The following is a 142503-nucleotide window of genomic DNA, read 5'->3' on the forward strand; positions in this document are numbered from 1 at the left end:
TCTTCTGTACATAACAAAAAAAATCATCTCACCTTAAACTCTTCACATTAATTAATATTTTTTAAACTGAATTTTCATAGAACCGAATATATTAATAAATTTTTCATTGTTTATTCTGTAAACTTCACTTTATGAAATGACTCTTTAGTTAACACATCCTTCCTGAAGACATTCATGTAATCGCAGAATCAGATGCACACTCCTTATATTCTTATCAATCACACTCGATTCAATTATATATATATATATATATATATATATATATATATATACACACAAAGTGCACAACCTAAACTCAAAGTCTAAACATTATTTATATATATAAAAATAACAGATTAAATTTATTTTCCTAGATAATAAAATAAAAAGTTCAATTAAATGTTGAATGATTGAGAATAAATTAATTTAATTCGTGTGCGTTCCTATTTATTCCGTGTAAAAATTATTTGAGCAAATTTCTAATGAGGTGCTTTTTTTTTCTAACAAAATGTAGAAGAAAAAACTGACCAACATTGTTGAATTCTACTCATATTCTCTCTTTTCGGTAAATCTTGCCATTCTGAAAGATTAAATTTATCAAATGTCAATTGGGTCGGCAACATCTCTCCATCCAAGCTTTCAATTACATGATTGACACAATAGGCAACCACGAATTACCCTTGCAAATTATATTAAAAGAAATTGCTATAATATAATAGATCGCTATAGAATGAGACGTCTTATTTTGTTGAATAAAAAATAAAATTAATCACAAAATAAAGTAGAAAAAAAATCCTTCAATCAAAATATTTTTTGTTGAATGGTTTTTGTTATATTTTTAATAAAATATATGAGGTTTATTGTGGATGATTCAATACTAGATGGAACAATATCTCTAATACACTACAAATTTCATTAATTAAGATTTTTAACTTTGATTTAATCTTATCAAACAAATTATAAGATAAGATTCACACTCATTTATACTATGAATTGGTTTCATTTATAATTATGCTCATATTTTCAATCATTAGTATCTGTTTAAGTTAAACTTATCCTAAATGGTTTATCTAATAAGGAATTGTAATTTTTTATATGAGATGTTAGGAGAAAGCTAGGTGGTCAGGAATTACATTTGGAGAAGGAATTAATTTTTGTTTGGGGTGAATGTTACATGTACTCTAAGTTTAGTGTCACTCTCTTGATGGATGATTTTGGAGAAATCATAGACTTTGTGAGTATTCTATTAAATTTTCTCTTGATTTTTTGCCTGCTCATAATTTACTCAAAGCTAATTATGTTTTAGATGATACTATATGTTTGATAAATATGGAAGTGTTTTCCCTTTCAAAGGTAGTTTAACTTCTCATCAAGAATGCTTCTAGATATATAAGGTTCTTACTTGCGATAATCTCTTTCAAGAGAATGTTATTTCAGATGTTGATTTTACTCATGTTCATTGTAATATATGTATTTGAGACTTCTCTACACCTTTTATGTCTGATGTTTTTTCATAGGTGTGGTATTGAATATCTGGTTCGTTTTCTAATCTGAGAAAAAAAGGGTGAAGTTATTATAACATATTTCCCTTTTTTTATTGAGTTTATTTTGAACTCATCATTTAATAAAAAAAGTATGCTGATTTAACTATATAATAATTAATTTGAGAAGGCTATTTATTAATTTTAATGACAACTCAAGCTTAATAGTATATGAGAATCAATTCGACTTTGTTTAGATAAAAACTTCCAACACAATTATTGGAAAATATAATTAAAAAAAAAAAACACAAGCTTATTGGTCATATGATAAGATAAGCTTATATAGTTTAAATAAGTTTTTTTTTTCGAAAATTTAAACCTAACAATGTTTTAGAAATTAATTTATACGTTCTCATAAAAAAAATATCATTTAAATTTTATTCTTTATTTTTTTCTCTCTTAAAAGATTTATGTAAACTAATCCAAATAAAACTTAAATAACCTAAACTCTAACATGCTCCACAAAAGTTTTATTTTCCAAAACTTATTCTTAGACATGGATGAATCTAAAAACTTATTAATTGAAGAATTTGAAAATGTTTGTGAGGATGACTACAAAAATTAAATTACTTCAACAATTATATATATATATATATATATATATATATATATATATATATATATATATAATCGATTATAGAGAGAATTAGATTTTGTTTGATTGAATTTGCTGAAAGGAAAGTTTTAAAATAAATAATTTTATTTTAAAGCAAAAAAAAAACATTTTAATAAAAGATAAAGAAATTGAAATAAAAATGTTAAAAATATTCATGAATTACAAGTTTTCATATTCATAAAATGGTTTGTTTTTCAGATTTTTCTTACAAATTCTTGTTTCAAATATATTCCACTGAAGTTCTAAACATTTTTTTTTGTCATTTTAAAACAACTAAAATCAGTATTAATACTATTTCCTAAATATGTTGTGTGATGTGCCTAATCCAATCAACTAAAATTGTATTGGTAGAAGAAATTAAATATTTTATAATAAGAATATGTATAATGTTATATGTTTCGGACATGGGTTGAGGTCTCTTGTTCAAACTACTCTAAGTATGTATTGAAAATCGAATGAGCTTTTTAGGGGTCATTCATACGTTGTTCGCTCTCCTTCTTACCTGTCGAAGCCGTGAGTACTTGTCAAAGACACTCTGATGCTCAAATCAGTAATATAATCGATCGGTTATTACAATAGGTGATGCATATAATGCGCATAATCCCTTAAAGTCATACCTGAGACTTTTATTTATACTAGTTGTGATGGACTTTTATCTTTTACGGGCCTAATGACGATCCAATAACACCTTAATTTGGAGTGTTACTCCCTCCACCACCACATAGTGTTTCCTGCACCTCCCCATTCCTCTTTTACCCTTCCATATTTAATGTGAAGGTTAAAAATTTTAACTTTCTCCAACTTCCAACCACTTCATTAATGATTCCCACCAATATATGAATGCACCCCCACACTTCACCACTTCCAACGGAAATCAAATTTCTCTTCTTTTCCTTTTCCCTTCTTTAAAAATAAAACAATTCAAAACAAAATCAATTAACTTTAATTAAATTAATAATAATTAATTCATTAAATAAAACAAAATTAATTTAATTATATATACATAATTTACTTAAAATATAATTATAATTAAAATATAATTACTTAACTTTAAAAACATCTAAAAATTAATTTACAAATTAATAAACTAAAAAGTAAAAAAAATAAAAGAATTTGTTAAGCTTTCCATGCTTTCTTTTATTTTTCTTTTTACAAACACTTCATTTATAAATAAATAATAATATAGAAAATATTAAATTAAAATAAATGTACAAAAATTAACAACCTAAATAAAATTAAATTAATAACCTAAAAAAATAAGAAAATGAAACCTTAAGGTCTCAGTAAATATGGGAGATCCGTTGGACCTTCAACCGAGGAAAACACCCAAAACGTTGAAAGGCTTCAACAGATATGGGACATCCGTTAAGCCTTCAATGGATCTCGAGATTCGCCCACGGATATCGAGATTCGTTGAAGGCTCAACGAATGTCCCATATCCGTTGCAGCTTTTGGCGTTTCTCTTCTTCTTCGTTTAACACAAAACAAAGGCGCATATAAAATCACTAACTTGGATCAGAGACAACAACAAAGAAAGCACCAAACTCTACAGCACTATGAACCCACCATGAATCAAGCAACAGCACGAACCCACCACCAACCAAGCACCAGCACGAACCAAGCAAAGGAGAAGAAAACCTTGAAGAAAATGGTAAATTGGGAAAGAGGAAGATGGAAAATTGTGGAAAGAGAAAAAGAAGAATAAGAGAGGAAGAGAGAAAGAAAGAGTGTGGGGTTGGGGTGTGGTGTGCAACTAAGTGAATAAGAGAGTAAAAATTAAGGTTTTAAGAAAAAGTTAAAAAAGTAAAGGGTAAAAGTAAATAAAGATATTTTTGGAATTAAAAAAAATTAGGGAGATATAGGAAGCAGTAGTGGTGGAGGAAGTAACGCTCCTTAATTTGCATTAAGAGCTTAATGAGTCATTATTGTTGATAATCTTACCATATTGTTAAGTCATATTAGGCACAACCTAGGCCTGAATGGATCCAGAAAGACGACCTGGGTAAATAAACGGTCTAGGTGGATGGCATGAGAGGACAACCTAAGTGGTTGCCCTGGGTGAAAGACCTGAATGGATGGACAGCCTAGGAGAATGACCTAGAAGGACTATCTAAGTGTTGCTTGGCCTCTTGGCTTGTACGGTACATTATAATATAATAAGAGAAAATAGGACATTTTTCCAATATTAATTAGTATACTTTGAAAGAAAACTGAAATAGACATAATAAGTCTAAAAATAATCGTGAGTAGGTGTACGTTAAAAATTTCTTACCAAAAAAGTCCAAGGTTATAGGTAGAAAATGGAGAATAATTTAAAATATAAAACAGTGTAAATGTTAGACATAAACTTTCATAATTACAATACTTAATAAAGAATGAAAAAAAAAAAACTATAACAATTTTTCTTATTTATAAATATAAAAATATATAGTAAGTAAAACGAGATTCTATGTATAATTAACATCTCAAATTGTGATTTTTCTTATTCGAACTATTCTCTTTTCCAATCCAAACATCATTTTCAAAGATTATAATTCCATCTTCCTAAGACTCTATCATTAAATTTTCGATAAAGATAAAATATAGTCTCGAGAATGCATATGCTAATTATCTTCTTCCCAATTATCTATCCTTTCAAAATCTTATCTTTTTTGTCATGATATAATATTTGCTTCATAGTAATTAGTAGTCTATCATTCTTCGTATATCTTTTTATAGTCAATATGTGACACTATCGTATAACCTAAAAAAAAATTGTGTATGATCCACATTTCAATTTGCATTAAGAGCATAGTTAAACATGTTTAAATTTAAAAATATATCAAATCTTACCTCAATTTATATCCATACATATTTAGAAGTGTTTCGAATTGTAGGGTTAAGGTCAATGTCCAAAATCTATATAACAATCTAAAAGATTTCACAGTTGTCCTTCAGTTCTGATTATAAAGGTCATTTGTCTAATACTATTCGAAAAACACTTGTAGCAGATGTTGTGATGTTAAAGTCAATTTCAATTTGACAATTCTAATATTAAATATATAATAAATGCAACCACTTACGTATACTTTAAACCTATATTTATAAATTCATTATGATTAATAAGTACTGGTCAGTAAAAAACAAATCTAATAACTGATAAAATAGACTGCTAGTACAATCATTTTTGGATCATAGAGTATATTAAATTTATTCATTTAAGATAACCATTTTTAAAATAATATTAACAGCATAAAAACATATTTACATTATACAAATTCATTAATCTAAACTATACCCAACCCCAACATATACCACATCAGCTCCTCCCTTCAAATAAATTATGGAATTCCTCCTATTTAAATTAAACAATATAGCTTTTATATGTCTAATTCTCCCGCTTATTTTTAAGAAAATAAAGAACATTAAATTAGATTGACCCTTGAGAATAGCGAAATACCATTTCTACAATAAAATGTTATAGTAATATTTGCATGGGAAGAATAAAATAAATGACATGATGAAAAATAAAATATAAAAAATAATGTTATGGTGAAAAGAATTTTATTATTAGAAAAAAGAATGCGAGAAGGTATGAGAAGAAAATTGAAAATAGTGTTTCCAATGTTTCTTTCTTTTCCATTATTGACTTAATCTAACTTTCTTTGCCCCTTGAAAAGAGTCACTCATGTCACCTTCACCTCTACCGTTTTCTTCTCCTTTTTTCTCTTCTAACTTATCTTTTCTTCTTTTTAAGGAATTTCTTTCAACTTTAAAATCCTATATATTCTTTGGATCCCTTTCAAGTCCAACTATATATTATAACCGAAACAAAAAAAAATAATAATACAAGACTTCATATAACAATTAAAGATTATTTCAGTTAATTTAAATGTTAATACGCTAAGTTTAAACGATAAACTATTTCATAATCTTAAATATATTTTTAATGTTCTCATTTAAGTCAACTTGACCTAACTTACGTATCAACACCTCTGATTATGTATGTAAGATAGTTTACATTAATTATTAGAAAAAACATACAAAATTATTAGCATCCTAAGAACACGTGATCTATTTTATTTTATGTTTCACTAAAACATTCACTATATAAAATAAAATAAAAATTCAACATATCATTGTTATATTTAGCTTATTGACTTAAACATCAATTTTTTATTCTTAGATATATATATGGTTTTTACATTCAAAATTAACTATTTTTTATACTTTTCAAATTGATAAATAGAACTAGAACTATTAATAAAAGCTTAACCTTTTTAACTTTTAAGAGTATGATTAGAGTACATTTTGATTACGACTTTATACCAGCAGCCATTCACTTAAAACAAACTTAAAAATGAAGTATTTTTTATTTATTAATAAAACTATTAATATGTTTGGAAAAAAAGTAAGTTTTTGTTTCTCTCTCTAATAAGTATTGAGGTGAGAGAAGTTAATGAGAAATCTGAATGGTTTTTGGTGTTAAAAATAGGAAAGAAACAGTGTGTCACTGAAGTTGATGAAGATACGTTTTAAAAAGCGTTATCCATATAGTGGTCCCTCCTACAGCTATGGTCTTCCCATCAACTTCCTCTCTCTATCTCTTTCGATTTCTCTTTGTCTCCTCATATATGCATCATTTTATTTTTGTTTACTCTAATAATGTCCATTAATTATCCACTCTTTCTATCTCTATATCAAGATATTTTCATTTTTATATATTTTTTCATATATAATTTCTTAGTCTGTTCAAATATACAAAAACAATTAATAAAACCATGTATGCATTACGTGCCAAAATTTGTGGATTATATTCATGCTCAAGAATAGTTATATACACAAAAGGACAATTGACACTTGAATATCCTATTAAAGTTATAATTGACTTATATATGTACACATTTTTTTCAATTTTACTTTTTAATAAATAATTTTTTAAAAATAAAATAATCATTTTATCACTTTTACTGTTTAAGTGATATTTTTTCAAATTTTGATATTTTATTCAATTTTTTTTAAAAGCTAACTTAAACTAAAATAATGATCTATGATAAAAAAAAAATTAGCTACAAAATAAATAAAAAATATTTAAAATAAAATTGTAAAAGTTATTGATATTTATTTTAATAATTATTTCCACATCCAAAATACACGAGAGAATACAACATGATCATTGCTTACCTATTTTTCATGAACCTCCATAGATAAAAGCTTTCAACTCCCAAATAACTTTATACATGTCTTGTTATTAGGTTCCCATACCCATAGATCTTTCACATCAGCCTAAATTTGGTCAACCTGTAATTCTTCAACACCTCCATTAGTTAAGGGATTGATAGTGAAAATAGACTTAAATTATTTATTTAAAGAATTAAAGTTTAAATAATTTTACGAATGACTGATATCATAACTTTTATTCTTCAAATTTCACATGTTGAAATCTATATTAGATGTACCAAGCATTTTTTGTGAAGTAGGTATGTGGGAGGTTGAGTTATGCTTTGTTCATACGCATAGACAATGGGAGGTTAGGATTCGACAGCAGTAAAGAATTAAGATAGTGGAAACATCCACAGTTTATGGGTTTGGTGGATAAAATTAAAATAATTATGAAAGATGCTATATATGCTTATGTGTTATTTCAGTTAATCCAATTATTTTAGTTTTAAAAAAATATTTATTAAAAAGTATATATGTACAAATTACTTAATGATTCTGGATATTCCAGTCATGGACTGAAGACCTTCTTTAGTTCTTTTGCTTAATATTATTATTTTTAATTATACTGATAATATTAACAAACTAATCCTCTAATAACATTCTTGATACTAATAATATTTATTTAATAGGAGCAAATGTGCCTGAGAATTCGATCCTTGTTAAGTTATACTTATTATACCTTTTATCTATAGCAATTAATACTCCCATGCAAAACTTTATATGAGAAAAGTGCTTGATAAATTGTAATTTTATCCAAAAAAATATGATCAAATCCCCAATTTGGCATATTAAATAATAAAACAATAAACCTTAAAATTGCTTAAAATGTATTCGACAAATTTTATAAAAATCAAGTTTATAAATTAGTTTGCGTAAATAAATTAAACTTAAACATATTTAGGCAGTGAACCATGTTGAAATCATTTACGCCATAATTAGATGCAATCACTGATGGTTTTTTCGTACGGATAAATAACATTGATCCGTTGGCACAATGTGACCTACCGGAATACTCAATCATGGTCATGGACCTCATTTCTCTCTAGAACAAATTATTTTCTTAAATATTTTCTTAAATATTTTCTTTTTCCTTTTTAACACTCAGATTTGAAAAAGTTTGGTTTTATTTTATCACGGTAAAATACTCTTATTTTTTTATATAAGTTTTAATTAATTTGATCGTGATATGGAAATGAAATGGGTAAAATAAAACAAAAGTATCAATATTTTATTGAAGGCAAAAAAATTGAATGAAAGTTAAGAAAAAAAAAAGGAAAAAATGAAGTTGTTTTTATAATATTAAATTTAAAATTTATACTAATAATTGTTTTTGATTGATTAAATTGCAGGGGTTTACAGTGTAAGTGTGAAGTGAGCGGTGTGGGAGTTGAAGAGAGAAAAAAAAAAGGAGAAAACGGGAATTGGAAGAATAAAGCAAAGCGAGAGGGTCAGAAAAAGTCATGATTTCAAAATATAAAGTTCAAAAGTGTAATAAATAATAGTCGAAAAGGAGGGTTAGGAATAGAGAAGTTTTGAAGCAGTGGTATGATGGAATGGTATATGTGTGCTGAATTCCATGCAGCAATCATGGCTCTTGGATCGTTTTCAAAGTCTTCCAAGATCTAATCATGATGGAGTGAAGCATCACATATAACGTGGGTCCCATTGTCTCCAACACCTTTTCTACCTTCATTTTCTCATCTTCACTTTCCTTTCGTTAGGTTTACAATGCCTATTCGAATCTTCTTTCAACTGCTCTAAACCTTTCCATCTTTACCAAACTTTCCCAACTACAATATTTCATCATCAAAAAATAAATCACTTCTCATTTATCTTTGCTAAAAAAAATCATCTTCAGGGTCTTTTCAGAAAAATTAATAATATTCTATGTCTCTGTCTCAAGGATTGGAATGAAAATATATATTTTTGTGGTTATATGCTTTATCTTTAAGCTGGGCTTTTCATCAAACTGGGCCTCTTTGTTTCCTTTTGGACTTCTTACGGTCCTTCTTAGATGGGCTGCTGCTTGCACCCTTGCTTTTTGTGCATTTTCAGCATTCTTTTATAAAAATAATTAATTCATTAATTTTCAGAATTGTATTTTTTTTAAGGAAAAGTTGACCTAATAAAATTATTTTAGCCTTAATAAAATCATAAACTTAGAAGATTGTTTGGTTTCAAAAACATTAAAAAACATTTCTTAAAAGAATATACCGTTTTTTACTCCTGCACTTGATTTATGAATTTATTTAACACTAAAAAATATTATATTTAATAGAGGTTATTTACCAGTAATAGATTTAAGGGAGGTTTGTTAAGTTGGGTTAAATTTCAAAGGTTTACTTGTAAACTCCAGAAAAATACTTTAGTTTTGTTTTAAACCTCAGTAAATAAATATAATTAAATATTTTTTTATAAACAAATAATTTTAATAAATTTTTGTTTTATTTTTTTCCCTCTTTCTCTTCGTTCTTTGTTCTAAACCCTACGCTCCACATCAACGCTCACCGCGCATTACCGCCTCACCCCCGCGCCACCTCACCCCCGCACCGCCGCACCGCTGCACTTGGAGCTCGGATTAGAAGGAGATCAGATCTTTGCTTTGCTTCCAGAAAAAGGTTAGGTTTCTTCTCCATTTCGTTTGGATTCCCTTTTTGCATTGGGTATTGTGTTATAGATTTCTAGTGGTTGGGAATTTGCAATTGATTGTTTTGGGTAGATGGTGAAGAAGAATTCCTTTGTTGTTTAAAATAGTTGTGGCAGTGTAGAAAAACATAACAGAGAAGAGTGAGTGAGTGGTGACTTGTGAGAAAAAAAGAGGAGTTCAATTCAACAGAGAGAGAATAAAATCCATTCCACTCGACCTGAAGGTGGTTTGGTTTGTCAGTAAACGGTGTCTTTCTTTGTTGTGGTTTCAAACTCTAGTCTTTTGTCTTGTACTAATCCCTTTTATAACGATAGAATAATTGTGTTTGTGCCATAAAAAAAAACATTATTAGTTCTGTTCAGTATCATTTTTAATGAAAAACATTTACTATTATTAATTATTTATTGGATACGATAAGATCATCATCAAGACCCAACTAGTAATGGTAATTGGGATTCTGTGTGGGTTTTAGCATAACTGAGGTGTCAGAAGTGTGAGAGTGTATTTACAATAGTAGTGGGATACAGAAGAAATTGGCTACTGGCCTGAACTATCTATGAGAGGGAAGGTTCTAAATATATAAATATTCATTGAATGATCGCAATACTATAAATATTTCAGATGAAATATACACACTTACTCTGTTTTCGTAATTGAAGCTCGTTTGAAAATCTAGTCTGTCAAATATCAGTTTATCATTATGATTGTATTCATATTTACTAATATTTTCTCTGGGACAGTCATTTGGTTAGATGCCTTCAACATAAGGACCCATCAAGTTAATAAATAAGATGGATTCAAAATAATGATATAGATGCCAGCCTTTCTTTTAGATGTTGGTTTCTTAACTATTTTCCTTATTCTTAAGGCCATCAAGATTTCAATTGCTTTATTTCTTCCTCAGTGTCACTTTTTCTTCTATGCCTTGAAGATATCATAATTTATAGATGAGATGCATTCGATCCCAATTTGTTGAGGCCAAAAGTTACTGAGCGCAAAGAACATGAAAAGACTTTCATAGAAGTAACTCACTGTACTGATTGAATGAAAAAAGATACCAGTGAGTTTGATACATGCTCTATTTATAGAGCTCATTGAATTAGTAATTACAACACCAAGTTAACCAACTAATCTCAACAGCCACAATTAACCAAAAACTTGTAACAAAAGAAAATCAGGTGAGTAATTTATTTACCTGATCCACTAATTTACTACCTCAGGTGTAAAAACACCTGCTCCTGACCATAACCTTGTTTGGTTCTAGTTTTCTAGATGTATGTTGATTTCTTTTTGTTTCTTTGCTCTCTTGTTGTGCCATTATCTGTCATATAAATTAAAATTTGGGCTTCCAAACTACCCATTGAGATGATTCATGCTAACTTCGTTTGAACGCAAAGGTTTCACAACTTCTGCCCACAAGAGTTTACTTGGCGGCTAATGCAAACACTTGAAACGAGGAAACTACACAAAAGTGCTTTGCTTTTTTTTGCCCCAGAGACCCCAAGATGGTCAATCTATGATGAGCCAGTTAGAAGGAAACATTCTTTATATTTTCTTACATGTTTACATATGATATGACATTATTTTGACACACATAAGATAACGAAATAACGTCATAATATCATGTGTTAAAATTTTTAGTGGTAGGGGTATAGATTTTCACCGATTGTTAATGGATTACAACAAGCTCAAACATAACAAAAATAGCAAAAGAAACATAGAAAGTAGAGACCCAAAAAGGAGAGAGAAATGTGGCGCAAGAACACAATTTTTTTGGCACTTATTGCTGCTTTGATCACAAATGAAGTCATGGCAGGACAGCATGTAGTTGGTGGAAGCCAAGGTTGGGATGCATCCACAGACTTTAAGTCTTGGGTTTCAGGCCAGACATTTAATGTTGGCGATCAACTTGGTATGTTTCTTACACATTTCTTAAATGATGAATTGGAAAATTTCCCCCGACAATCAGGGACCATGCCCCTTCAGTATTGTTTTGAATTGAATATTAACAGTTTCTTAAACTTAAAATTTCCTCATTAAATTTAACATTTCTTAAATTCATAATTTTTGTGTAGCCTCCATTATTATTTAGCCTCTCTAAATTCCGTAAGGAAGTTGAACCCATTATTTGTTAATGGTCTCTGAATTTTAGAATTTTCTAAGTAATATTAATGAATAAAGAAATGGGGAAATTTGGAATAATGAATTGTGTAGGCGACAATGTAGGGCCATTGTTGATCACTTGGCAGACAACATCACTGACCCTTTTCCTCTTTCCTTTATTACCTTAACCTTGTTAGTCACAAACAAAGTACTGTTCTACAAATTTGTTTTAGTTACAATGGTATCACAATTCAGTCCATTTTTAAGCACAAGATACCACCTCCAACATGATACCAACTCCTTATCTGCTCTAGCTATTATATATTCATCTTTTCCAACCATGTTAAATAAATTTTGATTATGCACACACTATATGACATCGTCCCTATTTTCTGGTAACAAAGTTTTGGTTTGCCAAATGGCCCGCATCTAACCTAGGTAATACCTATATGTGATTAAAGTATAAACGATGGCTATTCATCTTTAGGATTTTGACGTGTCATTCAATTGCAAAGTAAAAGAGTCTAGGAATATGTACGTGATTGGTCACGGTCATGTGACATGTCTATGGTTCAAGGTTACACTCTTGCAGACTTGAAAGCCTTGTGATGATGAAATGAAATTTTAGTTATAATATATAATTTATATACAGAAATATTAATTCATCATATATTAATTAGCATCCATTAAAATTAAATTAAAAAATTCCTTAGGATCTGTTCCAAACATTAATAACTAACATGAAAGGATTTTGCTTTTCTTTTACCCCTATTTGATTCTCACCCTCTCCCTGTGCTTTTCCTTTGTCTCCCGCTTCTACAAATTTCTTTTACTTTTTTTACCTTTTCAATTTTCACTTTTGGACCCTTCCTTCCTTCTTTTGAAAATTAGGGTTTTATTTTCAATTAGATCTTCTTTGTTAGGGGGTCGTAGAGAGAGAGAGAGAAGAAGTAGAGTCCGAACAAAGTCTCGTAGCTGAGAGATTAGGATCGGAATTCTGCCATCGTTCTTTATCATTTTGCCGTCCTCTGTCCTCGCTCACCTTCAACCTTAAATTTGTAAGTTACCTTTTCCCTCTTTTGTTTTGTTTACCTTAACCCCTAACCCCAAGATATTCAAAAGTTCCAAAAAATTTATAAAAGGTAAAGTTTACAATTGATCTCTTTTTTTTTATGCATGATGCTGTGCCAACAACAATACAACTAGTTTTTTTTTTTCTCTAATTGAAATAATTTTTTCTCCTTGCTTTTTACTAGTGCTTGTCAAAGGAAGAGAAGGAGTTAGCACATTTATATCTCCAAGATATGAACTCTGTGGCAAGGCGCTTATCAAGCTTATTCGGAACTTCAGGTTTCACAACTGAACCCTTCAAAATTGGGCATCATCAAATGCAGCAGCTTCAACAATGCAGAGGCATACGAGTTAGGGTCCTAAATGGGAACTTGGAAATGGCATTGGGATTGATGCAGCGTAAGATGCAAGGAAGTGGGATCGAGAGGATGATAAAGCAGGAGCAAAGGTTCCATATCAAAAACTCTGAGAAGCGCGTTTTAGCCCAAAAGAACTTGGAGCGAAGGCTTCGATCTGAGGATTATGCTAGGAAACTTAAAGCCATTTTGCTCAAGAAAGTCAGGTATTTAGCGCTTATATAAAAGACTAAAATTTTCTCCTTTATTAGAGTATTACTAAAATCTGCACCTTAACTTTACATCACATTGTTTTCAAGTAATATTTTAAATACATGATGTTTAGGTAAATTGCAATGAATTTCCCTCAACGACATGAACTCCAAAATGTAAGACACTAGCACAAACCACACATAACCTTCGCTGAAAAGGATTATAAAGGGCCACTATTTACAAATAATGACTTTATGTCATTGTAAAATAATAAAAAATAAGATGGATTTTACCCTGTTACGTGGACTTGCCTACTCTCTAAACGTAGTGATATATATAGTTTTGCATAAGAGATCAATTGGCCTGCAATCTTTAAACTTGAAGATATTAATTTGGGATCGGTTGTTTTGTTCTCTTGTTAGTTTGAAGTTTGGACGTAATGGTATCCTACATGAAAAATCTTGAATATGTCCATCTTCCTAACCAGATGCAACTTCTAGTCTCTTGGACGGATTAATTTGTTATCAAATGTAAAAAGCATTTATTGGTTGTTTGCATCCACTCATGCTAGTGATTTTGTTTCTGTCATGATTTCAAGTTGGCGTCATTGACTTTGGAACTGAAAATGTTATTGTGTGGCATACAATAATATAGGTGGCCACGTGAGAACTTTATTTTGAGCAAAGGCATATTATATCGTATCAGACTAACATCTGGATTTTATTCCACTTTATTCCCTTTGCTTAAATGCTTACCACTTTGGTCTTTGTGATGTTCACATTTTACATAATTGTGTTGCTTTCTATTTATTCTGACATTTTGCTTATTCTGTTGGAATATCACAGGGGTCTATGAGGAGTTTGCATTTCGCACAAAAAATGAAGTTGCGGTTATTTTATAATTTGCATGCGAACACTGCAGTTGACACATTCTTTCCAATTGCCCGGATCGGCTCGTGTAGTGTATTTTGTAGCTATTATTTTGGGTAGCATGGGATAGTCACTCTGAAGTTTTAGAGTTCAAAAGTTTTAAGAATGGACATGAATTGGGATATTGAATCCTTGATAAGGTTACTTTTGTCCAAATAATTTTTAAAACACCAGATTCCCAAAAACATGAAGAAGAGAGGCACTTTAAATTAAATAAATTAGCTCTTCTACGATTTTTTAAAAACTTCAAATTCATGTATGAATTATATAAACACTTAATTTGGTAGATAAGCTCAAAGAAAATCTCATTAGGTTGTTTATGGTAAAGTTTATCAATTATCACTTTATTAACTAATTGATAGTTGTTGAACTCAATTTATTAATAAAGTTTTGCTGCTGATGAATTGGATTAGTTAATAATTGTTTCAATCTCAAGTTTATCCATTCACCGAGAGTCAATTATTATATATCTAAAATATTGTTGGTTTTGAAATTTTGTTTATCATGGTTTTTGTTTTTAAAAGATTTTTTTGTCCGACATGGTTTTGTTCTTAAAATACCTTTAAAAAGATAAAGAAAAAGTATACTTGTAATGAGTATAGTAAAATATGTCATAATACAGTCTGGTCCTATGGTTGTTAGTTACTAAGATAGTATAAGATTTTAGAAGATTGAAGAACATTAAAAAAGATGTGGTGGATGATTTATGTATGAGGAAATAGAAGAGTATCACTTCCAATTCTTGTAAAACTTTTCATCACCCCACATCAACATTCTATTCAAGGGAATGCTAACACCCCTCTCCTTCAAATGCAAGTGCCTTGGCACAATCCTCTCCTTCAAACTGAACCCAAAGTACTGAGGAAACTTCTTCAACTCCTCCAAATCCCTCTCCATTTCCTTCACAAGATACACATACTTTGGCCATAGATTGTTCCCTACGTCATACCCAAAAATGGCCGGCACCCTGGCACATGCTTTCAGTGCCTCCTCGTACTCAAACCCTAATTCCTGCAAGAACTCAACCTTCGCGTGCAGCTTATCCACCCGCGTGTTCAGTAAGTGCGCGTTCCGCGTGGTGGGCTTGTTCAGCCCCTGGATGCCAATCTAAACACCACTAATCAAACTATCAGTTTTCCTTTTTTCCTCGAAAAATAAGCAAACTACATATCATTATGGTTCATTTACAGTGAGTTTTTTAAAATGATTTCATTTATCTTTATCAAAAAAAACAAAAAATGCTAATTCAAAAGAAGAAAATGATAAATAAATAATTTAAAACATATTCATTAAAACATGCAAATATGACTTTATCGTTTTTTAGTTCTTCAATAAATTATTAGTTTTAGTTTAGTCTCAACTTTTACAGCATTAGCATTACTTTTTTTTATATTTATTAAATACCTAAACTTCTATATATATATATATATATATATATATATATATATATATTACAACTTTAGATTAAAAAATAAAAATATTAAAGTTGTATTTTTTTTTATAATAGTTACTTTAGAGTTTCTAACTGAGTAATACATTAAAACTGAAGTCCTAACATAATGACATCCAATCATACTTTCAATATTTATAATAATTACTTTTAAAAGATATACAAATAAGATAATGGTTAATCATTAACCGTATAAAAATACACCACAATAAATTCAAAGCACTCTATAATTCTTTAAACATTGAATTATTTATATTATTAAATTAAAAAATCCCGTATTTTTATGCAAGAAAAATATATAATTTAAAATAAAATAAGAAAATGAAATCCATGAGTGCGGACCTGGCGGAGAAATTGGAGCGTGGGTCGGAGGCAGAGGTCGACGTGGGAGAAGAGCAGCTTGGGGCATCGGAGGATGAGATAGCGAGACTCCGACGCGGTGGCCGGAAGTTCGTCGGCCAGGAATGAGAACACGGCGGCGACGTCGGAGGGGACGACAACGGTGGAGAAGAGCTGAGGGGTGAGGTAGTTGAGGCGGGGGATGTCGGCGTCGGAGAAGGAACGTGACTTGAGGAACGTGAGAGTGCGGAGGATGTGGTCGACATCGTTGGGGAGAGGGAGGTCCTCCGGTTTGGTTTTGGGGTCGATTATGGTCAACGTTCGAAGGTATCGGAGGTTTTCGCGGTACCTGGTTTGGAACTTTATGTAACCGCCGGTGTTGGGAGCGCTGGTTGATTTGTGTGAGTAAGAAGATACTATTGGGAGATGAAGAGAGTAACAGAGGAGCATTTCCGTTTGGGGTTTGCAGCAAACCAAAGAAAAGAAGATACTATTCAATTTCACGTTTTCTTTTTTCTTTTTCTTTTTCAACTCACTCTAGAGAGTAATATCTTTGAAAACATTCATCCATCAAACGGTCTACAATAAAACACGTGTCCTTCCACTTATCATCATATAAAAGTAAATAGATTTATAATATGATAATTTATTATAAGTCGAATTATAATAAATTTATTATAATTAATGTTTCAGTAGGAATGTGGAGACCAAGATACGAACCTAACAACCTTCTCTCCTTCTTCTCTGAACTGCTTTCACTATGTTGTCTTTCTTTCTTCTCCAAGCCTCTGAATACGATGGGCTGGGTACCTGCAAAGGCACTCCGACGCTCAAGTCAATAGGGATGTTGTTAGAACAACCAAATCTTTCTTAATCTTCTCCTAAGGGAAAAACGTACCTTTTTCCTCCTGTGCTTTGTATATTTAAATTAACATAATAAACCGTTTACTGAAAATCCGGTCGGTTACGGAAACTGACTGTTTAGAAGTTGTAACCGTCATATCGTGTGCTGATATCGAGTCAACTACTTCTATGATATATGGCCGTGATTCACGGCGCTGTGTAACCAAGATGTGTAACTGCTCATCTGTAACCGTTAGATCGCGATGTCGCATACTGTATGTCGATCATCATTCGTGTCGACCCGAGTGAATGACGTGTCGTTAGATCACGATGTCGCATACTGTATGTCGATCATCATTCATGTCGACCCGAGCGGACGACGTGTCGTACGTATGCTTCATGTCGGTTGCCGAGCCTCAACTGGTCGACAATGCCACATGGTCGACCACGCTACGAGAATGTCCTGCAGTGGTTTAATTGTCGTCGGGTTATTGGTCGACAGTTGGAGGATTAGGTATCCTATAGTACATGCCCCCCAAGTCCGAGTAAGTGGATGATGACAAAGTTACGAAGGACTTTTGAGTACTGTTTGAAGAATCGAGGAGACGTGTACAACAGCTGTGCGTGGCGTTACTAATTTGGGTTTTCCCGCTCCTTTAGGGGAGCGAGGGGACGCGAATTAATAGCCGTTAGATGACAAAGGATCCTACGGCGCCTGACGATTAGACGGTTTGGCTTCTTCAGCACGATTTCAGAAGGGGGTTAATCACTTTTGCAGGAGAGCAGACATTGAGAGTGTGCACTGTTAGCGAGATTGTCTCTTCTTCAGTCTCATTGCCCTCGTTGCTACGAGAATCAACCAGGTAACCCTAAAATTTATTTCGTCTTAGTGTGTTTTTTGATCATGGAAGGAAGGGGGCAGGATATCGGGGGCGATATGCCTGGGCCGTCATCTACGGCGGAATGTTCCGAAGTTACCACGATACCCTATGGGGAAATGGCATTTGTGTATGGAAATGTGTGCGGCGAGGATCCAAGGGGACGCATAATGTCTCCGATTAGCGGAGATGAATACGCCTGGGCGGCGCGTGAGGTAAAAGAACTTAGGAGTCAATTTAGGAGTAGGGCTGTAATTACGGATTGGATTGAGAATAGTTGTGTGTTGAGGACCCTAGGGTATCACACCTGTGTGAAGCTGATAGCTTGCCGGGAGGATGAGAGGATCTGTTATGGGAGGGAGAATGCCTCGGATGAATTCTTTTACTGTTATGCTGCGCTATTCTATGATCTGTATGTGAGATTGCCGTTCACCACATTCCAAATGGATGTTTTGCGCACCTTGAACGTTGCACCGAGCCAGTTGCATCCCAATAGTTGGGGGTATGTGCAGGCGTTCGGGGTGTTGTGTGGGGCGCTAGGGTTTTTGGTATGTGCCTTTGCTTATCATTTTTGTAACTTGTTATGTTGTTGCTGACCATTCTGGATGGGTTTTGGTGTTTTGCAGAGATAATGGGGAGGAAAGGAAGTGGTCGCAGCTGGTTTCAGACCATCGACGACGAGAGGGATGAAGGTAATCGTCCGGGGTCGTCCATTGGGCAGCAACGCCCCCAGGTGCCCCCAGCTGGTCCACCTCCCGTTGTAGTGGCGTCGGCTGAGGAGACAACATTAGCTGAGGTGCCTCTCGTGCGCAAAAGGAAAGCCAAGACAGTCGATGCCAACCGCGAGGCCTCAAAGAAAAGTAAGGAGGTGGTTGAAGAAAATGAACGCCCCCTTCCGCAGGGCATATGGGATCGTGCCTTCATGCCGGGTCACAGGGTAGACCTCAACATGGATGCTTCAGAGAAGAAGGTGATTGAAAACATGAGCGAGCAACAGATTGCTGACAGCTTGTTGGAGATGAACACACGAGCACAAGCGTTGGCTTGGCATCTAGCGTATGCTTCGGATAGGGGTCAGATGCGGTCTGAGTTAGAGAAGGTGCGCGCTCAGCTGAAAGATCTCGCCGAGATCCATGCGGGCTGCGAGGCCAGGCAGAAGCGTACTGAACAACTTCTGAAGGAGGGCGAGATACTGTGGAATAAGACTCGGGAAGCTGGCGTGACCCTCCAACAAGAACGCGATCAGATGGCCAGGGATCTGGATCAAGCGAAGAGCTCAATGCTGATAGTGGCCCGAGAGAGGAACGCGCTGAAGGTAGAGGTGTTTGAAAAGAATGAGTTGATCGAGGAGCTGAAGGACGCGATCATGGACGAACATAAGAAGGGTTTCAGGAAGGCCTTGAGGCAAGTCGAGCACTTGCTTCAGGTATCAACCAAGGGAGCTGAATTTGACGTCCGGAAGGATGTGCATGAAGGTCTTCTGAAGCCTTTGAAAGAAATTCCGGACGGCGCTGTCCTGGAGGGGGAAGAGGATGAAGAGGAGGTCGCCAACAATGAGCCCGAGGGAGCAACGGAAACGGACGAGCCCGCCAAGGAGACTGCTGAAGCTGTTGAAGGCGACACATCCCAAATTGTAATAGATTAGGATGTAGTAAGAATCTGTACACACATACTTGAGTATTTGGTTGACGACTATGAATGTTAACCTTTGATTATTCTCGAATGCTTGACATTGAAATAGAGTGCGCTGTTCTTTTAACTTAGCTGATTCTGCGATTGATTTGCTGTAGTGATCGCGAAGTGTGAATGTTGAGTGTATTGATAACGCTTTGTGTGACAGTGGAGAACGATGGTCGAGTGAGGAAAATGCTAGGTGTTCGAGGGTGAACCTTGACCAATGGGAGTGTATCCCGAATAGGCTGGGTGTTCAAGGGTGAACATCGGCCAGTGGGAGTGTATCCCGAATAGACTGGGTGTTCAAGGGTGAACATCGGCCAGTGGGAGTGTGTCCCGAATAGACTGGGTGTTCAAGGGTGAACATCGGCCAGTGGGAGTGTCTCCCGGACAGACTGGGTGTTCAAGGGTGAACATCGGCCAGTGAGATTGCTTTCATCCCCTTTGTGTATGGAAGAGTCTGGTACGACAACCCTGAGACTCGACATTAGAGCAGTGATAAATGAATCTAAGCAAAAAATCATAATGAAATATAATCTTTATTTGATAATTGAACTTGATAATGTTGTAAGAAAAATGATCAAGAAATGGATGTTAACTAAAGTAATATTTAAGGTGAGTGGCGTTCCAAGTGTTGGGAACTGGGTGTCCATCAAGAAGCTGGAGACGATATGCGCCGTTCGACATGTCTTCCGCAACCCGAAAGGGTCCTTCCCAGTTAGCTGCGAGTTTGCCATGGGCTCGATTCTTCCGAGCTTCTCCCCGCTTTCGCCACACCAAATCGCCGCTTTTGAAGGTTCTGGGTTTGACCTTGGTATTGTACCGTCGTGATAGCATGCGCCTTTGGGCCTCTGCGCGGATGGTGGCAACCTCACGACGTTCAGGAAGGACGTCGAGATTCGTCCGTAACTGCTCTTCATTAAGGGACATATCCGTGATTTGGCGCCTCAATGAGGGCTCGCCCACTTCGACTGGAAGCATGGCATCAGTGCCGTAGGTTAAGTTAAATGGCGTGTCCCCCGTAGATCCATGGGGGGTACATCTGTATGCCCACAGAACCTCGGGTAGCTCTTCTACCCATAAACTCTTGGCTTCACCGAGTCGCTTTTTTAACTCTGTCAAAATGGCTTTGTTTGCGGCCTCGGCTTGGCCGTTGGTTTGAGGGTGCTCGACTGATGATGTGACATGCTTAATGCCTAAACTGTTGAGGTAATCCTCTAACTTGCGTTCGATGAATTGGCGACCGTTGTCGGTGATGATCTTCTGAGGGAGACCGAAACGACAAATGAGACGCCAAATGAACTTCTGCACTCGCTGGGCGCTGATGACGGACAGTGGTTCAGCTTCTATCCATTTTGTGAAGTAGTCGACCGCCACGAGGAGGAACTTGTTTTGCGCTTTGGCGATCGGCAGTGGTCCCACTATGTCGAGACCCCACTGGGCGAATGGCCAGGGAGAGACAATATTGTGTAAGTCTTCAGGAGGTGCACGGATGTCGTGACCATGCGCTTGACAGGAAATGCATTTTTTGACGAATATCTCGCAGTCGTGGTCGAGAGTAGGCCAGTAATATCCGGCGCGGAGAACACGTCCTCTTAATGTCCGCTTGCCAGAGTGAAATCCGCATATCCCTGTGTGCAGTTCTCGCAGCACATAGTCGGCCTCTTCTTCCGAGATGCATTTCAGTAGAGGAGTGCTATGGCCGCGACGATATAGGTCGTCGCCTATGCACACAAAACGCGCAATGCGTCTGGAATCAGACGCGGTAATGCTAACACCTTTGTCTTGCTGCTCCATGAGGTCTTTGATTTTCTGCCGCCAGTCTGTGATAGGTGTCGACACATTAGTGACAAAAGCTTCCACCACAGGACGGTCGAGCGTCATTCTAATGATTGAGGATAACTGCGCTCGCTCCTTAGAACGAGATAATTTGGACAAGAGGTCTGCTCTTGCGTTTTGGTCCCTGGGTACATGGAGGACATCAACCTCGACGAAATTGCGGAGTAAAGTCTGAACCTTGTGGAAGTACCGCAACAGCTGATTGTCCTTGACTTGATAGATTCCATTCACATGGCTGACGACCAACTGCGAGTCCATCCGACATTCTAAACGCTCGACCGACAACTCGCTAGCCAGGGATAGGCCCGCAATTAAAGCTTCGTATTCGGCTTGGTTGTTGCTAACTGGAAACTTGAATATGATGGCTTGCTCTAGGACCAAATCTTCCGGCCCCTCTAAGACGACACCGGCTCCTCCTCCCCTTTTGTCGGAGGAACCATCCACGCTGAGGAGCCATTTTGTCGTGGAATTCTCTGGGGCAGGTGTTAATTCGGCTGCAAAATCTGCCAGATGTTGACCCTTGACAGATCCACGGGGCTCGTAGCGGAGGCCGAATTCTGACAGTTCCACTGACCAAGCGACCAGTCGTCCTGCCAAGTCTGGTTTACGGAGGATCTTGGCGATGGGTTGATCTGTGCGGACTATCACTTGATGGCTCTGGAAGTATGGTCGAAGCCGGCGGGAGGCTGTGAGTAACGCCAAGGCAAACTTCTCAATGCGAGAATATCGTTCCTCGGCCCCCTGCAAAGTACGACTGATGAAGTAGATAAACTTAAGGGAGGGTATTTCTTGTATCAAAGCGGCGCTAACCGCATGCGGGGAGGCTGCAAGATACAGCTGTAAATCGGATCCCTCGTCCGGTCGGGCCATGATTGGAGGACTGGTTAAGATGTTTTTGACAGTGTTGAATGCAGTCTCGCAATCATTGTCCCAGTGCTGAGTAGAGCCCTTTTTCAAATTCTTCAGGATGGGTTTGATGTGTTCAGCCAGCTTTGGAATAAATCTGGACAGGGCAGTGAGGCGACCCACTAGACGTTGTACTTCTCGTAGGGTTTTTGGAGCTGGCATGTCGAGCACGGCTTTGCACTTGTCGGGGTTGGCTTCAATACCTCGACGAGTGAGCATGAAACCTAAGAATTTTCCTGCAGGGACGCCGAAGGTACATTTGGCAGGGTTGAGGCGCATGCTGTATCGTCGGAGCTGGGCAAAAACCTCCCTCAAATCTTGCAGGTGTTGCTCGACAGAGTTGCTGCGAATAACCATGTCATCGACATATACATCCATGCATCGTCCAATCTGGTGGTGGAAAACCTTATCCATAAGGCGTTGATAAGTAGCCCCGGCATTCTTCAAACCAAACGGCATTACTTCATAACAGTAATTAGCGCGTTCGGTAATAAAGGCTGTCTTGCTTTGATCGGGCTCGTACATTGGAATCTGGTTATAGCCTGAGTAGGCGTTGAGGAAGCTTAGCATTACATGACCTGAAGCTCCATCTACCAGACGATCGATGTTGGGTAAGGGGTACGAGTCTTTAGGACATGCCTTATTGAGATCAGTGAAATCGACACACATTCTCCATTGGCCGTTGGACTTTTTGACCATAACTACGTTTGACAGCCACGTAGTGTACGTCAATTCTCTGATGAATTGGGCATTCAGCAGTTTCCCAACCTCAGCTTGGATAGCCTGGCGTTTTTCTTCCCCGACTCGTCGCTTCTTCTGGGCGACAGGTCGTGCCTCCTGGAAGATGGATAACTTGTGGGCCATGACCCCGGGATGGATGCCTGGCATATCAGCAGCTGTCCATGCGAACAAGTCTGTGTTGTTCTGTAGAATGCGTCCCAAATCGTGCTCTTCGCTGGGGGTGAGGTCTCCGCCAATGCTGGTGGTTTTGGATGTGTCCGCCGTTAAGGACAGGAGTTTGACTTCACCTTGCGGATGCAGACGCTCGTCTACGTTGGTTCGGGGGTCTAAGTCGACTGCCGCTGCCTCGGGTCTTTTCGTCCTTCTGGTTGGGACGAACGGAGTGATTTTTAACCCGGCGACATAGCATTGTCGAGCTATGCGTTGATCAGCTCTCACGGTACAAATGCCACCATGGTCCGTCGGGAACTTCATGGCGAGATGGGGAGTAGACACGATTGCCCCAAACGCGTTCAGACAAGGTCGTCCTAACAGGGCGTTGTACGATGATTTTGCCTCGACCAGCAGGAATCGAACTCGAAGTTCAGGTGCTTCCCGACTTGTTCCGAGTCGAGTTCGCAGGTCAAGGTATCCCCTGGTGTCTACTCGTTCTCCTGAGAATCCGACAATTTGCTCATTAAACGGGGCGATGAGGTCCTCAGATAGGTCCATTTTCTGAAAAGTGGACCAATATAAAATGTTGACCGAGCTTCCTTGGTCGACGAGGACCTTGCTGACATCATACCGAGCTATATTGGCCGTGATGACCATAGGATCATCATGATCGGGATCGGGAGCATGGAAGTCAGCGTTCGTGAACGTGATGTCAGGGATCGACCGAGCCTGGCGCTCGACCATGTGGACCGACTTCAATTGTCTCAAATGTCGCTTCCTCGCCGAAGCCGACACGCCTCCCCCCGCGAAGCCACCAGAGATGGTGTCGATGCGGCCTCGGACTGAGCGTTCCCTCTCTATGCGTCGAGGTGGACTGCGCGACCGCCTCCGATGTCGATCATCTTTAGGGGGAGATCGCCGGGGACTTCGCCTAGGAGGATCTCTTCTTCGAGGGGTTGTTGCTCTAGAGGAAGCTCTCTCCTTGACATAATTCTGGAGATAACCTGCACGAACGAGTCGTTCTAACTCGTCTCTTACTATGTTACATTCTTCCGTGTCATGCCCATGGTTCATGTGGAACCGGCAAGTTTTGCTGTTGTCCGCGTTCTTTGGGGTGGCACTTCGCCGCACGGTGAGGAGTTCGGCGTGTAAGGCCTCTTCTAGCACCCTCGCCCGAGGTGCGTTGAGAGTTGTGTAGCGATCGTATTTAGACGTCCACCCCGCCTCCTTCCTAGGTGGTCGATCTGGCCTGTAGTCGTTGGGGGGTCGTTTCGTTGGTTTTCTTGTCTCCTGGTTAGGGGCATCCTGTTGGTGCTTCTTCCTGGAGTTACGGTGATCTTCTATGCGGATGAATTTTGCCATGGTGGATTGGAGTTCCTCCATGGATGCTGGAGGGTCAGCATATAATTGTTCCGAGACTTGTCCTGGCCTTAAGCAGGACGATAGGTTGCTAATGATAAAGGTAGGAGTAATATCTGGTACGCGCCGGGCCGTCTCGATGTAGCGCTGCATGAAAGCTTTCAGGGTCTCATCCTTCTCCTGCCTGGTATGGACAAGCTCAGTAGCAGTCATCGCTGGCTTTTTATTGGCTGCGTATTGTTTTCGGAATAAAGACTCGATGGTTGCAAAGCAATCTATGGAATTTCGGGGAAGCTTATGGAACCATTCCAGAGCTTCCCCTTTAAGGGATAATGAGAAAGCTCTGCATGTCACTGGATCGCTGTCGGTATAGAATGCCATGGCATCTATAAAATTACGTAGATGGTCATCAGGATCTTCAGAGCCATTGTAGCGTTCCAGAGTTGGAGGAGGCTTGTCCGGCATGTTTGCTTGCATGATGGCTTCGGTGAATGGAAGCAGGTTAGCGAGGCGCATAGGAGTAGGCCCCCTCCTTCCCCCAGCGGCCCGTTCAGAGGGTCCCCCATGATGGCTGGCATCGTTATCCTCCTGTCTGTTGGAGGCAGATAACTCTGGTGCTGGGATCTGCGCTCGCAGCGTTGCTATCTCCTCTGCGTGTTTACGTTGAGTCTCCTGCATAGTTTGCGCTTGTGCCTCAATTTGCGCCTGCAATTGCCTGATCAAATCGTGCATATCGGAATTTTCCATTGCTCCGGTGGTCGTTGTTGGGATAGTAATCTCGGGCCCCACGGTGGGCGCCAAAATGTTTCAGTAGGAATGTGGAGACCAAGATACGAACCTAACAACCTTCTCTCCTCCTTCTCTGAACTGCTTTCACTATGTTGTCTTTCTTTCTTCTCCAAGCCTCTGAATACGATGGGCTGGGTACCTGCAAAGGCACTCCGACGCTCAAGTCAATAGGGATGTTGTTAGAACAACCAAATCTTTCTTAATCTTCTCCTAAGGGAAAAACGTACCTTTTTCCTCCTGTGCTTTGTATATTTAAATTAACATAATAAACCGTTTACCTGAAAATCCGGTCGGTTACGGAAACTGACTGTTTAGAAGTTGTAACCGTCATATCGTGTGCTGATATCGAGTCAACTACTTCTATGATATATGGCCGTGATTCACGGCGCTGTGTAACCAAGATGTGTAACTGCTCATCTGTAACCGTTAGATCGCGATGTCGCATACTGTATGTCGATCATCATTCGTGTCGACCCGAGTGAATGACGTGTCGTTAGATCACGATGTCGCATACTGTATGTCGATCATCATTCATGTCGACCCGAGCGGACGACGTGTCGTACGTATGCTTCATGTCGGTTGCCGAGCCTCAACTGGTCGACAATGCCACATGGTCGACCACGCTACGAGAATGTCCTGCAGTGGTTTAATTGTCGTCGGGTTATTGGTCGACAGTTGGAGGATTAGGTATCCTATAGTACAATTAACAAGACATTTAGTTCATATGGATCCAACTTCGTATTAAACTTAATTTATCAAAATCAAAATGACTGGAAGGGAGACAAAACTTCATTGAAAATCATTGCTAGAGATCTTTTAAATATATTTATAAAATATATTTATAAGCCATTTCGACAAGTGACATGAGGTTAGAATTTATAAAATATGACAATTCCATTTGAAAGAACAAATTAAACAAATTATCCCAGAAAAAAATCATAGCAAAATGCTGCATCTACTGTTCCTTGAAAACTTCTTTCAACACAACTTAACAACATTCAACGTCTTGACCCAGATTAAAGAATTAACCCAGCAATTCTTACTTATCATAAAAACAAATACTTTCTATGTTGCAGTTTGGAAATGCACATGTATGCTACCAAAATATATGTTATAAAACATGTGTTTTATATATATTACAAAATTCTTGTTCTCTTGTGGTCTCGAGTTCGTGTTAGTTGAATTTGTATTAGTCAAGTTTGTATTGTCGAACTCATATTAGTTGAGTTCATGTTGGTCAAGTTTATGTAACTACATTTATGATAGTCAAACTAATGTTAGTCGAACTCATATTGGTGAAACTTGTATAGACTGCGCTTTGTTAGTCGAGTTTAGATTGACCAAGCTTGTGTTGCTTGTTCCTATTTATTAGCCATTGTAACAAATTTGTTGGTCGATCTCTTTTCTTGCAAGACTCGAAAAGTTGCAATTGCAGGAAAGGTGAGAGTCATTACTCGACTTGTGCTGCAAGGTGCAGGATATCTTTCACACATTGTTGTCCTTAGTCGGTCTCTGAATATCTATAAATAAGGATGTTGTGCTTCTTCTAAGAGCTCGAAACACACTTTTGAACTCTCCTCTCACAATCAGACCTTCCTCAAGCTCTCCCTCTTACTTCTCTTTGTTCTCTCTTCTTTGGTTTATTTTTCCTATATTATGTCGAGTATTTACTCTTTTTAGAGTTCTTTGCTAGTTATGATATCCTCAAATATTTTCAGGAAGTTCCTGTTATATCTTAGGAGACTTATGCAACACATCATGAATAAGTCCTTAAGGACAATGGATCTACACGTCTTAGGAAATTTTTGTTCGTGATTTTGTCAACATTTTACAACAATCTTAAGAACTTGACTGACATCAACAATCCAATTCCAGATAATCAAAACATTATTTTCAAAACTCATATGGTCTTTGAGAAATCATTTCAGGATGTGTCAAAAATTGAGGTCTTCTTTAGACAGAACTTTTAGCGCTGGCAAGAATATGTGTCTAACCTTTTACACATATATGGACTTGCTACTGCTCTCTCATCTCCAATATCCCCTCAAATTCAAAACAAGTTGAAGATTCATGCGAATAGACTATGTCAACATACTTTACTTAGTGAACTTTCTAATGACTTGTTTGATGTGTACTATTCTTCTAAGGAAGCGAAAAATATTTGGGATTCGTTGATTCTCAAATATATTGTTGAAGATTTTGCCAGACAAATATTTGTCATAAGAAACTACTACCACTGGGAAATGATTGAAGATAAGAACATAAATTTAAATGAATGACTATCAAAAGTTGCTTGAAGAGATCAAAGCAGAGAACATACTTCTACTCGATGAGTTTGTTTCAGAGCTTCTCATCGAGAAATTGTCGCATTCCTAGACTGATTACAAACAACAACTGAAACATAAACACGGATACCAATAGAAAAGAGTGTGCTACTACAAGGGCCAAAACTTTGCCTACAAAAGCAAATATGGTATAAGTCAAATATGCTTTCAAAAGGTATGAACACAAACCTGATCACAAAAGGAAAATAATTTTTGAATTTTTCTTTCAATGGATCTAACCCCACCTTTAAAAAGAAGGAAAATTTCTTTGTATGTGGAAAGTCAGACCATCATGCACCCTAGTGCAGGCGTAGAGCAAGAAACGACAATCCTCCTATAACAAATATAGTCGAAGGAGAATATACTATTGTTGCGATAAGTAAATTTGATGACCAACGTTAGCAAACATGTGGTAGACTCTGATGCTACCAGACATATTTCTGCAAACATAAGTGTTTTTACCTCCTACACTAGTGTAAGGGATGGAGAAAAACATGTTTACCTCGGTGATTCCAGGGCATGTCTGGGAAGAATGTGGCCTTGAGTGATGTGTTGCATGTGCCCTCTATCAAAGTTAATTTAATCTTTATAGCACTATTGAAAAAAGTGGAGGTGAAAGTGTCATATCTCACAAGATTGTTATGACAAAAAATAATGCTTTGTGGGAAAAAGATATTATGATAAAAGTCTCTTTATATTCAATATTTTTGAAATTATTAACAAATCAAGTTTTTCTACTTACATTGTTTACTTGTATGATAAGTGGCATGCTAGATTAGAACATATGAATTCCTCATATATTTTGAAATTACAATGATTAAGATTAATTAATATGTATGATAAACAAAACAAAGTAGTAAATGTATATATGTGTGAAATCTAAAATAACAAAGGAAACTTGTTATCCTGTAGATAGTCAAACTGAATTGTTAAAATTAATTCATATTGATGTAGTTGATTTACAATAAATCATGTCTAGAGATAGTAAAAATTATTTTGTAACCTTTATAGATGATAATTTTATATACATTAAAGTGTACTTAATGAAACATAAGAATGAAGCATTTGATGTGTTTTTAACTTATAAAGTATAAGTAGAAAACAAATTGAATAACAAAATTAAGAGGATTATATTAGATACAAGTGGTGAATATGTTTTGTTTAATGACTATTGTGTTAGAGAAGGTGATAACTCTCAGTTTTTGCACATTTTTCTAGGTTTAGAAGTCTTTCTTAGTTCATTTTAGTCTTTAATTGTTTAGAATTAAGATAAATTTAGGTTTTTCTATAAATTCTTTAGTTTTATAGAATTGTAGTTAAAATTAGGTTTTTAGGAGTAATTTTTAGTGTTTGTAAATAATTAGGAAACTAATTCTTGTTCAAAATTCTTTTACTAAAAATCTTTTTCTTTATTTTGGTTAAATAGTTTTTAATTGCTGAATTACCTTTTTCATATTTGCTGATTGGTTCTTCTTTCTTACTTTTTGAAGTTGAAGAAAGGTCCTAGGATAATTGGGCCTAGCCTTGGTCAAAAGGAAGCATATTGGGTTAAAAAGTCAGCAGAAAAATGCATTGGGCCATGGGGATGGATTTATTGAAATGAAACTACCTGGAAGCCACTGTTGGTCTATTGCACCTGCACTTAATAATTGGACTTATTTCAAGATTGGGCTGTTGCTTTTAAGAGATTGGGTTGACATATTTGAAGTGCATAGGTCAAACGCTGCACTAGGCTGATTTGAAAAGTGCACTGGACGTTGGATATTGCTATGTTGGAATTGGGCCGCTTACAAGCACATGGTTGTAGGCTGAAAATGAACTAATGTTGCACTATCTGGGCCTAAGTGGAGCGACAACATTTTGGTGAGGAAGGAAGCTGCTCTTTTGGGGTCATAGTTGGAGATTCATTTGGCAGAAGAAATTCCCTCGTGCGAAAGTTGAGCAAATGAGAAAGAGAGCTCCTTCAAAGTTAGGGCTTGGTTCGAAAGCGAGAGAATGAAGGAGGAAGAAAAGCTTACCTCATGCCACTTACCCAGAGGAGCGTCTTGTCCTGTCCGGAGAAGAAGATGAGCTGACTGGTGCTGACCAGGTGAAGCTTGAAGGAGATGATCGGAAGGTTCTGATCTATGGAGCACGAGGAGCAGCTGATGACCGTTCGATTGGGAAGCTCAAAACGTCGAATGCAAGTTTCCTTCTTTCTCTTTTCCCTTTTTCATTTTTTTTGTCTTTCTTCAAACCCTATATAAAGGGGTTCTTTTCCATGTAAATAACGGACAAAACAGACACTTTACACACTTTTCATACTATGCAATACGCTCTTTAGATTAGTTTTTTTTTTTTTTTTTCATAGAAGTAGAGTTCTTGGCTCTTGGATTTCGCCGATAGGCTTGTGAGAGTGACAGATCGCGAGTGCATTGGTGACTTTCAGTAACATGTAATTTTTTTTCTCATGTTAATAAAGTTCAGTTCTGTGTTTTTGTTCTATTCTTGTTTGCGTTTCGATTTTGTTCTTTGCTTTTGATTTCTGCCTTTGTTATGTTTTGAGAACTTGATTTGGATTCTAGAACTCTGCATTATGTAATTTCATTTTGGAATTAAATGGCTCCACAGTCAGCATTCTTTATCGAGATGTCTTCTCGAGTCAGAGATGAGTCCAATGCATAAAAATGATTCAAATTTGTGTTTCTTTTATTAGATTTAGGTTTGCATTGATTGAGAATAAGTAAGAATTACCATTGTAAGTTCTAAAATATGAACTATAAGACCCTGTGATGAGCTTATTTTAGTCATAATGTCTTTTTGAATGTAATTGAAACTTTATCCTCAATCATTTGCACATTTAAATTTTGTTTGTGAATTTTAGATTGATGAATAGGCTAATGAATCTTGGTTGGACAAATGAGTGGAAAGAGTCAATGTAAAGTTTTGAAATATGAACTAGAATACCTTGGATTGGGATTCAACTTCACAGAATGTCTTCCTGAGAACTCTAAGCACTCTTTTATTCAATCCAATGTACATTAACCTATGAAATCAATTCCGCTTTTGAGTTTGTTATTTTTCTTTTGATTAGTTAGAATTTAGGTACTGATTTTTTTACTTTGTTTCAATTCTAATTTTTGTTTTTAGTTGCTTTCTAATGATTGTTCTTGATTACTTCTGTTTAGAGTAGGATTGGATGATTCATTTTAGGTTTTATGTTTTACATTCTAATTCAAATTTGATGCTTAGTTTAGGAATATCTCTTGACTGTTAATGCATTCTTTTAGACTTAGGTTTTGCTTTGGTTCTGCAGTTTTGTTTCAAAGAGTTTCTTTCCTTATTTCTTTTAGCATTTGAGTTCTGTTTAGATTGTATAATATCTGTTATGTTTTAGTTGTAGGTAGTTATAGTAAATAGGTTTTATTTTTTGTTTTGAGTAGTTTAGACTGTTATTTTGTTTTATTACATTTCAATTTCTTTATTCTTTTAAATAGATTTTAGTTTAGACTAGTTTCAATTCTTTTATTTTAGTTTCATTCATTTTAAATGTCCCCACCTGTTTAGTAGTTAGTAAGTAAATAATTAGTAAATAAATACAAGACTTAACTCTACATTTTAAAACTTAATATTTGCTGAGTCTACGGATTGATCCCCTGGTTGCCCTATACTACATTAGTGAGGACTAGGGTTTGTTGACTTTTTGTGCAACCAGAAGGTCAGTTCAACAAAAGGTATTATCCATGAGGTAACCCCACGATATTCACCTGAGTCTAATGAAGTTGCAGATAGAAAGAATAAAACTCTTAAGAAAATGATGAATGTCATGCTTATTAGTTCTAGCACACTTGATAATCTTTGGCGGGAAGTCTTTCTCACTACATGTCTTTTACAAAGTAGGATACTTCATGTGAAAACTGGCAAAACTCCCTATGATTTGTGGAGAGGTTATCAACCTAATCTTAAATATTGAAGAGTGTGGGGACGCCTAACTAAGGTCATGTTACTCAATCCTAAGAAAAGGAAAATAGGTTCTAAAACTTTTGATTGTATGTTCTTAGGTTATGTTGAACATAATGTTGTCTATAGGTTTCTTATTCTTAAAAGTGATGTGATTGAGCATAGTAGAGACGAAAAATGTTGAGTTTTTTTTAACATGTTTTTCCCTTAGAGATTAGCTAGACATCTAAACCTATTAATAATAGTGATGCCTTAGAATTTGTGAAGAAGTAAAATACAAAGGAATGAAACTTAATTTGGTAATGATTTTTATACTTATCTTGTTGATAATGATCCAACTAACTTTGTAGAGGCTACTAGTGTTCCTGATGGAAAACTGTGGGATAAGGCCATCAGAACTGAAATTGAATCAATTCAAAAAAATAGTACTTGGATCTTAGTAGATTTGCATAAAGAAACAAAACTTAATAGTTGTAAGTGGATCTTTAAGAAAAAATTATCACCTTGATGGATCTATAAAGAAGTATAAGGCAAGATTAGTAGCAAAAGACTTTACTCAAAAAATCCAACATAGATTACTTTGATACTTTTGCCCCTATGACTAGGATTTCCTTTATTAGAGTATTGTTAGCTCTACAAGCTATCCATAAGCTAGTGATACACCAAATGGATGTTAAAACTGCCTTTTTGAATAGTGATTTGGAGGAGGAAATCTATATGACTCAACCTAAAGGGTGGATCTATAAAGAAGTATAAGGCAAGATTAGTAGCAAACGACTTTACTCAAAAATCCAACATAGATTACTTTGATACTTTTGCCCCTATGACTAGGATTTCCTTTATTAGAGTATTGTTAGCTCTAGAAGCTATCCATAAGCTAGTGATACACCAAATGGATGTTAAAACTGCCTTTTTGAATAGTGATTTGGAGGAGGAAATCTATATGACTCGACCTGAAGGGTGTGTTGTACCTGGTCAAGAGAATAAAGTATGCAAACTTTTAAAATCTTTATATGGGTTGAAACAAACACCAAGACAGTGGCATGAAAAACTTGACAATGTATTGCTTTGTGATGAATTTTCACCTAATGATGTTGATAAATGTGTGTACTCTAAATCTGAAAATGATGATTATGTCATTATATGTTTGTATGTGGAAGATATGTTAATCTTTGGTACATACAATGAGATTATCGCTAGAACTAAATTGTTTCTAGGATCAAATTTTTGAATAAAAGACATTGGTGAAGCCAATGTAATTTTAGGTGTTAGAATCAAAAGGAAGAGAGATAATATATTGTTATCCCAAGAACAATACATTGAGAAAGTTCTTAAGAAGTTTGGGTATTATGACTTCAAACTAGTGAGTACTCTTTATGATGTTAATTCTAAATAAATGAAAAATAAAGGAAAATATATCTCTCAACCTTAGTATGCCTAGATAATTGGGAGCTTATTACATTTGATGAACTTTTTGAGACTTTATATTGTTTATGGAGTAGGTAGATTGAGTAGGTACACTTAATGTCCAAATTAAGAACATTGGGATGCACTTATACTAGATAGGTACAGTGATGCTAATTGGATCTTTGATACAAACGTGACAAAGTCCACTGGTTATGTATTCACACTTGGGGCTGGTGCGATTACATAGAGATCAGACAAACAAATCATTATTGCAAAATCAATTATGGAATCTGAGTTTGCTGCTCTTAAAATGGCTTGTAGTGAGACTTAGTAGTTGAAAAACTTCTTAGCAAACATTACACTAGGAACGAAACCAACCTCATTGATGCCAATGCATTGTGATTATCAATCGACAATAATTATAATAGAAATATTAAACATATACAATTGAGACACAATTTGGTGAAGTAATTACTAAAGAACGAAATCTAATAGATCCTCTAACAAATCCCCTAGGAAGAAATATGATTTTAGAAACATCGAGGAGAATAAGACTCAAGCCACTTGCAAACAAACAAGTGATGGTAACCAAACCTTTGTGATTGAACATTTTATGAATAAGGTTCGTATGGGTTAAAACAAGTCACTTATTAGTTCTAATAGCACTAAATTTATTTTTAATCAATTATGTTCATTCTTATGGTGTGTGTGTGTGAAAGTGATAAAAACTGTATTATTGAGAGATTAAACTTTATAATTAAAATTCTATGTGTTGTAAGAATTTTAATTTAAACAAGTTTTTAATGATTTTCATATCTCTTAAGGGTGATATATGATTTACAGCATACACTTGATGAACTCAAATATATGAGTGTCAAGTAGGGCCGCTTGTATGAGATATTAACATGATTTCTAGAATATTCATGAATATATGACATGTGCATGGCCTAATAAGCGCAACACAATGATAACTTAAGATTGAAACTGTAAAATAATTCTAGAGGGCTTAATTGATCCCTCTCAATCTTCTATTTATAAGAATAAATTGATACACAAGTACATGATAAATAGGGTAACCCTAGACACAATATAATCATGATAAATAGGGTAACCCTTGACGCATTATAATGATGATAAAATAGGATAAATATCCTAACAATAACATTAAGGATTATGGGAATGAATTGTGATTGATAAACCGCTAACTCATAAAGTGTTTTTGGTTTATATAGTTTGTTATATCAACTACATTGTATGTTAAGTTTCTCAATCTAGAGTTAGTTTATATAGTTTGCTATACCAGTTCTAATGCATTACATCTTATAAGACCTATGATTTTATTCTTTCAAGCCTTCTTTGTTACCTTTTGCAAGATGTAGGGAATTTTTATAAAACATGTATTTTATATATATTGCAAAATTCTCGTTGCCTCTTTTGTGTGGTCGAGCTCATGTTGGTTGAGCTCATACTGGCCGAGCTCATGTTGGTTGAGCTCATGTTAGACGACCTTATGTGGTCGAGCTTGTGTTGGTCGAGCTTGGGTTGGTCGAGCTTGTGTTGGTCGAGCTTGTGTTGGCCAGTGTTGTTTGTTGTCTGTTGCAACAAACTTGTTGGTCGATCCCTTCTCCCATAAGACTCAAAAAGTTGCATTTGCAAGAAACACGAGAGTTATTGCTCACTTAGCTTGTTCCACAAAGTGCGAGATATCTTCCGGACATCATGGTCTTTAGCTGGTCTCTGAACCTCTATATATAGGGGTGTTATGCTTCCTCCAATAGCACGAAACACACTTTTGAACTCTCTCTCTCACATATCAAACCTTCCTCATGCTCTCCCTCTTACTTTTCTTTGTTTTCTCTTCTGTGATTTATAATTCCTATATTATCTTGGTATTTTACTGTTTTTAAAGTTATTGTTGTATTTTGAGAAACTTGCACAATACAATACGAGTAAGTTTTTAAGGACAATATATATACACACTTCAGGACATTTTTGTTCATTTTTTGTCAACATTTTGCAACAAATAAAACAGCTACAAAATACATATGACGCCAATCGATCCGGATAATTGAAAAGAATGTGTGAAGTGCAGTGATCGCATGCAAATTATAAAATAATTGCAACTTATGATGGACATTTTTTGTGCGGAATGCAACATCTCGTAGACCCGTGTGATATTGCAACATAATAAGCAAAATATCAGAACAAATACAAAGCAACACAATCCTACAAAATGGTGAACATTCACAAGACCAAAGGGGTAAGCATTTAAGCAAAAGGGATGAAGTGGAATACAATCCACAGGTTAGCATGATATAATATTATAATATGCCTTTGATCAAAATGAAGTCCTCATGTAGCCACCAATATTATTTTATGCCACATAATAACAGTCAATGACACCAACTTGAATAAGGCAGAAACAAAATCATTAGCATGGGTGGATACAAACAACCAAAAAATACATTTTACATTTGATTGGAAATTAATTCGTTATATGTCAATTACAATATAACTTTTATCAGTAGTTTGGAAGAAGATGTGCCTATTCAAGTTTTTTCATACGGGATACCATTACTTCCAAACTTAAAACTAACTAGTGAACAAATTAACAGATCCCAAACTAATATCTTCATGGTTAAAGAATGCAGGTCATCTCTTATGCAAAACTATATATATCACTAGGTTCAGGGTTCTAAAATTTTAACAATGGCATGAATTGCAATATTGAAACCTTGATAAGGTTACTTTTGTCCAAATAATATTTAGGACTCCAGACTCTCAAAAGTATGAAGAGAGGCACTTGAAATTAGCTTCTAAATTAGTTCTTTTATTATCTTCAAGGCTACAAATTCATATATGAATTATATAAACACTTAATTTGGTAGAGAAGCTCAGAGAAAATCTTATGAACCGTACACTATGGAACAAATTTACAAATACATAAGAACTTACAAATTTTGTGCCAAAAGTTACATGTGAGGATTCTGGATTGTTTAACATTCTATAAATCTTTCAAAAGGAAAAGATGGCGGTGTCTCTTTTACAAGAAAGAACTCATTTGTTCAAATCTTTGAGCTTTCTCTAGTTGACCATTGCGGGTAAGTAGTTGCACCAAAATTGCAAAGTGTTCCTTAGATGCTTCAATTTTATATTTAGGCATTAAATTGAAGATTCTACAAGCATCATCAACAAATCCAGCTCTGTCACATATAGATAGAATGGCTGCAAAAGTGAAGTGATTCGGAGAAGATCCCATATGATCAAAAAGGCTAATTGCATCGTGATACAGCTCATTATATCCATACGCCTTTATAAGAGCAGTCCATGTTATAGAATCTTTAACGGGGACTGCATTAAACACCAACTTCGCCTTGTTAACATCTCGAAATGAGCCATACGTATTTATAAGTTCTGCAGAAACAAAAGGAACTGATGCAAAGTTCTTTTTCAAGATCTGCCCATGAATCTCCTTCCCAAGCTTTACAAGTTTTAGTTCACCACAAACACTCAACATCCTTGCTATAGCAACAGAATCAGGCCTGTACTTTGTCAATTGCATTGATCTCATCACACCAAGTGCTTCACACAGATGTCCATTTTTTATCAATGAATCAATCATGGCAGTCCACGAAATCACATTCCTTTCTTCCATATTATCAAATAATCTTCTAGAATACTCAACAACACCACACTTAGAGTACATCATCATCAATTGAGAAGTTATAGACACATTAGGCAGAAACCAACGTTTCAAAGCATAAACATGAATTTGCCTCCCTTGTTCCAGAGCCCTCAATTGTGCACAGACTGGAAGAACAGTCGCAATCGTCACCACATCAGGCTTGAATCCTTCTTGCTGCATCCAAATGGTGGACCTCAATGCCTGCTCAAGTTTTCCATTCACAGCATACCCCGCCATCAGAGCCGTCCAACAAACCACATTCCTCTCCTTGGAACCATAAAAAACCCGTCTTGCCGAAATCATATCCCCACACTTGCAATACATATCAATCAAAGCAGACTGAATCGGCACCTGCTTAGAGTAAGATTTCGTTTTCAAAACATAAGCATGAAACTCCTGACCCAACCTCCTTGCACAAACCTCCCCAACCACAGGAACCGCAATTGCAATCACAACCGAATTCGGCTTCACTCCCTCCTTCACCATCCACCTCACGTACTCCAACACCTCCCTCTGCATTCTATTGTGTGCAAACCCAGCAAGCATCGCCCCCCACGCGACAATATCCCTGTCAGGAATTTCCTCAAACACACGGCAAGCAAGCCTAACCTTCCCACACTTGAAGTACATATCAATCAAACTGGTTCTAAGAATGTAGTTATCAAAAAATCCATTCTTAATCAAAAGCGCATGAGTCTTCAAGCCTTCCGAAAACGCCGATGCGCCGGCGAAGCTCTTGATCACATTGGAGAAACTGTACACATTCAGCTGAACCCCCAATGCCCTCATCTCTGCATAAGTCTTAAGCAACTCAATGTACTGCCTTTCCCCAGAAACCACAGTCCCTCTGAGCAAAGCGTTCCAGGGGTAGACACTCTCACAGGGCAATCCATCAAACAGTTTACGCGCCTCTTCCGACGACCCACATGAGGTGTACATTTGAACCAACTTTGTCCGCAAGAAAACGTTGTTTTCGAGTCCATTGATTCTGATATGGATGTGAACTTCCCTCCCTTGTGACAATGACTTGGTACGTATGCACGCGGCGATGACAGAAGAGAAAGTTGTGGCATCCACGGGAATGCCACGTTGGTCCACGTAGTCCAAGATGGTCAGAGCTTCCTTGAGCTTGTTCTCGCGAGCGAAACGCTTTATGTCTTTATAGATGAAGATTGGGTTTTTGTTGTGGAGAGGTAAGGAACACGGAAACGCGTCCTTTTCTGTGAACGGTTTTACCTTCTTGGTCCTGTGCTTTCTGGGAGTGGTGAATCTGGCAGGTCTCCTTTGGTGGGTTTTGGACGCTGTAAAGCTGAAGACTTTGAAAATGTTGGGTGTTGAGTTTTGAGGGAAACCCAGAGAGAGAGATGACACAGAGTTTTCCATGGCTAACTCTTAACTAACAAAGGATTTCTTTTCTGCTGCATGACTTTTAGCAGAACACTAGATGTCAGATATTTTTTCTGATGCATGTCTTTTAGCATAACATTATCAAACTGCTATTTTTTTTTTATTCAGTTTCAAAATTAAAGAAAAATTAAAATATTCTTCATAGCCTAAGTTAGTTAAAATCATCTTTTATACAAACTAATATGAGAGAAGTTCAAAATTACTTTATATAAATTAATTTTAATTTATAAAAGAATGTTATGTCTCTTATTTTCTTCTCCCATATGTTTGGAAACATTCGCAACATTACTCCAATTACTTCAACCACCAATAAAACAATACAACTTAATCAACATTTTGATATTTTTATAAATAAGATAGAATGTATTTTTTTTAATGAACGTGATAAGGTGAAAGCAAGACATACACAAAGGAAAAAATACTTTTTATTATTATTACAAAGTTATATTAACCAAACCATTTCATTTTATTTATTTTTTGTAACATTTTACGTTGTACACACAAAATGTAAACTCAATGAAGGAATTTTGAGGATTATATTATAGTATTATTATCATTGAATGTTCAATTCGTGGCTAAATTCATTCAACGGTCTTATGCATTAAATATTCAACATTTGTAAGTTCATAGAAGGTCCCCAATTTTGACTTCAATTAGTCGCTTGCCAAATATTTTACTAGCTGTCCTAACCTAAGCACTTAAACAAAAAAAAACACTACATATTTTTATTGCATTAAAATAATATAATTCCCAGAAATTTTCATATTTTTATTATATTAAAATAATACAGTTCCAAAAGATATGTAATTTTATAAATATAAGTTTTTTATAGTAATTACTTTTAAATAAAAAAAATTATATAATTATTTTTGTAAGTTGACAAATGATACCAGTTTATTATGTAAAATTGGTTTTTGTAATTTTAATTGTATTTATTTAGATAAAAACACTAAAATAATATAGTTTATTTTTAAAATTATTAAAATATAATAAATTAAAAAATTACGAAAGTGAATAAATTGTTCTATGATTTTAATATAAAAAAATTGTATAAAGATAACACGATTTTGGTAAAAGTATATTTTAAGTTAAAATCATATTAAATCGCAACAACTTTAGTATAATATATTTTAAACTAAAATCGTATTAAGTTGATATAACTTTAGTTTAATATTTATAAAAATTGTGTTAAATTAACACAATTTCAATTTAAAATATTTTATAATGAAGGAGTGTAAATTTAACATACTTCAATTTTAAAAATGTTTTAAACTAAAGTCACGGTATATTGACATAACTTTTTCGCAATAAAATTGTCAGTTTAATATAATTTCTTTATTTTTGTAATTTTTTTAAAATATGTTTTATTTTTGTAATTATCATAAGTTAGACGTATGAAGATAGAAGGAGTCTTCCATCTACATTTAAGTTTTGCTATTATTAGCCCAATGCACACTCTGCATTAACTTTCTTCGCTTCCCTTTGTTCCCTTTTGACACGCAAACAACTTCAGCTGAAAGATACTATACTTTGTATTAAAGTAATCTACAAACTTATCTGAAGGACTTTTAAAAAATTTCCAAATCTTGAGACTAATCCAATCACAAACAAACAGTTTTGATCTTTCTCCGTTACCAATACTAGAGAAATTGTGATGCCAATGTTGATATATATCTACAAGTCTAGAACTAGGTAATTAAAAATTAACCAATAACTACAGAGTTTTATGGTGAAGTTTGTATTCTGTGGGTAATGGTTGACAGGTTCTCAGTGCGCAAATTATTTTCAAAGTCTTCTTCTAGTCAACCAGCTATTCTGAGAGCAATTTCTTTGAATCTGTTATTTACATATTCTATATATGCATCAAGTTGGTCCAGATTAAACTCAGAGAAAATTATATACGAGTCTATATCCTCCTTACTATCTTACTAGTTTTCTTTGAGACGTTTTTTGAGTAATCTTTTTCATATTATTTGTTCTTCCAACTTTCACTTCAAGTTTCATGGCAAACTATGGAGCCAAACAGAGAATTCCTTCCTCTCCACCACCACCATCATCCACTGACCCTAATGAACGAGAACCAAAAGGGTCTCAAGAAATTTTCTATGCCAACTTCAGAGTCTACTGCCCCATCAACATACCACCAACATCAGAAGCTGCAGGAGTCCGAATCATGAGAAACATAGGGAGTTTTGGCTTGTACTACACACTCTTTGTGTGGATCATACTCTTCATAACCCTCATCCCTAGCCGTAAGGTGTCCTTGATTCTGTTGGTGATCATGACCTATGTGACAACCATTTACTGTTTAATTCTGAGGGCGTTTCCAAACTCTGTTGTGCTTCACAGAATCATAGATAAAAGGGTTGTGTTGACTTTGCTGGCTGTTGCAACTGCAGTGCAGCTGATTTTGACAGAGGCAGGTATTCATCTTGCAGTGACTTTGGCCAGTAGTGCGCCCTTACTTTTGGTTCATGCTGTTTTGTGGGCTAGTTTTGATGCCTTTGAGGTTGAGACTGCTTCTGCTAAAGGAGAACTGGTTCCTCTCACTGGCCATGATGAAAGTGTTGCTGAGAATAATTCTGATGCTGTTTAAATTTTTGTGGCCTCAGTCTTCACTATCTTTATTTAGTGTTGTTTACATAAACATGATGGATGATTTTATTTTTATTTTTTAGAAGAAAAGCATTGTTATACTTCAAATAATATTGCAAAAAATAAATTAAGTACGTATGGATGTAATAAAAGTAGGCAAATGGATCCATATGCCCCAAAGTCCAATGGATTGTTATGTACCATTCAATGATAATTAATGCATCTTTTCAAAATTTCAGTTCTAAATAAATCATCTTAAATTCCAACTGTGGGAGTGAGATGTTTTGGAGTTTTGGGATGGCGAATTTATTATACACTTATATGTACCACACATCTATGTCAACTAATATTTAGAAAAATTAAGTTTTATTAATTTTTACTACATCTTAATTATTATACAATAATTTTTGTATTTAATTTAACTACTTTTTATTAATCTCATATTATGACTAAGATTATTCTTAAAAAGTAAATTTTAACTTAATTCAACTTTATAAAATCAGTTTGTATTAATTTATATATTGTAAATTTATTTTATTTTAGTTCATATAAGATCTTTAACATTTTCTCACAGTGAAATATATACATATTAAATTTGAAACTAGATACTAATGATGATTTTATAGCAACATGATAACAGTGACGTAATAGACCTCATAGCAAATTTCATTAGGATACATTTCGGATAGCCCTGATAGCATCTTAAGTGAGGTTTATATACCTTATATATTGTAAAGTATTCTTAACTTTAGATGATGTGCTGTCTCAAACAATTACAACTTAGAATTTTCCCTTGGTTTGTTTTTAGAGGACATAAAAAAATTCGAATGGTTGCAAATCACCAGCTCGTTGGAGAACATTGTTTTCAAACAATCAACAAAGTCATGTCGAAATTTTCATCATTCAAACCATAAAGATAATCACCAGCTATACACAATGGAGAACCCTATTTTCTATCTTAACCGTGTGACAAATTCATCCTATTACAAATGAGATTAGTCTTTCACCAAAAACTATGGCAGGAAAATTATTCAAATACCAAAAAATTCACCATAACACAACACTGCAAACACACCAAGAACTCATCACTTTGCTCCTCCATCTTGTTTTTTGCATCTCCAGGAAGCAAAAAGCACAAGCAAGAGCAGAACAAGAAGGATCAAAACAAAACCAAGAACCCCTAAACATGAAAACAAGATGCCACTCAATCTAAACGTGCCACAAGCGACATTAAATCCTGATGCTATAGCAACCAACACAGATAAAGAGTACAGAAGAGCAATGCACAGCATAGAGATAATAGGCATTCTAAAAGCCAAAGACCAAACCACCACTATTGTGTACACAAAACTCACTATGAACATTCCACTCCATATTATGGCCGGTAAGAACCCAGTTGAGGCTTGCCACAGACTTAAAATTGGTGTCTTTGAGATGTTTGTTGAGCTTGTTAAGGATTGGGATATATTCTGAAAAGGGTTACCCAAACCAGATAAAAGTGCTACTTGAACTCCATACAACTTCACTGCTAGTGCAGCACGATGTTCTTGTGGACAAATTATCTGTGTTGAGCAGAACTGTATGAATTCTTTGCACATGGAAGCACTAATGTAAGAATCATTTTCTGTCAATCCTAGGCCTCCACGCTGTGAAGTTTTGCTTGTGTTTTTTATGTTTATCACATGGGAAGAGGAAGAAGATAAAGCACATTTCTTGTTTATCTGTCCATAGAAGAAAGAATCAGTCAAATAAATTACTATGATTCTCACTGATGTTTATTCCGATACAATCAAAATTCTCATGTCACTTTGTGTGTCTCTAAAAGTAAATTCTTTATCCTTTATTTTCTTAACATGGCTTTTTAAAATAAAAGTGTGATAAAATTATCAAATACTAAAGTGCATAATGTTTGTAATGTGATAATCTTAATATCATTATAGTGGAATTCAGAATAGTACTGATTTCAATTAAATTTGAATATGATTTATCAATTCTTTTCCAGAGGAAAAAAACTATTCTGGGAATTCAAGATTTATAGGTATTGGAAATGTCCAACCTTAATTAATACTAAGGTACCTTTTTTTTTCTAGATTGAACAAGCAAATTAATCAGATAACTAACATTGTCAATGTAGTTGCGTTTCTTTCTCTGGTTTTTGGTGAGTGTGTACGTAGAGTCGTTGTTGTTAGGCTTTTGAATTGACTTTTCAAGCTGCTTTTGGCCCTTTTCCTGGTCGCTTTCTGTGATCCACTCTTCTTCATCTTCCTCCTCAATAATACAGGCTTTATTGTTAGGCAATATTTTATCATGCTGCATTGCATTTGGAGTAAAAATCATATATACAATTTAATGATCTCAGCATCCCTTCAAAGTTCTATATGTAATTCAAAAGGGTACTAAAATGAAATTATGGTGGTGATCTTACCTCATAATATATGGCAGTTCTCAAGTACGCTATTGTTCTCAGTAACTCCTTATTTGTAGGGTACTTTTCATGCAAACACAATGTATATATATGTTAGAATGGAGGGAGGGGGAAGAAAAACAAAGAAAACACACAAAACAGAGATGACCATAATGATAAACTTGATAAGAAGGAAGAAAATATCAGGGTAAGAACTGTTTAGACCTTTTAATATTTTGGCAAAAATGGTCAAACTGATACTCTGATACTAGTTTTGTTATAAATCAATGAACTTGTCTGCTAATTTTAGTGTCATAAGTTTCACTGAAGAGAGACCAAGTTCATCTTTTATGATAAATATATGATCAATCAAGTCACATTTTTTTAAGATCTATGAACTTAATGAATTTTGAACCAAATTTGAAAAATAAAAAAACTCATTTAACCTACAAGATTGAATACATGCTTGATTAAAGTTAAAAGAACAAAGTACTTTTATTACAGAAACAACAATTCTTTTCTTCTTCTATTCATACATTAGAATGCACAATTCGATCTCAAATTTCATTATGTAACTTCAGATCAAACATATTCTAACACTTCCAAACCTCAATTTGTTTCTCTGGAATTCTTCCTGCAGACCCTCGACGCGATTTCCTGTATATGATTGGATTTGGTTGTCTTGCCTTTGTTGTAATTTCGAAATTTGCAACACAAAAAGATCAGTTAAAGCAAATAAGAGAGTCAAGTTTTAATAAGAAATGCTCATAGAAAATATTAACTGCATAACTTGCAGAAAGCACAAGGCTACTTTTGTGTACAAAATTAAGTCCGATTCAACTCTGAGAGAAAGCAAGGTGTACATAATAACTTACAGGTTTTCTTGGAAGCAAGAAGTTCTTGTTTACACTGTTCTCTCTGACATGTTCAGGAACTGAAGAAATACTCAAAGAATCCATGATCATACGAGAGGATTATCAAGATGAAAAGTGTAAAATATTTCGCTTCCGGCTTCCAAGATCACACCACAGACACTTCAAACCCTCTAGTCAATGTCAGTGGTGGAATCAATTTGTTACTGCTTAATTAGCTCATTCATGGATTGGAACTTGGAAGCTTCTTCCCCCTTTGCTTTGTGTTTTTCAACGACAATTTTTGAATTTTCAAAGTACATAAATGGTGTAAACGCCAACTTTTTTACTACATAGTTTTATTTTTAGTATGTGTACATTATAGCAGTTTGGTACCGACATTTGTTTTTTATTTACAAATTTTGTATAATTTTAGAGGTGGGACATGGACTATGATTTAGACGTGGAGATGAGATTAAATAATAAATAATATTCATATCTTTACTATAAATAATATAATAAATAAGAATATTATGAGTTTGTGGAGATAGTTTTTTTTTTTTTATATTTGAGATTATTATTTTATTCTTCGATATGTCCTAGAATTTCTATCTAACCAAGAGAGTCTTTCTCTCTGTATACAAAAAAAAATAGTTGAAAACTTAAATTATCTTAATATTAATGGTAGTGACGTTTCCTTTGTCATTAACGGTGACTCAATTCTTCATTTGCAATCATTTGAATATTAAAATACATATGTTAGAAAACATTTACTATATGTTACACTAATCATCCTAAAATTTTCTTGATGTTAATTGAACAGTATCTCTTTATGATAATGATATTATCCAAGATCTTATATTTAACTTAATTTCTTGGACGAAAAGTGTTTGTGCAAAATTTAATGTAGAAATAAAATATAGAATTATGATCTCAATTACTTGTAAATTTGTTTGGTTTAATTAAATTATAATTTGGAGATGACAATTATACTGCTCTTCATATTAACTGTAATTTTACATTGGATAAAAAACAAAATACATTATAATTGACTATCATTTTATTAAAAAAAATTGTATCAAAAAATATAATAACTCAATTTGTTACCTCAAATGATTAATTAGTATATATTTTTAGTATGTCTTTCCATATACTTAAAATTAATTATTATAACAAGTTTGATACATATAATTTAGGACATTAACTTAAGGAGTATTAAATGTTGTTAAGATATTAATAGTTACAATATTTTATGGTAGTTAAAATATTATATGTATTTAAACTTAACTTATATTTTCTTTTATTATTTTTCATTATAAATATATTATTTTATTTGTATCTTCTCCACAAAAGAAATTAACCTTATGTCTAATTTTCACAATATATATGCAAAAATATTGTCCTTTGCCTCAACCTTGATCACCTATCTTATCTACCTTAGGATATGGTTGATCACATGTTACTACCAAGGTTACATTAAACATTAAGAAATTTGTGAGAACTAATTAATTAAGAACGTATGATTGTGTGGGACATGTTATGTCTATGGTGACCGTCTAGGGTGATTACGAATCAATCTAATTGGCTTATATGTCGAATTTTGAGAACTAGCAAAAATAAAAGTTAATTATTTGAATTGGTGAACTTTTCGTTTCATTTATAAATGTTTTTTATATTTTTTTTTTCTCCAGTAATGTTTTACCTCAATTGTATGTGCTCCTCTCAGTACAAAAAATATTCCACGAAATAATTCATGTTTATTTTAGCTTACTAAAGCCGAGAATGAATTTAAAGACTTTTAATATCTCATCAACTTAAGTAGTTATTTCTTATTACCATATTTAAAAGTCAACACTGACAAAAAAAATTTAAAAATACGTTTAAATAGATATATATTTAACTTCTTAAATTTTTTTATTTTGATGAATTTAAAAAAAAAAGTGGTAAAATTATTTTATAACCTTTTAAAATATTAAAATTAGTTAAACCAAGCACATATTTTGTTATTATCATTTCGGAAATCAAGAAAATAAATACTATTTTTTTCTAAAATTATGTTCTTAAACTATATAAGTCCCTGGTTACCCAAAAACTACATAAATCCTTATTTGTTTTTTCAAAGTTTAAAAATTCGAAAGCTCACTCGAATCATCTACAAAGAAAATTATATATAAGTAAACAGATATCATAACTATGAACATTTTTCCTTTAATTTGAAAGAATCCGCAGCTACCTACCACCTTGCAATGGCAATTTAAAACCATATGTACACAACAAATCAAACTTTAAACATTATCTATGCCCTTAGCTCCACACGTACATCTATTATGACAAGCAACAGAAGCAAATTCTCTGGTACAAGAATCATCCTCAATCTCAAAGGCATGGTGACTAACCCACAAAACTGCATGCACCAAAACCAAAGGCACAGCACAAGCCAAAGTCACTGCAAGATGAATCCCAGCCTCAGTCAAAATCAGCTGCACTATTGCTGCAAACACTAGCAAAGCCAAGACAAACCTTTTATCAATGCTTCTGTGAAGGAAAACAGATTTCGGGTATGCCCTTAGAAGTAAACAGTAAAGGACTGTCACATAGGTCATGATGACCAGCAAAATCAATGAGATCTTACGATGAGGAATGAGGACAATGAAGAGAATGATCCACACAAAGAGTGTGTAGTATAAGCCAAGGTTCTCCAAGTTTCTGATGACACGAAGTGCTGCAACTTCTGAAGTCAAGGGCATGTTGAAGGGCCAGTAAATTTTGAAATCAGTGTATAACTTTTCGTGATGCCCTTTTGGTTCATAAGTGTCTAAGGTGGATGATGAAGGTGTCGTGGTGGTGGAGGGTGTTCTTTGTGTAGCTCCAAAGTCTGCCATAAGATTTGAAGTGCAGTTTGGAGGATCACAGAATGGCTCAATAGAAATACCTCTTCTGTTAAACCACAAATTAGTGAAGTTTATTGCAAATGCACCACAGAAAGTAGAAGGGTAGAAGTATGGTGGGTACATGTTGTGAAATTGAATGAAATTCATATAGGTATATAGAAGCTTTGCTATTGATTTTATTTTCTAGTCCAGGACAAGACCTTTTTCTCATAAAGACTAGGAGAATGTCATCAAGGAAATTTCGTAAAGAAATGCACAACATTAGGAAGCTTCTTTGTTGCTTCTGATGTTGCTCTCAGTTTAACTTTTTGGACCTTTGTGACTGTGTCCATCCAAAGTAGCTTAAAATTTAAGAAATGTTGTTCTTAACTTATAATTTTGAAAGAGTAAGGAATGAAAATAATGTGTGTTTAGACAAACCAACTTGGATTTAGTGATATTTACACTAAAACTATATTGTCAAAAAAAAATGTTTCTAAAATAAATTTTTGCAAACACATATTTAATCACCTGGTCAGTAATAATTGCGATAAGTATTAAAAAGGGTATCTTATTTTTATATCTATCAAACAGAGGACTAATATGAAATGTGTGTACTTAAAAGAGGAGTTTAAACCATTGTTCATATTCAGTGTTTTCTACGATCATATTCAAGAATCCCAGACTGAAAACACAGGGAGAGAGATTCAGCCCTTAACTTTGAGAAATATTTCGAATGTAAAATTTTAGACTGAGCTCTGATACCATCTTCAAAATTGATCGCCTAAAGAAGACGCTGTCTGGAATAAATAATGAAAACAAGTACATCCTTTTGGTCACACTCTTATCTAGTTTTGACTATGATGTGCAATGTTACAACACGCAAAACAATTCAACAAAATTGATAAGTTTTGAGAACAATAAGAATTTGAAATCAAATTTAATAGGAAAGAAAGCCTACAACTAAAGGCTTCATTCCAAAATTCAAATATTCGAATAAGCTAGCTTCATCTGTATTTAATTCATTTCCACGGCCACGGGCAAATAATTAAAATCAACAAGGGAGAATATTAGTATCACCATGACTAAATATGATCCCTATCAATGATACATACAAAACAAGAACAAGTTTCTAATGGGTTTAACGATCAATTTTGACGAAACTTAGGCCACACTGTAATTACTCCTGGTCTCATCTCCTCAAAACGGTACCTGCATCACAATATATACAAACAAATGAAATAAGAATTAAAGCAAACCTTGTTCCTAGAGACACGCAATTGTATCTCATGCACTAGGCTACACTTTTTTTTACTAGTTTTCAATGCTCTTAAACACAGGTACGAGGATGAGAAGTGAAGAATCCCTAAAATGATACGTGTACTCATCAAGAAGGAAGCCATATAGATAACATACGGCATGAGGAGAGGGGCTACCTGTTTTCATTGAGGAAACTTCTAACAGCTGTAGGAAGGGAAGCCTGTCCCCGACTGTGATTACCAACGCCTGTAAAAATGAAAACACAATTAAGGTCCACAAAGATGATTGTTGGTTCCAACCAAGGACACAGGTTTTCTAAATGAATAGTTAAAATCCTAATTTTCTATTCAAGAAAATGATAAATTTTCAACAAAATAAACAGTTGCATTGAATGGTGCCAGGGAAGCAACAAGAATCATAACTATACATTGGGAGAAAAAGTTTAAAAGAATAACAAAGAAGAGTTTACTTGAATAAAATGTTCCTTTCCTATAAGTAGAAGAGAACTATCAGCAGAAACAAGTTGAGACTTACAGTGACAATTAGATTAGTTGCATGCAAAATGATGCTTAGTATTTTCACCTTTAAAATTGTTAGAATTGCATGATTAATTTATATGGAAAAAAAATTATTAATCTTAACAGATGATTACATTATTCCATGAATAAGAGAAGTCTAAAAGTGATAAAATGTCAGATTACACAGGATTTTAAAAAATATAGAAGCAAGGTGATCACTGGGAGAATATGACATACTGACATATCTTCCAAACGTTATGAAGAACTTACAAGAGAATACCAAGTTATCAAATCTGAGAAAATAAATGGTTGATCAACAAAATAAAGAGAGAGCAAAAACAATGAATGGATGCTTATTTATATGACTAATGAAAGGGTTAGTCAGACTTTGAAGAATGTTTGCTTCAAACAAATGACAACTAACAGACACTAACAAAATGTAATTTAATGTCCAAATATACATGAAACAAAACTGTTGAAAGAGAATAAACAATATAGGAGATAGAAACATAAAAGAAAATAGAAAGCTACCCTCACAATAGCCTATGTATATCCATGGTCAAAAGAAGCCAACATACCTGTTATGACATGTAATGCCAATGGTCTAAGCCGTAATGGTGATTGGATGTCCAATTTCGCACTGTTGATAAGAGTAGATTGTCCAGTCTCATTTTGTTTCATTCCATTGGCTGAACTCTTTGAGAAGCTTTGGCTTTCAATTCTGTAGAGATGTTGTTGCAATGCTTGAATAGCTTCAGTTGCATGAAGACCATGCAAATCAAGTCTCCAGACATCATTTTCATTATTCCTGATACTTAAAATTTTTCTGGCTGCATCAGAATTAAGCTCGTCAGCAGTATGCCATTCCACTCGAGCTTTCATTGAATGATGTTGAGCTGAAAAATGATCACCTCTTAAAAAAGCAAAAGAAGCTGCCCTAGAATGTCGCGATGCTGACCTGTTTCATTAAAAAGGAATGAAGTCTCAAGTCAGAGTGATGATCTGAATACAGAAATGTGAATTTTTCAATATAACAACCATTGTAAAATTCTCAAATGTATTCATCTCGAATTATGGACAAGGATGAAAACTCTATGATTGAAAGTGTTACAAATGAAAATTTATGAAGAGGAAATAGATAATAGCACGGATTTAGTCCCTTCGATTCTAAAAGAATGTGCAAAACTAGAAATGCTATCCACATAGAATTAGTATTTCTAGAGATCTGTCTCAAAAAGTTATTGCAAATCAATCTAAAACCATATTACTTTTTACTGACATAAAGAAAATAGCAGGCACCACCGTGGAAATTAACTCGTTACGCAAGGACATTTTCATTGTAAATGATTAAGGTTAAGGTGATCTGTTAATTCGTTAATTAATAGTAGTTTGACTTGTGAGACCAAAGACTTTATAGGTATATCAGATAACAATACAGGAATTTGTGCAAGTTATCAACTAAATTACAATGTGTTTAATTTGGAGACTTCTTGATAAGTTCAAAGTAAGTCAAGCATTGAGCAATATGTTTCATTGCACGTAGATCCCATCTTCAATAATGCGTTTCACGGTCATCTTATTAAAAATAGACAACAGAAGAAAAAACATAGATTCATACATAAATAAGTATATATTACATGAGGGGGGGATAGGCTGATAAATAAATAAACATACAACAGAAACACGTAAAAGCAAGTGAGACATAACAACTACCACCGCTCCAGAAAGAAAGAATACAACTGTTAGAATTCGTACCTCATTGTCTTTAATGCATCTTTTCGATTGCTAATGTAAATATCATCATCCTCCCATTCAGGCTCTACAGGAACAGAATTCAAGAGGTTTTGAATCGGGGAAACATTTCTATTCTCCAAGTCTTTATCATTGTCTTGGTGATTATCAAAGGAAATATCATCCTTGACCTTTCCCAAAGTAAGACTTTCATTAGTTTTATTTTTATATGGGGTATCATATGTCGTAGTTATCACAGCAGATGATACTTTGTAGTCTTCAAAATTAACTGCAGAGGCCATTGTTTCCAATAAAGCTGAGGCCTTATCAACATTGTTATTAACAGCAGCCAATACATCATCTATCAAGCTATGTTCAGCCCAAAGATTCTGCTCTCTAAGCTTTTTGATAGCTAAATTAACATCCTCCTGAGAAGGGGCACCACAATGTTTTTCATCAGAATCAGAACCAGATACTGCATTTTTGGTATTCAAACCCTCTTTCAACGGTGGGAAATGTTTAGTCGGCAGAAGTACTGAAGAGAAAGGCTTTGCAGGAAGATGGTTCTTCTTGACTGTAGATTCAGAAGTGCCTATAGCTGGGAAATGATCTTTATCAACTTCAGATTCAAAATTGGTGTTCTTTTTCTGTTTGAGATCAAAAGCTGTCCAACCAGCGGATTGACCCTTAGCCCACGACATCTTCTTAACGGAAGATTGGGCTGAAGCAGTCACCTTGGTTTTACAGCATAATTGGAACTCAAATCACTTTGCAATATCTCTTGCAGAATAATTATGCAGATATAGAACTCAGAAAGCCACAATGTCAAGATCTTGCTTGCAAAAGGTCGAAGTCAATAACTGTAAGCACCATACCATGAATCAGTATGTTAGATAATCACGTTATTATATATAGATGAAAACGTGATATGATAAATATTTGATATCATAGGATATAGTTTTTAAAATGGCTAAATTTTAAAATTCTGGTGCGTTAGCTATTTGCATTTTAAGTTGCGCTTAGAGAAATTTCTCTATAAGTGTTTATAGAAAAAGAAATCAGATGGTAAATGAAGTAAGCTTCTCCTATAGGTTAAAATCAACCTATGCCCCTTAACTTCTGCAGATGTTAATTAAGTTAGTTCATTTCAATTTGGGGAAGAACTCGATGCGTTTTTCATTTTTATTTCCTTCTCTTGTAAGTAGTTTCAAAGAAGTTTATGCAAGAGAACCTCGAACCATATTATGACATAACTACTTGCGTATGTGTGACGAATATCTTATAAAAACAGATTCATAAACTTATTTCAATAAATACAAATAAGAGCTTGAATAACAATTTACAATTTATGCAGTAACAATTTAAACTTATTCTTCCATATAAAAACAACTTATATACAAGATTACGTGATAACAACTTATTTGTCCAAGCACACCCTTAACCAGATAAAACACCATCAATCGAAGCCTGATACAATAAGTATGCTTAATAATCTGAAAACAACACAAACCATCATACATCGTTCTCAACAAACCCAAAACTAAATATAAAAACACAAGAAAAGAATCCAGCTAAAAGATGAAAACCCACATGAAAACTAACCTTATTTCTCTTTTCAGAAGAAAAATTCAGGAGAAAGAAAGTTGCTTTAATGTTATCTGTGACTCAGAAAGCGTAGCCAAGGAATGAATCTATCGAAGGGTTGAAAAAGCGACGGAACTACAAAGTCAAACACTTGACGGTGGAAAAAAATTGCGACGGAACAGTGCTGCAGTGATTTGCACCTGTTATCCATAAATCTTCTGTATAGATAGTGCAAAGAGAGGAGGAAGAACAATACTTTGGGAGTTTTCTGGCGTTTCTTCCCAGAGGGTCTCTCAGAGGCCACAAAAAGATTTTGGAGAGAGAAAAGAACACGCGAAAAAAGAGATTTGACAGCCGCCGCGTCGTCACCGTTACCGTCACAGAATCAATAACGACCGTCAAGGAATCAATACGCGAAGTGCAATCATTACTTGGGAATTTACGAAAGCCCCCTCCCTGATTTCCGGTACCTATTATGGTATCTCCGGTGATTGACAAAATAAATTGAGTTTTAATTGCTTTACTGAATTTTTAATTTTTAATTAATTATAAATAAATTTAAACATTTATGATAAATTGAATTATAAAAACAATATTTATATTGTATCATACACAAAATAAGAAATATATGTTATTTAATTATTATAGTCCCATTAATGTGAGTTAAATTTTGAAAATAGTTATGGAAGTCTATACATTTAAATTTAAGGCACATGAAATTGAAAATAAATATTTGAGGATTTTCAGTTTAAACATGTTTCTTATTTTATTTTTATTTTCAATGATAAGAATATAAATCTATTTTACTCCAGAAATAATATATGAAATAACTGTAATAATTATATATTATACTAATAACTATAAAATAAAATTTATTTTCACATATTAAAATATCTTATTTAGTTTAGAAATCAATTATACCATTTAGTATGGACGGGAAATCTTTCAGAAAGGATTATCTTTCGTAAACAATGAATTAAGTTTCTTTTTAAAGAAAAATGTTCATAACTATTGTTTCGGATGTGAGAGGCTGTGTTGGTCCCACGTCTCCACGTCACTTTCTTCTTGTATTTCGTACGTCTGATCCTCTGTACTCACTCCTCGATTATCTTTCCAATCCGCTGGTGAAAGACCTGCAAAAGATTCTCCGATGTCAAAGTCAGTTGAGAGCTATGACGTTTTTCTCAGACAGTAATAAATGTACAGTAAATGCAACATATTTACCACTCACCCTGGATATGTATTTATAGTTTTCGCTATGGGCTTGGGATTAGTGAAAAGTTACTCACGGCCCAATTCAGCCCAATAGCTTTTAACCCCTACTTACCTTAAGCTAAGTTGATTAGTAACGTGGCCGGCCGTCCTCACGGGTCTTATCCTCATGACCGGCCGGCCCTGACGGGTCCATGGCCTGGGCGGCCAGTTTCGGGTGAGTCTCGATTACAGGCACACGGGCGTCCGCCCTACCATGGAAAATAATTATTTTGAAAACGATGTGTGTGACAAAGAAAAGGTTATACACAACAACACGAATCACAATTTTTATTTTTTTCTAAATGTTTTTTTGTCTGCTGGTTTGATTAAAGAACCAAGATTGTAAGATTGATATTTGTGACGAGTTCTTCAATTTGAATGGATTAACTTTACGTTTGCGTAAATTTAGTCTTCCACTTGCATGCATTTTTTTAGTCATCATTATAAGTCTCTATGAATTAATAATCCTAGCAATATATTATGATCGTTCTTAGGATATTTCTATGTGTAGATAGAGTATTTGCAAATTAGGAAGAGTTTCATTGCTTAGGATATTGTTAGTTGTTTGGTCAAATAAGGGATGCTAGTCTTAATTTATGTGGTGTGAATTTTATTAATTGAGTATTTTGTATGTTGTTGCTTTATCGCATACTGGAAATGCAATTTGATTTTTTTTATGAACTTAATTTGGTATGTATGAGTGGTTTGATTTGTATGATTTGGATATCCATGCTTAAATGTTTTGGTTCATTTTGTATTGATGGAGGAAATTAGAATATGATGTAATTAAGCAAATTGGTACGAACTCCAATGTTTTAAAATTATTTTTTACCAAACCATTAAGAGAGGAGTACCAAATTTATCAATTCAACATGTTTCATTTTCCTAGATCACAAAATTTCATTTGTTAATATCTGATGTAGAGTTGAGTAGTGGCAGACTAACGTTGAGTGTCAAGCTTGTTGTGAAGGCCTGGAAGCTTTTTTGCTCCAAGATGTTGAGTGTTAGCTTGTACAATTGAGTGTCATGTTTTGTTGTTGAGCAACATGGCATTATTGAGCGTCATCTTTATATTATAGATCTATAGCATTTTAGCTCCAGGACTTGAGCGTTAGAAAGTGTTGTTAAGCACAACCTTTTGCGACAAAAATGAAGTTGAATGTTAGTATTGTTGTTGAGAGTCAAAAGGTTTGACACTGAGCGTCAATTTGTATGTTGGATTTGAGATAGATATGTGATGGAACTAATGGATGTTTATAATGTTGTTTATTATTAATTAAGGTGATGTTATGGCTGTGAAAATGTATGATGATGATGATGTTAAAGGAATTTTAAGAAAAAGTTCTTTATAATTGAAGCATGAATACTACTACAGTACACACCTTCCATGATTTCCAATGTTAAAAATATGTATTTCGATAATTAAGTTTAGAATAATTTGTTTTGTGTACAATACATTCCTTGTATTTTATTCATGTTAGTTTATATATATAATAGGTTTAAATGCTTACTTTGTCCCTATGTTAAGAGGTGAATTTTTGTTTAGTATCCGGTTTTAAAAATGAAGACATTGGATCCCTATGTTATGAAAAGTGTATGACTTTAGTCTTATCCGTTTAACGAAGTTAAAATTGATAACGTTGAAGTTACTGTGGATGTGAGGTGTGCAATGAGTTGGCCTAAATTAGTTGACGTGGCAGCTAATAGAAATTCATAAATTACTCCCCTTTTGCACTCTACTCCTCTGCTCCGAAACCAATTCCTCCATCACACGCATCACAGAAACACACCAACCACTACTACAAAAAGTGCATGGATAGCGCTTTTTTTTTTATCATAGATAGCGCTTTTTTTTTTATCATAGATAGCGCTTTTTAAGCGCTTAATTATCGGCGAGCTCGAAATGAGAGGGAAATAAGAAATTTTGGTTTTAATCTATCCTGATACGTCCCGTCGGTAATTAAAATCACCACTGAATTACCCATGACTTAAGGGCCGTCGGTAATGGGTCACCGGTAATTTCTGCTTTTTTTGTAGTTAAGTACTTAAATCCATCGTACCCAAGACTTTTGACTACACTGACCACAACAAAATAACTCCATAAGTTAGGATAAGAAAACATTGTATCACTTTCCCCTTCATACTTCAGGCAACCGTCATTCACAAACTTTCCCCCATGATGAATAACAACCTCTATATCATCGTCCATCATAGACAACACAATCAAGAATATTCTACACTTAGAAATAAGCCTAAAACGACAAAAAAACACCGCTTATTAAAGTCATAATAATAGAACAAACGAAGTGTAACTATGGGGGACATGGGGATCACAAGCGCAATATGCAAACACCACATTTTTAGACAACCCCAACCCCACATTCAAAAAAGCATCGCCAGATAACAACAAAAAGTACCGAATATTAAATTCATATCTATCTAAAGTAGAGATACTAACCTTCCACCAAATTCTAGTCGAACCACTTCACGCACACGTTGAACGACTTCGCGATTCACGTCGAAACTCCAATGATGAAGCTCCAAAGCCCTAATTAAGTCTGTATCGTCTCCACTAAGAACTTCGCGTAAGGTTGTGATGCACTCTCGTCTCAGTTTTTTAATCCCAAATTGAATCCCAATTTCAATTTTATTGAACCCTAAATCTCATTTAAGAATTTCATAATATTATATTATCACATTTTACCAATTTCCACGTATAAAGCTCTCAGCATGCCACGATTCAACTCTCAACATGCCACGTTTAAAAAAATTGACACGTCAACCTCCAACCTCAACAAAAACTTAACTCGTTAAGCCAATTTAATGACAGGGGCTCAATTGTTTCAAATTAGTACTATTTAGGACTCTATTGGAGATTTAAAAAAAACGAGGATCAAAATGAAAAACCCTACATAAATAGGGACAACTAAAAGGGTTTAACCTTTATTTAATAATATACTAGTCATTATATATTATATATTGCTTATGTAATTTATTTCTAATAAGTACTTGCTTTCTTCTATATTTCAATTATTTTTGTTCTTTCTATTTAATTTACTTTCATGATATAATGATTTCTTTATTCCTTAATTTATTTATATTTTTTATTCATTTTTTCTTCAATTATATACTAGTTCTTATGTTTATTTTGTTTATGTTTTTTCTCCAATTGTTTAAAGTCGTTCTTTTATATTTTTTATTTTGCATTATGTTATAAGACATTGTTTATACATTTTTGTGTTGTTTTATGCTTATTTTTTTTAATTAATTTTATTCACTATTTTTATTTTGATAAATTAATTTATCATTCAGTCAAACATTTTTAAACCAATATCAGTTAAGTTAACTAATTATTAACTAATTTTGAGGCAGACCCTTAATAATTCCAAATTATAAAGGTTTACAAAGACTAAAATTTTGTTATTTCTTCAATCTCATTAATAAGTAAATAGATACTTATTAAACAATCCATTTGCATTCCTTATTGTGTATATCAACCACATTTAATTTTTTCGGTATAATTAAAATATAATTTGTAGTTTTTGTTAACTAATTCGAATCCGTTATTTTGAGTTTAAGTTTAAAATGATAACAAAAAAAAATCGTAAATTTTGTAAACAATATATATTACTCTTTATAAGGAGTAAAAGTAGTTAGATTGGTTTATTTAAATATAATTTTTATAAATATTCAAATATTTATTTAAACAAGATTTTATTCCATATTTAAAAATCTAAATCTTTTTCAAAGTATTATAATTTCCCTTATTCTCTTTCTCTCTGTCTAAAAACGACTGATATAATAAAATTTGATGTAAATTATTTAAATTATTCTGTTCCAAGTTGGTTTTGCTAGGTCATTTATTGTTAAACATTTTAGTTTTAATTATAAAAAAAAACATTTATCTTCTGAAGTATAGTTATTTTTCTTCTTTAAGAAAACGTTAAGGATATAAAGATAAAAGCTTGCACGCATTCATTTTACAAAACTATCCTTTACAATTTCATATCACACAAGTTATTATAACATAGGAAAAATTTATTGTCTTCTTCTTAAGGAAAAATTACTTATCTCCCAAAAGAATCTTCGCCATATATTCCTATTGATTACTAATTAAATGATGCTGAAGTAAAAGGAAAAACAATTTCATTAAATAAGACCTAAATCCAACTTCAAACAGTGTTAATTTTTGTGAAAGATAAACTTATTCAAATCAACTAGGATTATAAATTGTGATTTTAAAAAAATTGTTTTGCAAAAAGGGTAAAGACAGAAAATAAACTCAATTTTGTTTTGAAACTGTTGTTTGCCATAGTTTGAGACTTGAGTTATTTTAATAACATTGTTGGGAGCATACCTTAAAATTCTGAAAAAAAGAAAAAAAGAAGGAACATACCTAAGACCTTGAGAGAGAAGAGAGAGGAAGTAGAGTCCCAAACAAGTCTCTTAGCTAAGAGTTTAGGATTGGAATTCTGTCACAGCTTTTTATCATCTCTGCGTCTTCGCTCACCTACAACCTTAAATTTGTAAATTACCTTTTCCCTCTGTTTTTTTTTTATCTTATTTTCTTTAAATTCCCATTGGGCACAAATTAAAAAAATAATTTTTTTATCCCACAATTTGTTTTTTTTTCTTGGTACAACTGCTTTAGTTTATTCCCTGAGCCTTTGATTGAATGTCCTGAAACCCATTCAAATTGGGTCTCTCAACAAAATTCCATTCTGGGTTTTGTTTCGTGTTGTTGGTTTGGCTTAATACATTTCTCTCCTTCGAATTTCCGAGGCTGATGCATAGTTTGGTATGGATTTTTCAATACATGTGAAGCTCTGGGGAAATTTCAGCATGTGTATTGATATCATTGATTCTTGGCATCGATTTATTGTTAGTGTAATGCTTTTTCTCCTGTATTTAAGATATTATGTGGATTTGGGACTCTAACTTTACCTCAAATTTTCTTCTTTTTGTTATTGTTTTGATTAGGGGATTGAAGAAGTCGTGAATAGATATTTGTGGTGCTTGGTAGAGGTTACCATAGGTTATTATTCTTATTGTTGTTTGTTTTCTGTCATGATTCCTGCTTTTATTCTTTCTGGCTTTCTTTCTTTATTCATAATACATTTCTTCTGTCTCCTGATGGAAATAAAGCTTTGTTTCTATCTTTTTAACTATTTGACCCAACCTGTATCGGCTGTTCCTCGATCATCCCTTTGTGAAATTGTAGAATTCTGAAATGCAGATTATCATGTCTTTGATGGCTGGCTATGGAATGTCTTTGCTTAAGATTTTTTTTTCTTTTTATGTTCTTTGGTATATCTTTCAACTTTTGTTAGGGCATAGTAATGGGCATGTATTTTGGGAAGTTTCTTTATTTCATTATTTACCTTTCTACTAGCAGATATTGGCACCAAACTTGGTTTGCTTCTATGAGCCAATCCTGGTCCTTTCTTCAGCTTCATAATGGTATTGAAGGGTTTATGTGAAAGGATTGTTGCTTCGAAATGCACTTCTAAAAGCTCAACCGAGACTGTAGATTCTACTCAGGTGCCTGCTTATTTAAAAGCAGGGTCTAGTGACAGTAAGTTTCCCAAGGCTTCCTTCTGGTCAAGCATCTTTACATCTGGTTTTTCAGTGGTTGAATCATTTAGTGAATCATCGGCTTCTGAAAAGAAAGCAGTTCATTCTCGAAGTAGTGGGTGGGCAGCTGCTGTGAGGAAAGTTGTAACCAGTGGTTCAATGAGGAGATTTCATGAGCGTGTACTAGGGTCAAGCAGGACTGACATTTCAAGTTCTGATGGTGATATATGGCTTCTAGGTGTCTGTCATCAAATTTCACAGCAGGAATCAAGTGGAGGTGTAGATACCAATAATGGATTGGCATCATTTGAACAAGATTTTTCCTCAAAAATCCTAGTTACCTACCGGAAAGGTCTGATGAGTATGTACTACTTTTTTTCTGGAACATATTAAGATAATAGATATTAGACTAACAAATTTTAATATGCGTACTCTATAGGCTTTGATGCTATTGGAGATTCAAAGTATACTAGTGATGTTAATTGGGGCTGTATGCTTCGAAGCAGTCAGATGCTTGTTGCTCAGGTATTACGTCTACCATTCAACGATTCCTTTTGACAATAGAATTGTAATACAGTACCTTATTATAATCTGTCTTCTTTCGTCCTGCTTCTGTTGTTTTTCAAAGTGAAGCAACTAATGTGGTTTTCTTGTGGTGTGCAGGCATTACTTTTTCATAAATTAGGTAGATCGTGGAGAAAATCTGTTGATAAGGTCAGGTGATTGATATGCAATGTGTTGTTTCAGTAATTGGACTGTTTTTTCTCCTCTACCCTTCTTTTGTTTATCTATTTGAATGTCTTGTTTTGCCTTGAGATATATTGTACTTGGGTTGACTCATTGTTGTATTTTTTCTATTCCCTTAATTTGCAGCCAGTGGATAAAGAATATTTAAAAATCTTGCAACTTTTTGGTGATTCAGAGGCTTCTGCCTTTTCTATTCACAATCTTCTTCAAGCTGGTAAAGGTTATGGCCTTGCTGTTGGGTCATGGGTGGGACCATATGCCATGTGTCGCACTTGGGAAGTTCTTGCCCGTATCCAGAGGGAGAAAAATGACCTTGGAGAACCACCACTTCCAATGGCTATTTATGTTGTTTCTGGAGATGAGGATGGGGAACGTGGTGGAGCACCGGTTGTCTGCATTGAAGACGCCTTCAAACACTGTTCTGAGTTTTCAAGGGGCCAAACTGCTTGGACACCTCTTCTTTTGTTGGTTCCTTTGGTTCTTGGACTCGATAAAGTCAATCCAAGGTGTGTTACACTTCAAGGTCATTGTTACTATTTAAGTGTTTAACAACTATTATGGACAAACCTGATCACTCAGGTAGACTCCTGTAATTATTCATCTCTAACCCTGCAGAAATGATTGTTGGCTTAAACTTAAGCCATTTCTGCATAGTGATGTAACCCAGATAATTGCTGTCTTTAACTCTCTAAAGATTTAGTATCCAATAAAGATAATAATTAGGTGTAGTAGGTGGTTGTATGCAGTCCCATAATTATGGGTAAATTTACCTATATGTTATATGTTTGGCACATGAAGTTTTTAAAACAATGTTTACTGGAGTGCAATCACTGATAGTTGCATGTATAAACTATTGTCAGGTATATTCCGTTATTGCACTCGACTTTTAAATTTCCCCAAAGCCTTGGCATCATGGGTGGCAAACCAGGTGCTTCAACATACATTATTGGTGTTCAGAGTGAAAAGGCATTCTACCTTGATCCACATGATGTTCAGACGGTAAGAAAGTATAAAAATTATGCTTTTTGCACCTTATATACTTTTGAGATTGTGAAAATTGTATCATATTTCTCAATATGGATTAACTTATTGAATGTATAATTTACTGGCACGCTATGCTTCATCTTGATTTCAAATCTGCTATCAATTACTGAAAAAAAGCTAGTATTAGATGTTTTTGTGTATTGATATAATAAATGTTTTCTTTTCCACTAAAAAAATATTCTAACTTGTTAATCTTTATATATATATATATATATATGTATATATATATATATATACATATATTTAAGTTTAGAATTCAATGATCTTCCTAAATGTTTTGCAGGAAATAAAACCATGCATAATTTGTTAGTTATTGTGCCATATTGTGATCTTGAATTTGTAATGGGTAGGCGACAAGGGGATCTTGAACTTTTGGTTACAAGTTGTTGACTATGATATAGGAAAAGGCTAGTAGAACTCAGTTAAAAATGTAGTTATACTCATATTTTGAGATTGGCAGAGCTTGATATGGTTTTTGGTATGTAGAGGAAATTCGGCTCTCTTTGCCAATCTTGAGTTCTTCTAAACAAAATACCAAAAAAGAACCTGTAATCACTGAAAGGAAAGGAAGTGTGCAAACATATGGATCCATGATAACCTAGTTGTTGGGAGGGAATGAGATTCTTTTTTTTTTCTGTTTAAGTATGACTTCAATCATACAATGTTTAGGTTGTTATTGAGTTGCTGAAGCATTAATAGTTCACTAAGTATGTCTGAAATGGTTTTCAGGTAGTTAATATCAGCGGGGATACTCCGGAGCCTAATAGTACTTCATCGTACCATTGCAAGTAGGCTTTATATGAGCATTTGTTGATTTGATTTTATTCTGTTACCTATAATTCGTTCACTCTGGATTGTCTAAGTTTTTCAATACTCTTATCAGTGTTATGAGGCACATACCCCTAGATTCAATCGATCCATCCTTGGCTATTGGATTTTACTGCCGAGACAAAGGTTTGCTGGTTACTTTGGCTTAATTTCTTGAGTTCAATAATTATGGCTAATATGTAAGCTTTCTCATCATCAATGGTGTTTGGCAGATGATTTTGACGATTTCTGCTCCCATGCTTCCAAGCTTGCAGAAGAATCAAACGGGGCACCATTGTTCACTGTAGCTAAGTCTCGGAGTTTCTCAAAGCAAGTCTCTAGTAATGATGTCTCAGGTGACAACACCGGATTCGAAGAGGATGCTTTCCTTGGCACCGACCATGTTAACGATGCAGGAACCAATGAGGATGATTGGCAACTCTTATAAATGCCATTGCCAGACAGAGATTATGACACATATTCAAAGCACTGCGTCAACAAATTGTTGCTTGGTTCTCACGGGCCTAATTGCCACTGCATGTTGGGTTGATCTCTGGCATGAGGCTCCCACTCTTCAAACATTGTTTAATAGTCCTGTAGAAAGTAATTTAAACTCATTATGATTCTTTGGCTTAAATCGTTATGTCCTCATTTGTTTATATAACTAACCAGAATTTGTTGTACATTACAGCAGCTAGTTTGATCATATTTGTTGCCTTTACCCCTTTATTGGCTACAAAAATGTAGTGGATAGTACTGTGGGGCTACAAATAAATGGTAGAAAGTAGTTCATGTTGAGATGGAATGTTTTCTTTAGAAGACATTATAAACTAATCACTTGAGTCCCTTGATATAAACTATGGTTCAAGTTTTCTGCTAGCTGTTCTGCAGTGATGTTGCATTAGCCACTCATGTGAATGATGAGTATGTGTGTTTGGTTAGACATTTAAGCATCTGTTTCACATGCATTAAGAAATCAAATGTGATTGAAGAAATTTGATGGATTTAGGTTTAGCACATTGAACATTTTTATAATCACATCTTATGACATGTCAATAATGCTATCACTTCCATGTGTTGTATTTGGATACTCAAGCCTTTGCTAGTTAGCTTGTTGGAGATCACTTCAATGGATGTTCTCTCAATTTATAAACTATGTTAGAGGGATTTGAAATGATAATATAGTTATGAATCACCTGGGTTACATAGTTTGACTTTCAACCGAATCTAATGGTTAAATTATAGTAACTAAGTCTCTCTAATGAACTTATCAATGACAAAAATATCTGAATAATTTGATCAGGAAAAATCAAAGTTCCAAACACAGGTAAAGCTTTCCTTTGAAGTGTTTTGCCACTTGCAGAAAATCTGAATAAGCGAATATATTCTGTCAAGCATTTGTGAAATAATGCATCATGTGCTGATAAAGTAAAATCAAATGTGTACCTCTTTATTATATTCCAATGACTCAAATTAGCACAAGCCAGCTAATTAAACTGCTAGTAAGCAACGCCATATGGAATGGTGGATTTGTTCAATTTGAGCTTAGCAAATTAGAAATGATAATAGTATTCAAAGATACACAGAAGAAATAAGGACAAGAATAAGATGATAGTAAAATGATTCAAATGTGTTTATATTTTAAAAGATAATATCATGTCACTCTTAATGTATAAACAGGGTATAAAATAATTTTAGGTTAATATAGTTTTTCTAAACATAATTAAAGTGAAAAGATTTTTAATTTAATACTGAGTTTTCAAAATAAATTATTGAATTAAAATTGTTTGAATAGTATAATAGTTTCTAGGATTATACTGGTACAATAATGTAATCATGCATATCTGAATGTACATACTCTTATTTAATCTCCCACTTTTTTTCAATATTTCTCTGATTTCTTTTTCGTGAAATATTGTTACATTATATAAACACTTATACTCTGGAACATCATATACATTATTATTATTATTATTATTATTATTATTATTATTATTATTATTATTAATCTTAATCAAGAGAATTTTGTGACATCCGGGCACTGACGAGGGCGGGGAGTGACGCCTGTGCAAGAGACATGGTGCAGGGGGCACAGACAAGGAACGACTCCTGGCAGCTTGGGGTGGAAGGGGTACATGGACGAATCGAACATACACCGGAATGAGAGGGATCTGGAGACTGTATAGGTATGGGACTATACGGTTGAAGGATAGTTTAAAGGGATTGATTTGGCTACTCATATCACCAAATGCATTTGCTTTTCGGTAGCCTAACTCATAAGAACTCCATAGTTAAGCGTGCTTAGCTTGGAGTAATTAGTTTTTAACTATTACAAATTTGAATACTTTTTAACTAGTTTGTATTAATATTTTGTAAAATATTAAGTACTTAAAATATTTCTATTCTATAATTAAGTTTTTATCATTTTTTTTTAATTTGGTGACTTGTTTATTGTCATAACTATCGTCACCTTGTTTATTTGTGTTCTCTTATTCATAAAATATGAGATTTTGTAATTAATGTAAAATAATATAAAATTCTAATTAATATGAAATGATAAATGATTTTTATTATTTTCATTAAAGATAGTAAAGATTGTCCCTTACATTGGTGATAACCATAATTGTTCACTGAATGATTATGATAAGTAATAATATAGAAGTCCTTAAAACAAAATTTTTAATTAAAATAATAAAAATTACTTGAGATGGTAAATAAATACAATATTATTTATATTAATAAAAAAATCTCACAATTCTATATGGAGACAAATATGTTAATTTAATTAATACAAAAATTTAATGAAAAAGACTTAATTAAAAAACATTAAAAAGTTATACTCAATTAACAAAAAGATTTTAATAAAAATTTAATTAAAAATATCCCAGAGACCTTAAACTTAGTTTTATACTTATATTTATCATATAATTTTTATATAATGTTTCTTAAGATTGAAGTGTAAATATTGTCCCAAAATTGTGGTGAATGAAACATTACTCACATGATAACTGAAACTCCGAGAGTAATATTTAGGAGCTATTCCTTGTAGCATTATCACTGAATAGACGAAGGTACAAGTTACGTTTGTTTCTCTCTCCAGATCTGTTTAACTTCTCACGCGTTTGAAATGTCCCACAAACTTTCCTTACTTCTCAAACATTGACAATGTCGTGCTGAATTACTGCATCTTTTCTTACTTCTCCTCTCTGCAGCTTCATTTTCTGCAAGATGGATCCGTCGCCATTGCTGTTTAGCCACCTCAAGGTTCGTCTTTTCTCGCCGATTCTGAGTCTCTGGACTCTGAATTTTTCTGGGTCATGGGTACAACTTCTTTTTTTGAATTTTTTAAAGGGTTGTGTTTTTTGGAATCTCATCAGACTGCAGACCCGTTCTTCCTGCTAGCGGGACCTAATGTGATTGAATCAGAGGATCACATTCTGCGGATGGCTAAGCACGTCAAGAGCATTGCATCTGAGTATGTAGCTATCTTTATTTATGATTAATTTTTTTGTCTATGGGAAAATAAATGTCATTTGATGGAAATGCATTAGGACACTGCTACTATAGCACTATGAATTTTCAAACACGTATTAGGCGTTGATTTTAGAATAAAGTAGATTTTGGCAACTCATCTTAGATGTTTCCTTTTCATGAGAAAAAGATGGATACTGGAGTAATACTCATTGGTTTGTAGCAAACTTCTATTTTTGTCTTCAGTATGAAGTTAAATATTTTCTCCTTCTTAATATTTAAAGTAAAAGCAAATTAGAGTAACACTGTATAAGATTTATTTAGGTTGTGCATGATCTTGTGTTTTTTCTTTTAATGTTTTTTGGGTATCAGGGGTGTTGATGTAGTATATTTCAAACAATTAGAGGTGGTCGTTCAAGATAAAAGAGGTAGGGTTATTGGAGGGGATTAAACGAAATCTCAGGGGGTATAAGTGTGCGTTACTGTTAAAGTATGGGTATGAATATGGTAAGAACTAATTGAAAAACTGTAACATGACAAACACATGGTTTCCTGATGGTGCAGCAACTTACACATCATTGTCCAAGTTAAAATCGTGAATGAAAATGATTAGTAGATGTGATGTTAATTATTGATGGCTAACGAGAATATATGTGTGTCTTTCAGAGTTGGAATACCTTTGGTTTTCAAGTCAAGCTTTGACAAAGCTAACCGAACATCATCAAAATCATTTCGTGGCCCGGGGATGGTTGAGGGATTAAAGGTTCATATTTCTGCTGTTCTGTTATGATAATATCCCTTGTGGTTGGTATCTTGAGGATTCTAGGTGTTGTAATTGTCCAATAACTTGAGACTATATTAGATCTGTGTGAATTTTTCATGACTTTAAACTAACCCCAAAATATAGCTTGAGAGAGGCAGGGGTGTTTAGTTTCCAAATCATAGTAAGGGGTACTTTGGCCATATGTCCTGCTAATGATTTTAACACGGTCCTTTATGTTTTTTCTGGTTCCACCTATCCTCGAGATTCTGGAGTTAAATGTTGTCAGAGTTGGAGGTAGCTTCTCTACACTTTAGTGCAGGGCCTTGAAAAATCTCATTTTTCTAGGTTCCTTGTAAGGACTTTCAAGGTTCTGAATTAGCAGTGATGTCACCTTGCAGTGCCAAAACGATAAGATGTTATACTGGTGATACTAGTTGAATTTGAAGTCATCTTTGTAGTATGTTTCTTTATGACCTATATTAGCCGTTGATACTGGCACTGGTACAGTAATAGACATTTAGTGTATTTGTTGAAAATGTAAGTTGCGTTACCTAAATCATCGTATTTGTGTTGGATGATGCTATTTATCCTAGTTGAACGTTTTCCTTTTCTATTTTTCTGTTTTATTCTCAGATACTCGAGAAGGTTAAAATAGCTTATGACATCCCTATAGTGACAGATGTGCATGAGACCACCCAGGTAAAGTATTTAGTTTTATTCAATTCATATTTCATGGCCTTCTTGCAGGTGTTGAGTACTGACATTATTTGGCATACCAATCAGACTAGTTTGATTTTAATTATATGTTGTTTCAAAAGGATATCATTATATGCTTGTTAGTGCCGAAATAAGGAAATGGCAAAAAGTTTTTCTTAATTGCTTTGATAAATGGAATATGAGCATCATGAAATAGTTGATACCTGGTTTAAATTCGTATATGTTCTTCCCCTCGTGTAATCAGTTGATGTAGAACCAGTAACTTATAAAACATTTTGCTTGGATCTTTCATTGGTATGAAACTATATCTTGTAAATCCAAGTTTGGCTCTCTTATTACGTGATATTTTCCTTAACAATTTGTTGTACCCATCTAAATTTGAAAATTAAAATGTTTAGTGCCTTTATTTTTTTTTTAATGTTATCATATTGAATGATCAAATTTATTCTTCCAGTTTATAATTGTGAATGCTGTGTGGTATTTGTTATGTTAGATTCTGACTCATAATCTACATTGGACACATATCTTTTTTGCCAGTGTGAAGCAGTTGGCAGAGTTGCAGATATCATTCAGATTCCCGCATTCCTGTGTCGCCAAGTAAATAGATATTGCATTCAATTTCAATATCCATTATAATTGGCTATTAAAATTTAGTTGACGTGTCACCTTTACTTGTTTCATTCATTTTGCTTCTAATGACAGACAGATCTTCTAGTTGCAGCAGCCAAAACTGGGAAAATTATCAACATTAAGAAGGGCCAGTTCTGTGCTCCTTCTGTAAGTATACTATCCAACTTTATGAGTTACAATTTCAATAGTTAGCAATGACTTAACTTAAGTCTCGGAATTAGTGTCTACTGACTTTTACCATCATGGTTTCGTTGTTTTCATGTCTGTAGGTCATGGCAAATTCAGCTGAAAAGGTTCGGTTAGCTGGAAATCCTAATGTGATGGTTTGTGAGAGAGGAACAATGTTTGGATACAGTGAGTAATTATTGAGGTTTTCTGTATGTTTCTGAATTATGTGAATCTTGCAAGAAACATTCAATAATTGATGAGTAATTGCTTTTATGTGGAGAAAATTATTGTTTTTCCTTTCAATCTCTAGTGCTTCATTTCTAGAGCATTTTTCTGTACTGCAAGATGTGATTTGCTATATGCCCACCTGTTGTATTTTCATAGCAGTCTTGTGTTCTTTTCGCTTGTCTAATTTTAAATTGAAATCTCAATTTTGTTTTACTAATCTGTTACCCGCCTTCTTGGCCTCTCATTTTTAATCAAAACTTCTAATGTATATTGCCTTAGAAAATCAATCATTGAAATCAATTGCTTTTTTTCATTTTTGTTTACAAAACCCAGAATTGATTTAAATCTTTTCTTTTTTCATGCAGATGATTTGATTGTTGATCCACGTAACTTGGAGTGGATGAGAGAAGCCAATTGTCCCATTGTATGTAAACCTTTCTTTTATAGTATGCTTTAGGATAAATTATTTGAATATTTATATTCTTTCTTACTGAGTGAAAGATTAAAGTGGAGAAAGGGCATTTTCTTCCAGCAGCTTTTCTTGATGGCATTGTCTCAATCATTTATTTGATGAAAATATTTTAGTTGATTGGATGACAATTCCCTGTGAACACAATCAACCCGATACACAACTTTTAACATGGACGATGTTTCTTCAATTGCTTACCCTATGAACATTTTCTCTCATGCTGCCATCTCTCCTTTCTCTGCAACTCACACTGACTTAGGATAAGGTTGATTCCATAGTTCCTGAAAATATTTTTTTCTTCAGATGGATATATTACCCTAGTTTTAACATGTAGATGACTTTGATCAATTGTCTGTAGTAATATCCTTAAAAAGGTAGAACTAGAGTATTTTATTTTGAATATAAAATTCAAAGAATTGATTCTAGTGTGGTTTAGAGGGTATAATTCATTTTTTGTTGATCTTTTAGTCAAAGAGGTGTATTAACATTTCACTTTTTTGCAATCTCAAATTTATATATTAGCTATTTACTCAATTTATGAATTAAAAAAGGAGGAAGCTAGAGTGCATGCATTTATTTTTAGTATTTATTAGAGTGAGACTTAATTTAGTTCTTTATTATTCCCTTATTACGTAGAACTATTCTTTTATGCAGTCTTTTATATCAATTTAAATTTCCTCATGGTGATGTTTCTTGCACCTATCTTTGATGTTGTTTGGTTTTTGGAAAACCCAAATATTTGATGTTGGTGTTTGCCTCAGGTAGCTGATATAACACATTCGCTACAACAGCCTGCTGGAAAGAAGGTATGTTTACTATTGTTGACTCTCATATTTGTTTGATATTAACTTCATTTTCAGCAGTCTATTTCATGTGATACAATTTTAGCTTGCAACATAAAATAGTGGAATAAACACTGCTCTAGTATTGGTGTTGACATTATCTGTTAGAATATTTGAATTATTAGTTTATTTTCCAAGTCTTATTATGTTAGCAGTCTTTTTGGGCTATAGGCTTATTTTAGTTTGCTACACTAAAACATGACCGAGATTACTAGTAAAACCACACAAGTAGGTTGTTTGCAGTATGTATTTTAAAAATACAACACCTTAATCTTCTATCAGCCATTGACAAGTTTTTTTCTCCCTTTTTCTTTCACATCAATCATCTCAATTTCAACCATCTCTTTTATATATTTGTGTTGGGCATGTTGGTATGTGAATATAGCATAGGCCAACTTTCACTCAATTTTGCTGGGAGAATTACGGATCACAGTATTCAGATTTACATTGCCAAAAGTTCATGCATTGCTTCTATGCTTTGCTCATTTATGAGGAACTGAGAATCATTTAGTATCTTTGACCGATGAGATTTTCACTCTCTGTGTGTTTACTGTATAAACTTCTATGCTATGCTGCATTAATATGTTTAAGTATATTGACTTCTGTAGTTCAAGCTTTTCATTGACATTCTGAAATGACCTTTCCAAGTCTTACACCAGTTTGGTTGGATTAAGATTTTGTTTTCATGAATAGTTGGATGGGGGAGGTGTTGCAAGTGGAGGTCTTCGAGAACTAATACCTTGCATTGCAAGGACAGCAGTTGCCGTTGGAGTGGATGGGATCTTCATGGAGGTATAGAGAATAGGCTATGCCAATTATAATTTAGTAGTACTTTATAAAATAAGCTGTTTTAGAGTAAAATTTCATCCATATAATTTTCGCTTGCAATTCCAATATCTTCCATTCAAAGAGTGTTTTTATCTGTTTAGTTTGTTATCGCTGAGCTTCTAAAAGCTTTCTTGGGCTTTCAGGTGCATGATGATCCACTGAATGCTCCTGTTGATGGACCAACACAGTGGGTGAGTTGTTGCTTATCGCAGTTATTCAGACTAATACACATAATATCCTCGATATTTGTTTTCCTTTGGATGTTCCCTGTATTTTTTTTTTAAACTAGGGCACTTAATGAACTATGTTCAAAATCCTCTTATGTGACAGCCTTTGCGCCATTTGAAGGAGCTGCTTGAGGAGCTTGTAGCTATTGCTGTAAGTTGTTACTTGAAATTTATGATTCTAAGTCGTATGTTATAACCTCTAAATAGGCAATTGGGAAGAGTCTTCATACCCCTACTGCCTAGGAAATATATTTTTGAAAATATATCAAAGCTTGTTTGTTATTAAACATCTTACCAACAAAGATGATAATAAATCCTCTTTTAGGATAAATTTCCAACTCAATCTATTCTGTTCTGTGATTGGGAGGTTGGTTGATGAGATTGGTACGTCAAGAAGGTTAGGGTTCTAGTTATGAGATCAATGGTGATTGACCTATAAGAAAAAAAAGGGTTGATAATGAATCTGTTTTTGATTTTTGAGTTAGATCTTCAACAAGCTGAATTTTTCACTCTCTTGAGTGAATCCTAAGTTGGTCTTGGAGATCAGAAGATTGTTACACTTACGCATAATTAAAAGGATTGAGCTTCTCAGTTTTCTATCAGTATAAAAAATTTAATGGACTTATGTGATTGGTCTATATTCCATATTAGAATAAGTTTGAAAATAAACAAACTCCTCTTGAGTTCAACTTTTCAAAGAGAAATACTACTTACTGGCAAATTCAACTTCCTCAAAGGAAAGGATTTAATCTCTAGAATTTGGATGTGATGAAAAATCAGAATTCCTAGTTCAGCTGATGTATATTTTATATATAAGAAAAAAAAAGGAAGATTACGTTATATGGAAAATTTTTATCTTGTAACATTCAATCCTTTGTACCCTGTGTTGGTATGTAAGGAGAGGTGGTGGAACAATGTCAAACTGGTTTTCGGTTGGTTGGAGTCAATAAGCTGCTATGTAGTTTTGAACCTGAATTCGACTAACTCCAGTTTGATATCTTGTAGAAGGTAAGCAAAGGGAAGCAACAGTTCAAAATTGACCTCACGCCATTTCGTGAATGATGGTAAGAAATGCTTTTCTTTCACCATATATTCATTTATATTTTTGTTTCTCCAGCTAGTTAAGGTCCCTTTTTCTTTGTTGATATTTGACTAAAATTATAACCTGCAAGTATGTGATTTCACATCTTATTGTGAAAGCATGTTCTTAAAGCCATTTTCACAGGGTCTAAAGGCAAAATATTTAACGTACTACATGAAATATCCATTGATAAAGATAAAATCAAATTTGAACTTTAAAGTCAATCATTTGTACAAGTTATCCATACACTTAATTAAACACTGAGCAATCGCTAGATTGTTATCAAACTTACGGAAACATCGAATGAGATTTTAAATAACCAGAAACTTCTAATGCAAAACACGACCAGGAATGCAATGATGAATTCAGAACTAATTATCCTATTGTGATTTGAGATAAATCGGAAGTGTTTTACCTATTTTAAACTATAAATGCATACACATCTTCTAATCCGAACTTTGTTTGCAGGTGATGGCTTTCGGTCGCGCTGAATATGATTATGTGAGTTTTGATCTTTTAAGATTGCTCAAGGTTGAATCTATGCTTGTTACTCTGAAGGGGTAACAGCACCAACTAATGTTGGTCAAATATCATGTGTAGCCTAAATCATATCAATTGTTAAAGATGAGACAATGAATTGAACACTGTTTATTAACTAAATTTATTCTCAGGAGATTAATTTATTATTTTCTGCCATTTCTCCAAGTACTTTCTTGAACATTTTCAAGCCGTTACTAAAATATCACAAAGTAAATTGGGTCTGGTGTATAAAATTTTAGCCAAGTAGCTTAAGGATATTCTTTACTTTTTTGGAGAAATTTCAGAACTGATAATAGAGGATGAGTAAATAGTCTACACTACTGATGTGTTCGTATGGAAGGATGTACATTTAAGACAGATAGATATGCCACTGACCATTATGTTTGATTGTAACTATTTGAGTGTGAGTGCGATCTAGGATTTGCAAGATTGGAAAGAGATTTAGTCTTCACATAGGGAAGGAGATTTGGAGGTGAAGAGTCAGATTTTACAGTGTTACCCTTTCACATGAAACTATTGCTGTCCATGAGGCAGATGATATTCATAATGTTGGAACCGATTCCAGCATATACTGTATCCCCAACTTTATGGGTTTGATTTTCTAACTTTTTTTTTTTTTGCATTGTTTTGAAGATTTTAATAATAATAATAATAATAAAGATAAAAAAGTAATATTACATTTTAATTTATTAAAATATTTATTTATTTTATTTTATTATATCTGTCAAATCTTTTACAAATTTTACTCTTAAATTTACTCATTTTCATCTTCAAATCTTTTAAAAAAACACAAACTTTATTTTTCAATTCATCAGCCAGTTCTTTCTTAAACCCATCTTTTACATGTGAATAATACAACCTAAGAATAATAAGTTTAAGATTTCAATAATAAATATTTTAAATGTTATTTTTAATATTTTTTTTAATGAATGACTTAGTAAAATGTTTTCCACTCAGTACATAAAATATGAATTCAATTGACAATATTTTAAAATAACGAATTAGGATCTATGTCTTGTTTAGTGTGAAGATATTGTAGGAAAATAAGAAAATAAATTATTGGAAGAAAAAAAAGAAATAAATTATTGCAAGAAAAATATTTTTTAGATATTTAAATGTAATCAACGTTGACCTAATGCATTCTTGGGATGAGGTATTAGAAAGAAAAAAAAAGGAAAAAGAGGAAGATTTTTCTTTGTTTCATAATCAAAATTCTCCATACACAAGGAAGATAGAAATTCGAAGAAACAACATCACATAATTATTTTAAGCTGGAAAAAACTGTTTACAAAGTAAAGAAAAAGCTCGTAAAACGAGATATAATAAAGAAGCAAAACTTAGTTTTCTCCAAACTTGCCGTTGAAACTGAAAAAGATTTACACTATAATAAGTTATAACGGTATATATAATTGATTACGTAGCTAATATTTTATTAATAATTAATTAACTTAATTTATAAAGTAGTTTATTTTAATATATTAATATTTGGTTTAATCATATAGACTTTTCCTATTTCTTATGACTTTTTTTTGTCCTTTATTTTTTTCTTCAATTGAGTATTTATTTTGAAAAATTAAAGTAATTAGGTTAACTTTATCACTTGTTGTGATGTTTTAAATACTCTTTTAATTATTTTTTATTTTATAAAAATTTAAAAATAATTATCATATCAAACTGAGATGGTGTCATGTGATAATAACTGTGTGAAACGAATCGAATTGAGCTGAATCAAATTGAATAGAATTAAGTTGAGTCAAATCAAGTTGAACCGAATTCAATCGAGCTGAGCCAAACTGAGTCAAGTCGAACCAAGTTGAACTAAATCGAACTGAGTAGAGTTGAGCCGAACTGAGCCTAACTAAGTTGAACCGAGTTGAGTCGATCATGCCGAATGAATAGAGTAGAACTTAGCCCAACGAGCAGAACCTAGCTTAGTCGAATGAGCTTAACCGAACCTAGTCGAACCAGTCAAAATTGAATCGAATTGAACTGAACCAAACTAAAACTGATTGAACCAAACCAAACCAAACAAAACCAAACCGAACTAAATCAGATCAAGCCAAACAAGCTGAACCAAACAAATCGATCGAGCAGAATCGAATCAAGTACAGTCAAAACCGACAAAATTTATTCGAAAGTACCCAGTGTAAATATTTTTAGCATTCCTGTATTGATGAAATTGTTATCTTCAAAGAAATTCTTTAGGTATAAATCTAAGAGATCAAGATTTGCTTGTATCTTATTTGTCTTTATTGATTTTATATATTCTGATGTCGTTATCGTTTTCTAATTTATTTTTTTACAACTTTTTGCCTAATTTAGCTTATTATAATGTTTTTATATCTTTTGACCTAAGTTTTGTTCCTCGTCTAATTTGTTTCATATTTTAGTGTTTTTATACTTTGAATTTAATATATCTCATATTCAATTTTTTATTTTATTTCTGCTAATCTTGTCTGTCTCACAATGTTAGTATCTTTATTTTTTAAATTTAATTAATCTCATATCTTTATACCTAATTTATCTCTTATTCTATTTTATTAATTGCATATTTTATTGAATTTTCACCCTACAAAACATTCTTAATAACCACATGCCACTTATTCCTTTCCAAGGGTTTTGCCTTTGCTTTTGAGTTTGTTCCCTATTTGATTCTCAACCTCTCTCTCTCTCTCTCTCTTTCTGTGCTTTTTTATTGTCTCCATCTTCTCCAAATTTCTTATCCTTTTTTCGCATTTTGTTTCACTTCAATTTTCATTGGTCTTCGACTTTAACCCTTCCTTCCTTCTTCTGCGAATTAGGGTTTTATTTTCAATTGGGTATTTTTTCCTCCGGGGATAGTTTCCTCGATCTGCGTCAATAACTCTGCGACAATGCCTCCGAGGGTAGTGAAGAGAGGCGCTGCAGCGAAGAGGGCGTCGAGAGGATCCTCGAAGGCTGCACCTGATAACCAGCGTGAGCCAGAAACTGCTGAAGTGGAGGCCAAAAATCATGCAGAAAATTCAGCTGTTGATGTTGGAATGGAAGAAAAACACTTTGTCGTGGACCAAGAGCTTCCGGAAGCCCCAAATGGGTCGGCTAAGGTGGAAAGTAAGTCTCTTTCTTTATTTAATTTATATATTTTTGAGATTTTTTATTTGGATCTTTGGAGGGTGAGATGCGTGCAGTGTTATATGTATTTCATTATTTGCTGTATGTTCTGAATTATGTGTCATGGGGATTGTAGAAAGTTCAAAATTTTACTTGGACTTTAAGACGGGGGTCGTGTGAATTTCGGTTCTGCAAAGGTTTTAAATCGCGGTTGTAATTATGGTCATAGCTTCCTCCCAATACTTCACACTGGGGAAAATTGGAGACAGTTGTGGTTTCATCACAATCGAAGGTTGTGGTTTTCTCACAATCCTTGGCATGTGGGAAATTGCAGACATGGCGGTAGTTATTGTTTCATCACAATCATTGGCTTTGCGGAAAATTGCAGACAAAGATGACCACAGCTGTGGTTGACAATTGTGAGATTGTGGAGAGCCCCAAAACCTTGACGATGCAGCCATAATTATGATTTCAGACAGTTTTTTAAAGCCTTGTGTTCTGCACCCGTGTATTGGTTCTTCGTCAATATCTTAATTTGATTAGGAAATAACTGGTGAAAATATAGTTTGGTTGTGGTAAGGAGAAATTGATACAGCCCGTCCACCCAAACCATTTTTGAAAGTTATGGAAAACATTCTTACGATGAATTAGTTTGGATGGTGCTGCCTCTTATTGCTCCTTTTTGTATTCATTGTGTAACTTAAGATGGAAGCTGTTATATGGGATGGATATGCTACGAAGATGGGTTTTATTTATTGATTTATTTTTTCTATAGTTCCTTTCCTGATGCATATTAGTGCTGTGTTCTGCACTGGTGGATGTATTAGACCAAGAATGATGAGGATTGATTGCGAAACACGGACTTCCTTATTTTATTAATTAATGTGATGATAGAAGGGTTGTGTATTTGACTGGGGTTTTAAATATTTATTTTTTTGGCAGACAATGAAGAGGAGGTTAAGGAGTCTATAGATGAATATGAAAAAGGTGAACATTTAGATTTAGAGGATAATTATCCTGAGTATGAAGCAGAGGATTATGGTGGTGTTGACTATGATGAAAAGGAAATTGAACAAGATGAAGGTCAGGATGAGGCAGATGAAGTAGAGGAAGAACCTGAAGAGATTATAGGTGACGAAGAGGGTGATACAGGTGATGAAGAAGTTGAATATGTTTATGAAGAAGTTGAGGATGACGATGATGGTGAACATGCTGGTGAGGAGCATGAGCATGATGAGCATGCCCAGGTGCCTGACGTGGAGGAAGAGGAACACCGCGAAGTTGTAAAGGAGAGGCGAAAGCGTAAGGAATTTGAAGTATTTGTGGGGGGACTAGATAAGAATGCTACCGAGCATGATCTGAAGAAGGTTTTCAGCAAAGTTGGGGTAGTTACTGAAGTCAGGCTGATGATAAATCCCCAGACTAGAAGAAACAAGGGATTTGCATTCTTGCGTTTTGAAACTGTTGAGCAAGCAAAAAGAGCTGTGGTGGAGCTAAAAAATCCAGTGGTAATTTTTTATCTTATTGTTTAAAGCAGGTTTAAAATTGCTAGCATATTAAATCATGTTTTTATCGCCCCAATTTCAGATTAATGGTAAACAATGTGGTGTTACTCCAAGTCAGGACAGTGATACTCTCTACTTAGGTAACATATGCAAGACTTGGAAAAAGGAAGCTGTAAGTTTTTCTCTTGGTCTATTTCTTGCTGCCTTTGATACTCAAGTTATCCTTTCTAGTATTATTTCTTGCCACATTCGAGGCTTGACTTACTGCTAATTGCAACTTCTGGTGCCAGTTGAAGGAGAAACTAAAACATTATGGAGTAGAAAATGTGGAGGATTTGACTTTAGTAGAAGATGATACCAATGAGGGGATGAACCGAGGATTTGCATTTTTAGAGTTTTCATCTCGTTCAGATGCTAAGGAAGCCTACAGGAGATTGCAAAAGAGAGATGTTGTGTTTGGAGTTGATAAGCCTGCGAAGGTTTCCTTTGCTGATTCCTTTATTGATCTGGGTGATGAAATTATGGCACAGGTATCTTTATGAATCTGATTTCCTTGCTTTTGCCAAGGGTCATTACATAGGAAATACAAAAAGTATGGTTCTTTGATCTTATGGAAGCATAAAATCTACATTGATTTCCAACGTAGTGCTTCATCAGTTTTTGAATGACAGTACTTTAGGGTTATGACTTAGTTTTCTACTGATTTATAAAAACAATACTGTGGCTTGACTTTATTGTTCAATTAAAAAATTTCCACAAACTTAATCCAATTTACTCTGGAGGAAGGTTAAACTTTATCATATTTAAGAATATTTTCTGTCTCTGTGATGGTCATGGGTGTTTAGCTGTTAATAACTTGAAATGATCATGTGTATGTAACTGCAGGTTAAAACTGTATTTATTGATTCACTACCTCCGTCATGGGATGAAGATTATGTCCGGGATCTTCTCAAGAAATATGGAGAGATTGAAAAAATTGAGCTTGCTAGGAACATGCCAGCTGCACGCAGGAAGAACTATGGATTTGTTACATTTAGTACACATGCTGCTGCTGTGGAATGTGCTGATAGCATAACTAGTGCAGGGTTAGGTGAAGGTGACAGAAAGGTTAGCTTGACTTTTAAATACATTGTTCATTTGCAACTGTTAAATGTGTCATTATATAATGCTTCTTGGTTGTTTCAGGCAAAAGTTAGGGCAAGATTATCACGGCCTCTTTCCAAACCTCTTCAGAGAGGCCGTGGGAAACACAATAACCATGGGACAGACTTTCGTTCTGGTCGCAACTCTGGAAGATTGGCAAGACCTTCACGGGGTCGACCTGCTCCATCTAGTTATCCTACCCGTGTGGTTAGAGGCATTGGAAGTCGTGCTCCACCAGTTAGACCTGTTAGTGTTAGAAGTAGACGTCCTGTCACATCCATGCTAGAAAGAGACAGGCCAGTTGCTCCTCCAGCTAGAACCTTTGAAAGGAGATTGACTGGTATGAATTATATATCTATCTATACATGTGTGCATGTGTACATATCAGACCTCCCCTTCTTAGTGTGTCTTTATGAATAATAATATTGTCTTGTTGCCTGTTAGCTCCTGCATATTCAAAAAGTGGCATGAAAAGAGACTATAGTCGACGTGAGGATCTACCGCCTCCAAGAAGCAGAGTTGCTGCAGATTATGGCTCTAGGATAGCATCTCAGAGGCACACATCTTATAGGGATTATCCTGCCCGTGGTTCTGACTACCCTGAGCTACATAGAAGTAGTTCTCGTGCTGCACCAAAGAGGGGTTATGTTGATGATGGCTATGGCCAAAGATTTGAGAGGCCTCCTCCTCCCCATCTAAGTTATCGAGAAGGACGACCCCGTGACTATGAAACTATAGCTGGCTCAAAACGTCCTTATACTGCTATAGTAAGTTTTATTTCTTAAATGTATACATTTATTTTAACTAGATCATTTTAATTGTCATTTCAGTTTTCTTTTTGATAAATGAAATGTTTTACATTAATTTATCTCATCAGGATGATGTTCCTCCACGGTATGATACTGGTGCTCGCCAATCAAGATCCCGTTTAGATTATGAATACGGAAGTAGTGCTTCACAGTATGGAGATGCTTATCGTGATAGGTTAGTTTTTATCTGAACAAGGTTCTTGCATTCTCCTTGCCTCAACCCTGGTGTTTTTAGTAACTTATCCCGCATTTTGATTTGTAGACTTGGAAGATCTAGTCTGGGATATAGTGGCAGCAGAACTTCCATTTCTAGTCAAGAATTACATGGGACGTATGGCAGTCGACAGGGCATAAGTTATGGTGGAGGTGAATATTGTGGCATATATAGTCTTAAGTGTTATCTTAAACATTAATTGTTAAGTGCTTACATCTTTATTGTGTGTTGCATGTCAGGTTCTTTTGGTGGTAGTGATGGTGGTATGTACACATCAAGTTATGGTGGTGAATACGAATCTCGTGGAAGTGATGTAATGTTTCTTGTCTTTCTCAATTATAAGTAGTGTGTTTTATATTTATCTATCTGCGACACACTCATATTTGAGTGTATTGTTGATGTCATAGGTTGGGGGCCGCTCATATTCGTCCATGTACTCTGGTAGAGGTGTGGGTGGTGGTAGCAGCAGCTATATGGGTGGTGGTGGCGGCTCTGGGTCTTATTATTGAGGTAAGTTTTCTAACTTGATGCCATTGCATTTTGTAAAGTACATGCAGAAGCACCAGACTATGTAAATCTCATTTTCTCTGAGGTTTCTCTATCCTCGAATGGCATCTCCATATTTTTCGTAAGGGATGACTGGTAAAGGTTGAACACCTGGTCACTAGTGAATTTGTCTATGAACAGATCTAAATACATCAAAAAGACTGCTGTAGGGTGTGGAATTTGAAGCTTATACTCAATATGACGCCCTACCATTTGGAGCTGAGCATTACTAAGTAATTGCCTGGTTTAGGAATGTCACTAATTGAAGGGTTATGTCAATTCAAGTCTTCTCTCGATGGACAAGACAAATTCCTACTTCTTGAATTTGTGCTGTAAGCTGAAGTTGATTATAATGGAAAGAGAAATGCTGAGCATATGATGTATAATTTAACTTCGTATTATAAGGTTCCCTTATGGGTGGGAAATGTGAAAGATCACACTCCATGTCCTGTACAATTGGAAAGAACCAAGGCCCTGGATATTACTTTTTGATTACGGATTATTGGATTTTTTCCTGCTGTCATAAAGTCGGTTTTTTTCGTCACAACAGAGATATTTTTCTTTGGATTGATTATGTATTCGCCAGTGGTATGATCACGAACAAGAATGAACTACGCTGCACTTTGTGGAGCTACCATTGATAGTAGTAATATGAGCACTACTTCGGCAATAAATAAAGGAAAGTTTACGAAATAGTAACACATCCTAGAAAGCATGATGAACTGATAGTGTGTTGCTGGAGTGTTTAACATGATATCTTGTACGGAGAGGGGGAGTACAAGATCCAAATGGAGCATTGTATAATTTTCCTTGAGATCCTTTACTTGCCCCCCTCGGAATTTTTCTTTTTCTTTTTGCGATGCATCTCTTTTCCACACTTCATTACTATCCAATCCAGTTGCGTAATATCTGGAAGACCAATTACCCTTATGCTATATCATTGGAAAATGCAACTTTACGAGGTTGTAAAGTAGCTGAATGGATTCAATATCATCTGTGTTACTGGAAGATTTTGAATTTCAAGAAATTAAGGGGATTGGCGTTTTATATCCAGGTTATATATCCTGCATGATTTAACTAAACTCATGCCCCAATGACAAACAAGAACTAACCAAAATGTCATACTAAAAACTGTCTTCTCGTGAATTTTTTAACTCCAGTTGGCTAGTTAGTTTCCAAGTCGCCTTAAGTAGCAAATACTTTTTAAGTATTTAATATGTTTGGAGTCTTAAAAGGCCTTGGAAGCTGATGCCTGTGAAATTAGAATTCAAATTACTGACTTTTTTATATTTAAAAGATTCTTAGGATATTTTAACAGTTCACCTGCCTTTCAAAAGTGCTTCTAATCCATACTAGGTTTAATATAATGATGTTTTCTTTTATATTTCATGCAAATCCGAATTCTCTACATTGCTTTATGTTTATTTAGATCCTTGTGCTTCTTGTGAATGATTGGTCTCTCAGTCTGGATTTGCATTGTTCTTAGATTCTTTTTTGTTGAAAGGCTTTCATTTCACTGCCCTTCATGGTGTGTGGGATCTTACCTGACTTGTTGGATTTTAGTTTCCAGTGTGCTCTTTTTCTGCACTGCAGGGTGTTGCCCCTCACCAAGTTCTTTTATAAAATTTGTTTCTGCATTGCTCTAGAATTTTTTGTGGTTTTTATTTGACACGACGATCTCGTTACAGATTATGTAAATTGTTTCATTCATGACATTGTAATTCTGGGTAAAATACCATATAATGCTAAGTTTCGAATTACCAGTCTCGTGTTGTGGTTATGTGTGCTATTACACACTCTCGAGCTGCTATTGTTTTTTTATGGGGTTTTGTAAAATTCTTAATGGGCGAGTTATGTTTGCTTCTGATTAAATACAGACATGGTTGTTAACATTTTGTAGTTGATGTTTGACTCATTTGTCAAATCAATCATCAACTTAAGAGTAAAGCATAGCCAATAAAATCTCCGGAACTACTAAAGTACCGGATTTTTTATTTGTAATCACTACAGTGGAAGCCAAAAAAAGAAATTACAATAGATACTTTTTGCTGAGTATGAACACAGTTGATCTTCTACTGAATGTTGCCTAAAATGAATCCAATCACGAACTGGGGTGAGTACATGTAAAGTTGTATTACAATGGAATTAATTTTAAAATTTGATTTAGGTAAAATGAACTTCGAAGAATAATTTTGTTTTTAAAATAAAAGAGTGAAATTATATCTTTCTATTTAAAATTTAAATTAAAAAAAGGTAATTATTTAACAGAGCTAAATATGAAAACACTTCTGTACATTAGCACGTGGACTTTTGTTGTTTTTTCTGCACTCAAATTTGTTGTTTTTCTTGCACTCTTGCGCATCACACGGTTTTTCACTTCAGTCCTATCTGAAATATATTTTAGATTAAGTAATTTAAAATATAATTTCAGAATTTATAATTCAAACAAAGTTATGTAATTAGAATATGATTTTGAACTGCGTAACTTGTAATATTTTCTCATATTACATAAATGTAATTTAAAATATGATAATAGATTAAGTAATTCAAAGTACTATTTAAATTGCATAATCTAAAACATGATTATTTAATCCGAAATATAATTCATAATTGTATAATATAATATTCCAAATTAAGTACTTTAAAATATAATAATTTAGAAATGTCCTGGATTACATATTTTAGGATATAGATGAATTAATTATAAGATATAATAGCAAGTAGAATTGATTATTGAGTATGGGATATTACAACAACGACATATTGATATTATATATGGTGAACAGTGCAAATGTGCAAATGTTCATACAATAATACAAAAACATCACATTCTCCAAAATTTCTGACATTGTTATAAAGTATTTTGTAACTTAAATCAATTGAATTGCGTTAATTCAAATACCTTTGCTTTCTACTTTTTTTTTTAATTCTTACTCAGTCTTTTGAATTTATGATATTATAATTCATCTCTTGAAAGTATACAAATATCATATAATCCCCCAAAACATTAAAGGCGATTTTTTTATAATTTGAAACTAGAAAAGGGAAAAATGATAGCTATTTAATAATTTTAATAATTAAACAACATTATTATAATTTTAAAGACTAATTTTAGAGCTACTATCCTTAATTAGCAAACTTCCATTCCTGACAAGAGAATAACATTAAAATATAATTAAGAATTAGTAAATTAAGTTTGAATGGCAATAAAAACTATTTTAGTGGTATTATAAAAAATTATTATTAGCGAAGCAATGCGTCATCATTCCCTGGGTGGAAAGTAGGTTGTTGTCAAAGGTTGTACAGTAATCTTGTTTTGCATGGACATTGCAGGCACGCAATGTGAGGTGAAAATAGTGACAAGAGTCAGAAGACAAAACTGAGTGTATAAATCACAAAGAAAGGAAAAGGAAAAAGAAGGAAAAGAGGTAAAGATAGATTGATGAGAAATAACATGTGGTTTTTATTTGCGGTGGAAGCATCACCTTTCTGTTTGTTTCAGCTTCATAATGAAAAAGCCGCCAACGATCTTGTCCTCTTTGCTGTTGTTGATGTTCACGTTTCCTCTGTTCTCCATCCCCCAAACGTAGAAAAAAGGAAAAGCCAAGAACGAAGTCACCCCTTTGCAATTTCTCTGCATTCTGGAAAATGGGTCGTCGCCAAAACGATTCAGATTTTGGTAGGTTCGCTCTTTTCGCCCTCTTCTTGATTGGCACAATCTCCTGCTCCGCGGTGTACCTTTTCCTTTCCGTGATCTTGAGACCCAACAGTGAATCTCTGCCTTCGGCGGAAGATGAGGGTCCAAAAGAAGAGCAATGTTGCAGAGGGGTTGAGAATTTGGAGCTTTGGGGTGAGGCTGTCAAATGGGGTTCTGAATTTGTTTTGAATTCCTCCGAAGAATGTTGCATGGCGTGTAAGAGAATGTGTAACGGTGAGGGAGGGCCCTGTTTGTGTAATTCCTGGGTTTATTGTGGAGATAGAGAGGCGTGTGGACCTAGATTTGGTGAGGTATCGTGGCATTTCTTTTTGTTTGCCACTCTAGATTTAATTTATCATATTAGGCATGTGATGTAGGATATTTAGCGTGTTGATTAGCTCTTGCACTTGCTTTTGGCTTCACGTGTAGTGTTTTTTTATTGTTAGTGTGCAGTTTTCATTGGGTATACTTCCCAATGTTAGATCTTGCCCAAGATTCAGTTTTTGTGTCACTTGTTCCCAAGGCCTGACCCCAGTGGTTGTGTATTGGGTACTCGTGCTCCATATTGGAGGTCCGATTTTCTCATGCCAATGAGCCTAAAGCCAACATTTCCTATCCTCAGAATTTAAATGACGCTGTTCTCAATTTTTTCCTGCTTGCAATTGGGTTTTATCATACTTTATATTCTGATTGCTGAATACTTGATACATGGCGAACACTTGGAGATTATCACAAATACGAATCTAGTTGCTTCATGCCTTTGTGCTTTAGTTTAATGGCTTGATTTGGGAATTTGGTTGGGCATAAGAGTATCATCGTTGTAAAGATTGCTGTTCTAGCTTGGTGTAGTTTTTTATCATTGCCTTGAATTAACAATTGAATAAGAATGAAATTTTAATCCTTTTTTTTAAGAATAGAATTTTGGAGGTACTTGATAGTTGATTCTATTTTCCTGCTTTCGTTTCAGTGTTGGTTAAAAAAGCAACAGGATGCTTTAAATCCCGATCGACGAGACTCGGGAGATCTTGTAATGTGGACTTCTGGGTTGGTCTTTCGTAAGGGAGAGGTAGGAATATTATTTATTATAGTTTGTTCTATCAAATTATTTTATTTGGTTTGTAAAAGTATTTTCTTTTCTGATTAAAAAAATCATTGCAACAAAGTGAAAAACTAGAAAAAAAAAACAAGAGATTTGTCATGGAAACCTCCTCAAGAATCCGGTGTTAAGCTCCAACCATATGCATTAGATTGTAGAAATTTTATGTCATGGAGTAACCTGTTTATGGATGAGAAACAAGGTAGAAAGAACTGCAAAATGTTTTTCCTCTTTGAATTGTTATAAAAGGCAAAGAGTTTTGCTATACAAATGAATATGTGGTATTGTATTTCCTGCCAGTTAATCTGTCAATGTTTCGACCTTAATGCTTTTAAATCTTCTCAATTACTCTGGGAGGATCTTCTGATATCATGTCGCATTACTCCCTATATGTATTTTGAGAATCCTGCTTTAGGTTAGAATCACTTCATTCTAATGTGCTTATCAGTTTTTGCCCTTAATTGTATCCCATCTTTTTTATCATAATTGAATTGAAGTGTAAGCATTATGCAATGATTTATGTTCACATAATTTGCTCAAATATATATTCTCAACATCCTTTTGTTTTCTGCTCAGCATGAAGCTATGTGATTGTTGAATACTAGATCTTTGAGCAACATATAACTTTTCCTTATACACTTGTATTTTTAGGAAATCGTTGGTATGGAAACGGACCATGGAATTCTTCGTATAAAAGTAAGTAATTCTCTACATACCCACTGTATTATATCATTTTCATTTGCACCTTTTTACCCTGGTTATTTTACATCTGGTATGCCAGATATGTTTTTCATTTTTATGTTGTTTCTATCATGTAATTCTTAATGTTAAATCTAACAAACAAACGAGACACGTCCAATGTGTTTGAAAAAATAGAAGTCATCTAGCTCTTATTAAATTGCTTCTCTTTATGTATTAATGTGTGTGAAGGGGAGGGACCGATAGATGCCATACATGTTTTGGTTTATTAGTATTGTTTTTTGTATCATTTAGTCATTTTACAGATGGACTAGGAGAAGTTTGACTATGCATAAGAAGTTTGTTAATTGGCTTGCTAAGAGAGAAAAATAAGGAAAAGAATGGGAAAGGAGCATCTCTAAAAGCTAAATTTAGCTTGCAATAGAGAATAAAAATTTAGGAAAATTATATGAAGTAGCTTCTACAAATTAGCTTTTGCAGAAGTTAGTTTTAACTCTTAGAAAATCTCATTTAATTTTTTTTTCTCTCGTACTTATCTTTGTGGAGAGAAGCTTGTTCAAATGTACTTGGAGATAAAGAGAACATAGATTTTTACACTTTGTTTATAATTTCTAGTAACTGCACCTATTTTTGCCTTTTTTCCAAAGCAGTATCTAATCACATGCTTTTCACATGCTGATTATTTTTCAGCTTGAATCATTCATCTATTATCTACTTAGTCTGATTATTTTTGTGAAACTTTGCATAAGTTGCAGCTGATAGCATCAGCCAAAGTTTTGGAAAAAGCTGATAGCATAAGTTGCATATTTTGTGAACAGATTATGTAAAGCAGGCTATTGGAAAAAAATAATTTTGAGCAGATTATGTACATATGTGACTTTTTTGAGTGATTTAGGTTCAGAGACATTTGAAAAGGTAGTTCTTTTAATGCATACAAGCTTGGAATACAGGATTATCTAGTTCCAAGGAAGATGGCTTGTCACTAGGGTTGATGCTAAGTGCACTTGTCGACCAGTGTTTAAGGCAAGTTCAATATTAAAAATGCAATTTTGGATAGAGCAGTGAGTGATTTCTGTGTTGACATATTCTGTACCAAGTAGTAGGTGTAGCTTGAAGATGTTGCACTTGCACATACTGTCATCCAGCCTTATACTTTTAGTTTAGAGTGTCACTGGATAGGAGGGGGAAGGATTTTTTAATTTTGAACTCTGCTTCAACTTTTGCCCTTATTTGATGAAGATTCTGTCTTCTCTGAGCCTTAATCATGTTGCTAGCCTTCTAGTAAAATGCAAAGTTATATCATGACCAATATCTAGATATAATGGCTTGACTTTCTACAGATATATGTATCTGGGACAGTCTAATGCTCTCCTAGTTATGCGATAGATAGATTGAGAGGAAGAAACTGAAAAAAATGTGTTCTAAACTTTCATTGCCACAGCTTTTACCCGAATGCGCACCAAATTCTGTCTTCTACATTCTTGAGCTCTTGGCACTGCCTCACTGTATTGGTTGTCAGATTCATAGAGCTGAAAGCCGAGGAAGCTTTTGGGATTCAAAAGGAAATCACATAAAAAGGGTAAGATTTATTATGTTAATAACTATAGAAAATTGTGCATAAGTTCTGCATAGATTTGCTGCTTGTTTTAATCAATTTCTTTGTGAATGAATTGATTTTGGTTGACAATGTATCTGCTCATCTGCTCATCACATGACTGGTTGTTGTATTTTTATACTGCCTGCAAATGTTACTTAAATGATTTTATTTTCCTTTTCGGGATTCTTTATAGCAATATTTCGTGGTAATTATATTTGACTTGGTTACACTCTGTTCTTCTGCATTTTATTCATGGTTAACTCAACTTTTTGTGGCCCTCTGCTTCTTCTATCGGCCATTTAAAGGAAAAAAAAAGAGAGGATAAATCAAGTAGTGGATCCATTTGTGTTTAATACTGGTTCTATCCTATACCTGCATCTGCTTAATTTTTATCCTAGCTTTCTTGTTTTGAAGTAGTTGAAGTTTCTTCCTGAATGGTGGAAACTTGTCCTCTGCTGGCTGCTTTGTTCTTAAGTTTAATTTCTGTACAACTTACCTCCAGATTATTGATTATTGACAACCCCCCTTTTTTTTGTGTTTTTGAATTTGAATGTTGTTGTAGACTCCATATGGTCCTCCTTTTGCACTTATTCAAGGAACATTGGAATCCCATGGGTCTATTTTCAAGGATATTCCAAAAGAGTACTGCCCTACCGTAAGAAGAGGATCTGTAGCATGGGTTGGTTCTGGTCCAGAATTCTTCATCAGCCTTGCGGATCACGAGGAATGGAGAAATCCATACACCGTTTTTGGCTATGTTCTATCTGAGGATATGGAAGTCTTAGAGAAAATTTCTCAGCTTCCAACTAAATCTGAAATCTGGAATAGCATTAAGATCTCTATCTTGGAGAACCCAGTTTCATTACGTTTTCGAAGAATGAACACAAAGTCTTGAATCCTCAGTTTCATTGATTTGTTCTTTCAAAATTTTCCTTATTTGTTAAGTGATAAGGGGTTCAATATGGATCTTGGGCTCAAGTTGCTTTCAGCCATTCTAGCTGATTGCAAATCAAATAGAGTAGAGTGAGTGAGTATACAAGTTTTATAGGTATGTCTGTGGATATTTCGTGCTTCTGTTATTTCATATTTCCTTGCACATAACATAGTGTTGAAGAAAGGGCAGCATCATTCTCATCATCGTAGACAACAAAAGCATACTGGAAATGGGATTATGTCCCAAGATACTAGCTGATGACACCCATTTGCAGGCATTATTGTGTGCTACAAAATTAGTGAACATTTCTTCATTCACCATCAGATTAGGTGGACCCATAGAACAGAATAATTGACTCATTGTATTGAAGTTTGTGCCTTGCACTTCTTGCCTTTCATCACACAAAAATATTTTTTGAAGTTTTAGTATTTTCTCTTGTTAGGTAATATTTTGTACATTTCTGGAAGGAACTTCAATTTTTGACATATCAACGTGGCAAGTTACTTCATATAAATAAGATATTGACAAATATTGGAACATTTATCTATCCTGATAACTTCTAATATAGTCCAAAAGCCTGCAGTTTTCATGTGTATGTAACTTTCTGGGAACCTAGAAAATCAATCTATTTAAATTAACAATTACTGGTTCAAGTGGTAAGACTATGCAATAGTAAGCTGATAAAATCAATATAATTATATGAGAAGAATAAAAAAGCGTTCCTTTAGAAAGAGTCAAAAGGGAATATCATAGTTGACAAAACAGGATACAGTAGACCGTCACAGAAGGAGTGAATTTAACTCTATTACATCCTGTAACAATTTTGGAGAGAGACAGAAGGTTTTAAGTGTGATTATGTCTGTTTGAAAGCTCGAATTACGTTGTGGTTAAAAGGAACTTCAATGATAACAACCCGTGAGCCAATTTTATTTTTTAATTTAAATTTAATTAAACTCAAGATGATATTAAAGACCATTAAAAAAAACAATAGAATCCAAAATCATTATAAATTTTAAATACAATCTAAAAACAAACATAAAAAATAAAATTAAGTGAGTGTACAAGATTCTTAAATAAAATTAAGCGAGTGAACCAAATTCTTAATAAATTAGACTTAAAATTAATCGCTGTGAAAATTTTAACTTTTTTTATTAATCTAATCCGATTCAATTCGTAACGAACTAGACTCTCAAATTTCAACTCGATAAGTACTCTTATTTTTGAATAATCAGTATTTTTCTTTAGTATTTTTACTTTAAATATTTTTTAAACAAATTTAGAAAAGAACCAGTTTAAAATAAATTTAACCAAAATAATTACATAATAACCTTTAAATTAAACGAATAATTCGAGTAAGAAATGTTTGTTTGATTGTAGGATAGATTTCGGTATAGTATCAGCAACAATAATTATCAATACTTTAATTGGAAGTTAATTTTGTAATACTTTTAGAAATATAAAATAAAATGTTGAAATATTAGAAAAATACGAAAGCTTAATTTGTATTAGTATAGAAAAGGAAATAAGTAGGAATTTAGGTAAAAGATGTTGAAGGTTTATGGTGGGGAATCTTAGCGTGCATAGGATCGTACAGAGGGTGATTTTAGGGGTAACCCAGTGTAAGAAAAAATGAGTTGATAATTTAAGAAAATATAAAGTTGATAATAAGAATTAATGAAGAAAGAGGAGAGGAGTAGAGTGAAGGGAGAAAGAAGGAGTGGTATAGTGGTAGTAGTGCAGTAGTAGTAGAAGTGAGTGCTGGGTCAAGAAGGCATTAAAAATGTTGGGAAAAGCACACAGCCCACCCTTGGCGGTGGGTAACTTTAATAACACCCACCAAGTGCCCACCCCACAAACAGCTAATTTTGATGATAAGGGAAAGGGAATTGGTCATGGCCAAAGTCAGAGGTGGACCTCTCTCCCCCGCGGCGCACGTTAGCCCCTCTCCATCTCTCCCAAGCGGTGGTGGCCTCCTCATCCACCCACGTCACAAATTCAGCCGCACATCCCTCCCCACTTTAACAACAACCATGCTCCTTTCCCTCCACCACACCCAACAACAACAACAACAACCCAAACAACCTTTTCACTCTCTTCTCCTCTTCCCCTCCTTATCCTCCGCCCCTCTCCTCCCTATCCTTCACCCTCCCCCTTAACCTAAAAACACTACCTTTCTTCCCATGGCCTCCCCTTCTTCCCCCACTGATTCCAACCCCCCCTCCGCCCTTCCCCTCACTCTCGCCGCCCCTCCCTCCACCTCTTCCCGCCGTCTCCCCCCGCCATGCTGGACCCCAGAGGAAACCTCCGCCCTCATCGACGCCTACCGCGACAAGTGGTACTCCCTCGGCCGCACCAACCTCAAAGCCACCCACTGGCAAGAGGTCGCCGATGCCGTCACTGCCCAGTGCCCCAACGCTTCCCCCACTGCCAAAACCGCCGTCCAGTGCCGCCACAAGATGGAAAAACTCCGCAAACGCTACCGCACCGAAATCCAACGACTCCGCTCCCTCCCTCTCCCTCGCCTCATCAACAACTCCTCCACCGCTTCCCCCTCCTCCTGGGTTCACTTCAAATCCATGGATTCCATGGAAAAAGGCCCCAACAAACCCCACGCCGACACCACCACCGCCACCAACCCCAACACCCCCACCAACAACCTCAATTTCCCCGACGACGACAACGACGACGACGATCTGTACGAGGAATTCAAGAACGCCCCCGGATCCAACACGCGCAGCCTCAATAAACTCTACAAGAACGGTTTCGGATCCGGATCCGCCTCCGGGTTCCGGATCCGGATCCCGGCGGGGGTGCCAAACCACACCTCTTCGAAATTCTTCAACGCGCCTCCTCCCGGCATGGTGCCGCGCAACGGCGCGAAGAGGGAGCGTGAGAGCGACGCGGTGGCCGAGATGGTGGGCGCGATAAAGGTGTTGCGTGACGGGTTCGTGAGGATGGAGCAGATGAAGATGGAGATGGCGAGGGAGATTGAGAGCATGCGAATGGAGATGGAGATGAAGCGCACGGAGATGATCCTGGACTCTCAGCAGCGGATCGTTGAGGCTTTCGCCAGGGCCGTTTCACAAAAGAGGAGCAAGGGCAAGTCCACGCCTTCTCCCTCGTCGCAACCCTGATTATGAATATTGGGTGCTTTATGCCTCTAAGGTGTTTGATTAATCGTGATTAGTATGTTCTCTTTCTGTTTTAGGTAGGTTCATATTTCTATACTCTTCTCCTGCAACTTTTGCTCTTGTCTGGGATCTGTTTATTCATGTTTAATACTCTAGGCTCGGTCAATATGCTTTTAAGCCTTTCATCTCCTTAAGTCTATTTCTCTGTCTCTTTACAAATTTCCTCCTCGCACTTTTCTTTCATTACCTCTAACTCTCTGTACTTTTTCATTATTCTAATTACCTTCTTAGCTCCCCTTATGTTTATATAATATTTTCTCTTTCAATAACATTTTTCTGTTTGTAAGACCAAAACCATTGCCTTGACTTAAGCTAAAGTTGCACATAGGCTCTAAAAATACAATTCAGGTTGTAGTAAATTATGTGGGTGCCTTGTGTTTAAAAGAAAATTGTTCAACTGGGGACAAAACTGAAGGAATTTGGCAGAGGATTTTGAAGCATTTATAATGAGTTAAGATGGAGATTGAACTGAAAATACATGAATCTCTTTTCATGTTTCATGTGTCTTGATCAGATTAAACTGGACGACAAAAAAAAAATACAAACATATTATAAACTTAGGATAACTTCAAAATGCGCAAAAATTTATTTACGGGTTATCTTTCCTTTAACCCAAGTATAAGCATTTCCTCAGAAATGGTTTCAGTAATAACATCAAAATAGTCTTGTTATTGTACGAAAAAACATGTTGAGAGAAAAGGTGCTCTGAATGCTCAGAGATCTTGTCAGCCAAAAGAGTATCAGATAAAAAAGGATTGTCATGCGTGAGATCTTTACTAGTAAAACCTTCATAGTTGCTGACTTTTTACTGGGCGATCCTTCTATACCCTTTTAGAGTAAGGGCCTTTAAAGTAAGGAGTTTTGATGTGGATTAATTAAATTGTTATGTGTAATAATTTCATCCACACTTTCAAAGATCGCAGAGTCTCTGGTCATTGGTGGTTCGTGACAGTGGAGGATGCAACGGTGTTGCAGTAGCAGCAGTGAATTGGAAACTCTGCTTTCTCATGAGAAAGAGATTCACCATTGATTCGTGAATGTGAAGGAATTCCGCGATCCATTATCTTTCAACTAAAGAAATGTCACGTCATCTAACAAATTGAATCCACTTATAAAAGTATCAAAACCCTTCTTTTTAAAAGGCACCACACTCTCAGCTATTTTATATTTGTATATCTTCTCTTTTTAAGGTTTTAAACAGCTCTTTTTCATAGTTAAAAGTCGTAGTTAAAGAGTAGTTCAGAGAAGAACATTTGTTTCTCAAACTCAAGATAATATAAAGATAGCAGAGTTTGTAAAGGAGTAGACATGGATAAAACTCCAAGTGTTCTCTACACTTGCAACACTTGTACAAGTACGAGTCTTTAATTAATTTTTTAGTTATTTTATACATGTTTTTGAAATACTTTTTAACCATCAAATGATCATCCTTTGGGGAACATTTTTCTTAACTATCAAACGAATCTCCTCTTCCACCTGAGAAATTTTGGAAGTTTTAAAAAGATGTTTTTTTCTTTCTTCTTAAATTTGGTATCTTTATTTTTGAAACATTCAATTTCATCTTTCAATTTTCAGTGTTGTTCTTCCATCTAATTTTACTAATGTTAGCAGTGTTTTAGGAAGAAGAAACACATCAACTGAAATATTTCTTTCATAAAATAGATAACCAAATTAAATATTTTAAAAGTAAATGTTCAAAGAAACTGAATTGAATCGTGTAAATAAGAAGAGAAACTAAAGAAACATTTTAGCCTTTTAATAAGGATCAAGTATATTTTCCAATAGAGTGTTTCCACATCATCCATGAATAATAACTTTAGCCAAAATCTAAAATTGATTATAATATGTAGTAAGAAATCTATTGTAGAAATATATTGTCTGATGTAAATAATTTATAGTGAATGATGAATGAGAATGTTTTATTATCATATTATTTAGCTCTTATTTTATTATAATATTACAATAGAAAATTATATTAGACAACCTCTGTGAAAATGAAACACCTATTTAAGAACTTTGTTTTAATTATATATATATATATATATATATATATATATATATATATATATATATATATATTATATTAATCTTTAAGTTAAAACAAAAAAAAAATCAATATAATTTGTTCTCAAATGATTGTTTTATTATCAATAAGATTTGAAGATATCAATACTATATTACAATTCAATAAAAAAACATAAAAGAATTTAATTAGAAGAACTTTGGGATAGACAAAAATATTAGAAAAAAAGAAACTCTTGGTTAAATTTTGAATGTTTTCTCGTATGGAGGTAGCTACCTTTTGGCAACAATACCTAGTCAAATCCAGAAATCTTACAGTGTATATATTAAGGGTCGAAAATCAAGAGGGAAATTAAATCTGGACTCTGGTAAAAAATATGTTGCCTCTCCTGTTTTCACCCTGTCACTCTCTGTGTGTGTGTTTTTCTAAACGGCTTTTTTCATTCATTTATGTTACTGTAAATTACAACACAATTTGGCTAACAAAAGAATAACAAAATAATTACTGTTTTAGTATTTATAATGTATGATAATTGTTGATAATCTTTTCATTAGTAGAGACCTCTATATGTGTCCTCAATAAGTTTTATCACATTTTTTTCTTGTTATAAATACGGATAAAAATACGAATAAAACTTGATTTTTGAAACGTGTAGATTCATTACTTTTAAAGACTTATTTGTGCTATATTATGCACGTCTCTTAGTATATAAGAACTTCTCGAATTTGTTAAGATACTCAAAATCTAGCAAGATAAACTCTTTTTAAAGAGTAAATATATTAAGGATAATAAATAAATAGGAAAAGAAATGAGATAACCAAAAAAATGTGAGAGGAAGAGATAGAAGAGATGTGAGTTGAGTGATTTTGGAAAAACTATTGGACACCTTATAGGTGGAGGAATGCTTTATGATGGGCCAAAAATCGCAAGGTTTGTGGAAGAAAAATCCAACAATAGCTCAAAGTTCACAACCATCACAACTTGCAGAAGAAGGAAAAAAAATCTAGCAACAATTGGACCAAGGTCTTCGACATAACTTTCACTTATCAAGAATAAGGTTTTAAAATTTACAACTAACTATTTGTTAGCTTTTGCATTATTTTTTCAATGCTTTATTTTATAACAATCCATCACATATTAAAAAAAAGATAAGATATGAAAAGAATGAAAGAAGAAAATCTTGAGTATCATATAAGATGTAATGCACCAGAGCTAATATAATAAGCTATATGAACCAATCCAAATTAAGAAACTTAACACATAATGTAGTTAGTATAACAAGCTATATGAATCAAAGACACTTGACCTGTGTTAACGTTTTATCAATCACAATACATCTCCACAATTCTTGTTGTTATTGTTGTGTTGTGCTTATTAAATCATATGCATGTCAAATATTTATAAGTGCTCTAGAGATCATGCCAAGATTTCATGTATTTGGCAAATCATACATCACCCCTAAAGGATATGAAAATCATTAAAAACTTTCTTTAAATTAAAATTCTTACAACACATAAAATTTTAATTACAAAGTTTAACATTTTAATAATGTGTAACACCCCAACTAAAGCATAAGCATCCAACCATCTTCATTCAAAACTAAATTAACAACTACAAAGATCAATAATTAAATAAGGTGATATTTCCATACGCGAATTTTAGGGCTTTATTTATACAAGATCAATCCACCACAAACTTTCATGTTTCTGCTATCTTATCTAGGAATTCCTTTCTCCTCTTTAAAATTCAAGTCCATTTTTCTCAGTGTGTTCTCTCTTTCTCTCAATTTTTACGTGTCTCCCTTTTACTCTCTCCCTTCCCCTTTTTTTTTTCTCGTTCAATAAAATCCCTTTTATTTTCAAATAAAATCTATTATAAATTAAAAGTAACCACCTAGACAATGCTTCCTATAATATCTCAACTATTTTTTAAAAACATAACTACTACATTTCAAATTTTATATTTTTTAGCTTATTTTATTTCAAGGTCTTTACTTCCTACACCCCCATTTATAATTTCTACACCTTAAAACACAAAGAAAAAAGATATTCTTGCCCTTAGGCAAAAATATAACTAAAATCAAACAAAGATTTCCCTTCAAACCTCTTTCCCTAGGTTTTGAACTCACATCCATTTAATCCAATACAATCATCTTTACCAACAAACCAACATATTACATTGAGAATATTACACATCACAAATTTAACAACAACTCAATATCATGTATTGCACTTATATAAACAAAAATAAATAAATAACATAAAATTTTATATTCTACTTAAGACTTGAACACGTGATCACTTAGCCCATCAAAGAACTCTGACCAACTACGCTACCCAACATTTTGTGAACTCACGCAGATTATAATAAAAAATACTCAAGTCTTGTTACTATTATTCATAAACCCTTCAAGTCTTACATTCACCTCACCTCAAAAGAATTTTCGTCTCTGATCTACACATCGAAAAGATAAGAATATTCTTTCTTCATAAATTCTTCTAACTTCCAAGTCATCTCTTGTGTAGCTTCATCCCAAAGAACCTTCACTATATGAATGTCCTTTCCTCACAACTTCTTGATTTGCTCATTTAACACTCATATCGGTCCAACATATATGGTTAAGTCCTCCTTAACTTGAATGTCATCAACCTCCAACACATAACCAGGATTTGGGACATACTTCCTCAATTGAGATACATGAAAGACGTTATGCAAGTTCCCCAACAAAGGTGGTAGTGTTATCTCATATGTTACTGAACCAATCCTCCTAAGTACTTGATATGGTCCAAGAAATTTCAGAGACAACTTCCTCAACTTGATTGTTCTCCTAACTCCTGTCATTGGTGTCACTCGCATAAACACATGATCTTCAACTTCAAACTCCAATGGTCTCCTCCTTTTATATGCATAAGACTTTTGCTTGCTCCGCGTCGCCTTCATCTGTTCGTGAATCATCTTCACCTTGTCGGTGCTCTATTGCAACAACTCAGGGCCTACTGTTACAGATTCTCCATCTTGAAACCAACACAACGATGTTCGACATCTCCTTTCATACAAAACTTCAAAGGGTGTCATCTCGATGCTAACATAGTAACTATTGTTGTAGGTGAACTTAACCAATGGTAGAACCTAACTCCAGCTTCCAAGATGATCCAAAACACACGCCCTTAGCAAGTTTTCCAAGGATTGAATGGTTCTTTCAGGTTGTCCATCAATATGAGGATGATATGCCGAACTCATCAATAACGGTGTACTTAAAGCTCTCTACAATGTTTAGATTAGCTCTAGCTTTTCCTAACAAGGCTACAGAGATTAGATTAACTTTGATTAATGACACATGTAGCACATCACTAAAGGCCATAGTCTTTCTAGTTGTGAGCTTTATTAGATATTTTCCTTTACTTAGAATAGGAGTTGAGAGTTGAAGAAAAAGATATTTTTTAGACGTGGAAACGAACCAGAGGCTCAAGACACGGGTTAAGGCATTTCTAGGGATCAAGAACTCCATCACTAGTGCAGAAAGGGTTTTAGACGTATGTTATTTTGGGCTTTTAACCTCAGATCCCGATCCGACGTCTTTATGGGTGATGTTAACCAAAACCGACGTCTAAAGGCACTATAGACGTCGGACATGACATTAACCGACGTCTACTATAGCTCGTGTCTTTGGGTAACGTAGTAGCACCTTCTTTCTCATAAGAAAAGCTTGCGTCTTTTGGACCTCTTATGGCATTTCAACCGAAAACCGAATCTGGATCCTTGCCTAGTTTCATTCCAACCGCCAATGAAAAAGAATACGGTGACATAAGAACTAGGCAAGGACCCAGGTTTGGTTTTGGGTTGAAATGCTATAAAAGATCCAAAAGACGCAAGCTTTTCTTACAGAAAACTAGCAAAGGGAGAAGGTACTACTACGCTACCCAAAGACATGAGAAAAACTGCACCAAAGCACAACGAAAACTCATTTTAATCGGTTCAAATGGAAGATAATCCATCAAAGACTAATTTAATCGAAGTAAAAGTAAGTTTAAACGGTTAAAAAGAGATAAAACGCTGCTACGACTGTCGCGGTCATACAAATTTGATACAACAAAATTAATGCAGTACAGGACTAGGAAGTGACTCCTAGGTCGTCTCTCAAGGACCAATTTTGGTGGTTTAGTCTCAGATTTTTTTACACGAAGTGGGGGGGTTTGTGATGTTTTTGTTTGCGGTAATAAATTAAACTGGAATTTAAATACAATAACTGAATTTAACAACACTGAAGCAAATTTTAAAAATAGTAAAATCAAAAAGTAAAAGACGGTAAAAACGGAAAGCGGTAAATTTGAGAAACGGTAAAATTAAACGACTCAAAAAGTAATAAGCGGTAAAATAAAAGAGACGATAAAATTAAAAGCACTTGACTCAAAATAAAATTTATCGAAGATTCAATTCTTAAATTAAAATTCATCACTTGAAATAAAATGAAAATGAAATGATCAAAGTGTGAAATGCACGCTTCAGAAATAAAATTCAAGTACTGATGAAAATAGAACTGGATGATGAAAATAGAACTGGAAAAGAAGGAAGAGGCGTGACTTCTCCTAAACTAATTCTACTATAACACCAAAATCTACTCCTAAATCTAATACTCCAATCTGCTGCTGCTCTTCATCTTTTATAGCCACTTCTCTTTTTGTTGCAACCTCCCGTGACTTCTCCATTTCAGCCAATTTTTCCACCCATATTAATAAAACATTCTTTCATTTTGTCTATACCAAAAATAAAGTGGGCCCCTAATCCTTGTCTTCTTGTTTCAGCTTGCTGGAACGTCCCAAGTGTGGGCTGCTGGACTCTCACGGCCTCCTCCTCTTGGTGTGGTTGAAGCTGGACACTACACCTCCATTCTTTGCTCGGACCAGCTGCTGTGTGCTTCATCCGTTTCCAACTCTGATCAGCTACTACCAAGCCATTGACCGTGAGCAACTGCACAGCCTCCAGATCAACTCCCGTGAACAACTTGTGCTTCAACCGAGAGGTCCTTCTTGCATCTCCTTGCTGGATTTGCACACATAAACCAATAATGAAGGTGGTGGCTGCTGCATTTTCTCCTCTCTACTTTTCTGGATAAGGCCGTGAGCTTTCTGGAGACAAGACCAAGGTGCAGCTCATCCATGCTTCTTCATTTTATTTCTCTCAACATCTCCTTCTCCCTTTCTCTTCAAGCTTGCTGCTGTGCACGTGGAGGCTGCTTGTAGTTTGCTGGACGTTTGATGGCTGCTGCTGCTGGTGGACGTGCTTCCATCATCAATCACCATGGTGCTCTCCAAAGCTGCTGGACCGACAAGACCAATCCTTCTTCCCTTGCTGGATGTATGAAAATGGACGTGGTTCTCTTCTGGCGTGTGGCTGCTGCACACTTTCTCCATCATCTCTGGACAGGCTGCTGTACGTGCAAGTGTGGGCAGCTGCACCTCCATTTTCTCCCTTCGATGGGTTGCTGGACCAGCTACACTACTGTATGTAGCAGCTGCTTTGGTGATCTTTAGCTGGCCGTGCATCACGCTTCATTCTTCTCCCTCTCGGTGATGGCTACTACTGGACGGGAGTCTTCTTCTCTTTCAGCAGCCACCGTGAAGTGCTCAACCAAGTTGATGCCCCTTCCGTCTCCATCTTCTCCCAGCTTCCAAATCAGTATCCGTGAACTTCCAATAATTGGTGGCTCCCATTCTTATTCTAGGAATAATGGATGTGCATAAGTGTGGGACCGTGTTCTCTTTACACTTCAACAAGTATTTATCAGCATTTTACAGTTCCGACCGTGAATGTGACCCAAATGGTGGCCCCCTCATTCAAAAAGATGTTTTTGCTGAATGCTTTCACTAAAATAACTTGTCCATGGGTTTAGGATATGTAACCGTGACATGGCAAGGGAATAGCAACTTCCCAACGTAAATTTCCACCAAATTTGATCCCTTATTTGACTCCAATTGCTCTTTTGTTTTGTCCTTTTGCAAGATTTTTCATTTGAAAGAAATGAGTTGCAGATGTAATTGCCGTGAGCTTCTAAAGGTGGACATCAACTTTGCCAAATGCTTGCCAAAACCGTGGCTGCACTTAGAACTTCCCTTTGCCAAAATTAATTTTCCAAACATGAATGCTTTCTATTTTTTTAAAAAAAATCAAATTCCCTTTTTGTGATGGTTGAAATAGCTGTGTGTTGTACTGATGCCAAACAATGTTTTCTTAAATAATTTTTTTCTTCCAAATGTCCTAAAATATTATCCAGAATTTTCCCTGCACTCAATAATATAAATAATTAGTTTCAGATAATTCAAATTAATTAAAATAAGAATTTCTGATCGAATTAAGCTCAATTCAGTAAAATGGGAAAATACTAGACAATTAAGCACAATTTCCTGATTAAATCTAGCACAATAAACTAAGTGCAGTGAAGAAAATAATGATTCATCAAAATAGACCACACTTAGTCTTTTGCACTCCTGGGCAAAATTAAGACGCAAATCAGGGAATGGTTCAAAGGACTTTGGGAATAATGACACAAACTCAGCAGACAGAAAAATAAAAACTCGCAAGAAAGCAAACAGAATTTTACACAGTTCTCAAGAATTCTAGACAAATAAAAGAAGTAGACAATATCCAACACATAGTCAAGAAAAGCACATACTTACAGAAATCATCCAAGCAATTCAATACATAGCAAAATGATTAATCAGCTTAAGAGGTGATTTAAAAATAACAAAATCTCACAGATGCACTCACAGTGTTTCTCTCAAGTGTCTAGGGTAAATAATAATATCAGCTCGATGTACTCAAGAAAACAAACACAAGTAGACTTGGCAAGCTTCTAATTATCAATACTTAAATCATATGCATGTTCAGATCAAAAGGTCTTTACTGGGTTGTAATGGGGCCAAGGACAGGGGAGGATAAATTTGGATAAGTAGCTATAGCTCAGAAGAAATAGAGGTGCACTAGGGAAAAAATGTAAACACAGTGAAATCTCACCCAAACCTCTAATTCAATCCTCTTCTCGACTCCATTATTCACAAAATTATTTTTCAATTTTTTTCTCTTTTTCTCATCATTTTTTTTATCCTGTCTTTTTTTTTATTTTTTATTTTTTTATCACACAACAGGATATAAATTTTCATTTCAAAACATGATGAGGAACCAACTAGCCAATTCATCAGAATTCCCAAGGAGACCACACTTATTCACAAAATACTCTTATAGCTCCAGACCTTCCTAAGGTTAAGGTAATCATTTGTTTTTCACTTAGGATCAGTGTATGAGCTTTAAACAAAGAAATGAATACAATATAGGTTCAAAAGGGGTATCAAAGGATAATAACAAGGTAGGCTTATTTGGCTAAAGAGGCTCAAGAACAAAAATGCCTTTATCACTTCCAAAAATGCATATAAATCAAGTATATCAAAAAGAATCAAGCCAAGGCATATGTGCAAGCAATCAAGAGACATATCACACACAAGAAAGAAAATTAAGTGGCTCAAATCTCACATAGGGTATTCGTCACAATCAAATCAACCTCTCAAACGTATAATCATCTTTCCAAGCAAAGAAAAAGCAGGGATTTTAAACCATAAGTATTAATGAAGTGGAGGAAAAATCTACAACTTTAGACATTATCCAGAAATCAAGAGAAAAATGTAAAATTTATTGCACTCAAGACACACTAAAACAACTTAAAACAGAAAAAATTTAACACTCAAAAACAAAAAATTTAACACACAAAAATACATACTAAAAGAAACTAACAGAAGAATTTCTCCCCAGTAGACCACACTTAAATCACACAATGTCCTCAGTGTGTCACAATCATCAGATTATCAATTTCAAAGCAGTCAAATAATATAGACAAGTGCAATAAAAAGTAGGAAAAAAAAATGGGAAGAAATTTTCAGAAACATCCATCAGTAGATGTTATCATTGACATCCATCAGCAGATGTCTAAATCACCTAGCACCCATCAGTAGATGCTAATAATAATTTTTTTTTTTTTTGAAAAAGGATACCGGTACTGTGACAACAGTCTCGGTGACAAAGACCGGAACTGTTGCTACAGTGGCAGAATTTTGGCTATTAATAGGCCAACTTCGGCTCCCGAGCGGCATTTCTGACTGCCCTGCTCTCTCTCTCTACTTCTCACTTCTCTCTTCTCTCTCTACACTCTCCCCTCTCTCCCGAGCGTCTGGATCTGCGCGGAGCCTCTGCCACCACGCCTTCTGAAGAATCTGAGATCCGTGAGGAGCCTCTGCCTCAGCGTGCCTTCGGAGCTTCTGAGATCTGCGTCAAGCTGCTGTAAGTCCTACTACTCCGGGTAAGTTCTCTGCACCTTAGATCTCTATTTCTTCCTTTTCTGCTTCTCTTAAGTTTCCAGATCTTTCCCTTTCTGTATTTCCTTTATTTTTCATCTCTGCCCTGCTCTCTTTACTTTTCTCTGCTTGTTCTTTTTCCCTCTCCCTTGTCCTGCTTTCCTGTTATTTATTTTTTTTTTACTGCTTTTCCATTTTTTTCTTCTCTGACCTCTTGTCTGCTCTCCCTCTTTTCCATTTTCCTGCTTTCCTTTATTTTTATTCTTCTGCCGATTATTATTTGTCCTCTCTCCCTGCCCCCTTTTCCTGCCTTATTTTTTTTTTTTAAAAGAAAAACACATAAAACACAACTGTCAAAAAAAAAAAAACTTAAGGGGTATATCGGCTGGAAACCAGACGTTAATCTCCCTTCGATTGAAGGTATGGCAGAGACAATCGGGTAGAACAACGCCACGTACCCCACTAAAAATAAATAAATAAATAAATAAAACACAGAAACAGAATATACATGAACAATATGGACAAGGACAACTGGACGTAGATCCGTTTAAGACCCTTTTGCAAGGACCGTGAAACAGATCTGAGACCAAAAACAGAAACAATCAAGGACAGACAGGACAAAGTAAACAAGAAATAATAAAGAAAACACAGAACTAAGAATCTAATGTTTTTTATGCTTTTTATTTTTCTGTTTTTTTTTTTTATTTATTTTTTATTGTTTTGTTTTTTTTTTTTTGTTTTTTTTTTATATATATTTTTTTATTTAGAAAATATGATGAGTGAGATGGAAATCGAGAGATACACGAGTCAGCGGTGGCGCCCAACAGATGATCAGGTCAAGATGATGACCAACATCTTCAACTATGGGGTCACTCATCCAAGCCGAGCGCAAGTCGTCGAGATCACATCTCGACTAAGGACCTACGGAGATGCCAGCGAATACAACGTGCACTGCTGGTTCAACAATCACGGTAATCGGGTCAGGCGCTGGCAAGCGGAGATAGACCCCACTGGCACTCAGTTTTCACAACTGCCGCTATACATGTACGGTAAGAGCTCTCATCAGATCTCACTTTTTATTGAAATATTTTTTTTTTTTTTTATTATTAACACAATTTTTTTTTTGTTGGAAGAAAATGGCTGGGTGGTAATGAGGGCACCGAGGCTGTTGGACCTCTTCCCCATTCCCATCATAATCGACCCAGAAACAGAGATTCCTCCGCCTCCGCTCGTGACTTTTCGTACCAGAGCTCCCTCAACAGAGCTCTCCCTTAGACCACCACAACCAGCTCGAGAGTTCTTTCGATTTTAATGTTTTTTTTTTTTTTTTTTTTTTATTATTAAGTTTTTGCTGGCCGAGTGTGGCCAGAATAAAGGCTGTAATATGAACACTTATTTTTTTTATGTTTTTATGTTTTTATGTTTTTTTTTTATTATATGGCTTGTAATATTAACGATCAGAAATGATCGACCCCCGAACATCTTTTTATTAAGTTTTTATGCATTTTATATTTATTATCAATGTAAGACAGAATGCTTTCGGTGTAAGGTTTTTTCAATAAATGCACTCAAATGAATATCTCTGCTCAAACTACACCTCTCTGCCATTACATGTTAATACTGCACTTGCGTTGTTTTTTTTTTTTTTTTTTTTTTTTTTAACAAAAACTAAATAAATAAATAAAACAGAACACAAATTAACAAAACAAAAGACCTAATATCGAACACAAAAAATCAAAGCACACAAAACGTAATGTCAAAAACAGCAGACAAAAAAAACATATTTACAATACATACATTAACAAAATAACACACCTTAAAGAGAACACACAAATTTTTTTATTTTTTTATTTTATTTTATTTATTTATTATTTTTTTATTTTATTTTATTTTATTTTTTTTTAAACAAAAAAAAAATATCATAAACTAAGAAAATCAGAATTCTCCCCTAATTCGCAAACCAAGAAAATTAAGGGAAGAATGAACAGGAAAACTCCCCTGGTTATGGTGGCAGTTGCCAAACTTGGACAAGCAGGGAGATGTTCTTCGCCTCAGGATCCAGCAAAGAAAATTTGGGGAAGAACTGCTTCATCAATATTTTTCTCTTAGCAATTTGTTTCAGCAGTATCTCTCCTTCCACTAGCATTTGTTTAGTGTGTGACACCGGAATAGCTATCTCTGGCTCGCTCAAAGAAGTAGCAGTATACTCTTCTTCATCAATCATTAATTTCTTAATGTCAGCATCTGCATTTTCTTTTAACTCTGCATCCTTATCATCAAACTCACAATTAATATCACCTGTTATAAACTTAGAGTTTGGCTGTAATGCATAACCAATTTCAGCACAAATGGAGCAAGAACCAGATTCACAGTCACATTCAAAATTTTCAGAAAACTGTGTTAAATCAAAGTTTAGTCCTAACTCCATAAAGTCATTAGATTGCACAGTTTCTCTTTCAAAATCAATATTGACGCGACTTTTACCAATGGGTTCAATGGATGACACTGATTTAAAAATTTTAGATTGGTCAGTCGAATTTGTATCAATATCAGTCATAAACCCTATAGAATCAATGTGCGTCAAATCACATGCATTTGAATGTGTAGGCAAATCAGGTAAAATTGGAATCTCAGGTTCAGAATAAACCTGTTTTTGCTCACTGAGAAATTTCTTACCAAACTCCAAGTTATCAGCCGCATCCTCAGGGCTATCAGTGTCAGAATCCAGAACAAGCTGCTCAGGTTCTTCCTTTGCTACCTCAATTGGACTTTCACCAGCCAGCTTGCAAAGCAACTTCCTCGCTTCTGTTGGGGTTATATCCATCCAACATCCACCAATAGCTGCATCCACAAGTATCCTTTGATTGTCCAGGAGCCCTTCATAAAAATAAGTCAAGAGCAAATGCTCTGGAATTTGGTGGTTTGGACAAGTTGTGCAGAGCCTGTTAAACCTCTCCCAATAATCTGCCAGGCTTTCTTCTTGAAACTGCTCAATGGCAGTGATCTTCATCCTAATACTGGTCACCTTTGCTGCTGGAAAGAACTTGTCGAAGAATTTTTGTTGTGTTTCCTGCCAACTATTAAAAGGATACTGGTATATGAACCAGTCTCTTGCTTCATCTTGAAGGGACATGGGAAACATTTTTATCAACACTGTTTCCTTTGAAACACCAGCAGGCCTCATAGACAAACACACCAAGCTAAACTCCTTGAGGTGCCTGTATGGATCTTCATGTGCCAACCCAAGGAATTTGGGAAGACACTTGACTAAATCATACATCCAGTCTTGAGAATCTGTCATTTTCTCTATTCTAGTTCAAAACCTATCTCAGACCTGGACTTTCACTTCAAGCAAGGATTATAAAAAATATACAGAAGCATAACATGGAGTAAAACAAGTATTTACATCAATTGAAACTTCCAAAAACAATCACTAAACAAAACACAACACATTTATACATGCTACAGGCACACACAAAACAGAACATAAATATTTTTTTTTAAATTTTTTTTTAAATTAACATACATAATACAAAACACAACACAATAAAAATATAAAAGACAAAACATATATTACAACCACGTAATAAAACAAAAACAGTAAAAATCAAAAACAAGAACCTGGACTGAAGTGACAACGCCGCCAAAATTTGCTGAAGGTGTCGTTGTCGCCTACAAAAATATACAAGACAAAACACACAAAACAAACATATTAACAAAACAAAAATTTACACAACAAAAATCTAAAACCAAACCTCCATTGGTCCCCGGCAGCGGCGCCAAAATTTGCTACGACTGTCGCGGTCATACAAATTTGATACAACAAAATTAATGCAGTACAGGACTAGGAAGTGACTCCTAGGTCGTCTCTCAAGGACCAATTTTGGTGGTTTAGTCTCAGATTTTTTTACACGAAGTGGGGGGGTTTGTGATGTTTTTGTTTGCGGTAATAAATTAAACTGGAATTTAAATACAATAACTGAATTTAACAACACTGAAGCAAATTTTAAAAATAGTAAAATCAAAAAGTAAAAGACGGTAAAAACGGAAAGCGGTAAATTTGAGAAACGGTAAAATTAAACGACTCAAAAAGTAATAAGCGGTAAAATAAAAGAGACGATAAAATTAAAAGCACTTGACTCAAAATAAAATTTATCGAAGATTCAATTCTTAAATTAAAATTCATCACTTGAAATAAAATGAAAATGAAATGATCAAAATGTGAAATGCACGCTTCAGAAATAAAATTCAAGTACTGATGAAAATAGAACTGGATGATGAAAATAGAACTGGAAAAGAAGGAAGAGGCGTGACTTCTCCTAAACTAATTCTACTATAACACCAAAATCTACTCCTAAATCTAATACTCCAATCTGCTGCTGCTCTTCATCTTTTATAGCCACTTCTCTTTTTGTTGCAACCTCCCGTGACTTCTCCATTTCAGCCAATTTTTCCACCCATATTAATAAAACATTCTTTCATTTTGTCTATACCAAAAATAAAGTGGGCCCCTAATCCTTGTCTTCTTGTTTCAGCTTGCTGGAACGTCCCAAGTGTGGGCTGCTGGACTCTCACGGCCTCCTCCTCTTGGTGTGGTTGAAGCTGGACACTACACCTCCATTCTTTGCTCGGACCAGCTGCTGTGTGCTTCATCCGTTTCCAACTCTGATCAGCTACTACCAAGCCATTGACCGTGAGCAACTGCACAGCCTCCAGATCAACTCCCGTGAACAACTTGTGCTTCAACCGAGAGGTCCTTCTTGCATCTCCTTGCTGGATTTGCACACATAAACCAATAATGAAGGTGGTGGCTGCTGCATTTTCTCCTCTCTACTTTTCTGGATAAGGCCGTGAGCTTTCTGGAGACAAGACCAAGGTGCAGCTCATCCATGCTTCTTCATTTTATTTCTCTCAACATCTCCTTCTCCCTTTCTCTTCAAGCTTGCTGCTGTGCACGTGGAGGCTGCTTGTAGTTTGCTGGACGTTTGATGGCTGCTGCTGCTGGTGGACGTGCTTCCATCATCAATCACCATGGTGCTCTCCAAAGCTGCTGGACCGACAAGACCAATCCTTCTTCCCTTGCTGGATGTATGAAAATGGACGTGGTTCTCTTCTGGCGTGTGGCTGCTGCACACTTTCTCCATCATCTCTGGACAGGCTGCTGTACGTGCAAGTGTGGGCAGCTGCACCTCCATTTTCTCCCTTCGATGGGTTGCTGGACCAGCTACACTACTGTATGTAGCAGCTGCTTTGGTGATCTTTAGCTGGCCGTGCATCACGCTTCATTCTTCTCCCTCTCGGTGATGGCTACTACTGGACGGGAGTCTTCTTCTCTTTCAGCAGCCACCGTGAAGTGCTCAACCAAGTTGATGCCCCTTCCGTCTCCATCTTCTCCCAGCTTCCAAATCAGTATCCGTGAACTTCCAATAATTGGTGGCTCCCATTCTTATTCTAGGAATAATGGATGTGCATAAGTGTGGGACCGTGTTCTCTTTACACTTCAACAAGTATTTATCAGCATTTTACAGTTCCGACCGTGAATGTGACCCAAATGGTGGCCCCCTCATTCAAAAAGATGTTTTTGCTGAATGCTTTCACTAAAATAACTTGTCCATGGGTTTAGGATATGTAACCGTGACATGGCAAGGGAATAGCAACTTCCCAACGTAAATTTCCACCAAATTTGATCCCTTATTTGACTCCAATTGCTCTTTTGTTTTGTCCTTTTGCAAGATTTTTCATTTGAAAGAAATGAGTTGCAGATGTAATTGCCGTGAGCTTCTAAAGGTGGACATCAACTTTGCCAAATGCTTGCCAAAACCGTGGCTGCACTTAGAACTTCCCTTTGCCAAAATTAATTTTCCAAACATGAATGCTTTCTATTTTTTTAAAAAAAATCAAATTCCCTTTTTGTGATGGTTGAAATAGCTGTGTGTTGTACTGATGCCAAACAATGTTTTCTTAAATAATTTTTTTCTTCCAAATGTCCTAAAATATTATCCAGAATTTTCCCTGCACTCAATAATATAAATAATTAGTTTCAGATAATTCAAATTAATTAAAATAAGAATTTCTGATCGAATTAAGCTCAATTCAGTAAAATGGGAAAATACTAGACAATTAAGCACAATTTCCTGATTAAATCTAGCACAATAAACTAAGTGCAGTGAAGAAAATAATGATTCATCAAACGCACTTAGAAATGCAATGTCGTAGAGAGAAAAAGGCGAGGAGGAAGATGATGAAGTGCGCGTAACCGCGGGTTCGTGATTTCATATATTTAACAGGAATCAAGACGTCGGTGCCCCAGTGCCCGACGTCTATTCGCGACTAGACGTCGGGGACCTCAATAATGTGACGTCCATTTGATTTAAAGATTAATATTCGCGGTGTATATAGACGTTGGATGTAAGGGGAGCCGACGTCCACAACAAGTTTTCACCTACCCTGTCAGGCCATTTAGGCGTCGGATGTAAGGGGGACTGACGTCTCAATGATTCTCTAGATGTTGGTGTGGTGGGATCCGACGTCTAAATGACGAAAAAAAATGACTTTTCCCATTCTAGCGCTCCCCTTTTGGTGTCTAATTGTACGAACTGACGTGGTTTAAAGTATAGACGTCGGACCCCCATGAACCGACGTCGCCAAGGCCAACTTATTTACCAAAATGTCACCGGTCAATCTTTTACATTGGATATTGTGGGATCCGACATCTAAGGGATGACGTTAAAGGCCATTTCTGCTCTAGTGCATCTTCCTCCATCATTTTCATAATTCCAATCCATTTTTGTGTTCTAGATGTATAAGAGTAGCTAAACTCGATTTCATTAGGTTGGATGTAATGTACCTAAACTCTTTGTAGTTCTTTCTATGCAATATAATATCTTTCATATTACTTGTGTTCTATCCCTTTTATTCACTTGCATATCTATGCTATTTTGGTGGTGTCTAATCATTGAAAAATGCTTTGGAACCTAAACCTGAATAGAACAACCAAGTGGCTTGACTGTAGACATAGACCAAGGCTCTTGGTCATTCTAGACACCTTTTCTTAATGTAAATATTGTGTTTGAATATCTAAGGGATTAATATTTTCACATAAAGATTTAGAACTTGTCTTTAAGGAATTAGGGCTTGTATACTTGTCATGTGAATACTTGAATATGTTAGAGATATATTATGTGGATGAGTGGATAAAATTTGGATCATGAAGTCCAACTTCGATGAATCTTTACTCGTATCACTTTATAATCTTTATATTTAGTAATTTTATGTGTTTGGAACTCATTTGAACCAATCACTATTTATTTACATTGCCTAAACTAGTAAGTAATTATTTAAACAAACACAGATCCCATGGGAGACGATACTTGAACTTACAAACTTGAACAATTTGGTGCACTTGTCAAGGAGTTAATAATTGTATTTCGGAAAAATTGTTTGACAAATTCGATGTAGCCAACTTGCTCTTGTTAGAATTGGTAAAATAAGATTTTATCCAATAAAAATCAATGAAGGAGAGAAGATTAAGAAAAACAACAAATTAAGTAGAAAATAAGTTAATATATAAAAAAAAGAAATAGATAACAAAAGGTGTAAAGGAAAAAACAAATTAAGAAGAAATTTCAACATAAAGAAGAAATAAAGAAAGAGAGAGAAAAGTGATATTGTAATTTTTATTTTTTATCAATAATATTGTTACTATGAGGTGAGATATGACCGGGTATTACTACGTGCTGAGTTGAATGAACCAATCAGCAGGGTATAGAAGAAGACTTCGCAGACGTTCGGTCACGACATCAGTTGATCAAAGTTAAAGTGCAATCAATACGGTAACTGCTATTGATGATTGATTAAGGTTGACATTAATGACCATTAAGAGGTAAATTAATTGGTCAGATTCTTTTAAACTTTTTAAATAGAGGTTTAATTTTGAGGTAATTGACATTTTTTTTCATAATTGAATTACTTTAGACCTCCAGTCACCCAGAACACCGAGGAAGCGAACGCTTGCTACGCAGGAATCATTCTCATCCCATTTTAGCAAAAACAAATATAATTGGAGTATAATTTAAATAGTTTTGTTTTGAATGTTATTATTTCACATTTATATTTTCTCTTACAAATCTGATTAAGAGAAATTCTGCAAAATTTTCCAACAGTTTCTACAGTTGTGGAACAATCAACTCTCTTTATTTGTAGGAAACCACAACTTGTAACTCAACCTTAACAAAAAAAACTAGACCATTTTAAGGATGAAGATCACGTTTGTTGTAACAAACCTACACAACAACATGAATTTTGTTTCATAGTCATGGTTGAAATTGAAGGAGGCATTCGAGGAAAGAATAAAGCATGAATAGAGGGTTGGATTGTTGCAGTACCGATATCGTGCAACCTCAACGCAACACTTTTGCAATACCGATTTCACAACACCTTTCAATATACTTTTCACTTCCTCTTTTACTTTATAAGTACAAAATTTTACTTTTTTTATGACTATTTAATCTTACATAGTGTCAAATGATATCAAATAACATTTTTCTCAAATCAAACTATCATATCTAAAATAGTAAAAGTTATCTCTTGTTCATAAAGTACATACAAAGTTATCTCTTGTTCGAGCACTTTCTTTGTAGGATAATATTCATCATACCTAGCTTGGAAATGTACATGATAAAAATTCCATGATCAAGAGCTTTGATAAAACCATTTGTTGATTAATCAACTCTCTTTAAAGGAAGAAGACGGAACAAACTACTCTATTTGAGGATATGAACTCGTGCTATGCTTTTTAGATTTCTGATATTAGAGAAAAACCAAGGTAAATACAACAGTCAATGATTCAAGGTTGATTATTCAGGTAATCGCTAAAACCTAGCAATTGCAATGCATAGTTGGAAGGAAAAAAGTATTAACAATATGTATATCATTTTTTTTCTTGCTAATTAAAGACTCATCAGTAGCAGCATTAATTTGGTTGATTTTATTTTTAACAGATTGAAGGATTAATTTGGTTGAGTATTCAAGTAAGAATTTCATAACTTAATTAATTTCAACCTAATGCCATTGAGAATCATTTTTGTTTGACACATGCCAAGAAACATTTCTTTCTCCCAGATGATTAACAACATTCTTCCCAAAGAAAGTGTAATAATAATAATAATAATAATAATAATAATAATAATAATAATAATAATAATAATAATAATAATAATAATAATAATAATAATAATAATAATAATAAACTCTTCTTTCTCCTTTGTTTATCGAATTTATTTCCCTTGAAAAATCTTTCCCTTGAATCTTTGCATAATTCTTGTGCATTGTCAATTTATACGGTGTCTCTGGGCAGTGTCAAAATTATCCATGATATATATTACTTCGTTTTTGACCATCATGCTAAGAACAAGACAGTAAAAAGAGAGAAAAATAAAAAAAAGAAAAATAAATGACACAAAAATTTGTAATTCAGCATAAAATGTTATGTCTATGTTTACAACTATACTAGAAAATACTTTTATTTCATTGTGTATTTCAAATTTTACAAAGAATTGTGTATATAAAAAAATGGAAACCAACCTCTTATAATATTAAGCGATACATAACTAAATTAAGGTCTGTGATACTAATGTATCAAACATAAAATTATCTTGTGTCAGTTTTGTATCGTTGTCATCGATAAAAGAACACGTTCATTTATTCATGAGGGATAATTTGTTCCGTTTAGACGAGGAGCAAGAAGAATTAGTAGGATTCTCACTTGAATGTAAGTAAGAACTTGAAGGGTTTTGTGAAAGATCAATGTTCCCATTGTTCATGGAAAAAAAAAACTACGAACAACTGAGCACAAAGATAGAGCAAGAAGAAGGAGAAGAAGGCACAACGGAAAAAAGGAGCAGGATCAACATGCTGATACCATATTGAGAATTCATACCTTCGTGGAAATGAAAGAACGAAGACAAACACAAAAGGAAGTAGACGAAAAAGCTAACATATATACACAAAACAAACTATCAGACACAAAGGCCTATCATACACAAAAACAAACTATGAGACGCAAAGGTCTATCAGACACAAAAGCAAAAGATCACTATTGTTCATAAAATACATGCAAGATAAGATATAAATACAAGCAGAATAATAACGAAACTGATGAGTTATTCGACCTTAAGAAGTCCAATACTAAATACTCAATACCAGGCAGATCATAAGCAATGAGTTTCAACATCATGCAACAAGGTACGTAATAAGTTTTGGATATATGTCAACAAATGGGTATAATTGTTGAGAGCTTAATCAAATAGGACATAAAGCTATTTGTATGATTCAACTTCACCAACCAACCATCCCCTGAACAATTACCGAAAAATCTTGGAAAGTAAAATCAGGTTCTCTCACTGTTGATCTCCCTGCACCTACATATCTCTGGATAAGGTAAATCATGAGCAACATCATAAAACAAACAATGAGAGAAAGCGCAAAAGCCGCTGTAGTAGTAAACCAGAGGAGAGGAAGTTTGAAAACGCCGCAAGTCACACCAACCCCTGATAACGTGCCGAACAACTTAAAAATATAGTGAAGTGATTCAGAAATCAATATTAGCATGATAGAAATCTGATACGCTGGTTGCAGTGGCCAAATCAGCAACAAAACTAGAAGACAACTCACCATGATTGTCATTTTATCTGTGATCTCTGGATTAAACTCTCCAAAGGCTTCCCCAAAGGTCAACAGTACGTCATATAAATTTTCCAATTTTAAATCAAATTGAGCCGTCAACTTTTCTGCCTTAAATTTTAGAAAAGCACCACCTGATACTAGCAACATGTAATGAAGATTCATAGGGATATTCTTTATGCTCAACACTATTAAAGTTATACATTTCATGAAGCTGATAGGAGTGTGTCTTAGCGGTGTTTCAGGAGGATTTCTTGGTGGTGTTTTAGGAGGAGGGTCTTCAGTGTTTACCTGGCAAAACAAAGAAATCCAATCACCCTTGAAGAGATATAATCAGAGTAATAGCACATTTTTATATTTATTTAATACACAGGAATAAAATGGTCATTATAAACTTTTGTATTTTTTAAGATAAGAGAGAAAAAAAGCATAATATTTAAAAAATTTAGGTATGTCAAATAATATTTTTCGTAGTTCAACTTAGTCATTCTTTTTTTTTATAAGAGACAATTTACTTTTATGCCAAACATTTATATTAAAAAAATTTAATAACAGAAAATTCATTATTAAAGGACTCAAAATAATATATTTAAAGTTATATATATATATATATATATATATATATATATATATATATATATTATTGTTAGTATAATACAACCAAAATAATACATAATTTAATATAATTATAACTATAAAAAAATTATATATATTTAACAGATTGTCTTTTCAAATTATTGAACCATCAATAATTAATTCAAAATTAAAATTTTTAGTTATACCTTTTCTAATGTAAATAATTATATAGTGCATAAAAAATTTATCCTTCAATTTATTTCACAATTTTGTTTTGATAATTAACAATCATTACACATAAAAAAATTCTATTAAAGTAAAACATACTTTCTATTTTTATCAAAGAATTATATAATTCAAATTTAAATAACTAAGAACATTAACAATAAAATTTTGAAGTTAAAATTTTAAACTAATTGAATTTTAAAGTAATTGAATATGATATTGACAATTTAGTAATAAATAAGTAAGTAAGTAAAAAAGTAATAATAAAGATTATTATCTTTCTTTGTATTTTTAAATTCAATAATTATTTAAGTTTAATGTATAATAAAATAAACTTTTTGAAAACTCATACTTTAAAACAATGAGATTCTATTACATATTTTAATAAGGAATATATACGTGGGAAAAATATTGGGAGAATGGAGACCAAGGCCCTCTTACTGACTATATAAGCTCTGCCACTGAATAAGTGATATAAATTTATGTATTTTCAAACTCGAGAAATTTGTAATGCACTATTACTATAATTTGTCTATTTAAAAATCTAATGAGCAATTATTAGTGAGTAGTAGTCAAATTATCTACATAAAATAAGAACTTGACATCTGCAATCAAGTGAAAAGTTTGATTTTACTATTATTTTTGTTTTTTATCTTTTATTTATAAATCAATTTGTTTTTTCTCTATCTAATATTTTTTTTAGTTCATTGGTCAATTCTTTCAAGGCAAGTTAACCAGCAAGTTGGAAACGAAAATATAGAAGTAACTATGATGTTATCTCCATTAACAACAAAATCAAAGAGTAAGATACTGATCATAATTAAGTCCATTATTCTTGCAATTTATAATAACTATAAAAAAATATTTTTTTATTTGATAGTTTGTATTTTATGAATTTTAAAAGAATATATATTTTTAATGTATATGTATATTATTTCTCTCATTGTAATTTTTTTTTTATCCAAACAAAATAGTTATTTGAAAAATCATTTTTCATAACTTAATTACATAAACATCGATAAAATATTTACAAGAAAATAAAAAGGTGGATACATAACTAAGTAATAATGAACAATTATCCTTAATAATAATAATAAACTATTCATATAATTAACTATTAAAATAATAATTTCCACAGTTACTCCAAACACAGCAAACATACTTTCATTACTTATTCAGCTTTAATATTTTTCTAGATTCATATGAGCGCACAACGATAGATAGTTATGTCAGAAAACAAGTGAAATGCTTATATATGTTATCCAAGATCAGACAGATTCGGTTTCAGTAATTATTACGTTTGAGTAATTAATGAAATCATGAAACACTATTACTTTTGTTTGATACATAATAGAATATTAATACAAGGTTAAAATAATTATAAAAGAATAAATTTGAATATTTTTTTAAGAAAAAAGAGAATAAAAAGTGAAAAAAAATACTGTTAAATAAATGTAAAAGATTAATGCATTTATTACTTTTGTGCCGTGTTCTTCATATTGGATCTTCATATCAATCTCCATATAACCAAGGTAGTGCTGTTAATCAGAGCACAAGGTTTTCAAGATACATATAATGGTAAATAAGATTTAGCACTAAAGAACAAGTGCAACATGAGGATGACGAAGAAATAAGCGAAATGCACATGTCATATTCATGATCACAGAATAGATTCAGTAGGAAGTTTTTCATTACTTACCTGATTGAGTGCCTAACGGGCAGTATCTGCAAGAGTTAACCAATATATACAGTACTACGTAAGTTAGCGAACATCAGCGTCAACAAAGAAAACATAGACAATAACCTACGGGATAAAAAAAGTATGTCACACTGTTTATTACGTTAGGGTTGTTATCTCTTTCAGGAACGCTCTTCGTCTCCACCTTTGTGTTAGAGACAAACTCCTTCGAAAAGCTAGCAGCAGAAGCTTAGGAATTTGTCTAAACACGAGTTGCGGTTTGAAAAAGACGACATTTTGAAGTCAAATCAAAGCAACAAACGCGTTTGCGTGTGGTGTCAATTACCAATGAAGTTTTAGATTCCATTCACTGAAAGCACAGACCTTCGTCACCTTCAGACAAATTCCTACCCAAACAAAAGACATTGAAATAAAAAGAAATGGAAGTTTGATGAGATTGCTCCTCATATTATTCTTGGCTTAGTGAGTTTCATTTTCAAACTCCGCGAAGGGTCTCTCTTCCGTCTTTTATTCTGAGTCTTCACCGGCCGAAGACTTTAGCAATAAACTAAATATTTTTCATACTCTCTTGAAGTTTCGATGGATGCAGATTAACGCATTTTCTTAGCTTGAATTCATCGATCTTGATCATTTTAGGAGGCCACAAGGAGGTACTATCATTTTTTTTTCTGCAATATTGGTTTATCATTGTGCGGAAAGACTGGAACTAAACTAACCGCTTGTGTTTTGTGGATCTAGCTCAAACCCTTTCATTTCTTTCCCTGTGATGGATCGTCAATCGGAGAAGGATACATATACGATCCGTGAATTAGTATGTGTTACTTTATTTACATCCATTCCAACTGTTTCTACTTTTTTCTGTTTTCTTCTTACTCCTCTCACTTGTTCATCCGTAGCTCACTTTTTTGTTCCCAATTTCTTATGTTTTGTTTTTTTAAAGCCTTTTTAATTTGTAATGATGGCACAATGTTGTTTATAAGGATTGAGTTGAAAGTATATGTGAATTACCACTTCTACTTCTTCTCGTGCCTCAGTTGGAATACCAGCCTCTTGAAAAAGAGATGTATACTTATGAAGCTGAGAAGGAACGAGTGCATTGCCCTTTGAAAAAGGATGCCAAGGAAACCCTTCACTTTGAGGATAACTTGTTTTTTGAAGCTGAAAATCCATTCTCAGACATGATGCTCAGGGATCTACTCTTCACATGTACTGCTGGATATCACAGCACAACAAAAAGCCACATGGTAAGTTGGTAAGATTATAGCTTTGTTGTTTGATGTTGTTTTGCTTTCTGAGTTATGTTATCATGTAAGAGGATATATAACTAACACATCAATTAAGTTTAAGTTGAAGAAAAATTATTTTATTATTTTTTACTATTTCGTATTGTCCTCTTAAAGTTTAGTAGAAGGAGTTAAGCATATCCTTACCTGAAAATATTTAAATAATTTAGAAAAATACTGAGATTTCTAACCAGCCTGCTGTAACTAGGAGAGATTTCTGTAACATTTCTGATCCCTCTTGGGACTTTCTATATGCTGCAGAAACGGCGTAGAATGTATGTGCCTATTAATACGAGTGGTTTCTGTCATTTCAACGTGAAAAATCAAAAGGTGAATCAAAGTTTCACCACAGAAAACAAGTTCTTGGAGTTAATCAATGAACCATATGATGGTAATCCTTTACTCACCAGGATAACGTTAAAGACTTCTCAACTGCGAAACAATTTCACAGGTTTTGATCTAAACAACAATAGCGAACTCTTCAGTCATGAAAAACGCAAGAAAACCGTACATCGTGTTTCATCTTTTGTTATGGCGTCCATTGTTTTTCTTTCGGTTGCCATGGAAATGTGCAGCCAGTTATCAATCATCCAGCTTCAGCCAAAATCTGGCCCCATTTTGTTTTTGTCCACAATTCTCAAGCTGTTCGGTTTCATGGCGTATGTATCAGCTACTGCAGCGATGATTGTTAATGGTGCACCATTCCCTGGGATGCAGAGTTCAATGCTAATGTTTTGGGCCACTTTTATGCTTGTCAATTCTGCTAAATCACTCACAGAAGTGTACCTTCCATTATTGGGAATCATTTTCACAGGCTGTTATGTGCTCGTGCCAAGCGCCACCACCACAATTACATGAAGGTCAACAATGAAAATAATAAGAAGCTGAGCTTCTAACTTAAACCAATTTCTGTTATACCTCCTATATATATATATATATATATATATATATATATATATATATATATATATATATATATATATATATATATGAACTTATTATCTGCGTGCTAGTGTTTATGGTCTAACATGCACCTTGATGTTCAGGGTGCACCCATGGTCAAACAGCTTATAGCCATAGATTTTGTTTGAAATAACTTAAACTTTAAAAAATAGATAAATCTATGACTGTAAACGTTGGTGTTTTCATTCCCCAAACTCAAGGTGCATTTAGAACCCTGTGTGTTTCTTGTTCTTGTTTGTATCAATAATTCATAGGTGAAACACCGTACTTTCGGTGCAGTGCTGTACTGTTGTTGTTGGATTTTACTTTCTTACCATTATGTTGAAATTATATATTTCAGTGATTTAAGTTGTGCAAATGCTATTTACTAATTGTGTTAGGCAGTCATCACAAAGGTAAATCAATATCAAGTCCATTAGACTCTTGTTTTGATCGATATTAAGTAAGCTGGTTATGTCGTTCTTGATATATACGAACTTAGCTGAGCATACAGATTTGTAATATTTAAGATCAAACTTATTCCAAATTCTGAGGGATTAACTTGCCAACATTTGATAGGCATGCCCTGTGTTTTTTTGGAAGAAGTAAAAAGGTGTAGATTATAGGTACTGGAGTAGGCAGGGGAGAATGAGTGGTTCTTAACTTTGTCATAAAAAAATGATATTGAGGGACCATCATCATGTTTTGTATAGGCAATAGTAGGCCAATGTCTTAGTTTGTCCCCTTTCATTATTTCTACTAATGGACTTTTGATACATATATGTAAAATCAGAGTATACTGCAGAGGAAGAAGAGAGAAATAAAAATCATTCTAGAAAGCTGTTTCTGAAAACTATTTTTATGTGTTTCCTCTTTTCAAAATACATTTTATACAGGAGTGTGTTTTGGAAAAAAAATTTCGGAAATTTCATTCCAGAAAACATATCCCAAGATTCATTTCATACGTTGTTTAAAAAATCACATTTTAGAAATCTTGTTCTAGAAATTCTTCTCTGGAAATTTCATTCCAAAAATTCTTGGAAGTTTTTTTCAAAAGGTTTCGTAAATGTATATTCTGGAAGTCATTTTTCCTGACAGTAAAATGGTCGTTTCAAAAATGTGAAGATGTGCGCAAAGATATTGTGGGTGCAATAAGTAAAAGGCTAAGTAAAGATCAAAGGTCTACTAAAATTTAGAAAGGATATGCAATCATTTTAATTCACAAAAATAGTTTAGTATGTAGTAGAGGAAGGATTCAGACTTCATAGGAGGAACTTTATCGTTGACACATATTGCATCCTTTGTGTCTCTTGGGATTATTTCAAGGTAATGGAAATTCTGATTTATATTTTGAGTAAAGATTTTTTGAGACACCTAAATATTTTACATTCATACTCTTATTCACATTTTATTCTCTTCTTTCTTGAAATAATATAAAAGTTTACATTTTTTTTTATCATTTTATCCTTATAACATATGTTAAATGAATGTTAAACAAATATAAATGTGTGTTATGATATCATTATTCTTATATTTTTGTCCATCCTCACATAAATATGAGTTGAATAGATTTTCTATTCTAATATAATTTTTTTCAACTTTGTGTGCCTTTACATTATCTTCAATAATTGGCCGCCAATAGTGGCTAATCTAATTTCTGCCATTGCATGAACAACTTAGTCATGTGTCCCATTATTCGGTTGTTCAGTTTTTCATGGGTTTTGTTTGGACAGTTGTTGTGCACAGTTCAATCACATGCAAAGTGCTATGCTTATACTTTTGGGCCATTTTTATGTTTTCACAATATTCTCATATTGTGATTTTGTTTATGTAAATCATTACTATAAATTATGTTGTTTATACATATTAATAATTAAACAAATTTGTGCATATTCTTATAACATGAAACGCAAGATTATTTCTAACTAAATCAATTTAATCTCTTATTTTCAATTGTTTTACTAGAAAAAATAATTGGAAAGTTTTAACAAATAAAATTTGATTTGTGTGTATTTTATTTTCTAAATTTGACTCAATCATAATTGTAAATTATATAAATATCGGATAAAGAATTGAGAAAATAAAGGTACTATTTGTTTGTTTCTTAATAAATTTCAATTTCATAAAAAAGTCACATTTAAGAATGTTATATTTGAAAAATTAAATTAATGTTATATTAACTATAGTAATATTTAAGAATATAGTTATTACGAAAAATTATTGTTTAATAAATTAAATTTATAGTATTAAATTTCATAAATGTAATATTTAATAATATTATTGAGAACATTTCTATTTTACGTATAAATAAGGTTAAAAACATAAAAAAAAAGCAGCTAAAAGCATTTTATATTTTATTTTAAAATTAAATAGATATAGTAAAATTAATTAATGTAATATTTAACGAAATTCTTAAAAAAAAAATTATGACATACTTAATTGTGTGTGATATTAAATATCCTAAGAGCAAATGAAAACATAATATTGAATAATATTATTTTATCTTTAATTATACAAAGTATCATATAAAAAATAAGTAATTAATACAATGGGTGAAAAGGTGTTTTTAATGTTATATTTATACAAAATACTATATATAATATATTTATAGGAAAATATAGTAATCAGTGTATCAAATATTACATTAATGATTTAGGTTGAGTGTATTTTGCTTTCCTCTAGCCGTTCAGATTAATGAGTGGATGCAACTTAAGTATATCTGACTTAAATATATATATATATATATATATATATATATATATATATATATATATATATATATATATATATATATAAATCAGCAGAAGATCTCACAATAACTGTATTTAATGGATTTAATCCAGAGAAGATTAGATATGCTAGGTGTTACACAAAGCAAGCATTTGTCGTTTTATTTGGACTTTGGATTATTTAATTTGTTTGTTTTATAGAAAATGTCTGAAATAATGGTTTCCTCGGTAGTTCTGACTTGGACATAGTTGTAAGGAATTGGACAAGAAGCACAAGGAAATGGATCAGAAAAATATTATACTATCTCTCTGTTTTCTAGCTCCATAGATGCCCATAAAAGGTCTTACAAAAAGTTCATGTAACCATTTTCTATTTGCAGTTACAGCCAATTCTTCCAGCTTGGTTATCTAATTTGTAGCCTAAATCCACCTCATTCTAGCTGTAATTTTAAGGTTCCATGTTGTTCCTATGCTCTGTAGTTCCCCCAAAGAATGTTCAGTAATTCAAAAATAACTTTAAAGAATATAACTTTAAGATACCCAGTTGTTGTATTCATAGTTTTCTACTATCAGTAATAAGATATTTACTTTCATTAACTTCCCTTTTGTATTGTTTTGATAATTTACCAAAATCACCAACCCATTTGAAAGATTAAAGGACCCTTTAAGAATCAAAATATCTAAATCTATCTTGAATCCAAGCACCACCTTTCTCTGCTTTGGTTTTATAGGGTATGAGCAGAGAGGAAGGAACAAAAGCAGCATATAGTAATGCCATGGACCAACACAACAAATCCATGTTATGTCACCCCACTTGTTCAGAATCAAAACACATGCAAAGGTCGCCTAAAACGTGGGACCCTCAGAATACCATCTAAAATTTCCCACATGTAATCACATGATGGGTATGGAATGCCCAAACCCTTGTCACAAATGAACCACCACACAAAAAAACAGCACAGTTCCTTTGCAGCAAAGAGACACCACCAATCCACAATAAGCACCACTCTCTTTTCCCTCTTTTGCAAGTCAAGTTTTGAAACAAAGAAGAGCAAAAACTAAAATCATTACCCAACTCAAACCCCAAAAACTTTTTTAGCCGAAAAGGACACAAGCCACCACAAATGCCAACTTACACAGATAATTTAAATTACAAAGGGGCATTTTGGCCAACAAAAGTACCTACCCTTAACAAACAACCTCTTTCACTGGCTTATCATAACCCTTCTGCTATATATACCCTCTCTGTCTGACATCAATTCCAACCACTTTACTTCCTACAATTGATTCCATGGCAGAGCTTGAGAGTCCTTCTGTTATGCCTAAGTTGATATCTTTTCTCTCTTCTCTGCTCAAAAGGGTTGCTGAATCTAATGATCTCAACCAGCAACAACTCCACCAAAAGGTCTCCGTTTTTCATGGCTTGACTTGCCCCACCATCTCTATTCAAAGCTATCTTGAGAGAATTTTCAAGTATGCAAACTGCAGTCCATCATGCTTCATTGTTGCATATGTCTATCTTGATCGCTTCACTCAGAGGCAACCCTCCTTGCCTATCAACTCCTTCAATGTGCATCGGTTACTCATCACCAGCGTTATGGTGGCTGCAAAATTCATGGATGACTTGTGAGTATCTTAGTATAATCAAAACACCGATACATTTTCTTTTCTTTTCTTTTTCAAATCTAATACCCTTGAAGTCTGTCATAATCAATGAGGAATTGTAAAGCTTAGTCCACTCTGAAATTTCAGTGAGATGTTTCTTTCATCTGGTCAATCTAATTGACATGGAATGGAAGAGCAAATTTAAGACAATTCTGAGGAGTGCTTGAATTTCCTAGTAACAAATTGTTGTGGTTAACATGGTGGGGTATGATTAACGGTTAATCATGTGATTTAAGTATGTAGTGGTAATTTCGGAATGAAATACGTTATAACATTTGTTGGAAGAGGTCAGATGATCAGATCCTTTCAACCAGATCAGAGAAAAAACAATAGAATTGCTCTGCCATTCCCGTGTTTGGAGATTGATGTTTCTCATGTTGATTGTGAAATACTTCATTTCAGGAGAAGAAGAAAATAAAATCTGTAATAAACGCAGATCTTGCATGTTAGTTTTTCCCTGTAAAATTTTCACTTTCTACCATAATAATTCTCTGTTACATAGTTGTAAATTGAAAACGACCATGTTTCTTAAAAGAATATAGTCTTGCTTGTGAACACTACTATGTCCAGGCTGGCTTTACCTTGGAAAGAGACAACCCACCCATGTTACCCCACCACTTTATTGCATGTACGCAGCAGCTAACTTTTAAAGACAATCATGAACTTCCTGAAAAACAATGTCTCTACACAAATCTATGGTCGAATTTAGCACAAGACATAAAAGGAAATGCCAAACTCTTAATGATTATTGACTCGCTTGTTTCATCTTAAAAAATTTACATGCTATTCAGCAAATTCCTCATTCTTTCACTTTTCTGTCACTCTTGAAATCCTTAGGTACTACAACAATGCTTACTATGCAAAAGTTGGAGGAATCACTACAATAGAGATGAATTTTCTTGAGGTGGACTTCTTATTTGGCTTGGGTTTCCATTTAAATGTAACCCCTGGTACCTTCCAAGCTTACTGTGCACATCTCCAAAGAGAAATGTTGCTGATGCAACCACTGACTTTGGCAGATTCTTCCCTAAGTTTAGGAAAATCACTAAAGGCACATTTATGCTTCAACGAGGATGAATCATCTTCCCATCAAAAGCAACAACAATTAGCTGTTTGATTTTCTTGCATTTTCTCAATGCATGTAATCAGTGCTCTAGCTGTAGATGTAGTGAACCTATTACAGATTTGCAAATTAAATCATTTTGCTCCTTTCTTTGTGTCTCCAATTAGTTTTTGTTTTCTATTTCTGAATTCTGGTTGATTAAATTATTTGGTATTGTACAGAGTTACAGATAACTGTCTCTTCTTTACAGTCTGGCTAGATAAGTCTAGTATTTTAGTTCTTCTGATATAATAATCAATGGTTTTTTGTATGGTTGAGACCGATTCTCGTCCACCTTTGGATTCCATAGGGGATTTGCAAATTGCACTGTCACTTAAACAAAGGGAAAGCTTTTAACAACATTTTAGACAGAAATGTGTGGTGACTGAGGAGTGCATGGCCATTTTGGCCATTAGAAGACAAAAGAATGATGTGCACAGTTCAATAGATGGGTACTATTTTAATGAAACTCTGTGCTAGTCTACAAGGAATAGGGTCCAGGGATCAATTACAGATTCAACATGTTACTTCAATGGAAAAAGACCGCTGAAACCTTAATTCCAATTGACATGAAAAAAACAATATACACATAATATAATATAAAAAAAAAATACTATTATATACATGTTTGTATACTTTTACTTTTCTATGCTCAAGTGGGTATATGAATTACTAGGATCTTTTTCAGAATATTCAAGATTATCTTGGGATTATACTTTATATGATTGTGGCTTGTCTCAAAAGTGTCTTTTACTTTGTATCCACACAAATTCTGTGAATTGTTGATCTACTGATATGTATACATAGATGTTCACTTGGGGTGTTAGAAAGTTTTTGATACTATGGTAGCTATACATCACAAGCATAATCACCGACATTCCATTCAACATCAAACAGATAGTGCATGCTAATTGACAGTTGGGCTAATTCTGCGGAAGTCAAGAAACATGTGCAATAAAGGTCAACCAGAATTAGTTGGCTGCATGTATATAGAATGAGACAGAGAAAGATAATGGTGCCACTACCAAGTGGAAAATTTGACTGCTTGGTATAAGTTTTTTTCAATATATATATATATAACAATTTGAGTTATTAAAGATTGAATATGTATGGTAACAACAACACCAACAAATCAAGATGATTTTTCCACGGTAATGGTGTGTAACCATATATTTGGAAAAGAAATTGAAAAAACTTCTTTTATGCTTGACAATGATTTGTAGATAAAGTTTGTTGTTTCAGAAACCATGAAAAGGTGTAGTAAATACAATAGAGAAGTGTTAGAACATGTTAGGACGATTTTGGTTCATCTGAGGTGGTAAGAGCTATTCAAGCAATAAGGCTTAGAAGCTTATCTCTGAGTGTAAAATCTCTGAAGTGATTTTGGTACATGTGAATGATTAGAAAAATATGAAATATCAAATATGATCGAATTATATTTAGAAGATAATAAAGTAAATCTAATAAGTTTATTATATTTAACCTCTTATAATTATTATTTCTATAGTACTTTCTTTATCTATACTATGAGAAAAAATTGATATTATCACTAATAAAAACTCGTCAATAAAGTTTTGAAATCATAAACAAAACTCAATGTTTACAATAAAAATTTGTTAATAATGTGATTTTCAATAAATTTTATTAACAAATAAAAAGTTTAGTCAATAATAATCAAGAACTATAAATTTATTGATAATTAAATTTGTCAATAACTTTTTAATAATATTGTTATTTGGTTTTTTCTTTTTCTTTCTCATCTTTATTTCATTTTCTCTTTTTTTTCTTGTTCTCTTCTCCCCGTGGAATGTTATTGACTCTTCATTTAGTAGAGTTGTTGGCTTTTCTTTATTCTTTTTTTTCTTTTCTCCTCTTTTCTCATTCTTTTTTTTTTCTTTTCTACGTTGTCGCATCATTGTCATCGTCATTCCATTGTTGCACTACTTTCGATTATCTTCTTCTCTTCTTTCTCCTCCTTCTCTTCTTCCTCCTTTTTTCTTCTTATTTTCTTCTCTTTTTCTTTTGTTTCTCACCCATCTCTAATTAATCTATAAATATATTTGATAAGATATAGTGAGAAATTTAACATTTACTTTACAAACAAATTTTATTGACAAATTTTAAGAAATTAAATCATGATATATTGATGGATTTTACTACAAAATGATCAAAACTTAAAACGAAAAATTTAGTATCATTTTACTGATAGAATATATTAATTTATCGATAAATTTTATCAACAAAATTATTCTTATAAGTAAATTTCGACACTAAATTTTGTCTTACAAACAATTTATTTTATTCGATAAAATTCTATCAATGATTAAAAAATGATAAATTAATGTAGATTTTCAGTTTTACCATGAATGTCCAAAAGTTATAAGAATGACTTTAACTTTATACTCAAAAAGATGTTTTCTTTTGAAGTATCAAATAATAGTTTAAATGTTATCCGAACTGTTACTCTAAGAATCTTACAACTAATAGTTCAGTACACAATGAATTAAAACTAGTTGGTAACAATTTTTTATAATGTTTGCTTTTCTGTTGAACTAGTATTTTATTTGAGATAATTAACATAAATTATGGATAGAAGTCACATGTTCTATCTTCTTCTTCTAGATTCCTAATGTATGTGTTATGTCTACCACTCCCTTCCAAATTAAAGAGCACATTATCTTTCTTATCTCCTTCCAGAATAGTTGGTACTTGCTGCATCTGCAAGCCATAATCATGTTGAGTAATTATTACATTCAGCAGGTCAGAAAATTGAGAAGAAAAATAAGTTCAACCAATTAATAAATTAAGAGGTTAAAATATATACTTAATTATTGATAACATATCTGTCATACTTCACTAGAAGAAATTGGTATAATTGCAAAGGATGATTAATAAAGTGATTTTACAAATATGATCAGTTATAATCTTTAATATTATAAAATAATAGATTATAAGAGAAAGCCCGTTAAAAAAGAAAATCAATGATCTTGAACATTGTTTAATAATTTCTTAACCATAAATGACTTAAGTATGCATTATTAGAGAAATAAACAATTGTGATATAATATTCTTTAAAGCATGCTTTTTAATTAATGTAGTACTGAAAGAGAGTAAAACGGCTTAAATTATTATACACATAACTCTTCATAAACTACAACAGTTCTTATATTTATATAAAATTGTTTAATACAATATTAATGCATATTAAAATGTCAATCAAGTGTGACATGATTAACAAATAATTTATCTCTTGATTAATACAATGTAGAACACAAAGTCACACTTCCTGCTTCCACTTAAAACGCAAAGGAAACTGTTTCGGTGGAAAGTTTTGGGACCGAGAAACTAACCTGTTGATGTGTCTGGGCTGCTTGCTCGCCTTCAAGCTCCAGCTGTTAGCCGATCGGTGTTGGCGCAAGCCGATCGGTCTCCTTTGGGATGGGGGTGGATGTACCTGCAAAAGGTACTCCGACGCTCAAGTTAGGCGTGTGATTTTGAGGAGCCTCGGCTCTTAGTTGAATGTTTAGTGAATGGTTATCACTATGGAGTATGGGAGAGTAACGTAGAGTAAATAATGCGTAAGTGGAACGTACCTGGCCTTTGGCCCTGGCTTTGTATTTATAATTTACCTCATGGATCTTAAGCTGATATAAGCCCAATAAAATATAAACAGAATAAGATATAAACAGATTACCTGAATATCCGGTTGGTTGTTTGTAACCACTCGGTTAATATTTTATACTATACATGCCCCCCAAGTCCGAGTTAAGCGGTCGGCTTTAGCCGTGGTTAACTATAGGACTGATGAGTTTGAGGGAGGCTGCGTTGGCGGAACTGAAAGCGTTTTACCGCTCGACCTTCAATAGTAACCGAGCGGAATTTACCGCTCGGTCTTCGACATTTGTCGAGAGGGTTTTACCTCTCGACCTTCGACAGTAACCGAGCGGGATTTACCGCTCGTCCTTCAACAGGAAACGAGAAGATTTTACCTCGCGGTCTTCGACATTTGTCGAGATGGTTTTACCTCTCGACCTTCGACATTTAACCGAGCGGGATTTACCGCTCGTCCTTCAACAGGAACCGGGAGGAATTTACCTCTCGGTCTTCGACATTTTGTCGAGAGGGTTTTACCTCTCGACCTTCGACATTTAACCGAGCGGGATTTACCGCTCGTCCTTCAACAGGAACCGAGAGGAATTTACCTCGCGGTCTTCGACATTTGTCGAGAGGGTTTTACCTCTCGACCTTCGACATTTAACCGAGCGGGATTTACCGCTCGTCCTTCAACAGGAACCGGGAGGAATTTACCTCTCGGTCTTCGACATTTTGTCGAGAGGGTTTTACCTCTCGACCTTCGACATTTAACCGAGCGGGATTTACCGCTCGTCCTTCAATAGGAACCGAGAGGAATTTACCTCTCGGTCTTCGACATTTGTCGAGAGGGTTTTACCTCTCAACCTTCGACATTTAACCGAGCGGGATTTACCGCTCGTCCTTCAATAGGAACCGAGAGGAATTTACCTCTCGGTCTTCGACATTTGTCGAGAGGGTTTTACCTCGACCTTCGACATTTAACCGAGCGGGATTTACCGCTCGTCCTTCAATAGGAACCGAGAGGAATTTACCTCTCGGTCTTTGACATTTGTCGAGAGGGTTTTACCTCTCGACCTTCGACATTTAACCGAGCGGGATTTACCGCTCGTCCTTCAATAGGAAACGAGAGGAATTTACCTCTCAGTCTTCGACATTTGTCGAGAGGGTTTTACCTCTGCTTTGAGCTAGGAGTGTTTCCTAGTGAACGGGATTTACCGTTCGTCGTTGAGAGGGCTTTACCTCTTGCCCGAGGGGGATTTACCGCTCGGTCTTCGACCTAGGAGTGCTTCCTAGGGAACGGGCTTTACCGTTCGACTTTGAGAGGGTTTTACCTCTGCTTTGAGCTAGGAGTGTTTCCTAGTGAACGGGATTTACCGTTCGTCGTTGAGAGGGCTTTACCTCTTGCCCGAGGGGGATTTACCGCTCGGTCTTCGACCTAGGAGTGCTTCCTAGGGAACGGGCTTTACCGTTCGACTTTGAGAGGGTTTTACCTCTGCTTTGAGCTAGGAGTGTTTCCTAGTGAACGGGATTTACCGTTCGTCGTTGAGAGGGCTTTACCTCTCTCCCGAGGGGGATTTACCGCTCGGTCTTCGACTTGATCGTTAATTATGAACTTTGCTGACGAAATTGGCAATCAGTGTTTGCAATAGGAGACTTCCCCTTCGTTAATTGAATTCCATGATACTTTAAGCATGAAGTCCGTTTATGACAAGATCTTAGTACGCACTTGCATAGTTGATGGCGTGGATTTTGATATATATTTCTTCAAGATGTTGTCTTGTTAAAATTCTCATGATGATATATATTATGGTATATAACCGTATAATAAATGATTCGGTTACCAGATATTATGAATTGCACCGAATAAATAACATATATAATAAACAAGGTATCAAAACCGTCCTGAGATTTTATAATATTGTTGTTGATAATTATCTTTAAAACAACAATTTCTTTGACTATTTTAATCATGCCAAAAAATGTTTCGGTTATAATAATTAGATAACTATATTTATAGTTATGTACTATATCATATCATATAATATATTATGGATTATACTATATATTTAACATAAAAATAGTTGTTATAATATCTATTATCAATTAGATATTTTATGAAATATTCATATTTCAAAAAATACTTATCTTGTTGACGACGTCTCACGTAGAGATGATGATTCATCTACTGTAGTTTTTACTTTGTCGAAAGTTTCTGGTGTTGATCCGAAATAGTGATGTCGAGACCGAACGCTCGTCTTGGTTTCTTGTGGTTTCTAATCATCTTTCTGGTGCTCTGTTGTTCCTCCATGCTCCTCGTGGTCATCATTGAGTTTGACGCTCGGCCCCACTGTGGGCGCCAAAATGTTTCGGTGGAAAGTTTTAGGGACCGAGAGACTAACCTGCTGATGCGTCTGGGCCGCTCGCTCGCCTTCAAGCTCCAGCTGTTAGCCGATCGGTGTTGGCGCAAGCCGATCGGTCTCCTTTGGGATAGGGGTGGATGTACCTGCAAAAGGTACTCCGACGCTCAAGTTAGGCGTGTGATTTTGAGGAGCCTCGGCTCTTAGTTGAATGTTTAGTGAATGGTTATCACTACGGAGTATGGGAGAGTAACGTAGAGTAAATAATGCGTAAGTGGAACGTACCTGGCCTTTGGCCCTGGCTTTGTATTTATAATTTACCTCATGGATCTTAAGCTGATATAAGCCCAATAAAATATAAACAGAATAAGATATAAACAGATTACCTGAATATCCGGTTGGTTGTTTGTAACCACTCGGTTAATATTTTATACTATACAGAAACTTTTCGTATTATATTGTAAACAAAGAAAAATTTTCATAAGGGTTTTTTTTGTTAGAAAACAACTCGGGCCTTAAACATTTTTTGTTCATTTTGTGCTACTTCTCTTTCTTTTTTCTGTAGCCCATCATGCTAAACCAACAAAAATAAACAAATTTCAAGCACCAAAAAAATAAAGAAAAAGACATGTTGGTCCACATAAACACAAATATAAATTGAGAAATGAAAACTGATTATTCGTAAAAAAAACATTTTGCATTATTGGGAAGTGGTATGTTTCAATTATAAAATTTAAAATTTATCAAAAATATATATTTTTTTAAATGATACGAGAATAAAGAACTGTTTAACAAAAATAAATCATTATCTACTAAAGATCTCTTACAAAAGGAATCTTATTAATTATGGTTTAAATTTTATAAAATTAGAATAAATTATGTCACTCGCGAACTTATAATTACTCGCAAAATCTTTTGAATTATAATAAATTGTGTTACTTATGAATAAGAAGGACCAAATTAATTCGACACTAAAATATATAAAAATATGAACAAAAATCACTGGGACGAAAAAAATGTTGTTGAACGACAGTAATATGATGAAAGGAAACATTTACTGTATATTAATTCGACACATGTACAACATAAGCTCGGCCACCAGTAAATAGGTTTGTTTAAAGTTTACTTATTTCTAAATTTTGTTTATTTCTGTGTGAAGACGTAGTGTTTTTCTCTCATGTTTCTTTCAAAATTTTATTGTTTTCTCTATGGTGTATATTTCTACCATTTTTTTACATTTGTGAATGTCAACTGTCATGAAGAAATTTTTTGTATTTTTTTTTTCAAAAGATCTTTAATTCAACCTTCTTAATTAATGCATCTTACATTCTATAAAATAGTTTTAAAAAATTGTTTTGAAGAAACTACTCTGTTCGAGATTGCGTTCTGTTCTGTGTTATTTGTTTTGCAGTTATATTTTACCATTTTAGTAATATATAAATATTCAAAAGGGTTTTGTGCTTCGTTTGTATGTCAAATTTTGTAATTTTTTTTGGCAAATATATGACCACAATACACAAATAATGTAGCAATTCATAAACCAAATTCAAATTGAAAATCAAAAGCACCACAGTTTGGCACTTATTCTCTATTCTTTTTCTCTATATATAAAATTGTGGACATTATTTGTGTGGTAAAATTAACGAGTTGCGTTCACTATTGGTTATGTGTATTGTGCAAAAACAATGTCACTCCATAGTCGAAATGAATCTTGAGAGAGAAAATTATAATATCATTACTTAAGTGACGATGTTATTGTTCGTTAAAGATTATACTAAATCAAACCTCTATTTCCAATGGAGATTGTACTATAAGATACATAGACATAGTGCAATACAAACTGTTAACAAGGTATTTGTACTTACAATATCTATCTGAAAATATGACTGTAGAGTGTCTTAATTCATGTCTCGGTAAGACGCACACTGATATAGAAATTTCAATCTGAAATCAATGAGGATAAAGTTTACTCCATCCAATCATTCAGTGTTTCCGATAACAATGATTTATAAAACTACCACACACAATTATAAAATAAACTTTCAATATGGAAGCAAGTTATTTTAGTTGGTTGTAACTTAGTCCCCAAAAAGAAACCTTAATAAATTCCTTTTTCTACCACCACTGGTCATGGGTTTGATATTAATTATTTAGTTGGTACGTACAACTATTACTCTTTAACATTTAGTTTATGTTAAATGAAATATAATATTAAGGATGGAAAAAAAAAGGCTAGGCATGATGGGCCAGCACGACCAAAAAATTCAGGCTAAGATAGTGTTTACAACTCGGGAGCCCGTACCAACCAAGCACGCCAAGTCTAGCAACCCAACAAGTTAGTCTATAGGTCAAGTCAGGCTATCTCAACAATCCAGTTTCATTAATAGTAACACAACCCAACTTCCCTCCACCATTAATATAACCCTACATTCTCCTCTTATCTCTATTATTCTAATTGTTTGTTGTTTTATGTTGATATAATTGAAATTTTGACCCGTGTTGGACTTAAAAGAGAGATTGACAAGGTTGGTAAGAAGACAAACTCAATTCCATTAAAGCTTGACAAGAGAAAATGGAGACAAGCTCGGCAGGGGACAATCTTAGTAAACTCGATAGGAGACAAGGTCGGCATGAAAAACGTGGAGACAAGCTCAATCCATATATAGCATAAAGTCAGCTCACCAAAAATTCTACTATTTCTTCTTCTTCTTTTTTCGTTGACCACCATACATATATTTGCATGTGGTATCTCTTTGGTGCATATATCTACCATTTTTGTCACAATATTTTTCCATTTCAACTATCATGAAGAAAGTTATTGCATTTTTTGCTAAAGATCTTCAATTCAACCAAACCAGTTTGACACTCATTTAGATCAGACCAAACCAAACGACCAATCCGACAATCATCCATACCAAAGTAAAACAGTTTGACAATTATGACACTAACAACTCGACACGCATCTAAACCAAAGTACAACAATTCGACCGTCATCTAAACCAGACAAACAAACATAGAAATATTGATGATATTATATTTGGTGAGGAAAAAAAAATTAAAACTAAAAAATCAACTTACCTGGTCGACAATGACAAGTTATAAATTACAATCCAATTTCAAGTATTCTTATAAAAAATAGAAACATTTGTCTTAAAAGAAATCGCACGGGTCAAAATTAAAGTATAATTATTTAAAGTAACACATTACATCCTTCCCACACTACAAAAATGTTCAATTTTAGCAGGGGTTTTTTTTTACATTACCGGGGGTTAAAACCCCCACTAACTACGTTTCCAACGGTTACGGAAATCACTGGGAAAACCAGCGTCACAATTACCAACGGTTATTTCCGGGGGTTTTCAAAACGCCGGTACTAGCAGGGGTTTTCACAAAACCGCCGGTACTGGTAGGGGTTTTCACACAAACCGCCGGTAATCACTAAGAGTTCCCAAAACCGCCGGTAATTACAGGAGTTTTCACGAAACCGCCGGTAATTACCTGAGGTTTTCCAAAACCGCCGGAAAATCATTTTTAAAAAATTAAAAATAAAATTATATATTTATATTTAACATTCAATTAATTTTTCTGTATTATAATCTTATTCTATTAATTTATAATCAATATACTCGCTTAATGAACATATTTAAATGAACAAACAAAATGAAATTCATTTCATACATTAAATCATGTAATAATATTTAATATATTATTTGTACATAAAACTATCTAATCTAATATTAAACCCGTGTAAAACGAAACCCTCATAATTACATGGTTGCCATAAGGAGAAACGATAATGTGGCAAGCTTGAAGAACATAATCTCATAGTTGTATAGGCCTGTCAAAAATAAAAAAAAAAATAGCATCACTTCATAACACCAAACCAATCAATCCAACTAAAACTGAAATTAAATTATTAAGTTGAATTGTTTATGGGTTTTAGATTTGAAAGCCAATCCAATAAAAAATGAAACAAACTTGTTCATGTTTTATATCATCTATGTACATTTAGATTATCTATCTTCATTCAGAAACTTTGTTATTATAGCTCAAGCCAAATTTAGCTGCCTCTCTAAAATTTGAACACATGTAGTGACAATTAATTTAAACAACTTATACATAATGATATAATTAAGGTCAACTACTCTATACATTAATGTTTAACTATACTTTTGAGATGATATACTGATAAATTTCATTTTAACATTTCCCAATTTCAGCAAAATAATAAAATATTTTAACAAAAATGTATGAAATTTGTTTACAAAACAATAACAATGACTAGGGAAAAAAGATTTACTTGGACGGAAAGAACAACATCAATGGTGATTATCTCCTTTGAACACCCAAGTTGACTGGAAGCTATTATCATTTTTGAGACCATCGGATCCTAGCAAGGATTACTTCCCATTAAACACATCTAAGTGAAATTGTAAGAAATATATATGGATATGCTATGAACAACATACTAGAGTGTCAAATATAACAGGAATGAGATGAGAAGATACATAATAAATTAGCATCAGTCATTTGAAAACACGATGAAAATGAAGCATTGTAGTTCTTCTCCTTAAAACAAAAAAGACAAGGTAAGAACAAAACAAAATATGGACGTTAATATGGTAAGAATAGGCCTATAAAATAATTACGTGTTATGCTTGTAGAACAGCTGATCTAAAGCCCACTTGTAATGACCTGATAAATGTATCAATTGAATATTCCTTTCAAAAAGAGAACACATAACAGGAAAACAGAAAAATACTCTTACATGCAATTTTGTAGTAAGCAATTAATTCTCCTGGTCGTTCAGTTTGAACTGGTTCAAAATCCAAGTGTTGCATCAAACTAATATTATCCACTTACACTGAAATTAAGAATCAAAGGATAAACTATCTTCAACTCTGGTCCAAGAACAAGCTTCAAATCATTGAGACAGATTTCTACATTTGGTTTAATCTGCACTTGCTCCATCTGCTTTTCAACCTGAGTTTTATTGTGTTTATGTACTGTCATGTTTCAATGGTAATCAAGGGTAATAGCTCTTAATGCGAATTGCCCCAAAACTTAAACTTTCCAATAAAACAACTAAAATTGCATCCAAAGAAAATAAGATAAAATAAAAGGATTAAATTGCTTATAGCATTTTACAACGTCATAGTCTTCCTAATATGGAATGGATCAAAGGTTTTGACTTCATGAAACATCCTAACCAGGTCTAATTGCAGCATGATCCTGAGAAAAATGTTTTCCCACTAAAATAAAGTAAAGTTGCAGATAGATTAAAATTATTTTTTATATTAGATGATATATTCATTCACGTTTAAAAAAAAAAATTTCATCTCATCTTAAATAAAATTCATTAATGAAGAGGTGGTTTTTGGCAAGGAACATGCACTTAAAATTATCTGCAAAGTGTGTCTTGCAGTTTTTAAAATAATTAAAAGGAATGGAATAAGTTATTTAATCTAGTCACTCCACACAATTCACTATGTTTTTTCTAAAAGGTGAAGCATGGTTTAATAAAAAAAATATATCCTTTACTAATCGAACACAACTTGCAATGAATGGAATGATTCCACAAAAGCATATACATAAAAGGAAGTAGTTTAATAAATAATTGAATCCACTAAGAATTTATATTCGTGAACAAGACTCTCGGCTAAAAAAACATAATTCGTTATACCATAAAGGCCGTAAAGCTTAATTAATATTGGCATCCAAATTCAAGCTTGTTCTATATACTCCAAGATTGACAACAGGAATAACTCACGGCAACCACTCATGGCAAACTTTCCCCCATATGGTAAGAGAGGATATATAAGATATGATGAAGTGTAGATCTGGAAGTGAAACTACCGTATAGCAATAATAACATGAGCATAAACATATATTCAACCTAACATCACCAGATAATCATACATTTCAATCAAAGATTAGCTCCCCTACTTGGATTCCTTTGTTCTTTTTCGCAAAAATTAGCAGCTCCAATTCTTCTACATGATCTAAGGTAAGTCTTACTTGGCTAGATCTATAGAGTTTTGTCCAACCTCTTTACTTACTTCTTCCTATCTCTGACCAACCTTCTCTCCTCCCTTCTTCCTTACTATTTTCGTTAAGTTTTTATAAAGAGGAAATTAAGGTTTTATCCTTGAAGATAGCAGCCCTGTGTTTGGATGTTTCTCACAAAAGAAGGAACTAATTTTCCTTAATTCCAGCCTAATGTTTTCCTGTCTCCAATCAAAATCCTGTACATGTTTTGTTTCATTTAATTATTAGGAGATAAGTTTGGGGTGAGGTCAAATCATAAAATTACAAAGAAATGAACGGTTGGTGTGTGGGAAAAGAAGACACTTTCATCATGAAAGAGGGAAAGAAAGGTACAAATTGAAAATGGAAACAGATTAGTCCAGAGCAAAGCGGTGGTAAAGAATCATCAGTGAAACAATCTTTAATCAAATTTTATTTACCTTTTAACCAAATCAGATTAGTCAGTGTTAAATTGTAAACAAAAACCAAAAATCAGTTACCATTGTTTCATATAAAAACTATAAATCTACAGAAATAATCAACAGAAATTCATTCAGTACCTTTTAGAGTGTGTGTGACTTCCTCTTTCTCTAGTTTCCCACCTCCATCGTTCCCTGGTGCTTGTTCTCTCAAATTTGAGTGTGAAGAGTGTTTTCCCCTTTTCTCTACCTCTGATGCTTTTATTTCTTTCTCTCTCAAAACCTAATAGTCAGAGACGACTATGTTTATGAAAAAGCTAAAATAAAGGTAAAAAACAAAATGTCACATTTTTAATAACTAATAACAAAATGATTAAAAAACAGTGTAGCTGAAGTTAGTGGAGAACCTGCAATTCGCGGAGGAGAGAGGCGCAGGTGGTGCGAGAGGGGAAAAGGAAGGAGGCGTGGCGACCATTAGTGCGAAGAAGAGAAAGCGAAGAGTGAAAACCCTACCTGAGAGAGAGAGTGATGATGAAGAAATGAGGAGAATTTGAGAAGGAATTACGAACGTTGAAGAAATTAGATGAAATTAGAAGGATTACGGAAGATCCCATGATCTGAACCCAAAACGGAGGAGACAAAAACCTCCTCCTTGCCATGCTCCTAGCGCGAATACTCCAAACTCTATTTGAAGTCCAAAAAACGTGAATAAAAGGTGTGGGAAAGGAGTATGATTGGAAAAACAATGAGTACATAGAGGCTGAGGGAGAGAAACGTGAATGAAGGTTCGTGAATAAATGGCGCGGGGAAGGGGTGGGGTTGGGGGAAAATGAGTCCAGTGACTGCGGGAGAGAAAAGTGAATGAAGCCTCGCGAGGAAGGGGAATGAACTCGAAAAATATTTAGTTGTTACGGGCGGTTCATGCAGCCGCCGAAAAAGAACCCCTCTTAAAATATATTATTTTCGTAGTGCCAGCACTCAAACATTGAATCCAATTTGCCTGGTGCAGGAATTAATGCATCCATCAACAAACCTAAATTTATATTTTCATGCACCAATATTTTTAATAAAAAATTAACAATTTCAATAATGGAAAAAACATAAAAATTGACTTTATAAGTAAAGGAAAAATAACTTTTTTATAAACTAGGACTAACTTATGGATAAAACTAAAAATCTAGAAAAAAATTATTTTAGAGATTTTTCTCATGCAGAAAGAGTTTATAGCGAAAACCGCTTCTAGCAAATTCATAAATAAATATGGAATTCTTCTAGTACATAATATTATTTTTGAAGTATCTTAGACCTAGTTTTGTACACTAAACTATTTATACTGAAATAGGAGAGTGCAGAAATAATTATCCATCGTGAATGTTAACAGTCACTGTTTCACCAAGAAGAAAACAAGTTTTGGAGTATTTCATCCAAAATCCATTCCAAGCTATAGAAAAAACAATGAAGGTAGTCCTTGCTAGAGTTGCACAGTGTTTGGTGTAGTGTGTGTCTCCTTCACCAAATGTTTCCTTAAGAACAAGTTGAACATAAGAACCAAAAATCTAAGGACAAAGGGCCCAGCAGCAGCGATTAGGACAAAGCGTAAACGGATAGCATCCTTTGGAGAGACTGCAAAAATGGCTGATCCATAACTCACAGACATCGAAACAGTGGCTGCCCATGATAGCGTCCTCCTCGAGCTAGGTTGGGCCAAAGCACGAAGATGAAGCTATGGAGGTGGAATTTGTGCGGAAGCGATGGATATGGTGGTGGGCTCACAATTTTGGTGAGGTTTTTGGTGAGTATTTGTGGTAGGATAGAGGTGTTTGATGGATCTCCGGAGAGGTTGGGCCAACTCTAGAGAAGGGTGGTTAGAGAGACCTCATGGGATGCTCTAACCTTGACTTGAGACAAGATATGTTTGCACACATTTTGGCATAATAACATTCAAATTCATCAAGTGATTTTACAAGGAAGGAGACCCTTCTATTTATAGAGAAAGGTGTCTCCAAAGTAGACAAGAAACCCTAAAAACTATCCACTCTTAAAGAGACATGTGGCAATCCTCTTTTACAAAGTTTCTCCACTCTTAAAGTGCCATGTGGCAATCCACTTTTGTAAAGTCTTCTCCACTCATGTGGTAATCCACTTTTGCAAAGTTCCTCCACTCTTAAAGTGCCATGTGACAATCCACTTTTGCAAAAGCTTTCCACTCTTAGAGTGACATGTGGCAATCCACTTTAGGAAGAGTTTCTCCACTTGGAAAGTGACACATGGCCACTTCCTTTTTAAGAAGTGTCTTCACTAAGAGCTTGCCATGTGGCCATCATGTCCCATGGTGGGACACACTCTTTAAAAATAAGATTACAAACCATACAATACTTAGCCCTTAATACAAGGCCTAAAATTAAATACTATACTATTTGACCCTTAATACAAGGTCTAAAATACACACAATTTTACCATGGCTAGGGCATATGCCATCATACCCTCCCTCTTAAAAAGGATTTGTCCTCAAATCTTTAAGTTTCTTCAAAAAGCCTCTTCTTCATATTGATCAACTTATGTATCAACAAAACCCTCCGGGGTCAAATAACTTTCTGCAAAAAACAAGAGATAAAGTAAGTGTTATTAGAATAATCAACCCAATTATGTATTTTCCCTTTAAGTCCCGAATTATCTTATGTTGAATGCATATGCATTTGGAGTGACTTCCTTTTTTACCACCAAGTCTCATTTGGTCTTGTCTTTCCAATCTACTAAAGGAAGATGGAAAGAATACCCCTTTTGAATCTTCACACAAGCCTGTGGCCCTTAACATGAAGGCTCTTTTGTTGGGACACTCATTGGACATGTGTGTATTGCTTTGACACTCTGAACATTTGATTTTGTATATGTTAGTGTCATCTCTTTCCTTTTCTCTCTTATTTTTCATTTGTACTTGGTCTGTTTCAACTTGAGATGGTGTGAGAGGATGAAGTACAAACTTTCTATCTTTATGGTTGATGGTTATCTCATTGGTACGACCATGATGTATGGTTTCCTTTTCAAAAAGCCAAGGCCTTCCTAACAAGATGTGACAAACTTCCATAGGTACTATGTCACATAGCACACTATCTTCATAATTCCCTATGGAAAACTTAACCTTCACTTGTTGATTAACTATCATGTCTTCACCATCATTAAGCCATTGAAGTTTGTAAGGTTGGGGGTGAGGCAATATAGTTAAGGCTAACTTTTCAACCAACCTAGTGCTACAACAATTGCAACATGAGCCACTATCCACAATAAGAGAACACGTGTTTTCTAAAACTTGACATCTTGTATGAAAGATGTTCTCTCTTTGGGTTTGGACTTGGGGACTAGGTTGATTCTTCAAAACTCTTCTCATCATGAGGAGATCTCCCTCGCATGGGTAGGAATCTTCTCCTTCACTCTCATCCTTACTTGTGCCTTTCTCCTCCTCCTCTTCACTACTATATGAGTCAACATCCCTCAAGATTATGGTCCTTTTAGTGGGGCATTGTGATGCCATATGACCTCTACCTTGACATTTAAAACATTTAATTTCACTAGTACGAGTGTGTAATGATGTTCCCTCCCTTGATCTATCTTTTTCTTTCTCCTTCCATAGATTCCTAGAGGGTTCCTCTTCCATCACTTGCTTACCTTCCCTCCTATAGTCTTTCTTAACACTAGAGTTAGAGTGGTTAATTTTCAAACCTTTTCTTAAATGTTGTTGCTCAACTTTTATGCAAATTTGTACCAAATCATTGAGATCTTGATAGGGCAACAATTCCACTTTATCTCTAATATCAAGATTAAGACCACTTAGAAATCTAGAAATGGTGGTTCCTTCTTCTTCCCTAATTCCCGCTCTCATCATGTAGAGTTCCATCTTTTGCCTATACTCTTCCACACTCATGGTTCTTTGTTGGAGCCTTTGGAGTTTATCCATAAGCTCTCTATGGTAGTAGGAAGGTATGTGTCTTCTTCTTAGAGCACTCTTTAAGTCATTCCAATATTGGACTTGAGGGGAATTGGAGAGTCTTCTTTCTCTCACTAGGGAAGTCCACCAATACATGGCATTCCCTTGAAAGCTTAGGGTGGCTAGGGAAACTTTCCTTTCCTCTATTATTTGATGACACTCAAAAAGCTGTTCTACTTTCATTTCCCAATCTAGGTATGCCTCAACATCTTCTTTCCCATGGAAATGAGGAAGGTCTATCCTAATCTCTCTTGGTGGTTGTTCACTCTCCCTTCTATACCTTCTAGGTGGAGGATGTTGGTAGAATTGTGCAGCAGTCCTACTATCTTGTTCAGGGTATGTGTTTTCTGTGGGAGTTTTTGAACTTCTCCTTGAGTGACTCCTACTCTTACTTTTCTTTATCTCTTCTTGGACCTTTTCTTGTTTTTGGGCTAGAACTCTAAGTTCTTCTTCTAAGGTTTCAAGATATTGTTCTCTTTCAACTCTTTCTTTTTCTTTCAAAATGGATTCTTGCTTTTGCCAAAGTTTTAGTGATTTTAGTTCCTTGGCCATTTGTTCTAAATTTGGTTGGGCCTCTTCACTATAATCACTATCAATTTGGTAAGAAGGTTCCTTAGACATTCTTAAAAAAAAATTCAAAATATGTAATGCACACACAAACTTGTATTTCAAAAGTAAATTCCTTTAGAGATTTAAGGAGGCAAAATAATCTCAAGTTCACTTCCAGGAAAGAGAGGAGAATCACTAAGGATCACTTAAAATCCAAACCTTTCCTAGCCAAAGTTTACCTCAAGTTCTCTTGCACCAAACTTCTCAAATGGAATTAGGTTTGATACACAAGTAGACACACAATAAATTATAAGCAGTTAAAGACAACAATTAAACTAGACTATGCGGCCTAATGGTAAAGTTAGAAGGCACTTTGGAACCTTCAAACTTTAACCAACTAAAAACGTTTTCAATATGGTTTACAAGTCTTTGTTAGGATATGGGATTGAGTATCACAGACTACCCCAAGATACCTAACAAGGTTATGAGTTACAAATCCAAAAGCAATACAATTTTACAACTCAAAAATGCGTAATACAAATAAATAATGTGTGTTCCTCTCTAAAGTGTTTCACTCCTTTTCTTCTTGTCTCTTCCTCAAGGTTTCAAGGTCCAAAGAGGTCTCCGATCGCCCAATATACTATGTCCAATTTCGTTTTTCCTCCAAAGAATATCCTACACCAAATATCAAACCAAATCCGAAAGGTAGGAATCCAAAGAGAATGCAAATCAAGGGCCAATTTGAACAATAGCTCTTCAAAAGGAGTTATGTTGAGACAAAACAAAGAGTAATGAACAAGACAATCAAGAAAATAAAGCTTAAAAACAAAGGCTAGGCACTCAAAAGAATTACCTAAAGAAAGGCACTAGAATAGATGAATAAAACAAAAAACAATTAGAATAGAGAATTATTACTTCTTATCTTTACAAACACTGAGCTAATGGTGCAATGTAGGCAGAGACAATATTTTGTCAAAAGTGTCATGTCCAAGTCTCATATCCAAGGGTCATGTCCAAGTGTCATGTCAAGGTATTATGTCCAAGTATCATCTCCAAGTGTCATGGTAAAGTCTTATGTCAAAGTCTCAAGTCAAAGTAACTTTTTTTTTTTCACTTTTGCTTTTGCTTGTACTTTTACTTTTTTTTTTTTTTTTTTTTACTTTGGCTTTTTACTTTTGTCTACACTTTTGTTTTTCAACACAAATTAGATCTGGACAATTTGTTTGGGTAGCTCAAAGTTCATGACTCAAAGAAAAAAAAATGGAAGAAATCTTACTAGAATCAAAAATAGAGCATGAAACTCAAAGAAACACAAGAGAAACTTAACTCTAAGAACTTGACAATGATCTAATGACAAGCATGAACTCAAATATGAAATAAAAAAAGCACTCAAATGGATGTATATACTGTAATTTCGAAATCCCAATGGGACATATTTTTTTATGATTTTTGCAAAGCCCGAACTAAGAGAAAATGACATAAAAATGACTACACATGACTCTAGACAACATGGATGGAATTAAAAATAAAAAATAACTCAAAAATGACATTAAAACAGAACCAAATATATGAAGAAAAACTCAAAAAAAAAATATAAAAGCACGCCACAACACATGTATATGGAAACTTAGTGGTAAAAACCGAATGGTTCCGCAAAAGAACAAACTAGAACCATAAAAATAACATATATGGATGTAAACAATGGAAGACAATAAAGAACAACACAATAACAACAAGAAATACACAAAGATAGGTAAAGGACCAAGATACTTAGCTCTTGTAGACCCAAAGCTCTTGATACCAAATGATAGCGTCCTCCTCGAGCTAGGTTGGGCCAAAGCACGAAGATGAAGCTATGGAGGTGGAATTTGTGCGGAAGCGATGGATATGGTGGTGGGCTCACAATTTTGGTGAGGTTTTTGGTGAGTATTTGTGGTAGGATAGAGGTGTTTGATGGATCTCCGGAGAGGTTGGGCCAACTCTAGAGAAGGGTGGTTAGAGAGACCTCATGGGATGCTCTAACCTTGACTTGAGACAAGATATGTTTGCACACATTTTGGCATAATAACATTCAAATTCATCAAGTGATTTTACAAGGAAGGAGACCCTTCTATTTATAGAGAAAGGTGTCTCCAAAGTAGACAAGAAACCCTAAAAACTATCCACTCTTAAAGAGACATGTGGCAATCCTCTTTTACAAAGTTTCTCCACTCTTAAAGTGCCATGTGGCAATCCACTTTTGTAAAGTCTTCTCCACTCATGTGGTAATCCACTTTTGCAAAGTTCCTCCACTCTTAAAGTGCCATGTGACAATCCACTTTTGCAAAAGCTTTCCACTCTTAGAGTGACATGTGGCAATCCACTTTAGGAAGAGTTTCTCCACTTGGAAAGTGACACATGGCCACTTCCTTTTTAAGAAGTGTCTTCACTAAGAGCTTGCCATGTGGCCATCATGTCCCATGGTGGGACACACTCTTTAAAAATAAGATTACAAACCATACAATACTTAGCCCTTAATACAAGGCCTAAAATTAAATACTATACTATTTGACCCTTAATACAAGGTCTAAAATACACACAATTTTACCATGGCTAGGGCATATGCCATCAGCCCATATCTCCAATTGGAAAGGAAACTTGTGTGTCAGTGACAGAATGATGAACATGGAATTAGCAAAGGCCAAAGTGTTGAAGATGTGGAAAACATATTAAGCTTTTTTATCCAAAGCATATATTGCCTCTCCTGCTTTTTTATCACCCTCAGTTTGTTGCCAAACTCCACCGGGAGGATTCACTGCAGCCTAAAATGTCACTGCAGCAACCAAAGTAAACACGATTAGAAGAATGTTTCTTGTGTCGGTTGCTGTGTCTCTTCTTTCTTCATACTGAAAGTATCTTAGCCAATTCTTCCCTGTGCCTGGAACAGTAACCATTTTTTTTTGTTGTCTAAGATTATTCGAGCTGCTTAGTTGAGTGTCGTATTTATAGACTATATTTCAGGTTGGAAAAATCAAAGAGAAAAGTAGTGGTGTTAATTTTCTTATTGGAGAAATTTGATATTGAATTTTACAACAAACAAAATGTGGAAATGGGAAGTTCCAATGGACACGCCTTGCAGAGGAACCGCAGAATAGGGATAGAGTTTACCAAAATTCTTATGGTACGAAGAGTGGATAAGAATAAGACAAGTAATGGAAAACACATGCTACGTATGAATGGAACTATCCTCTAGCAATGATTTTTCTAAGGTTTACCAAAAGTCTTCTAGTAAGGACAATAATTTATATGAAAATGATTAATTAAGAATCTGAATATTCCTTCAAAGTGACCCATTGGTTAGAAATAAATAATTTAAATTAATATAAAAATTATAAATATTTTATTTTAATATTTTGAATCAAAGATGATATCATGATTTATGATGTCAAAAATTCATAATTCATTTCATCACGAATGTAGAAGACATACTAAGAAATAAGAAATACATAAATACAAGTTGTAATGGAACGAGAATGGATCGGTATATGGGGGTAATATGCAAAATACACTCTGACGCTTAAGTCAAAATATTTTTGTGTAGGTCTAAAGTAATTCAATGATGAATCAAGTGTGTTTACCTCAACATTAAATCTCTATTTATAGAGTTTATAAAAATCTGACCAACTAATTTACCTTTTAATGATCATTAATGCGAACCTTATCCACTCATTCGTAGTCGTTGTACTATTAATTGTGCTTTAACTCCGCTTAACTATTGTCGGGACCGAGCGGTTGTGAGTCTCTTTCATGCGCATCGACCGCTTGGCCCTTTTAAGTCAGTACGCCACGGGTACCCGATCGGCCGGTTATAAGCCCATATTAACATAGGTCCCCCAAGCCCTACCAAAACTTAAATATTGCGTAGGGTTTTCCAAGTTCGGCTGATTGGTGAAAGACATTTCCTAAGCTTCCAAGGTATGGTGATTCAACAAACGTCACGCCTCCTTAGTCTGCAAAAAAGTCGGGAAGAATAGTAGTCGAAGAGTCACGACTATAAAAAAGGGCGAGAAAAGGTAGAAAACATAACGTCATGACGTTTCAACCGTCAGATCTTTTCCCTTTGGACGTTCCAGATGGGCTTGATGAACCACTATCACCATCTATAAATAGTGCTAGGGTCATCTCTTGTTTTAACTTTTACCCTCGAGCTCTCTGATCCCCCAACGTTCTTTCCCTCTCC

At 34.3% G+C, this 142503-nt stretch overlaps 16 protein-coding genes across 26 annotated transcripts; 9 read left to right on the plus strand and 7 right to left on the minus strand.

Annotated features, from left to right (window-relative positions):
* Window positions 1-9782: 9782 nt before the first annotated feature.
* On the plus strand, window positions 9783-14872 carry LOC108329593 (uncharacterized). 3 transcript variants are annotated; one of them, XM_052872156.1, is made up of 5 exons: window positions 9783-9956; window positions 11802-11897; window positions 13012-13146; window positions 13345-13721; window positions 14553-14872. In XM_052872156.1, exons 2-5 carry the CDS (start codon window positions 11835-11837, stop codon window positions 14560-14562), a joined length of 585 nt encoding a protein of 194 aa, XP_052728116.1. In that variant the 5' UTR covers window positions 9783-9956; window positions 11802-11834; the 3' UTR covers window positions 14563-14872. The 3 variants fall into 3 exon arrangements, with proteins under 3 accessions (XP_052728116.1, XP_052728115.1, XP_052728117.1); XM_052872155.1 differs by having other exon boundaries at window positions 11807-11897; XM_052872157.1 differs by lacking the exon at window positions 13012-13146 and having other exon boundaries at window positions 11807-11897.
* A 335-nt stretch (window positions 14873-15207) lies between these two features.
* LOC108328456 (transcription termination factor MTEF1, chloroplastic) lies at window positions 15208-17010 on the minus strand. Its single transcript, XM_017562326.2, has 2 exons — window positions 16429-17010; window positions 15208-15743 (listed from the first exon to the last, which is right to left on the minus strand). The coding sequence occupies exons 1-2, from the start codon at window positions 16873-16875 to the stop codon at window positions 15366-15368; spliced, it is 825 nt and encodes a 274-aa protein (XP_017417815.1). The 5' UTR covers window positions 16876-17010; the 3' UTR covers window positions 15208-15365.
* Window positions 17011-20414: 3404 nt separating this feature from the next.
* On the minus strand, window positions 20415-25565 carry LOC108327191 (uncharacterized). The gene has a single exon (XM_017560921.2). The coding sequence runs from the start codon at window positions 25563-25565 to the stop codon at window positions 20415-20417; it is 5151 nt and encodes a 1716-aa protein (XP_017416410.2).
* Window positions 25566-36139: 10574 nt separating this feature from the next.
* Window positions 36140-38414, minus strand: LOC108328265 (pentatricopeptide repeat-containing protein At1g71460, chloroplastic). The gene has a single exon (XM_017562099.2). It carries the CDS (start codon window positions 38343-38345, stop codon window positions 36321-36323), a length of 2025 nt encoding a protein of 674 aa, XP_017417588.1. The 5' UTR covers window positions 38346-38414; the 3' UTR covers window positions 36140-36320.
* Window positions 38415-40151: 1737 nt separating this feature from the next.
* Window positions 40152-41214, plus strand: LOC108328395 (uncharacterized). Its single transcript, XM_017562261.2, has one exon. It carries the CDS (start codon window positions 40372-40374, stop codon window positions 40963-40965), a length of 594 nt encoding a protein of 197 aa, XP_017417750.1. The 5' UTR covers window positions 40152-40371; the 3' UTR covers window positions 40966-41214.
* A 635-nt stretch (window positions 41215-41849) lies between these two features.
* On the minus strand, window positions 41850-44543 carry LOC108328333 (uncharacterized). Its single transcript, XM_017562194.2, has 5 exons — window positions 44244-44543; window positions 43977-44054; window positions 43390-43452; window positions 43086-43274; window positions 41850-42685 (listed from the first exon to the last, which is right to left on the minus strand). Exons 1-5 carry the CDS (start codon window positions 44331-44333, stop codon window positions 42050-42052), a joined length of 1056 nt encoding a protein of 351 aa, XP_017417683.1. The 5' UTR covers window positions 44334-44543; the 3' UTR covers window positions 41850-42049.
* A 1829-nt stretch (window positions 44544-46372) lies between these two features.
* Window positions 46373-47891, minus strand: LOC108328644 (uncharacterized). 2 transcript variants are annotated; one of them, XM_017562536.2, is made up of 2 exons: window positions 46852-47891; window positions 46373-46719 (listed from the first exon to the last, which is right to left on the minus strand). In XM_017562536.2, the coding sequence occupies exons 1-2, from the start codon at window positions 47255-47257 to the stop codon at window positions 46505-46507; spliced, it is 621 nt and encodes a 206-aa protein (XP_017418025.1). In that variant the 5' UTR covers window positions 47258-47891; the 3' UTR covers window positions 46373-46504. The 2 variants fall into 2 exon arrangements, with proteins under 2 accessions (XP_017418025.1, XP_052728118.1); XM_052872158.1 differs by having other exon boundaries at window positions 46530-46665; window positions 46740-47891.
* Window positions 47892-48028: 137 nt separating this feature from the next.
* Window positions 48029-52654, minus strand: LOC108326862 (uncharacterized). Its single transcript, XM_017560452.2, has 5 exons — window positions 52201-52654; window positions 50623-51458; window positions 49446-49825; window positions 48526-48595; window positions 48029-48301 (listed from the first exon to the last, which is right to left on the minus strand). Exons 2-5 carry the CDS (start codon window positions 51297-51299, stop codon window positions 48238-48240), a joined length of 1191 nt encoding a protein of 396 aa, XP_017415941.1. The 5' UTR covers window positions 51300-51458; window positions 52201-52654; the 3' UTR covers window positions 48029-48237.
* A 5144-nt stretch (window positions 52655-57798) lies between these two features.
* On the plus strand, window positions 57799-62406 carry LOC108329632 (cysteine protease ATG4). Of its 5 annotated transcripts, XM_017563944.2 has the most exons (10): window positions 57799-57962; window positions 58832-59011; window positions 59111-59362; window positions 59450-59535; window positions 59674-59724; window positions 59884-60263; window positions 60618-60756; window positions 61531-61589; window positions 61685-61755; window positions 61842-62406. In XM_017563944.2, the coding sequence occupies exons 2-10, from the start codon at window positions 58894-58896 to the stop codon at window positions 62054-62056; spliced, it is 1371 nt and encodes a 456-aa protein (XP_017419433.1). In that variant the 5' UTR covers window positions 57799-57962; window positions 58832-58893; the 3' UTR covers window positions 62057-62406. The 5 variants fall into 5 exon arrangements, with proteins under 5 accessions (XP_017419433.1, XP_017419432.1, XP_052728120.1 ...); XM_017563943.2 differs by having other exon boundaries at window positions 58832-59362; XM_052872160.1 differs by lacking the exon at window positions 57799-57962 and adding an exon at window positions 57980-58234 and having other exon boundaries at window positions 58829-59362.
* Window positions 62407-64617: 2211 nt separating this feature from the next.
* LOC108326959 (2-dehydro-3-deoxyphosphooctonate aldolase) lies at window positions 64618-71737 on the plus strand. Of its 2 annotated transcripts, XM_017560595.2 has the most exons (15): window positions 64618-64679; window positions 64821-64872; window positions 64986-65083; window positions 65746-65842; window positions 66476-66541; window positions 67097-67156; window positions 67262-67336; window positions 67459-67543; window positions 67951-68009; window positions 68816-68860; window positions 69590-69688; window positions 69868-69915; window positions 70055-70102; window positions 70957-71015; window positions 71501-71737. In XM_017560595.2, the coding sequence occupies exons 2-14, from the start codon at window positions 64837-64839 to the stop codon at window positions 71011-71013; spliced, it is 873 nt and encodes a 290-aa protein (XP_017416084.1). In that variant the 5' UTR covers window positions 64618-64679; window positions 64821-64836; the 3' UTR covers window positions 71014-71015; window positions 71501-71737. The 2 variants fall into 2 exon arrangements, with proteins under 2 accessions (XP_017416084.1, XP_052728121.1); XM_052872161.1 differs by lacking the exon at window positions 64618-64679 and having other exon boundaries at window positions 64692-64872.
* A 2439-nt stretch (window positions 71738-74176) lies between these two features.
* LOC108329150 (uncharacterized) lies at window positions 74177-84358 on the plus strand. 3 transcript variants are annotated; one of them, XR_008246743.1, is made up of 13 exons: window positions 74177-74662; window positions 75605-76170; window positions 76250-76339; window positions 76458-76697; window positions 77053-77274; window positions 77353-77650; window positions 77755-78077; window positions 78188-78294; window positions 78382-78485; window positions 78573-78646; window positions 78741-78843; window positions 83544-83642; window positions 84324-84358. XR_008246743.1 is itself a non-coding variant. In XM_017563211.2 (12 exons), exons 1-11 carry the CDS (start codon window positions 74446-74448, stop codon window positions 78840-78842), a joined length of 2343 nt encoding a protein of 780 aa, XP_017418700.1. In that variant the 5' UTR covers window positions 74177-74445; the 3' UTR covers window position 78843; window positions 79021-80522. The 3 variants fall into 3 exon arrangements, 1 of the variants encoding a protein (XP_017418700.1); XR_008246744.1 differs by lacking the exons at window positions 83544-83642; window positions 84324-84358 and adding exons at window positions 82213-82307; window positions 82382-82424; XM_017563211.2 differs by lacking the exons at window positions 83544-83642; window positions 84324-84358 and adding an exon at window positions 79021-80522.
* On the plus strand, window positions 82510-87330 carry LOC108329539 (uncharacterized). Its single transcript, XM_017563795.2, has 5 exons — window positions 82510-82887; window positions 83544-83642; window positions 84324-84368; window positions 85813-85950; window positions 86531-87330. Exons 1-5 carry the CDS (start codon window positions 82528-82530, stop codon window positions 86861-86863), a joined length of 975 nt encoding a protein of 324 aa, XP_017419284.1. The 5' UTR covers window positions 82510-82527; the 3' UTR covers window positions 86864-87330.
* A 1245-nt stretch (window positions 87331-88575) lies between these two features.
* On the plus strand, window positions 88576-90227 carry LOC108326867 (trihelix transcription factor ENAP1). Its single transcript, XM_017560459.2, has one exon. It carries the CDS (start codon window positions 89083-89085, stop codon window positions 90034-90036), a length of 954 nt encoding a protein of 317 aa, XP_017415948.2. The 5' UTR covers window positions 88576-89082; the 3' UTR covers window positions 90037-90227.
* Window positions 90228-94711: 4484 nt separating this feature from the next.
* Window positions 94712-95056, minus strand: LOC108327192 (uncharacterized). Its single transcript, XM_017560922.1, has one exon. The coding sequence runs from the start codon at window positions 95054-95056 to the stop codon at window positions 94712-94714; it is 345 nt and encodes a 114-aa protein (XP_017416411.1).
* Window positions 95057-114103: 19047 nt separating this feature from the next.
* LOC128195171 (uncharacterized) lies at window positions 114104-115861 on the plus strand. The gene is made up of 4 exons (XM_052872162.1): window positions 114104-114285; window positions 114374-114446; window positions 114670-114879; window positions 115180-115861. The coding sequence occupies exons 2-4, from the start codon at window positions 114402-114404 to the stop codon at window positions 115774-115776; spliced, it is 852 nt and encodes a 283-aa protein (XP_052728122.1). The 5' UTR covers window positions 114104-114285; window positions 114374-114401; the 3' UTR covers window positions 115777-115861.
* A 3776-nt stretch (window positions 115862-119637) lies between these two features.
* On the plus strand, window positions 119638-121665 carry LOC108328455 (cyclin-U4-1). The gene is made up of 2 exons (XM_017562325.2): window positions 119638-120215; window positions 121092-121665. The coding sequence occupies exons 1-2, from the start codon at window positions 119881-119883 to the stop codon at window positions 121369-121371; spliced, it is 615 nt and encodes a 204-aa protein (XP_017417814.1). The 5' UTR covers window positions 119638-119880; the 3' UTR covers window positions 121372-121665.
* The last annotated feature ends 20838 nt before the right edge of the window (window positions 121666-142503 follow it).

The sequence above is a fragment of the Vigna angularis genome, chromosome 2, assembly GCF_016808095.1.
Source record: "Vigna angularis cultivar LongXiaoDou No.4 chromosome 2, ASM1680809v1, whole genome shotgun sequence".
NCBI lineage: Eukaryota > Viridiplantae > Streptophyta > Magnoliopsida > Fabales > Fabaceae > Vigna > Vigna angularis.

Coding starts and splice junctions, on each gene's coding strand:
- LOC108329593 (XM_052872156.1), top strand. CDS start 11,835: ATGCATCCACAGACTTTAAGTCTTGGGTTTCAGGCCAGACATTTAATG. Junction 11,898..13,011: donor TAATGTTGGCGATCAACTTG/GTATGTTTCTTA, acceptor CTTCTTTGTTAG/GGGGTCGTAGAGAGAGAGAG. Junction 13,147..13,344: donor TCACCTTCAACCTTAAATTT/GTAAGTTACCTT, acceptor GCTTTTTACTAG/TGCTTGTCAAAGGAAGAGAA.
- LOC108328456 (XM_017562326.2), bottom strand. CDS start 16,875: ATGCTCCTCTGTTACTCTCTTCATCTCCCAATAGTATCTTCTTACTCA. Junction 15,744..16,428: donor CGCTCCAATTTCTCCGCCAG/GTCCGCACTCAT, acceptor AGTGGTGTTTAG/ATTGGCATCCAGGGGCTGAA.
- LOC108327191 (XM_017560921.2), bottom strand. CDS start 25,565: ATGGAAAATTCCGATATGCACGATTTGATCAGGCAATTGCAGGCGCAA.
- LOC108328265 (XM_017562099.2), bottom strand. CDS start 38,345: ATGGAAAACTCTGTGTCATCTCTCTCTCTGGGTTTCCCTCAAAACTCA.
- LOC108328395 (XM_017562261.2), top strand. CDS start 40,372: ATGGCAAACTATGGAGCCAAACAGAGAATTCCTTCCTCTCCACCACCA.
- LOC108328333 (XM_017562194.2), bottom strand. CDS start 44,333: ATGATCATGGATTCTTTGAGTATTTCTTCAGTTCCTGAACATGTCAGA. Junction 44,055..44,243: donor TCTTGCTTCCAAGAAAACCT/GTAAGTTATTAT, acceptor ATTACAACAAAG/GCAAGACAACCAAATCCAAT. Junction 42,686..43,085: donor AACGCAACTACATTGACAAT/GTTAGTTATCTG, acceptor TTCTATGGACAG/ATAAACAAGAAATGTGCTTT.
- LOC108328644 (XM_017562536.2), bottom strand. CDS start 47,257: ATGAATTTCATTCAATTTCACAACATGTACCCACCATACTTCTACCCT. Junction 46,720..46,851: donor CATTGTCCTCATTCCTCATC/GTAAGATCTCAT, acceptor TGGCTTTGCTAG/TGTTTGCAGCAATAGTGCAG.
- LOC108326862 (XM_017560452.2), bottom strand. CDS start 51,299: ATGTCGTGGGCTAAGGGTCAATCCGCTGGTTGGACAGCTTTTGATCTC. Junction 48,596..49,445: donor GGCATTACATGTCATAACAG/GTATGTTGGCTT, acceptor TCATTTTTACAG/GCGTTGGTAATCACAGTCGG. Junction 48,302..48,525: donor AGTTTCCTCAATGAAAACAG/GTAGCCCCTCTC, acceptor ATTGTGATGCAG/GTACCGTTTTGAGGAGATGA.
- LOC108329632 (XM_017563943.2), top strand. CDS start 58,894: ATGGTATTGAAGGGTTTATGTGAAAGGATTGTTGCTTCGAAATGCACT. Junction 60,264..60,617: donor CTCGATAAAGTCAATCCAAG/GTGTGTTACACT, acceptor AACTATTGTCAG/GTATATTCCGTTATTGCACT. Junction 61,590..61,684: donor ACTTCATCGTACCATTGCAA/GTAGGCTTTATA, acceptor TACTCTTATCAG/TGTTATGAGGCACATACCCC.
- LOC108326959 (XM_017560595.2), top strand. CDS start 64,837: ATGGATCCGTCGCCATTGCTGTTTAGCCACCTCAAG. Junction 65,084..65,745: donor GTCAAGAGCATTGCATCTGA/GTATGTAGCTAT, acceptor TGTGTCTTTCAG/AGTTGGAATACCTTTGGTTT. Junction 65,843..66,475: donor GGATGGTTGAGGGATTAAAG/GTTCATATTTCT, acceptor TTTTATTCTCAG/ATACTCGAGAAGGTTAAAAT.
- LOC108329150 (XM_017563211.2), top strand. CDS start 74,446: ATGCCTCCGAGGGTAGTGAAGAGAGGCGCTGCAGCGAAGAGGGCGTCG. Junction 76,171..76,249: donor TGGAGCTAAAAAATCCAGTG/GTAATTTTTTAT, acceptor CCCCAATTTCAG/ATTAATGGTAAACAATGTGG. Junction 78,647..78,740: donor ACGAATCTCGTGGAAGTGAT/GTAATGTTTCTT, acceptor TTGATGTCATAG/GTTGGGGGCCGCTCATATTC.
- LOC108329539 (XM_017563795.2), top strand. CDS start 82,528: ATGGGTCGTCGCCAAAACGATTCAGATTTTGGTAGGTTCGCTCTTTTC. Junction 83,643..84,323: donor TGGTCTTTCGTAAGGGAGAG/GTAGGAATATTA, acceptor TTGTATTTTTAG/GAAATCGTTGGTATGGAAAC. Junction 85,951..86,530: donor AAGGAAATCACATAAAAAGG/GTAAGATTTATT, acceptor ATGTTGTTGTAG/ACTCCATATGGTCCTCCTTT.
- LOC108326867 (XM_017560459.2), top strand. CDS start 89,083: ATGGCCTCCCCTTCTTCCCCCACTGATTCCAACCCCCCCTCCGCCCTT.
- LOC108327192 (XM_017560922.1), bottom strand. CDS start 95,056: ATGAAGGCGACGCGGAGCAAGCAAAAGTCTTATGCATATAAAAGGAGG.
- LOC128195171 (XM_052872162.1), top strand. CDS start 114,402: ATGGATCGTCAATCGGAGAAGGATACATATACGATCCGTGAATTA. Junction 114,447..114,669: donor CATATACGATCCGTGAATTA/GTATGTGTTACT, acceptor CTCGTGCCTCAG/TTGGAATACCAGCCTCTTGA. Junction 114,880..115,179: donor GCACAACAAAAAGCCACATG/GTAAGTTGGTAA, acceptor TATATGCTGCAG/AAACGGCGTAGAATGTATGT.
- LOC108328455 (XM_017562325.2), top strand. CDS start 119,881: ATGGCAGAGCTTGAGAGTCCTTCTGTTATGCCTAAGTTGATATCTTTT. Junction 120,216..121,091: donor GCAAAATTCATGGATGACTT/GTGAGTATCTTA, acceptor TGAAATCCTTAG/GTACTACAACAATGCTTACT.